A 144,179-nucleotide genomic window follows, 5' to 3' on the forward strand; every position below is an offset into this window, starting at 1 on the left:
GTGATTCTCGAGGATGGTTGTAGAATTTACAAGTTTTTAAATAAAACGGGCGGAGGCGCGGGGGACAAGCTAGTAATATTATAAACACACTTCTATTATAATTTTTAAATGCTTTTAAAACTAATACAATTACTTTAAACTAAGAATTTTAATTCTATCGTTTTCTACGTACCCAAAATGATGCGTTGGTAAATATACGCACATGTTTTGATAAAACATGATTTAACTAAGAAAAAACTAAGAGTGGAATATAGATATTTTATTTATAGTTTTATGAAAATGTTGATAAGTATGCAGACTATTAGGTACTATAATGTTATTCCTTTATGAAAAATTTACATTTGATTCGAAATAAGGTCAGCGCGTTGGTTCTATCTCATAATATTTGTGTATCGTTTACATAATATCGAGTTTTATATAACTGAAAACTAAACGATATTATAAAGCTGAAGAGTTTGTTTATTTGTTTGAATGCGCTAATCTCGGGAAGTACTGGTCCAATTTGAAAATTCTTTCGGTGTTAGATAGCCCATTTATCGTGGAAAGCTATTTGTCATCTCGCTAACAGGAACGGAGCACTGTGGGTAAAACACCGCGGAGCACAGATAATATAAATTATAATATACTTACTCTAGCAAGAGACGTAAAAGCATAACCATGATATTTTATTATGACTATCAGTTAATCTGTTTATATATTTTTTAGATTCATCTTAGGCAGATATTGTTTAACACCTGATAATAACAAATTGAATTAAAATTCAAACATCAGATAATAACAAAATGTTTCCTGACCACACTGTATTGTTTTTTATTTTTCACAACTAAATTGCTATCAGATTGGCCCATAACCAAGCGATAAAGAGGACTTAAGACGATACACAAAAAAAAATCCACTGCTTGGTGGGCGGAGTCTAATAGCTCGCTATCGCGAACGCGGGCAAGTCATTCTTGCAAACTCGCCGCGCTGCCGCTGGCCGACTCGGGACAAACATGTATGGAGTCGTCATACAGCTATAATATTGTTATACATATATTTAATTGGACTGAACACTCCTATGGGATAAAACAGGATTCACGGTATAACCTAATTACACGCGGGCAAAGCCGCGGTCGGAATGATATTTTTTGAAATAAAATAATTATTTAAAAAAAACACACAAAATAAATTCACACAAGTATTTATTTTTTGCATTCTATTATAATGGTAATTATTCAACAAATAATCAAAATAAAATAGCCAGAACAAAAATAGGCCCTGGTAGGGTAGGTAGGCAGGTACAGCAATGTGAGACGAATACTGGCTTATTTAGGTATACCAATAATAATGTATTATAAACATTAAATTAAGTTTACTTTCTAACAACAAAAATACATAATTTTAGCTAATGTGAAAACGAATCAACCAATCATCCCACAACAATGAAATGTGCACACAAATATTCATCCAAATCGGTTCATGTGATTAGGAGTGACTGCAGCGCCACCTTCCGGGCCCAATTGTGTTTCCAGATCACCCAGGAACTCAATTTAATATACACAAAATTTTTCGAAAAACTTTCACATTACTATGTAAATATGAATATAAACCTGTTTTAGTACTAAGCAATTTCCCGCACATGTGTAGTAAGTATAAATGAAATAAATATCAACATCAAATTCTTTATACAACATACGTATCTACCACCTACTAAGAAATGTAATTCTTGAATTTTTTCGTATTTTTTTTAAATATAATACTACTCCAATGAGCTCCTGTTCCATATTACGTCCACCATACTTCCACTAAGTTCACCATGATTTTTTATTTCTTTGCACTTTGTTGCTTTTTGCTAAAAATGGAATCATGCGATAAAACCAGTAGAGCGTTGATAACATAAATTTTTGACTGAATGAAGGTGCTTACGAAGGAGTGGGTTCACATTGTGAACAATTAGTGGGTTTATTTTCCTTCTGGATTCCGGATTTCTGAAAAGATTATGTATGCTATAAATTAAAAAATCTTACACATTCGTTATGTACTTAAAACAGGGGTACATATCAAACATCGTCTTTAATACAAATATCATCAAATTTAAAATAAAACCAACTTACTTCATTAATTTGTTCCAATTGTAAGCATTCTTTTTCCTCCAACCTTTATGTTTCTTCTTCTTATTTTCTTTATTGTCCCCATTTGTCTTATCGTGTTGTCACCCTTTGTTACGATTGCGCGACTCGAAGACAAGCGACACAAGTTCCCCGTGTGACGGCCGTAGCGGGAATGACTCGTGCAGCGATCGGGGTAGGAAGGTACAGGACGGCTCTCGCTAGATTGGCTGGTCGCGCGCTAATTTCAAGTATTTCTTGTTTATTTCAAAACCATCGCATATTTCAAAATTCTAACTCGGTAGACGTATAGGTTGTATATTTTATAGTTAATATCCAAAAAGTCGTAACTTTACGTTTGTTATTTTGAAGATGCCAGAGATTTAAAAAAAATAACAATGAGAACTTTGTATTTTTTTTCTATCGAGAAAATATCATGGAATCATGTTTCTAAAACGGTACACGTATTGTGTTACTATTGAACTTTCTTGTCAAGAATTTTCATCACGACAACTTTAATAATATAAAAATTACGAAGGTTTAAAAAGGGCCGTAAATGTTAGAAAAATTAATTCATCACCTTAAAAGAAAACCCTCACGCCCTTTACTTAGTAAATCGTGACATAGCAAAAGTAACTGGCTAATGAATAAACACTGCGTTTGTATCGGAGTAACCGACCACTTGGCTGATTGAAACAAATCGCTTTGCTCGCCACTCCCGGGGGATCGAACGGTTTAAATGCGTACTTTTTCCCTTTATATTGTACTGCAAAGTTAAAAGGTTCGAGGATCTTTTGTTCGATGTTCATGTGAGTTCAAGTTGAAATAAAAGGTCGTTAACGAGAGCTCTCCGAAAATTTTGTGAGATTTTGTTATTTTTAATCGCTGTTAGAATGTTTATGTTCAAGGAATTAAAAAGATACTGATGAATGTTTGGGAATAACGTGGTACAAATTCCTATAATTGTTTACAATATTATATTATTAGAGAGGTAATATTGAAGACAAGTTTATTGGAATTACTGCATTACATTACAGTACATTTATTATTTAAAGCATCATAACTTTGGCACTATGATATTCCACGAATCAATAATCAATTAGACATTGTTGAAAATGTATATCATTACATTGTATGAAACAAAGTTGCTTTCTCTGTCCCTCTATATACCTAAATATTCCATCCCATATTATGTCTTCAATGTTTAAAATTGCACAACGGATTTTGATACGGTTTTTTTAATAGTTAGTGATTCTCAAGAAAGCTTTCGATGTATACATTATTAGGTTTTAGACAAAGTGGAAGAAGCCGCGGGCGGAAAACTAGTTTTGTACATAATAAACACAAAAATATTGCAAACAGAAATGATGCAAGGAGTTGGCGTTCTATTAAAAACTAAAAGTTACAATTCTAAAAATATATATCCGTTATATATCAGAGCAAAAATGGAAACGCTAGTAAATATAGTTTTTGCGATCCTTTACATTTGTGAGACATTATTATTGTATCACAGTCAGGCACGTACAGCTCCGAGGCATCATTTGTCAAGCTTTCGTCTTTCAAGTTATCAAGTTATATTCAAACTGACGCGCCCCATAAATTCTAGTTTAGCATGTCTTTGTGAAAAATTATATCATTATTAAGCTTTAAATTTATGTGGCTAAGCTTGAATATTGACTTGTTACAAAATGTAGGGTCAGATTTATGAAAGAATTCGTCTTTCAAAGCTTTCGTGTTGCTTTATTTCATTTTTTAAGCTATTGCATAGTTTCTATCGCGGGCCTTGAGCGCGGGGACCGAATCGAGAAATTCCGTAACGAAAAACCTCACGCTCCCCACTCCGACGGGCGAAGGTGTGGCTTGAAGGCATAGCATGCAATAGCTTTACCGCGGCAGTCCCCGAGTGCCACACATCTTTTTCATTCTTAATATTCATTTGTTACGATGTGCCGCCTTCTTGGTACAATGGTTGACGCATAAGCAGCACCGAGGGGTCCTGGGTTAAAAAAAAAATTCTCGGTCTGGCAGAACACAGAAGGCTTAAGAAAATCGATCAGTGAAACAGATGTATAATGCATCTGCCCCTTACCCCACTAGGGGACATGGGACTTCACTTTTACGATGTTCCAACTGTATGATAATTAATATTCTTGAGTCTATAAATTATAATTCTATGGTGTTTTAGATTACATGTCCTTTAATTTATAAGAAGCGATCATGATGTAATTTTAATAGCGTCCCATTAAAAACATCTTACATTCAAACGCTCAAAGAAATCTCGCACCGCAACTAATAAAATAGAAAAATAACTTTCCCAAACCGATTTTCAAACAGCTGTGAGCAAGCAAAGCGTGGCCAGCATAAATTTATTTTGCGCATTAGCAATGTTGCAGACGCGTGAAGCCTGCACTTTGCATTTCAATGGATATACAACGTTTATAATCACGGCATGCATTTATGTTCATTACCTTGGTTTGTGTGAAATTAATCTTTGCGACAAGTGTAATGTACCTAGCGGAGATACAGTGATTAACATCTATTGTTGAACGAGAGTCTATATTGTCTACGTCAATGATATTTTTATATTGAAAGCGCGAAATAGTACTATCACTATCTATATACTACTATTAGTATAAACTCAATTAGTGTGACTATGGAAAGTGCAAAACTGAAAGAAATAGCGAAGGACCTAGTGACTAGTTGCAGAGGTTATAATATAAAGGACAATGTTTACTTTGCGTTTATTCGGTACCTACTTTGTATGTAATATTTTTCCTTTATACTTTATGTTAAGGAACCTCCACTGATGTCGGAACCATAATATAGCATAAAGTAAAATATTATGTATTGAATGACTGACTGACTTGTTTATTAGGTGTAATCACTGATAAGTGAGTTACCTACTATGTATTTTGAAATACCGGATACATTACACTTCATGGAGCAAGCAATAGCAATAGCTTTAGATACTCAAAACTCAAACAAAATTCGTTGAAATTCACTTTATCGACTTTGTATCTCTTCATCCATAACAATTATAATATACAACCTGTTTGGAAAGCTACAGAGTTGCGATTCAGAAAAACTGACAGGGAAGTTTCGTAATTTGCCTTTAAAAAGAGATAAGTTTTAACAGAGTGTAAAAAGTAAACAACATTTCTTTTAAATTAAATTTCTTTTAATGTTTACGAGATTTAAAGAAGAAAATAATACATTACCTAGGTATTCAAAACTTTGTGTTTTTGAAGTTGTTATTACTAAGTATATAAACTTCTAGTTCTTGGACAGCATTTCTATTCCGCAAATAGACCTTTAGTACGTACTAACATACGTTATGGTGTTTATAGTCAACTAGCATACCGCCCGCAGCTTCGTCTGCTTAGTCTTAAACCTAATAAGTTATATACTAAAACCTTCCTCTTGAATGACTCTATCTATTAAAAGAACCGCATCGAAATCCGTTGCGTAGTTTTAAAGTTAAGTTTAAGCATATAAAGGGACATAGGTACAGAGAAAGCAACTTTGTTTTATACTATGTAGTGATGATTATCAAACCATTAAATAGTTGTCAAGTATATTTCTATAATTCCATCTGACCAAAACAACCTACAAAGTACATTCAGAGAAGTCAAGTAATATTTGTATACGAGTCAAGAATATCAAATTCATACGCCTGAAGCGCTTTTCAAATTTTATTACCTCCTTATATACAAAGTGTGAAACAGTACTTCAAGGCACTTCGCAGGCTTCAAAGATGCTTCGAGATCAAATGTTTATACATTGCAGTTTTCACTTGAAATTGTGTTTGAAATTCAATAGGAAACAAAGCAATGGTCGAGTTTCATTGCACTCTGAATGTTGTTTAAAACGCCACTTCATGCATTTTGATGTTTTCCAACTTTCATCGTCACAAGTCGTTTTACATTTTTTATTTATTTATAACACTTTATTGCACAAACAAAATTAGGACAAAAATAACATTAAATACGAAAGAAAGGCATAGTTTGTAAAAGAGGCGGCCTTATTGCTAAGCAATCTCTACCAGGCAACCTGATGGGAAAGCAAATGTATGAAGTTAATGGGATAGTGCAAAAAGAAGAAAAAAATAAATATTTTGTAACGGTTATATTATGTTTTGTTTGTATTTCAATTGAAAAAGGAATGAAAAGGCGAACATTGATCTGTATCTATGCGTGTGAATAGGATCTTGAAATGAAATTAATTTTATAGATATTTAATTACTTGCATTAATGGTACGATATGAAATTAAATAAAAAAAAACTTTTCAAAATCTTTCGATGAGACAATGGTGTAGGTATATTTTATTCCAATATTAATTTCCCACAATATTTTTTCCGATTAATTGATCAAGATTTGTTGTATCTTTCATATTTCTACACAAACTAATAGTAATCTAATACACATTATACAAGAAGATATTATGCATATTGAAACGCACAGTCACGGGAATTAAATTGCCTAGAGAATAGCCAGACTCACCACCCACTTCGCCGTCATAATGAAAAATACATTAAATAATACGTCCTTCCGTGGTCTTGAGATAAGGTAACGAGCTGTGCATTTATAATCAACTTAGTCTTCCTGAAACTTTTACGTAAATTGCTACTGAAAAGTAAACTTAAAAACGAAATGATAAAGATCAAAATACCTTTTCCCATGTTCAAATTACTCAACATGTGCACAGTTGACAAATTTTGTCGGTGTTTTTAAGAATATACGCGTGTTCATTAAATATTATGTAAAACAGGCCTAAAGTTGGCCCGTTTGATGAATTCATATTTGAAATTTTACATTATGCAAAGAATATTTTATTACTTACCTACTTCAAAAAAGAAAAATGTTTTTGGTGAGGATTCGTTTAACAACATTTTCAATAAGGGGAAAAAGAAGGTGAGTGTTATTGACATAATAAAGTAAACAGTGTTAAAAATTATACCTTATGATAAAATATCCCGACTTCAAAAGATTTATTTTATATTGAATTAAATATGAATAAACTAACTATTAATATAGATTTAGTTTTATATGTATGTTTGTATCAGCAATAAAGGCTTAAATAAATAAACTAACTATTAATATACCCTATTTTGTTACTTTCTTTTTTAGCGTACTGAACTATATTTACATGATTATGGACTTCATTTCACATAGAAGAGCATCTTACATTTAAAGTCAATGAGCACATCGACGTTATAATAGAATTAAGTTCAAAAATCTCTTCACTTATCCACGACTCACTAGGAAATAGAAGGATTTTCAAACGAGAAACATTTAAATAGATTCCCGTTGAACTTTCGACAGGTAACGAATTTATTACAGCATTTGTTAGTTTTAAAAAAGAGTAGAAATAATATTTGTTTCACAAATTGAAGCGGAAAGAGAGAATATGGCAGTTTTGTAAGTTTCGACTAATTTATGTCGTGATGTTTGGTGCAATCGGATTTAGGAATTATTCTTTCGATATATTGAATATTTTGCGCGTAGTTTACTGTCCAACTGCATGTTATTGGTATTTTATTTTATTGGAATAAATGTACTTCTTTGAAAAAACATGGATATAATAATAAACACTTTATTGCACACACAAAACAAAACAGAATCAAACAAAAATACGAACAAAGTAATATAGAGCGGTACATTATCGCTAAGAAGCGATATCTTCCAGGCAACCTTAGGATATAGGTAAAGTTTGAATAAAAATAAACAATTGAATAGTAGAAGGAGCAGCGAAACATTAAAAAAGATGCAAATAGAAGTAGTAGGTAAATAGAATAGTCGCTTTCGCTGTACATATATCCCTATGTATGCTCAAATCTTTAAAACTACGAACGATTTTGATGTGTTTTTTAATAGATAGAGTGCTTCTCGAAAAAGGTTTAAGTATAAAATTTGTTAGATTTTAGACAAAGCGGACAAAGCCACTGGCGGAAAGCTAGTACTTTATAAAGTACATTCTAGGAGCTATAATTAAAAAATATTTTTTAACATAATATATTAAGAAAAGTTTCAAACAAAAACAATTTGAAATTACCATAACAAACACAGATAGTGAAGTTTTAGAGTTCATAAAAGCAATTTCAGTTTTTAAGACGCCAAAAGAAAGAAATTAAGATAGCAGTTGAACTAAACCTATTAACAAAGTTCATAATTAGCTGACTGTTAAAAGCTAAGAGTCATCAGGGCGATTTTAAATTACGTAACTTCTAAATAAATTGACTAGCCTCTGAGCCCCAGGATAATAGAGTTCGCTAACAAATTTTAAATTGTCACACGCAGTTCTGCGAACTTTTAAACATTATGATGCAAAAAATCTATAGAATCATTTTTTGTTTCAATTAGATTCATTAGATTCATAGCCATGTTCGAGAGAAACCGAAAGAGAGTTTAAAATTGAATTTTGAATTCGTTAAATTATTATTTCAATCAAAATATTTGAAATATTTTGCACATTTACTTTCTTTATTGAGTGTACGCCATAATTCATTTAGAAAAGGAATTAATAACTTCTGAAAAACGAAACTATTAAGGCAGCTATAAAATACATAACGTGCTACAATTTACATCTTTCTATTTATAAAATACATCATACCATGCAACATTTAATGTTTGGACTTACACATGCAATTATTTCATAATTACTAATATTGCCTACTATATTATGTTTAAAACATTAACCTATATTTCTACACGTCACCACAGAATACATAATAGTAGCTAAACGCTACAGAACGGACACTCTCCGCCTCCCGCCAAAATTAAACACTTACCCCACCCCGCACGATCAGACATAAAATGGTCCATATTTTTCTACAGGGACGATACGCAACGAAGATTGACAACATTAATCAAATTGACTTAAAGTAATTTTATTATTTTGTATTTGTGATTATCGTTGAAGCCATTATTTAAGAGAAGAAGAAGAAGAAGTGATTATCGTTTTTCGTAGAAAATGGTTAGATATTGTGCTGTTTACGGATGTATTTCATAAGAAAAACGCGAATTTTTTTTTACGCTAGTCAAAAATGTGCCAACCATAAAGCGTTAACACACACATTTGCAGTCTCTACAGTGTGACTGTCAAAACGATAATTTTGTATGGAGTGTCCGGGGTGTGACGTCACTATAGGTTATTAAATTTAATTGTTGGTTTATGTTATGAAGGCTGTAATATATTTTGGTACGAATAACAATAATAAAACATGTTTAAAATAGCAAGCTATACTCTAGAAATACATTTAAAAGCTTCCCTCAGACTAACATACCCTTCAAGTATTTTATAGCACTAATATATTTTTTCGTAACTTTACCCGCTTTTTAACGTTCTTACTTACTGCATGGTCGTCGTGAACCAGATAATATAAGTAGCTTAGCTTTTTATCTATATTATAGAATTGAAGGACTTGCGGGCGTTTATGTCTCAAGTTTAATCTGTAAAAGTACTAAATAAATAAATCCTATAAATTGTTTAAGTACCTTTTTTAAACACTGATTTTACACTGAGTAATGATTTATTAAACGCTTTTTAATAATCTATTTTCGGTTCTAAAACAAAAACGTAAAATTGCATTAATTACATACACATTTATAATATTATTATGATTATATTATTAGGTATTTGATAGTTCGCAAAGAATAATAATTATTATTTAAAGACACACTGCATTATAAGTGATATTATCATCTGCAATAAATTCTCTCATAAAAAATCGCCCCTCATTTCATTAAGCCTTTCCATATATTACCGATAAAAACCTTTTCTTCAGAATTAATTATGACCAATTAATAACATTAACCGTATCATGCATCGATATAACTTCTCCGTTCAATTTCCTCTCTCAACTTCGTTGTTTCCCGTAAATTTAATAAAAAATGATCCTCACAATATATTTCCGATAAAACCGAAATTAAAAATGTTTGACCCAAGCGTGTTATTAATAAAGGCTTCGTCAGATAGAACGAGTTCGTAGCGCGGGTCAAAGAACTAATTTGACGCCAAGCTATGACATCGAAATTTGCGTTACATTCTAGTCGATGATTAGGACTGAGTTGATATTATAACGAGTAGTATCGCACAGTACGCGTAGGCGCGTAGCGAGCGTTGTAGCTCTGTTTGACGATATTATAATATAGCCGCGTAGTGACAGTACACGGCGTCGTAGCGCGGCATCAGATCAGCGCTCTGACGCGCTTATTACGCGTTCTATCTGGTAAAGCCATAACACTAGCGTAAAGTTCTGTAAGTATTTAAAACTCGCCATTGGTCGGCTCGCGTCACAGGCGAATGGCCAAAATGACAAATTGCATTTAATCACAGCTACGGTACACGAAACGGTATTTATCATACTTCAACACTATGTTTTAGTTTTAAAATACGGCTTTATTTTGTAAGCCCTTATTATGGTAATATGTGTACGATTGTACGGTAAGTGATACACTATATTTTGCAAAAACTGATTTAGGGAAAACTAAACACATAATATAGGTAATCCGTATCCATTTTATAACATTTTTTTAATTACAAATTTATAAAACAAAATACAACAACATACAAAATGATCGCTTAAAGTATTTAAATACATCCTCTCCATAATGATGCGTTATTTATTTAACCCACTCGATTGTATTCATTCACAAAGCCTCTTAACATGTCCGCCATTTAGCATAATGACTTTCGTACACCACACAAAATGGTTGATTTAAAATGAATGAAATTCGGCATTTACCCTTGCATCGTAGCAATAATATATAAGATTAAGAGCGGGCAGTTTCAATAAAAACATAACGAGATACGAGTGTGTAAAATGAAAGATTTATCTTAGTAAGGGTCGATGTATAAATAAATTCATACCGCTCCATTGAAAGTCGCCGAAACTGGCTTAGAGTGTTTTTAAAGGAAACCTCTTTGATATTCCCTGTAAGGATGTCAAATGGTTGAACAGAGGAATGTTTGTGACCCTGTTAAGTATCCTTGGGGAGTGCTTCTAATGTTTGCCATACATATGCATCGATGGTGAGAATCTTTAGTATAAATATAGTTTGGTTACTAATTGTATTTCAAGTTTTTATTAGAAGGTCACGGGCATACTAGCTACTGTCTGTTACATAAATCAGGTTTACGTCTGTTTTTTGTTTCTATAAAAACAGATTAAATGACCAATAAATTCGCGAAAGTTTTGCATTAGAATATAAATGTGATGTTTTAGCACAAAAAATACTGTTCAAATTTGAATAAAAATTTTGCATGTTAATAATAATTTAGTGTGCATTAACAAATGAGTTAAACTCGTCTTAAGGCGTCATTTGACGTTAGTGATCACATGAAATTAAAAAACCTTGATATAAAAAATGACTTGTTAAATACTGAACCTGATTTCACGTACCCAATAAAATTATCAAACTAAAAATGTCTGTACAGTTGTAGCGTTGGAGAAAACCTAATTAGCGGTTCCGAAGTTGGTGGATAAGTTTAATTCGTTTATACTTCCAACGACGCCTTCAAAATATTCCTCCGAGGTGAAAATAAAAATCTATAATTGAATTTTTCATCGAAATCTTTCGCTGAGAGCTGGTATCTAAGATATTTATGTGTGAGTTTTTAGATTTTTTATGGCTAACACGTAGTCATAATACAATAATCTCATATATTGTGATTGTTTATGTATTATCAATAAAGGATATTTAACCGGCTTTAAATCGATAACTTTTTATACGATTTTTATAGAATTTTGCAATGTGGTTGTAATTTTAAACACCTTACGTTAATAGCGTAACATTCTGAATCATCCATAATATGGATCTTAGGTCCTTCCTCATTAGTTCATTTGCAGAAAATATAATTATTATCAAATCATCGCAAGCGAAAAGATCACTCGATTAATGGTAATTACAATTAATTAAATTAGTTTCAATAAAAATATAGCTCCTCTATCTACTAATTACATGTTCAAAAACCTATCCTATTTAAATATTTATATCTGGCATTAATTATTGATACTAAAACATTACTTCTTAGCCAAGTTTTAAATACATGACCCAAAAAACAGAATTTAAAAAAGTGTGCCGTCTAAATTTCGAATAATCGTAAAATCTTATGTACCATCCACAATCTTGCGAGCACTATTTGACATTAAAGGTAGAAACACGTGCGAGAGATAACGTCCACTGAAAATGGGTTATATCCTATACAATTATACCGCCCCGCTTTACCTGTGTTTTAGCGACTCCTTTGGAAATGTCAAAGCTTTTTGTGATTTCCGCTGAACGTGATACGCTATTTATTTAGGTTGTGAAATAGAATTGTGTATCATATTTTGCTTCGTTTTGGATTTCTATTAAAATAAAAATATAGATCAAAATATATCAAATGTCAAAGTCAAATAAACTTTAATAAATGTTTGTGCATAAAATATTGAAATGGAAAGTTAAATTATGTTTAATTTTAAAATATGACCATTTGAACCTCTTCATGGAATGAAGTTTGTCTCTAGAACTTGCATAGTTAATTGTTGACAATTTTATTATTTTGGATAAATTAGTCAACCTACATACTCTTCGAAAAAAACATAATATAATTAAGTAATCAAGGGAGTGAAGAGGGAGAAAATGTTGTGAAGTATAATTCTTATAACAGTGTCAATTGATTAATTCACTTCATATACATACATACACAAAACCACAATAACATTTTAAAACATTAAAAACATTCCATAAAAATCACTGAAAACATCACCAATCTCCACATTTAAAAGAACAAACACATTTTAAAAACGGTAAAATGACAAAATTATGCAGGAGCAAGAACTAATTTACTTTCAGAGCTAAACTGAAGCAACGCATGCGAGATTGTACGTTAAAATAATCCTCTGGTACATTTCTCGTGACAAACGTTCACAGAACGCGAGTGCAAGATAACCTCCTACGAACGAATGGTTCATATCCGGAACACATTGGCCTGAATTAGGCACGAGCACGCTACGAAAAATTGGCGCTGGACGTTGTTGTTGATGGATGAAATATAGGGCTCGTTACTTTGTTAAAGACAACAATTATTAATTATATCAACATGTAAGTCAAGAAAGGAGAGTCACTCAAACTTTGTTATAACTTAATATTTTATTGCCAATTTATTTTTTAGTGCTCAATCGTATCTCAATAAAAGAACGTAACTTCTCGTTTTACCTGTGATTTTATGACAGGATATGCAATCATGCAGCAACAATTTTAATTTTTTTTTTCTATTTAACTTTAGCAAAATTGATTCTGAAAAATAATAATGCCACCTTGTTTATCATCGACTTCAGTAAAAACCTAGAACATACATTGCTGAAGTTTCGTACAACACATTTCGATTAGAAAGCTCTTTAACATCATAACCACGAATAGAAGTGGATTTCAGCTGTAAAAGTACGAACAATTTAAAGTGTGCGCGGTCAAAATAATTCCCCGTATGTATTCAGTGCGACATAGTACGACTCTTAGTAAAGATGTGTTTGTAACGTCACAGCTTATTCGTGCGAAAAGCTCTGGAGGATCTTACCATATAATGAAAACCATTACGGGATAAAAAATTACCCACATTATTGAAAATTGGGATCAGTATACCACTTTTCATCGCTCGTGAGATTTTAAGCCGTTTTATAATTTCAAAGGTTATTTCATGTGACACGATATTCTTAGAGGATTTCTTAAATGAAGTTTTATCTTACTATGAATATGGTAATTAATTGTACATTGAATGAGCTTTTTTGTTAGTCTCTAAGAGGAATCAAAGTAAAATACCTAATAATGCATGTAAACATGTACCGTACTACGCAGGTGGTTGTAAAAGGTATCGATGATTATTCAGGCATATTATTTTAAGCTGTCATTTCACGCAAACAAAAAGCCTTTATCGTATTAGATTCAGGTATAATTATATTTTTATTTTAAACTGTCATTGCACGCAGACAAAAAGCCTTTATGGTATTAGTTTATCGTTAATTCGTTATACTAGGCTACGATCAATCTGCATAAGAAATTTTAGCTGAATAGATTTAGTAGTTTTTGTGTAAAACTAAAACAGATGTTTATAATTTATATTTTCGGATACATGATATTTAAAATAAAGTATGTAATTTGACTTTATTTTTTAAATCTATTTGATTAATACTTGTTATAAGCTTTCAAAATATTACAATACTAGCGATCCGCCCGGCTTCGCCCGTGGTACATATTTTGAAATAAAAGGTAGCCTATGTTCTTTCTCAGGGTCTAAAGATTGTCTGTGCCAAATTACATCAAAATCGGTCAAGTAGTTTATGCGTGAAAACCATACATACATACATACATAATTACAAACATTAATTCCTCTTTATAATATTATTAAGTATAGATAGTATATATATAATTTAGAAATTAAAGATTTAAACGAATTTTAAATGCGATGTATTAAAAAAAATCTAACAAGAATAAAACACAAGAAAATATTATTACGATATCAAGTTATTTCATCCTATATTTAACAAGTTATCAGCCAAATACAATATTTATACGAAGAAAGTGTACACTTTTAAACAAAGGAATAGTTCTATTAATACTTTAACAAAAACTATTTGTTATTTGCAATTAATTTGTAAGTTCCCATTCAATAAGATGTCTCTAAAACTTGTTTAACTAAAGAAATAGGTAGCTATTATCCGAAGATGTTTACTTACGTCTTTACAGAAAATTCTAGGAAAGGGTTGGCATTAAATCTTTTAGTCTTGTATTATTGAGCAAGGTTTTATCAAAACCAATTTACTCGTGTGAATCAAATTGATTGAAAAGGACAAGAAGTAATAAAGTCTTATTTAATAGTTGATTAGTTATCTATTATTATTGACTCAAAAGGCAATCCAATTTACAAAATTAAAATAATAAAAAGTGTTACATGCAGATTATACAAATTATTGCCAGTATTTTAAATATTAAGCTGCTTTTTTATTAAACTGAAACATTTATTTATTAAAATTGATAAGCAAGCGGTTAGTTATTTAGTTTAAAAACTTAGGCTTTATAGTACGATACAATACTCAACACTTAATATTTCTCATTCTCTATTTTATTTATTACAACACAAACATCCTATTTCCCCGTTTTCTTAACTCTCAACGATACCAATTCTGGTGTAACATACTGAGCTCGAGTCGATTGAGAGATACTTTACAGGCTCCTTCACGGGTGTTATCACACCTGAGCCCTTTGAATGGATGTGGCTAATCTGCTACCTTGGTAATACTTTGATGATGTCAATCACAATGTGAGAATGTGTATTGTCTTATTAAAAACTGGAATGTATGTGTCTATTCAAGAAGTTTTTTTGATATATTATGTACCTACTTTAAGTAAGAACGAAAAATAGAAATATTAAATAATATCTACTAATTAGTGCATTATAGTTATTTTTCGATAAACGGAAAAGTGACATTTACAAATTAATATAATTCATTCAAAATAAAAATGCATCCAGCGTTGACACACAGTTGACAGATATATACTACGTAGACAGATGGATTTTAGTATCAATAGTTGACATGCTATATAATTTATCATCAATATTAAAAAAAATAACAAATTACCCTACTTAAAATACAGTTCAACAACTTACAAAAATAACACACTCGTTTCGTACAGAAAATAGAACCAGTCCCTCTGGCAACAAGTACTTAATAAATAATGTACTCATCGTGAATTATTCATTATCTCCCGGTATATAAAATACATTATACATACCTTACTACTAAATAAAATAACATTGTTACACAAAGATATCCGGTAGGTATCTATGAAACTCAATTACTTTTAACGACTCGGTTATAATAAACTCAAGGGAAAGGTTCGTGAAATGAGAAAATATAATTTGATTTTAAAGTAATATTAACGGATTTTAATAAGGTTTTTGTGCACGAGGAGGTCTTCAATGAGGTCATTAGTAACTTTTTAGCACATTAGTCAAGTACAGCGAAATTTTTTTATTAATTAATTATTAAAAAACGCTTGATTATTATTATTCCTCAGTTTAAACTTTGTGAATTTAATGCGACTTTCTTATAGTTTTTAAATGAGATTATCGACAATTCTGTTTTATATTCGAAACGAAAGTAGACTATTCGTACCTATATTTTAGATTATTTTATTACATTATCATGCCATTCTTACAAACTTGATTATTAGGGTTCCGTGCCGAAAGGGTAAAACAGGCCCCGTAATAACTCAGCCCCCGAAATCACAGACACAATAGAAAATCTATTGTGTCGTGGTCAGATCGGGCCGCTCGGGGCTCAATATATGGGTTATTGTAAATTTGCCACAAAGTTAATTCGTCACCTAAAAAAGTATGTGTAAATTTGCCACACTTTTATTTTTTTTAAGTTAATTCGTCACGATTTAATATCAAGTATTGTAAATTCGTCACATCGATAATTTAAGTACAGATAGCAAAAAAATTAAGCAATAAATTAATTTAAAATGTTTATTTCTTAATCAGTTTTAGATTTTCAACCTTACATGTAAAAAAATCACAGTCAAATTGGATGACGATGGACTTTGTAAAAACATAAGGAAAAGCATAACAAAGATAAATTTTGCTAAAAACCAAGGAACATCTATTTTGTATATGTTCTAAAAATTCACAGCAGTTATAAAGAGTATTACTTAACATCTACATTATTCTACATAGGTAATGGTAAAAATCACAGTTCTCTCTATAAATATTTTTAAAATGTAATGAAATGAGAGCGGCTCTATAATATTTATCACAATCGTATAAAAATAAGGATAAAATATTTTTCACCTATTTTGTATACAGGGTGTAAGGGACAGCCTCCCGAAAACTTTAAGTGAGATGCTAATTTTGTATGGGAGGTTGAAATTTTTTTTTTCATTTCCACAATATGCTTTCTTTGAGAAAGTTGCTCAGAATGATTCCATGGTTAAAGTTTTCGGGTGACTGTCACTTACATCCTGAATGTTCTAAAAATATACAACAGTTATAAAAAATATTACTTAACATCTATATTATTCTACATAGGTAATCGTAAAAATCACAGTTCTCTCTATAAATATTTTTAAAATGCAATGAACTAAAAGCGGCTCTACAATATTTATAACAATCCTATAAAAATAAGGATAAAATATTATTCTTTTATTTTAACAAGTAAAGATATTGCTCTTACTTTACTTAAATCATATCCTATAATATTAGAAAAACACAAAGCAAATAAAAATCAAAACTCAAACAGACTAGCGCGTTTCATGATCATGACACTTAATAAATCACAGTTAAAATCACATTAATTATTTTTATAATTATTCAACTTTCGTTTTCCATAAAAATAAAAATTCTAATACATATAAAATCATTTCAAACTTTTAAAAAGCGCAAATCAATTTGACTCCATAATGAATTTACCTTATGTTATTGATGAATTTACCTTATGTGAATGATGACTGTAATATTAAAATGTAAATCATTATATTGCTGGTTTCATCGCAGGCTGAAAGGTATAATTCACTTGCCTTGCTTGCTGGCGGTACTTTACTACTTGTGGCAAATTTACAATAACCCGAATATATCTGTGACGAACTTACACATACTTTTTAAGGCATGTGACGAATTTACTTTCAATGTATGGAGTTTTAAAAACGTGACGAATTAACTTTGTGGCAAATTTACAATAACCCAATATTTAGTATTATACTGAGACTTCGTTGTCTGCCTTATCTCATAAACCGTGATAGCTGAAACGCTTAAATTTTCACAAATGATGTATTTCCGTTGCCGCTATAATAAAAAATACTAAAAATTAAATAAAATTAAATATAAAGAGGATATATAGTACGGAACCTTTCGTGTGCGAGTCCGACTCACACTTAGCCGGTTTTTAACATTTTAAATCACGAAATTAACATATTTCATTGTCTTTACGTAATGCAGCGAGGCATAGCTAAAATAGTTTTCCATGAAATAATTAAGAGACGTGGTGGCTTAATAGTGAAGTGTCTAATTTTCTGAATAATTTATGTGCTCCGTGCTCGTGTCACGTGGTTTATTTTTTTGCTTCTAATATGAATCGATTCAATATACGTAAAACTATTGAAATTATTAGTTTTATTTGATATTTTTATGTTAATCTATCTTTATAAAAAATTGTAAATTGGTGAAAAACATCACATTTATTCTTGCCGATGTATCATAATATTTTATTATAAATTTCACTATGATCTCAACGAATTATTTTTGAAATCCCCTTAACTATAAGCAAGCACATCAAAATACAATTTTATTCCTAAGTCTGCCAAACAACTTTTTATTCATGATGCAAGGCGTTTTATGTATACAGACCGCACGTAAAAGCAACTGTAACTTACATTTTAAGTAGGTCATTTTATTCCCGCTATCATTAAATTTTTAATTTCATTTCATATTCAAAATGTTCCACTTATTGAAATGTGCTTTTATAATGAAGCAATTAATATTTATAACTATAAATAGGCTGAGAGATTTATATATATCAATGTGGAATAGGTATATATAGCTATTCCACATTTCCACACTATATATTACAAAATTCCGTAAGCAGGCCGAGTATATAGAAAAACAGGATTGTCAGGAGATTTCGCACGCGGCTGGATTAAATAAATAGTCGGTTATTTTTGTCGCGTAGGTACGTGAAAACAGCTTCGTTAGCAAAGTATTAAGTTCCGCTGAACAAAACTATTTGAATGCAAATACATCTGCCATTTTAATAAAAATACAGTATTATATTAGACTTCATTTTCACACATTTCATTCGTATAATTGAAATAAAAAGCCTATTATAATGAATATTGTGTTTGTATAAGAATAAAATGTATTTTATTTCATAACTAGCTTTTCACCCACGGCTTCACTCGAGTACCTACACTTCACGTTATTGCGCTGTTCCCGATACAAATTTCGATCCTCTTTTTCATTCCTTTGAAGTTTTGTTTTATCGAAGAAAAATATCCTTTTTTGTATCGTTCTCCGAGGTTTTTAGTCAATTGTTGATATCGTTATCAATAGGCATAATAGATATTTGTGCCTTTATAACTTGTTAATTTCAAATTATATCCAATCATTTAATTTAATAAAAATTTTGAGACACCTATCTTCAGTTAAATCTACAAGTAAAATTATTACAGTATGAGATAAAAATACTCCATTAATAATAAGGACAGAAAGTATAATCATTTTGTTAACGTTATTAATTAGCTATTTTCTAGAAAATCATTCCGGAAATATTTCAGATTTTGTCCAGTAGACATGGTAACATTGAAACACCTTCTAGGAAATGGATAATGATACAAAAACAACGTTCGTACTAATTTTGCTAATTGTACCTTTAGTTGAATAAAATAAGATAATAATAGTATCTAGAGAGAATCTAAAGATATTCAATTTAGATTAAAGTAAGAATGCGTTTTTAATCCATCCACACTTAAGTGTTTTTTAAGTGCATTCCCCGATATCTATTGAAACTAAAATGGGTTCTTACCATGTCTTCGGAAATTATAGAATTCTAAGCGAATTCTTTCACCCAATTTCCCTTTATTGGTACTTTATTTAAATCACTGAGTTGAGTTGGAGCATTTCGTAGAAGTTGCCAAAAGCGCTTGAATGTTTCACTGTTTGATATTGTTTAATAAGATGAGTTGTTGATTTAAATGTTATATTTATTGTGTTATTATTTTAGCATTTCTCGCTGTAGAGTACCTATAAAATTAATAGTTAGTTCGTGTTTGTTCTATTAATGAATAAAACAAACGTTGGTATTTCTTATAAATAGGTACATAAATAAATAGCAATGTTGATAATATGTCCATTATTAATTAAAAAAGGTACGATAGTCTGCATATTTGATGTTACGTAGAAATAAAAGATTTTAAGCAAATTAAAAACGCATATGGATGTCAACACGAACACCACTTTATGTTATACTTTTATAAATTCAAATAATAGAGTATAGAAATAAGCATTTTCGCTAGCACTGTTTATATTTTGATCATAAATAATATGTTCAATATAAACTAAATAGGTACTATAAGCTCCATATTATAATCTGTCAATTTGTCACTACGCTAAATTTATGCAAAATTAATTCGATGGAATAGGATTTTTCGTATATAAAAGTTAATAGAGCGTATTACATTTTATAATGATAATAAATTTAATAAAGTTGCATGATATAAGCTGCCCTTAATACCTTTTAACGTTAATATCGATCATGACTGAAAGGTTTCACTGAATGCGGTTCGTTAGTTCAGCGCTATGACGTACCGAGTTTAGTGTAAGAGCTGTTGAACAATTTTCATGAAGTTTTAAACGTGTTTGGAATTTTATTAATATACTAAGTTAGTGAAACTGACACCAATAAAAGGTTAATAAAAATCCTACGTTTAATTCCATGATGATGAAATGTTTAATAGGTAATTAATGACTGGATTTTCGTTTATTTTTGTAGAAGTAAAATTGTTATAATATTATGTTGTTATGTACCTTGTGGTGATAACTATAACTGTTATTTGCGTAAATAAAAAATAAATAATAAAAAAATAAAAATCATTTATTGATCAATTTGTGGGTTAGGTACAAACATGTAACATTTGGACCCCAAACTAGGACAGCCTGTGTTTTGGGGTCCACCTTCCTTAATGACACAATAATAACAAAACTATAGCATAATATTAACTTAAATAATGATTTAGGTAATTTAGCTATTTTTTATACAAAATTATACAAAATAAAATTTAAATTATACATTTTAACTCAAGTTTAGTAGATATACTCATATGTTGTGCGTGCGTGTTTGAATGAGTGTGCGTGTTTGTATGCATGTGTGAGCTTGTGTGTATGTATGAGTGTGCGTGTGTGTGTGTGTGTGTGTGAATGTATGTGTGAATGAGTGTGTAAGCGCGTGAGTGGATGTAGTGGCCATTATAGTGGTTGCATTTGCTAAATTTTTATTTGAACTATGTACTGTTCAGTATCTGAATAATTCTGGGTCAGCAACCACTCTGTAACCTTCTTTTTACATTTTACTAAGGTAAGATTGTGTATAGAAAGGCTTTTATTGACTTTTTTATATAAAAATATACTCATGTATGAAGATTGGCGACGAAGGAAACCAGTACGCGGAATAAGGTTAGAGCATACAAGGTCATTTCTTCTCTTACCAGAAGAGACAGCACAAAGAGGTGTTATTTTATGTTGTCTAAGTGTTATTTGCAATATATATGTCTGCCTTACATTCAGAATTTTAGCTTCCCTATACAGCTGGTCAGTTGGATATCTAAAAGGTTTATGAAGAATGACCTTGAGAATGCCTCTTTGTGCTCTTTCTAGAATTAATAACGACGTTTTGAAAGTGCCACCCCATACCGAAATGCAATATTGGATAATTGAGTGGCAAAGAGCTTTGTAAACCATAAAGATGATATTGTGTTCCAGTAATACCCTAAGTCTTTTAAAAATCCACGATAGTTTTCGAACTCTAGTGGTTATAAGTTCAATATGTTGCTTCCATTTACAAAGGTTATCGATTATAACTCCTAGGTATTTAATGTGTGGAACCATTTTTATAGCAGAACAATTGCATTAGGTGGTTGAGAAGAATTTGTGGAACTAAACGCAATAAAATTAGTTTTATCCAGATTTAAGGTGAGTAGACTATTTTGCAACCAATTAGAAACAGTTCTGATGCCGTTCTCCGCGTGGAAGCACGCCTCAGCCCAACTCCCTCCATGAAAGATAAGTGAAGTATCATCTGCAAAACTAATAATTGAACCATTGGCAAGATTTAAATTACAGAGAGAGTTTATATATATTAAAAAGAGAGTTGGGCCGAGCACACTTCCCTGCGGTACACCGAATAACATAGGACAGTCGTCACTAAGATGATCATTTATTTTAACACACTGAAATCTATTTTCGAGGTAGTTTTTAAAAATTTTTAACGGAACATCACGAATACCATACCTTTCCATCCTCTCCAAAAGTATCGGTACAGAAACCGTGTCGAATGCTTTTTTTAAGTCTAAAAAGATACCTAGAACCTTTTGTTTTTTATCGACATGATTACCTATTTGATTAACCAAGTGATTAACTGCATCTTCTGTGCACCTGCCCTTTCGAAAACCAAATTGGAAGTTTGAGAGTAGATTATATTTCTCCAAGAAGTTAATTAGTTGTTTATTAAGAATTTTTTCTAATATTTTCGAAAGGACAGGGAGCACAGAGATAGGTCTATAATTATTAGCATCTTTTCTGTCCCCACTCTTATAGACAGGATGGATAAGCGACTTCTTGAAAACATTAGGAAATATGCCTTTAGCTATACATGAATTGAATATATTAGTTAAATAAGGAATTATTATGTGTTTCGCCTTTTTAATGAAGTTGGTTGGGATACCATCCCAACCACATGCACTGCTATCTTTTAAATTACTTATAATACCATCGATTTCCAAGTCATTTGTTATCCAAATAAAGTGGATTTATTTTTAACGCATTCATTAAATTCAGAACTTTAGCTTAAAGTTGTCGTTTTGTTGTTGTTGGTGTTATTTTACAGTGTAGTTACGCTTAATTTCCTAGATAGGCATATTTATACATTGTTATTGATCAAATCGAATGCTTTATTTCCTGTCTGACTGTATTTCTTATACATTTACATACATCTCTCTATTTATTCAATAAAAGATTTTAAATCAAGTTATCATTGGCTCTTACACTACATCGTTCTCAGTAAGTCACAGTATATTGGATCAGACAATATTTGATTAGCGCGGGGAGTGTAAGCTGGTAAGAAACGTGTTTTCTCCTTACGTGTACACTACTCGCTTGTGGTTATTATATTTTTAACAGGTATGTGGTTTTATTCGCTATCTGTCAAGGAGTTTTAGGCATGTTTAGTGCACTCTAAAGTGGTTATTTAATTGGTATGTATTATTCGCACTAAAAAATGATAAATCTGTTCAATATTGTGTTAATTGTATATTTGAAAACAGCTGCTTGAGTGCTTTTTTCGATTGTAAAAACCGCTTTAAAAAGTAATTACTAAAATTTAAAGTAAAATGAATATCAAAAGTGCTTCTTAAAGTCTAGTGCGAAGAATAATTGCTTGATTTGAGTTTGATTTCATAATTTTGATTTGAAAATTTGTACATTTATCCATTTAGTTACGAGAACTTTTGAATTACTTTTCTTATGTTACAGTTAAAATACAGTTATGTTCAAAATTCGTATAGTGTTATAGTAAAAAATAAGCTATGAAAGATACTGTGGAAATTGTATGGATGGAGGATTTCACTATTTTTATATAAATTTAAATAAAATTTAAATAAACAAATATATAAACTACCATTTCAACATACTCAAATAACATAATATCAAAAACAAGATCAAATAAACTTAAAATTTCAGTTATGAAGAAGAACAAGAGCCATTTTTCTGGTAAGAAAACCGTGTCTAAACCACAAAAGGAATCCCCCAAGGCGGAGGAGAGCGCGCTGCCAAAGTTGGATTCCCTCGATGAAGAAAACCAAGGCTTCGGCGGATGGTTGAGGTAAATATTGGAACACGTGTGTGTTATGTAGTGAAAAACTTTGGAGCTTTTGTTTTAGTATGTTAGACAGTTATGTGGATTATAATAAAGAGTAAATTTTTATAATAAATCAGTCAATTTTTGGAAAGTGAAATATACTTATAATCTATTTCTGGAGCTTAAAAATAATCTATCTAATATATATTATAAAGGCGAAAGTTTGTATGGATGTATGGATATATGGATGTTTGGTACTCTTACACGTAAAAACTACTGAACCGATTACAATGAAATTTAGCACACATATAGAGGGTAACTTGGATTAACACATAGGATAGTTTTTATCCCGGAAATCCCACGGGAACGGGAACTATGCGGGTTTTCCTTTGCAAACGCGGGCGAAGCCGCGGGCGAAAATCTAGTATAATATAATCCCCAAAACATACCTCCTTAAAATAATTTTAAGGTAAAGAATAATGCTTTTAACCTACATGTATAATTATAGTAATACTCAGTAGTTAATGATGTTCGTATGGTATAAATATTTTTTATTTTACAAAAGGAATATTAAATTCAAGAGTCTCAGAGATAATCTTACCAATGGGATCAAAAGATAATAATATGTATGTATTTATAAAATTAAAAAGAAATACATTTCATACAAAATGAGATTATAGTATTTTTAACGTGCTCTCTAACATTAAGGACGATATATTTTTAATACTGCAATGTTATATACTTCACATTATTCTCTACAACAAAAAGCCTTTGTGTTCCATAGACTTGTTTTTAATAACAACCAAAAATCTACAACAACAAATAGGTACATCGTTTTTATGTCGCGATGAATATTTCAAATCTACATAAGTTAAAATCTTTATTTTGTAGTCCAGACTATTTTTGACGTGCAGATTATTTAAATTAAACACAAAAAACATCAAGCTTTTAAAGCCCAACAACACATCATCAACACATACATCAAACGCTTATAAATCAAACCGTTTGTGTTTAAAATAAATGAAATTAAGACTAATTTGTCTTGCCAAATTTACCTTAAATTTGTGCAAGCAAGGGACGTTGAACGGGCGCAAAGAGCAAACAGCAAAACAATTTTCGTATCAACAAAAAGCGTAGGAAACTGGCTGTATTCCAAAATAAGCGGGAAATCGAGTCGGAACTGACAAGAAGCCTTAAGGCACTGCTGTGAATTTTCGTGAAGCTCTCACTTTAGGTCAACTTAGTTGCGCATTTGGTTTACTGTATTTTATTGTACATTCAATTTGAAAACAAACAGTTCATGGCTTGTAGCGACTAACTCTGTAATGGTCTATCGCTTTCTGTTATAGTTATTTTTCAGGGCGTATCTATACTAATATTATAAAGCAAAAGTGTTTGTTTGTTTGTTTGTTTAAGCTATTGCATAGCTTTTATCTCAGACTTTGAGCGCGGCGACCGAATGTGAAAATTCCGTAATGAAAAAACCTAACACCCCCCACTCCAACCGGCACAGCGATGCGGGTCTATGCAATAGCTTTACCGCGGCAGTCCTCGAGTGCCATGCTGCACGTATTCTTTTTTTGAACGCGCTAATCTCAGGAACTACTGGTCCAATGTAAAAAAATATTTCGGTGTTAGATAGTCCATTCACTAGGAAGGCTATAGGCTAATAGTATATAACATCGTCACGTTGAAACAGGAGCGGAGCAATGCGGGTGAAACCGCGGTGCACAGCTAGTTTTGTATAAAGCATGTTATTTGAAAACAAGTATAATTAATGACATTTCTACCTAGACTGAAGCAAAATAATTATAATATTTGAGATGTAATTAAACAAACATTTTGAATTAAGATTTGTTTGTCTTCAAACATTTGCTATTATTAGTAGTAATTTAAATGAAGTTTGCCTTCGGGTAGTTAAATCAACTTTAACAACAGACTGGCCATTAATCAAGGCTGTGGTCTTAAGCTTTTAGATCTTAGAGGAGAAATTGTAATATAATAGTTAGCATATCGAAACAGATGCTGTATACAAAACCACAAGAAATAAAAAGTATAAGTATATAAGTGAATTACTCTCATTTCGACAGGAGGGAAATCGACCGTATAAATATATTTCAGGAAAACTCAAATGTTACTAAAGTATTAATATCTAGCAACTATTTAAACCAAATAATATTATGACGCGTCACGACAGAATATTTTGTTATATTTTACATTTGTATTATACTTCTGGTTCTTTTATAAACTGTACTAATTCACGTTCATTTGTAAAACTGAAGGGAATATTCCATACCTTTTGCACTTAACCCTTAATATACATTTTAATGCCAGATATATTTACTTTTCCAGATCAGACGATGGCTTGGAGAACATGAAACTATTCGTCATAGCCAACAGCATTGTTTTACTAACGACTCTGGTGTATCCCCAGTTGCAAATTGTATTCAATATTATATCCGAAGCTATATACGGCACTGAAACTGAATATTAATTGTACTAATTTTATAATTTGAATTACAATACTATATATTATATAACCTTCTGCTAAATGTATGAATTACAATACTGTATGTGTATAACCCTCTACGTTACTATAATTACTACAGACTTTTGTTTACTGAAATAGTTTTAAATTATAAGTTTACGAATAGAATACGCTGATAAAATATAACAATAACTGTCAAATAATTTGTGCAAAATTTAGGCAAATAACTTTTAATAACAGCAAATGAGAACGCGATAAGATTTTAATTACAAAGAGAATTATTATAAGGACGAAATTGAGTGTTGTAATTACATAGAAAACGCTAGAATAGTGCCTTAATTTTGTAGTTCAATATTATCTTAAATTTAATGTTTAAGTTAAGTGTTTTCAACGTTTAATTAAAATATTATATTCTGTAGAGGTGTAAGATACTACATACGAAAACACCTATAATATTATTAATATTATATTAATTTAGATAATATATAACACACGACAGGCAGATTTATATGTGCGTATTAAATAGTAATTGACAGTGATTGTTTTACAAATCCACAGATTTAATAAATTAACCAGTGTTTTGTGTTAAATATGTTTAAACAAAACACCTCTCATTAATTTCAGAACAATCGAACATCCAGTTAAATTTTATATTTCAAAATATCGAGGGCAGCCGATCCAACTGTCACTTAAACTATAACCGAGTTCGGCTCCACCTAATTCGATCGACCAAATCAATTTTAACCAACCCAGATTTCCAGCAATTATATCGTACTAAGCCGAAATTCATTATTGGAAATATTTAAGTCAAATTAATTCATCCAGATCTGTTGGATTTCTACTAATTACTTATTAAATTGTCAAGTGTAATTGGAATTTTCGTAATTGTTATAGTGATTTATACAATATAAGCTTCGGCGAACACAATTTACTGTGGTTTCACATTGAAGAGAAATCTTCAGATATATCCAACTTGTGTAGAATTTAGAATTTAATATTATGTTAGAGCTGAGCATTGTTAATAAGTGTTTCTAATTAGACGTATTATGTTATCGATATTTAAACTTGTATAACAATATTGTAATTCTTGTTACTGGGATCTCATTCTTAGTATCTTTCCGTATATTAGGATGTTTTAACTTTGTGCTTTCGCGTAACATAAACTTTTTGTTCTCTAGTAAACCAAGAAAACGGTATCGCTTTACATTGCCTCAGAAAACGTCCCCGTTTTTAAGTAGGTAACCTATTTGTAAAGCCTTAAAACCTAACACTTAGCGTATGCTTTTGCGAACTTTATATAGGCACCTATTTGTATACTAAGCCGCTAAGTCTAGATGATGTAAGTGCGGATTTGCTAACTATTCAATTTTTAAGACCACTCATATTTCGTATGTTAATGTGAAGTTCTTGGATGTATTTTTTAAATATTTCTTTCAATTTAGATTGAAGTAAAATATTCCTTTTTAATTTATAAAGTTTTAAACGTTTTTGTAAGAGCAAAGTAAAATGATAGGATTTGTTTTTCGTTTTGTATTCTCGTTGGGTATTTTGATTTGGTATTCAATTAGTGTCTGGAATATGATTGCGGACTATTTTAATAAGGAATTTCAAAAGTTATTATTGAATACATCGAATGAGATTGATGCTGTTATACATGATGAACTTTAGATTGGAAAACTTTTAAATTAAGGATGTTATTATGAATATAAGTATCAAATTTATTAAGGAAATTGTCTTATGTCTTTGAGTATTCATTATATTCCTATAAATAATGTTGTTCCTTGAAGATGAAAGAGTTCTGTTTACAATAATTTTCGTTAGATAACATGATGATAGAGCGTTCAAAGGGAATGAAATAATATTATTCTAATTTGGTTGTCTGGGTCTGGGTTTCTGCTGTATTTGCTTTTTTATAATGTAACCACATTTTTTATGAATTAAAAATATGATTTATTAATAACAGTTTTTTTTATCTACCTACTTTACAAATTATGATGACTTATAAAATACAATACAGGCAAAACTATCTTACAATTCACCTGCCTTTTTGGTTATTTAAATAATTATAATATAAAACCATCTGCTCTATCTCTCTATCTGATCTATTCTTACCCCAATAATTTTATTTTATTTACGTCCCGAAAGGTAAAATCTTATCCAACTTTGTGAAACATAACTATTTTCTTTTCAACAAATTTACATAAATTACTAAGTAAATTTAACTTGAGTGTATTTAAATATAATTTCCAATTGTTTATCTAAGGTTAGTAACTTATTTGAAAGGTATAAATAAGTTTTGTAAGTTTTCGCATGTAAAGTATGTTTGATAAAATCTTAATCAAGTATGTAATAGATTAGTAAATGTTCATATAAATGTTAATGTTATTTCATAGAAATCTTATCATAAACAGCTATATTATTTTATATAACTGACCGGTTGGCTTGGTTGGTAGTGACCCTGCCTTCCATAGGTCGTGGGTTCGTTTCCCACCCATGGGAAATATTTATGTAATGAACATCGATGTTTGCTCTGTCTTGGTGTTTATTACCTATAAGTATTTATTTAAAATTATATATAAGTAGTATGTTAATCAGGCATCTGGTTTCCATAACACAAGCGAAAGCGTATGAGATAAGATCGTGCCGTGTTTTAAAAATGTGGAAATATTTATTTCGGTAGGTATCACCTCAAAATCGTTAAAAAGTTATCTTCAAACAAAAGGAGCTCGGTAGATTTAATAAATAATCTGCTAAGGATATAAATCACTCAGTGCTTTAAAAATTTGGACTTGGCCAGTTTGAAATATCACTTTAATATAACTCGGTGTTTCAAATAACTTAAAAGAAACTTAGCAAAGCTGCAAGTGGCTCGCCTAAATACCAACAAATACTTTAAAGAACTTAAGACGTCTAAGTTTACGGAACTTTTTAATTTAAAGGAAGTGTAGCTATTTTGGAATCCAAAAATGTGCAAGTAACTTTACTTAATGTTTTTCGTTTTCTTTTTGTATAAAATAATATGCTTTTCTGCGTTTTATATTCTTTTAGGTCAATATTGTTTATATTACATAAGATATTCTATTAGATATCAGCATAACTGGGCAAATAACAAAGTAAGCGCATTAACATTACTCTATTTCTTTATTTATTTATTTATTTATTTATTTATTTATTGGTTTACCAACGTTTGTTAACATTTTTACAACAAAAAAGTTTAAGTTTACATACACAAAATAAACAAACATGGTTAATGTAAAAAACACTTACTGGCAAACACAGCACGTTAAACGAGTTAATTTTTAAGTACATATAAAAAGAGAATTAATAAGAATAACTCTACATAAGTAAAATCCATAAAACAATTGAACATTAAACATACTATGCCTTAAAATTTGAACACCTAACATCTTGTTTTGTATCATTATGTTTTGTGTTAAATACTACTAAAACTACACTAATTAATATCACATTATGGTGAGGTATTATGCATTAACTCCGCGTCTTACTTACAATACCCATATAATGTAGATACGATAAACCAACCTTTTTACACATTAATACCTTTTTCATTTATATTTTCCTGATCACCATCGTTTTATAGCGTACAATACTTGAATTAGGTACCCAAATATAACATTGACACTAAACCAACCAAACACAAATTAATCTACCCAACGCTTTATCAGAAATAACGATCTATAGACGTATCATTTACCAACCACACTATTAAAAACGAGGTAAGGTTTTTCATTACACGACCTATTTGTAAATTCAGTTACCTAGTACTTCAATCAGGATTACCGACAGAACCTTTCAGATCAATCGTATTCATTTATCGTCAATCAATTCGACGTCACTTTTGACAATTTCTGTAAGTACACGTAATGGAAAGTAAATGGGTTTTTCAGTACAGACATGTAGATGAAGGCTATACATATGTGGATAATTGATTCTTATAAAGAATAGTCTATTTGTGTCTGTGTTTATAAAAAGAATTTGATAAAAGTACAAATAAAGACGAAACAATAAGAAGAGCTGGCTGGACCAGATAGAAAAAATGTAATCAATTATTACTGTTGTTTAGTCTGTCTCATAGTGTAATTCATAAACTAAAATATATTGTAACTTTAACCAACCCAGTTAGTAGGTAATCATTACGTAATGTTACAAAATTAATACTGCCACAATTAGTAACTAATATGATTGTCTATTTATTAACATATGGTGGTAAATGTTAAAAATACTTATGTAATGACGATTCGAAAGTGCTACTAAATAGTAGTCTAATTGAATAAATGAATGTTTGAGTTTGAGTTTGAGTTTGAGTTTGAAACATATACGAACATTTCTTCATTCCTTCTTATTTGGAAGTTCCTTCAAGTCCTGTCAAATAAAACAGAAATAGGAAAACACATCAAATCTGTAACTATTACGCCACGCATCAATTTGTTCACATCGAGGAAACTACAAATAAAGCTTACTCAAACAATTTGCAAACCATGTACTTACTGACGTGCTTTGGATCCGAATCGATACAAAGGTCCTGCTTGCTCTGGCGGCACGCCAAATGCACTCGTCGCTTTATTAGACACTATTCACGCGCTAAGCGCTGACCTTTAATTATTTCAGCTGCGAAAGAGATTTGTTAGTGGAAGGCTACTTCTGGAATGTTCGATTGGTCTTTTAGCAGTGATTAGTTATTGGTAATAAGGTTTTCAAGTGCTCTCCTGGCGAATTATTAGACACCATTTACGCGCTAAATGCTGACCTTTAATTATTTCAGCTGCGAAAGAGATTTGGTAGTGCGTTAGTAACACTTCATAATGTTCGATTGGTAAATTTTAATGATCAAAGGTTTTAAAAAAATTTGTTAATAGTAATACTAAGTTCACCTTTCATAATGTTGATCCTAAAACTTGAATCAAATATATTTATCTAGTTTTAAATTTGATGTTGAAATAAGCTGAATCAGACATGGATCTTATTATATTTAATTAAATAAATCGAAGACTATTTATAGAAAATGTAAGTCAAGCTCTTCTCAATCAATCATAAATTCAGTGTATATTTTCTTAATATGTCTATGTGCAAAAATATTATTAAATTTAACCCTTATTAATATGACTAATTCTTTATGAAAAGTGCTGAAAACGAGTCATAAGTGACCCTGTACAAGGTAATAAGCTCGTAACTGCGCTTCGCAATATGAATAAAAAAATATATAAATATAAAGACCAGTCATGAATAAATATAAATATAATATAAAACCACAAGATTCCGCAATCTGCCCGAGGCTTGAACCTGAAACTTACTCAGAGATAACCGGAATGTGTTACATAGTTATGAATAATTCGTGTGAAAAAACGTTCAACGTATTTTTTTAGAGAGATTATAATAATATACGACTTTTATTTAGGACTTGAGTGAGCAATTATTATCAGTAATGTCTGTATACTTTGACTAAGTTCGAGTACAATCATACTAAAAGCTTAAATATTTTCAAAGTAAACTAATTTAAACGACTGTCTATGTGTACACAGTATTTCCGTAGTTGCTCTCTTTTTATGTTTTTGTGTTTTTTTTTTCTTTTTTGTTTATGACACTTTTTCAAACAATATTATCATAAGTATACTAATTATAACGTTATAGTAGTGGTCTTATTATAAAACAGTAATCTCTTTCTTATAATTTGATTTGGAAACGTAGAAAGTAGTGATGCAACGAATACGAATACGAATATTCGTATTCGCCGAATTTACCGAATATTCGTATTTTGCGAATATAAGATTATTTTAAAACGAATGTTTTTGTACCTCTATTTACTAATAACTCTATTTACTACAGATTTAAAAATCGCGCGTAAAAATATGACGTGTGTAGAGGCCCTTAACCGCAACGACCGACTGCTGATCCACTGGCCTTTTGGCGAGAAGATGTCCATCGCCCAAAAATATTTTTCACTGAAGCCATGTCACTTTGGAAAGACTTTTTTCAACGGCTGGAAACATCCAGACTGAAAAAAATCGCATAGAACCAGAAAATCTACGAATTTTGTTTTTTAAATAAAAATTAGACTATTGTAAATTTTTTAAATAGACTAGAGTAAACATTCATTAAATAAATAAGTATTTTATTACCAAGGCGAAATATACGTATTCGTATTCGTATTCGCCGAATAGTAGGTTTGATATTCGTATTCGTATTCGTATTCGTAAAAGTAGTATTCGTTGCATCACTAGTAGAAAGTTTACAAAATAACGCAAAGTATACATTCAATAATGCATGTACTAAATTAAAATACGTACAATTTTCATCCAATATCATATTCATAGTACGAGTTAGGTAATATGCATATTACGCAATATCCATTCTTCTCCATCACGGCTTCGGCCACATATTTGCAACAATGCATGACGACTCGTATACAATAGTATTCCCAACAATCCGGACCACCGAATATTAACATTCTCCAGACCAAACCGGCCAATCACGGTCGAGCACAATGTATCTGTTATACTCTAAGGGCTTATACCTACCGTGCGTCGAGTGCATTCATCGATTCTGTTTTGAACTATGCTAGAAAATTGGAAATTTGTTACTGGGATGTTCTAAAGTTTATGTTTATTTCACGTATTGGAAATTTGTTATGAATGTGAATAGCAATGCTTCTGATTCTATCAATCAAAAAGTATGGGTCTAATTCGAATGAAATTTGGAATGGAACCTTAATAGGAACCAATGTACTATACGAGCGATTTCAACACTAAAATCTGACTATAATAAAATCATACTTGAAATTCATGAACCGTAACTAAAGATATAAAAGGTTTGATGAGGTTGAAACAACATCTCTCATAGTTACTCATTTTAAATAGTTTGGAGTTTCAAGGGTAAGAAGGTCAAGGTCTGGAATTTCACAGGCTTTTGATAAGTTTACAGCAAAATATTTTAATGTTACATTTTAGGGATAATGTTTTTTCTGGGGTAGTAGTTAGAGCAATTTAAAAACAAAATCTCTTGAATTATAATATCAATATTATAAAATAGTTCACTAAATCGTTTTCCTGTTTCTTGTGGGCATTAAATGTCTATTTCTATAGAGTGTTTTAACACGCTTTTATTAGCTTCACCTGTATGCAACTTACTCCTTTGGACTCGATTTTGACCCACATTAAAAGGACAAATTTAATTAAAATTTTGTACACTCATCGAGGTGCGGTGACAATATGTTCTTTGGTTTTTTTTAACTATTATAATTTACTATCTACTGATATTGGACCTGATATTCATCAGTTTCTGAACAAGCACACAATAGCACAGATGCAGTTAATACTGCCCTACAAGACACATTATATTTTCTTCTCGGCTAAAGATATTAAAATGATATAAAATGCATCTGCTATGCTCATAAATTTCTACGTTTTACGCAATACGAAAATTATGAGAAAGTACCGAAAATTACCAACCCTTGTATGGAACAGCAGCTTTAGGAAAACACATGAATTGTCAAGCATCGACGCTACATTAATATGCAAATATGACCCCATTGTCTGTGTTAAATAATGGCTACTTTGCTGTATGGTTTAGGGAGTGATTGATGGTATCTTGTGTTGCCTACTAGCACATTGAAGACATGAAATAAAGTACATATTGATATTATATAATTTTTTAAACGTATGCCTATTATTTGAAATCGATACACTACGCTAACGTTATTATTAAGTTATAATAATTAGCAAGAGGATCTAAATTATTCTCTATGATATACATAGGGTAATGAATAATTAATTATTTTCTTAAATGTAAATGCACTATTCATTATCTATTCCTTTAATGACTTATATGATATAGTATATCTATACACTTAGCACAATGAAATAAATGTAAAATGATAAGGTCTGTGAGAAAAAAAAGATGATTGAAGAAAATTCTGAAAATTGAATATTTTATAATAAGTTAAACAGAGCCACTTAAAATTCCTCCACATAAATGCCCTCACATAAGCAACAGTACGTCTAAAATATAAAAGTAAGCCTCTACGCTTCAATCACGACATGAGACATCTGTCTCTACCAAACACAAATTCCAAACAAAGGCACTCAGAAGTTTGTTCAAAAGTACACCTATTTATCACAGGCGTATTAAATTTGATATTCGCATTATTCTCGGCTAAAATATAAACCGTCATGAATAAGCGATGTATCCATAAACAAGTGTAGTTAATAACCGCTTTAATCTCGACTCTTAAGCCTGCCTGGTTACAAAGGCAGATTGGAAAAGTTTTTTCCTTCTGAGAGTCCAATTAAACTTGTTAGAAGCAATTTCCTTTGGTATGTGCTTGCGCCTCGTCAGCTGCATGTACCTTGCGGTTTTTACAGTAATCATTTCGGTAACACTAACGCGCTGCAGTCGTGCATAACAAGCCAATGCGAAACAGTAATTTAACTTTCCATTGATAACTAGTTTTTCATTTACAAACGAACGAAGTTTGTGCAAATACAATGCTACAATTGCATTGGCTTAGAAATTATTTAAACTGCGGGAGGATACCTCAGTGACCACTGACCAATGAATTGCTTTTGGCTTCAACTGTTGTGGAGTTCGTTTTGGGCTTCGGTTTTTAAATTATCAACTAGTTATAGTTGATAACAATATAGTATTAGCCCAATAACAAATAATAATATAAAAATAACAATAAACAACAAATAACAATAAACAATGTAAATGAACAATGTAAAACATAGCATAATAATTTAAATGAGTATTCTCGAAAATTAATATATTAATAATTTAGAACTATTACAATTTCGTAGCAAACTATTCGTTCGTTGCGGTTTCATTGCAGTTGGGGCAACTTTTAACAAGAAATGCTCTATAATCAACTTTAGTTAGTATGTGCATTCACAAAATTTGTCTTTGTTAAAATTTACATTTATAATGAGATCGCGAGTTTTCAGTTCTATGTCAAATGTAGAATTTACTTGAGACGCTATTATTCATTTAATAATTGTGTCAAATGAATAACATTGGAGTGAAGAAAATAACTTCTTAAGAAATAATTCTATTGAATTTATAAGTATGTAAATACCCTGATTATTAAAATTGAGTATTGTTATATAAATGGACCAAATAGCATTCAATTTACGAAGTCGCTAAAGCCTTCTGTTTTGTTACAAGACTGCAATATAGAATGAACATTATGAACAATACACCATCAGACAAAATAAGAGAGTTCATAATGTTAATTACAAAACAATAATCTTGGAGTATTGTTTTATTTTAATAATATTTTTTGCTTTCACTATAAAACCTCAATTCAAAATTGTTCAGAATGTTCATCAAAAATGTAAAGAAAAGTATACACTTACAATGCCATATAAAAATATCTTATATGTCGTCATAGTACATCTTAATATATATAAATCTCGTGTCACAATGTTTGTCCTCAATGGACTCCTAAACCACTTACCCGATTACAATAAAATTCGCACACCATGTGCAGTTCGATCCAACTTGAGAGATAGGATAGTTTAAATCTCAAATCGTTTTAGAGAAGGCGGGCGAAGCCGCTGGCGGTAAGCTAGTAATATTATATAGAAACATATTTATAATATAAATATATTATGGTAGCCTCGTTTATCTCCATACACCGCATACTGTTAATTAATAATCAAGACATCTGTCATCTCAGTCTTCCCGTGACCAACATCTCGGAAGGTATTCATGAATAAAATGAATTCAATTCATGAATGAATTTAAGTTTGAAACTTTATTTCAGTTTCAGAATTTAGAATTTTACACTATTGTTTAATGTTATAACTGCTACATTTATGTGACAACAATATCATATTTTAGTTAGTTGTATTGAATGAATTTTAGAGGCTTTGGCGTCAAATATACTTCACTGTATTTCATTTAAATCGAACGTTTATTCTAACATTTTAGTCTTCAGTTATGCGTAGGTACAGCCATATTAATATCACTACCGCATGAAGAGGTAAAAAATGAAATATTATACATAAAACCCGGACCCTCATTTTTATGCACGGTTACCGTGGAGGTCAAGCCGATCGTACTTGATTAAGTGGCTCGTTACATCAAACATTGAGCACCTAAAATGTTATTCATAAAGCTCTCGAGACTCGAGATCAAATGATGGATTCTGTGATATTATAGAAATGGCGAAGGGATGGGCAACTTGTCTCTACTCTTACTGTCGCTGTTTATTCCAACTTAAAGAATTTGATTTTTTATAGTTTAAGTGTAATATAATATAATAGTATTTTTAAGTTTACAAATATGTGTTGTTTTTAAATACAGAGTATTTACATGTGTTCGTAGGGCAGATACTACTAAAGTCACAGATTTCAACCGAACGTGTTATTCTAATGATTATTTATCTTTATAGAAAATTTTAATTTTAGACTGAACGCTTTCTCAATAAATTATTATCTTCTACGAGGGCCTCGCTAAGGACTATTTGTAACCTTTTGTAACACATATTATTATGTTAGAATGAATAAACATTCAATTGTATTATATTCTTATACGGTACTAATTGTATTTTAATTTTGCACTTAATCAGCATTGGCGGTTGGCTGAAATAACATAGTCATTAACTACCTTTGGCAATGTAATTACATGATTATTTAGTATAAAATAATGTTATCTATCTATTGGTGTAATCAATTGTCCAGTGTTTATAAAGCTATTATAAACACTGGACAATTGATTATGTATGCTAGGTAGGTAAGCTAGGTATGTTGGTCCTATTTGTTTTATTTTCTTTTATTGTAGGGTCTGGTTTAAAACGAAATAAACATAATAATATTATTTGTCTCACCAATAAATAAAAATGAAATTTGTTCAAAACTGGTTTAATATTTATCAAGTCTATATCATTTAAATATGCAAAATCAAATCTTTAGGTACCTATAACCACAGACTAATAATAATATACTACGTATACAACTATAACATACAAAATGAACAACAGATAAAGATGTCGAACAGTTCAGGTAAAACCTATGAAAACTTATCCTATCTTATCCTTATACTTATCATAATAAAAATTATCCTTTATTTGACATTGATAAAATTAAGTGTTTATTCAAATTATTAAAACTTTTATGTATCATTAATATTTTAGCAATAATTGCGTTTGGTAATAACGAAAACCACATAGATATTCGGTTGGGTACTTTCAAAAATTTATGTCCTTTACAAACTTTTATTACTGTGACAAACACTTAACAAAACGTATAAACTAACAACAGTAAATAATTTTACATATTGTATTATGTACTTTGAATTAAGTACATAGTTCGTAAAATTTGCCCATTTCATAATTTACTTTTTAACTATTTCATAGTTTCAATTCATAAAGTCTTTATTTAGTCGTTTACGTTATTATTAAATTCAGAAACTTAATATCTCAAAACTTTAATAACCAGGTACGTCTTATTAGAAGTTTAAATCCATCAGTGCACTTGGAGTTCTTTTTTTTATTTTACGCTTATTACGAGGATAGTGATATTATCTTTTTTAATTTAAGAGTCTAGCCAGTGAATATTATACAGCTTCTTTTGTTTCAGAGTAATCTCAATATTACAGAAATAATAAACGACTCTATGCACCTGAAATAATTATTTCAAAAAGAAAAGGTCTTCACATAAATGTTTAGAAAATAAAAGCACTTCAAGTTTCTTCAAGTACTTTCCTAATAATTTACGTTATTTGCATAAATTCTACGAAACACCATTTGTCACAGAAATACGAAAGCATTGTCTGTGTCACGGTGGTGTCACGCAATATTTGCCGACTAATTGGAGCATACTATCTTTATTGGAAATGAGAATAATCAGTTGAAACTTTAATCAGGCATGGCGTGCTTCAATAAAACATGCAAAACATGCAATTAACGTGGGTAACTTTTACAAAGAATACAATTACAAGCGTTTGTTTGAAAATTACTGAAATGTACACATACATTTTTCATTTGTATCGCGACTTGAAAGAGCTATTTGAGGCTGAAAATTCCATGAAATCCAATTTATATTGTAATGAACATTCGTAATTAATTTCTATTAATATGTATATTGTATAGCCCATTTTGAAATGTTTCTTATTGATATGCTTAAGCATTATTAAAATTTTAATATAGCGAAAACACATAATTAGATTATGTTCTCACCGCATTTTCCTACTATGAGCGTTTATTCTGTAATATATAGCGCTTGCCAATTAATGTAGGTTAGAATATTCAGTTTTCCACTTGTCTATTTCTTCTTCAACGGCCGGTATCCTCACAATGTTTTTCTTCACCCTTCGAAGTAGTTTAAATATGTAGCTTTTCCAAGGTTGATGTGCAAGGATGCGTAGGGAGGGATGATTTTAAAGAACCAATTTTGAGCTCTACAAGGCAATTCTTTCGCATACATCAAAGATGGCACACGTTAATAAACGCACACATTACCACGCACACACACAACAAATGATTCCAATGTAGCGTGTCACACGACCACGCAGTGTGTGCACGTCAAGCGCAAAGAGCTTTTAATCACACCAGCAGGAACGGTTTGCTTTCGGTTTGCAGCGCTTTGTGGCGCACTAGGTTTAAATAACGACCACATAAATGACAGCTGATGTACTTCATATTGCGTTAAGTATGTTTTGCTGCTTTTTAAGGCAATAATAAAATGATGCTTAATATAATGATGGTACGAAAAAATACATTGTATTACGGAGAACTGTTACCCGAACGCTTTTATCGGTTAATTTCCTAAGTACAAAAACAATTCCTCTAATGCAAATATTATGTATAATTTTATAAAACTTACAATGAAATAAAACAACAACAGTTTTTCTTAATGAAATGCCATTTTATAATGTCGAAAACAATCCGAAATGTCCAAGAGAAATAATAGTTGGAGGAATGTTGCAATATTTGTGTATCAACTTAGTCTTTGACAAAATATGGGAGGTTTACCTATTTCATTCATAAAAATATCGTCGTTCTAGTTTATACCATAGGTACGGAAAGCAATTTTCCGCGTGAATGAGAGCTGATATGGTTACAGTTACAATATACAGGCAATAAAACTAGAGTGTATTAGATTGGATTTAGATACATGCATAATACCGGTGAGTCTACCTTTGAGATCATTTCCAATCATTTTGATGTAGTCTTTGAGTATGTGCTTGTATTAGATTACTCGTTTTTAATAATGTTTAAATTAGGGCTTATAACCATGACTTACCTAATTCGCAAATACGCCTAAAAATTAGATTTTAATATAAACATTTCAATAGTTTTAAGTTTTATCTCATAGTTTTTAACATAGATGAACTATAATTATTATCATAATTGGAATATCAGTATTGGTTGGATTGGACATACACTAAAAATTTTCAGTTCGATTCGTAATACACTTTGTTCTTTCACGCAACTAGATCAAGATCGGTATTTCCAATATCGATTTTCAACAACTTTAATGCATAAGTTAGTAAAAACTTGATGTTATTCGGTCGAGATGAGTATGAATCTAATATATTCATCAATTAATTAAGCTGTCACAGACAGACGTCTCGGATTAATTAGGTTCTGACGTGACGTTTAACGCCGGAGTTAGTTGCTAATATTTTAGTAATCTTAAATTACGTTCATATAAATACTAACTTGCTATAAATTTAAAAAATTAAAGGTCTTTTTGATAAAAATGAAGGTTTATTCCTATATATCCCTATAGAATAGAACTTAAGTACATTAAAGTCTTACTGATTATTTAGGTTAGAAATTAAATATTACGTGTGCTATTTTTCATTTAATATTGTTATAATTAGTTTAATGAAGATTTTTTTTCGATTGACGAATTATTATTCAACCATATTACGAAATGTAAAAGCTCGGCCACAATATCGTTTTTTATTACAACTCACTTTTTTATGTTCAGCTTTTTCCTAGAACTCAAAAATTGTTTTCAATATCGAGAATTGTAAATGGGATAAACGCTATCATACATTTCCCTTTTTTGATTTTTGATATTTATACTTTTCATGTAATACTAAGTTTCCTAGAAAATCTACTTTCTATTAACCACTTGTAAGCGTAATTGGGTTTTTAGAAGTTATACCTAGTATATGGCACAAAGCCACATTTTTGTAATATAAATTTAGATAGCTCTCATACAATAAGGTTATACGCTTCAAGTATTTTTCCCAGTAACAGACCGAAATAACGATACATAGGCGCGAAACGATATATTTGTCGTAAAAATGTTTACCGTGAGTTATGTATGCGTCTATGGACTTTTATGAGACATATATCTCAAACAAGACTTTGATACTTTGCATAATATTTTTTTATATGTTCGCGCCGCTTTTCCTACCGTATAAACGTAAATGATGAAGCAAGTGTTGCTATAATAATCTGAATGCAAAGCTCGATTCGTTTTTACTAGTACCTACATAAGATTGTGCGATATAGATTACTGTTTTAGAATGAATTTCGGCAACAATAATTGAAATATTTAACACAATTAAATTTCTATATAAATTATTGATTTTGTTATAGAATTTTATTTAATAACTAACAAAATGATAATTTAACTATGATGGCCATAATATAGGTAAGCACTGTCGCTTATTTGTATAGAGATAACTCTTATGGCTGGTATTTGACACAAGCCAATCCTAATCCGATGTGAGATTTGAGTTTTGGATGAGGGTACTATTAGCAAGGTTTAGAGACATCTATCTCTATTTCCGCATGGTTGTTATCTTTGATATCCGTCTTCTATTGGGCAGATTTACATATTTTGTGTTGAAGACTTAATAATGTTGTTTTCATATGATTTTAGATATTTCTATATATTTTATTAAGTTATTGGTCCCAAACGTGAATATAAAATCTCAAATCTGTGGCTTATTCCTGCGCCGTTTCTAAAAAAAACAACGTTTATAAACCAAACTAAAGGAAAATATAATTTTAATGGCGATTTGTGTTTGTTTTGATTTTTTTTTTGTTACCATAAAAATGAGTAAAATTTCATCATATTATCTAGAAACAAATTGTTTGCATAAGCTTCTGGATAATATATTACTCGTGAGACATTTAGCTTTTGAACTGTAAACTGGAGACAGCCTTTCAGTTTATTCTTACATAATATAATACTTACATAAATACAAAATATTTACTCTTTATAATATTAATTTACATAACCGAAACATAATAGTTGTGTCTACAACGAAACATAACTTTCTATCAATTAAAGTGTCAACAATTTAATAGCACACCACAAGCGTTTAATTTATTCATCACTATGGAAGGACTTCTCCAAAATAGATATCCTTGAATTGAAAATCAATATCGAACCTGTACAATAGGCGTAGCGTCCATACAAGTTTGAAGCATTTTCACACATTGGGAATTCGTAACGAAAACTTTTATTGACTGTGTGATCCCGGGAGAACATTGGTAAACATTCTGTGATGCAGTATTTTTCTTCTTTATTTTCTTTAGCAATATTGTACGTAATACGCAAGGTCTGTATGGGATTTATTTGAGTATACCTATTAATAGAACAATTAGACTTTTATGTTTCGGGCAAACATGAAAAAAATAATATAAAAATAGTGTTTTAGTTTCAGTACCTACGCGAGTTTTACTTTTAAATTTACGTTTACACTAAAAGTTGTATGTACATAATTTTTAGAAATCATAATAATATGTAGGTACAGTAATTCGATAAAATTCTTAAAGAAAAAAAAATATATATACCGGCCGAATTGATAATCTCCTCCTTTTTTTGAAGTCGGTTAAAAATGTAAAAAAAAATATTAATGATAACAATAGCGACAAAACCATATAAAATAATCGAAAACTGCAAATAAACATACGTAAAAGAAACAATTATTAGTATCTAATTAATTAATGTGTGACACTAATAGAGATGGGGTACATTATAAACAACGAGTGGTTCGATCGGAGCGTTTGTAATTAATCAAGAATTAATTACCCGAAATGTATTCAAATAGTTAACCAATACGAAAATTTACCATATAAATTTGACGTGATAATCAGCATGTTGGAATGCAAAGCGAATACTTTCAAGCGTTGATTAACAATGAATAATTTTATGTTTTTAAATCATTCATTAGTGACGTTATTGAAATTTGAGTAATAAAGCGAATTTAGAATCAGCTGTTAGCAGGTAAGTACAAGGAATAGTTTAAATCCAAGAAGTGGCACATATTTCAGCCAATAGGTACGTTAGTATTAACGTTCACACCTATTCCCCATTTGTACGGAACGCTGTATATTATTAGATAATATTATGAAAGTTCAAATAAAAAAGGGAATTACCAAACAATCAAAGAAAAAACAATATCTTTTGTAAAAACAATTTCACCTACCGAACAGATCGTTCAGGAACAGAGAGCTGAAGCTTAAACATAGAAAGTCATTATCTTCGCGGTCTCAAGCACTATAAACTCCGATGAGCTCCGATTCTTTATAATAGAAAAGGAAAAAAAAAGATTTCAGAATAACGAGAAAGACCAAACGGAGCGTAAAGCCTCGTTCGATCCGATCATTCGACCATGATTTTAAGGTTCTATCGATAGCATTAATCTTTATTGTTGGTCTAGTGTCCATTTAGGAAAATAAAAGATTGCTCTACTTTCTGCATTGAGATGATCTAGATAATGCTGAACGTTTAAAATGCGCAGGAAAATGTTATGTTATTTAAAAGAAAATGGTCCGTGGACTACGTTGAACAAAGTCATAAGGACTGACGAAACAATAAAAAAATACAAAATCAAACCTAAAGTAAAATACAATTGTGTGAAAAAAAAATTCTTCGTAGATTATAACTGAATACATCCGGTTAGACTCCTATAAAATATATTAGTCACCTGTGTAAGCACTTTCATCGCCCGTAATTTTATCTTCTTTACTAATAAAAATCGGCCTATATGGCCGGAGTTATTACTTGTAGAAAAACTTTCTATTCTAAAAGACGTAACTACTATACTAAATTACTATAATTTATTGTATTAAAGCATGAAACTTTTAAAACAATCATAAAGTTAATGTCAAGTATACATAGGCACTTTACTATGAATTTTAAGCTTGAGTAGCACACGTATAAAGTTTGTTGAATTGGAGTTATAAAATCCAAATTGAACTTTATAATTTCCGTTTTATAAGTACTGTACTCAAAGGTGTAATTGAGAAGAGAACAGGGATTAATTCAAGCAGAAATGTATCATGAGTGCAGACGAATGTTGGTGCAAAGCTACGCAGGCGCGTTTTCTACCCAAATCGCAGTGACGGTTGTTCCATCACTACGAACGCTCGTAGCGCATCCCTAATCGGTACGATTTTCCGAACGCCGGCTACTGGCTGTTGATAAAAAAAGTTTTTAGTCTATGCGCTTTAAAAACAAACGCGATTAATGTTCCAAATTTGAATGCTGTCGCAGAAAAAATGTGTAGTGACTTCGCGCTCTTTTGTTAAAAGTTTGCAAATTCTTTTGTGGAAGTGTTTTGTTTTATTTGGTGTTAAGTGCGTTAAAACTTTGTGATTAATTTGACTTGAAAAAGTTTGTGGTCATCGTGGTTAAACATTTTCGTTGTATTCTTTGATCGTAAAGAAATTTGGAACTCAGTAAGTCGTTCAATTATTGTATGAAATAATGTATTTATTTTGTAGAATTTTATGTTGTAATAAATGGCACGCAAAAGAGTTTTACGACTGGCGTTTACAGCATTTTCAGTGACATGCAATCGTAAAATTCTTTTCTTCTCAGGAGACGGTAGCTTAACGCCGGACCCGTTAAGCGTAATAGCTTTTGAACCTTTTCAATAACTTAATGACGTACATTGAAATATAAAATATTGTTAAGTATCAAGCATTTACAATTTTAAATGTTCTTTCGTAGTAAGATTGGAATATTTTAGCACTAGGTAGTGCGTATATACTTTGCGTTAGTATAAATTATTGGTACCTTTTATTATAAATAATGAATTTGATTTATTTATATTCTTCAATATAAGATACAATCTAGTTAGTTTACAATTAATATATCTAATAAAGTTTTCTGTAAAATATATTAAATCGATTTACTGATATTTTACCAAGATTAAAAGTGTTGGTATGTACGCAAGCCAATTATGATTGTATTATTACTGTTTAGCCTTAATGTTTTTCAACATATCTATGCGATAAATATTATGGTAATAGATAATACATATTATGGATTTTTTAAGTGAAAGAAAAAAAACCACTGTACAGTGTACAATGACTGTTTATATGATTATATGTATTTTTATTGAGTATATTAATTAATTAAATGTAGTTACTTCATGAGCATGACATTTATGAAACTTAGGAAAATTGTATATTCTTCTTCCTAGAAATTTTACAAATGTTTCACTAATAGCATTCTTCTATTCTAAGAATATAATAGCTTCTATTAATAAATATTAATAGTTAACAATTATGTGCATTAAGAGGAATTCGGTGACAGAAATACACACTCATAATAATTATTCTTGTCTCAATTATAAAAAGGGAATTCCCATTTTAATTATTGATCATTATAACGAAAACTTTACTAAATGAGTATTATAATATTACTTACTAGGTTTCCGCCCGCGGCTTCGCCCGCGCAGTCAAAGAAAAACCCGCATAGTTACCGTTCCCATGGGATTACCGGGATTGCGTCATTTTTTCGGGATAAAAGTAGCCTACGTCCTTTCTCGGGTATCACGATGTCTCCATACCAAATTTTATGAAAATTGGTTCGGTAGTTTAGGCGTGATTGGGTAACAGACAGACAAAGTTACTTTCGCATTTATAATATTAGGTATGCACCTACAGTAATTAGTTAATGTAGGTTTTAAAATACTATATTGATTGAAAATTAAACTTTTCAATTAAAACTTTATGAATTTTTATACCTTACATTAATTCAGTCTCAGAACTTGATACAGCTCAGCTGTTCAAGAATAATTCAATCGGAATATGAATTTTGTATGTATATGTATATTGTATATCGAGAATATGGAAAATAATTCATAAATATTTTATGAACGGGAGCGCGAAATATTTGTAAAATGAAATTGAGACGAAGAAGCACCTGTATTGAAATTGAAATTCGTGTCACGTAAAGTCACAATGAAGACAGATCAATATTTACGAGATAAACGCTGCACGTTGGAAACCTCGATAAAATATTTATACGAAACTATGAAACTCCGCTTGTTAGACTCGTTTGCCTCATAGTACTGAGACCGTATATCGGACAATGCAAATAACTTTTACTGCCTTTAAATGCCTCCTTTGGTAATAATCTTATCACGAATACTTAACATCTCTGATGCTTAGCTCTTCAGAATATAAAGCATAATGAATGGGCTTATGTTAAGGATAATCGGGGCATTATCAAGATCAACGTTCATATTTTATGTCTGTAGTAAATAAATAAATAAGTGACGCGAAACGAGTTCTAATAAACGACTGAAGTAAATTAGTTTATTTCAACTATTTTTATGCCATTGTTCAATGGTAATTACTATATTAAATCAGCAGAGATTTGTATTATGTAGAGCTAGTACGTTTTAAGAATATTCAAATTTTTACAGTATACAGTAACCTTATTTATTATTATTGCAGTCTTGCAGACATCCGCAACAACATGGATTTTTACTCAAGACGAGTCTATGAAACGAAATAGGTATACATACGTGAATTACCTTCTTTCTGCATGCTTAAATAATATAAATAGTTATACATAATACATCCTGATATGAAATCTGAAAGAAACTAATATGTGGTAAATGTTAAAAATATCATATAAAGCCTAAATAAATAAATATTTAAGTTTGAGTGTATGTGTATGAAGAAATGAGTTTTGGTCAAAATACGTACTCAATAGCATTTATTGGTTTCTTGCCAAAATAACAAAAAATGTGGTGGATATAATCGTATAAGTAAATCATTCGACGATTCACAATTGCTTTCAGAAACCTAAATGGGTGAATCAATGTTTGAGATTGAATAAACGTTTTATCGATAGAAATATGAGCCCTTAACTTATAAGCTTGTTCAATATCCTTAATAGCAACGTAAGTAGAACACCGCAAAGTTTTATACGCGTCTTAAAATACTTGTGAATAAAATGACTTCCATGTTCAATGCAAGCCCGATATTACTTGCTAACTTTCTTATAGAAGTCTAGACAAGTTGATTTCGATTTAAGTGGAATTGAATGTCGACTGTGATGCCAATTTGTTTCGAAATAGACTTGCCGTGTTTATTGTGAGAATTAAAATGAACTTCGCTTTGAATAAGCTTCGGGATAAAAACATAAATATTATTGTCAATGGAGAAGAGATGGTGGAGAGAAACGTCATTCGGCATTTTGAAGCTTCATGATCTATTATAAATATGTTTTAAATATTTTATTCTGTTTTGGTTTCATAGCATTTATTTAAAGTAAAATTTTTAAGTGGAAAAAAGTACCTAATAATTTCAAAATTTATAATTATTTAGCCATATTTTAAAAAGTTTTTATCCTGTATCAATGTTATAGCTACATGGATACAAAAAGTTTGTTTTTAGTCAATCTAATTTAACCTAGACAATAAATCAGTCCAACGCGTTGTTTTTGAATAAACTTTTTGTTTCGATAACTCGTTTGTAACATTTGCCCGAAACAGACGGTCGCTTTAGTAAAGTTTAAACCAACATTAATACTGTTTTTATTCAACGTTAAACGATTGTGCCCTAAATACACAATAACATTGTTATTTATAGTTTATTGTTACTTTGGGCTGTTTATAAAATCTGTTATTAAAGACTTAGCAATGAGAATAAATTATTTGTAATTCAATTAATTATTTATTGTATTACGTCGCCTTTGTTTTCTTCTAATTGTGAATGAAACGGTGCTTAGTTCAAGTACCTACTTAAAATTTGTTTTTCTTCAATTTATTAATATAATTTATATTATTTGATGTCACCTTAAAACATGAATATTTTATTTATCTGGAACTACGAGCAGGTTCTAGTGCTTGTCTTGTCTAGTTTCTGTCACCGACGCTGACTCAGTACTTTTGAATATTCTTATAAAATTTTAAAGAAACACTATACATGTAAATTTTTATTATGCATTTGCGTATAAGTACATACCAATTTAATTTTTATATTTTTGATTAACTAGGATCTATTTCGTAGTTTCTTTCTCTGTTTCATGACTAATACTTTTTATCTTCTTCTTCTGTTATAAATTATAAATTGTTTATATGTCTTAAATGATAAGTTTCGTTATCTTTTTATCGTTTTCCTCATCTCCATTTTGTACGGTTTTACTCAAAATGTAGTGCTACAAGAGGTTAAAGTAAGACCGTTCTTTGTGTATTATTATTATTATTTTTTAATGCTGCAATAGGGAAGCGCTTGGCCACGATCTCGCCTGATGGTAAGCTGAGATGTGGCCTAAGATGGAGCGTGCTTCCCTAGAATGTACCTGTTCACTCTCCTCTTTTGTATACAATGAAGTGCTATCTAAAGTATCTATCACTATCAGCCCATATAATTATGTTCCCACTGCTGTGATACGGGCCTCCTATATAGGGTACAGGCAATAATCCACCACGCTCGCCAAGTGCAAGTTGGCGGATATTCTATCCTACAATATGTTTTTCCTAATTCATGAAGATACTTTGTAAACGTATCAATAATATTGCATCTACTGTTTAATTAAAGAAGTTTACTCAGTATAATGATATCAATGGATCAAATGGCAGACGGAAAGAGTCGCTAATGTAAATTGTATCTGGGTCAAGAAAGGTCTTTTGAGAACTCAGCCAATCTTTGCTTTGTTCAATTTTTGGCAAGCCGTTGAAAGAAATGGTGATGCCAGATCGTGGAAACATTGCTTATCTTTATTTTATATTTTGATGTTACTTATTCACAAAGCGACTCTGTTTTTCACATAATTTATTCTAAGATTCAAGATAAAACACATCATCTGTTCTAAGCTTTTTGGTATATTAGGAGGATATTCATTGATATTCTTTAAAGACAGGATTACAATCCAATCCTTGTTACGTACATAATATTGTACTTACGTACCAACAACGCAACTTACTAACCACTCGTGAAGTTAAGAACCATTAGTAGTAAGGCAAAGAGTTATAATATCGATTCAGATGAAAATTTCATGATGACATTAAAAAACTGTAAAAAATATTTATTTATATATGTATAATATAAATTATTAATTTTATTTGAAGATTATGCTGATAGCTCTAGAGCTGATAGTATTTTATACCCGAAAAAAATTAAATAAAAAGCGTACCTATAATTATTTATTCTTCACATATACAAGATAACATTATTACATCTAACAACACATTATATTCACAAAAAGCTTGGCCCTGGGCGAATGTGTCGAAACATTTTCCTTAATAATCCAGAGCTACGATAATCCATTGATATTCTTACTAACGAGTTTCTTATTTCTTTTTTGCGTCACGTCTTTCCGGGTAAGCTAGGAAATAATTTGAAAACGGTTCAAAGGAGAAGCTGGCGAATAATACTTAAGCATGGTAATAAATTTAGTTCCCTTTCCTCACCTCACCGTGCCTATGTTTGCAAAGACAAAACTGTTATGCTATTATAAAAATAATTAGGTAGGATAAAGCAGTCATGTAGGAGATATCGTGAATTTTTCTACGTAATTTTCTACATAAATTGTCAAATTTCCCATTTTTTTATCTTAGATACCTACCTATTGTGTTTTATTTACATTGATAGACATGCAGGAAAATTCAATGTCATAGCCCAAACCTGCATTAGTATCAGTTGAAGACACATAAATTATGTCTCTATTTCTTTTGTGTGTGCAATAAAGCATTAAATAAATAAATAAATTGTGGGATAGTATAGTATTGTAAGTAATCTAAACTAAGGCTATTCATATAGATACATTCTATAACCGATCCAGCATTAATGTAACATTTGATAGACAAACGGTCTACAAGCAACCGTATAGTTTAACATGCGGATATCCGATAAATAGCTCGTATAAATTCAGTCAATTGGGCGATATTTTATGCGCACGCAAGCCGACTTTGCGAATACTTTTGCAGTTAATGCTTGTTGAAAAACTGCAGGATTTCTTAAATTTGTAAGAGACCCATATATTTTCGTGTAGTCTTAGTACCAAAGCCTTTTTATGTCCCATTGCTGAGAATAAAGCAGTTCTCAATTACGAAATGTGAATGCACCAAATTTTATCTTCTATACTTTATCACGCTAGCCCGCATGATAAAGTAGTAGTAGCTGTGTAAATTGTAAAGTTAAATAAGTCACTCTTGAATTCATTCAAGACGCCTCTATACGGAATTTTCTGCTTAACAGAGTAATGTCCTGATAACAGTGTTGATTAAAAGTAGCTACAAGTTTTAGATGGTATATTGTTTTCATTTTCCAGAGCATAATATAAATAATCTGGTACAAGGGGTGCATATTTATGATGTTAATAAACAAGAGAAAAACGTTTTTGTTGTAGCAACCGCAGGGGCGTCCATCATTACATTTTGGCATCGAAAACTACAAGAAAATGATGACCCCATAAATAATAACGTGGTTGTAACACCCAATATACTGGAGCTCGTAAAACGAATCGATACAGGGCTGATTTTATCACGCCTCTTCTTTTATAACATTTTAGTACCATGACACATGGCCTTTGGTTTTTATTATAATGTAGATAATGTATGATAAAGCTAATCTTTTAAATTTATAATAATATTTAACATAATGTTACGAAAAATTAGTACATTTTCATTTTTTGTAATGTTATATCGGTAATCGTATCAATAATTAATTACACCAACCACTTCTTTCACCATATTTCAATAAAGCCTAAGTAATTTAACGTAAACACCCAATTTTCAAAATTAATTAACCTAATGAATTCATAATTCTTATTAAATAATGTTTTTGTCGGTAAAATTCAACATGGAGCGTTTACATAATGTGTTCGGAGTGCTACTTGAAGTCTATCGAAGGATGATTGATTGCCATCGAACCAACGTTTTACTAAGGGTTTCATCGCCTTACATCGCTTACCTTTTAAATATATTATGAGAGTGAATTTTTTGGCTATTTTACTTATAGTTCTTGTCTTGTCTTTTACCTGTGTGTTAGGATTTGATAGGGGTTATTTTTAAAGTATCCGTAACATTATAACGTTGATGATGAGTATTATACATAGATATCGGTCGCAATTTTATTATTATTTATTTGAACTGTTAGTTATTCTGTTCTTACAACAGAATTTTCCCTTAATTCAGGAGATAGCTTTGATTAACAGCGTCGCTCGGGATAAGACCTTTTGGGATAGCCAATTAATATCGCTGAATCAATCTAATAATACAATATTGGCAAAATATTATTTCTTTCGAATATTTATCAATACAATACTGTATGTCTTTAGTCTTCAAACTGTGAAAATTGGAAATTTGAAATATTATTGGAAGCTTATTTTTCATGAACATTGCATGTCTTAAGTTTCATATCGTTTGTTATTTTTGTATTCCTAATAGCGCCAGAATACATTAAGAATTTATAAATAAATGGACGTTATGTAACGATAACACTTCCTTCTTAAATATTTAGGAATTTATTTCTGTAAGTTACATTACCTATATTTTAATCTTGTCACAAGTAAAAGAAATTGTATAAATGTTTCTGTTTAGGGTCTATCCACGTTTAGGCTTTGTGGTATTTGTTTAGTGATTGTGGGTCTTAGATTAATAAGGGTTTACAAGAAGCCATATTTTAGGCGGGCTTTGTTCGTCACGTTTAATCTAAGAACTACTTTCTTCTGAAAAGTCGAAAAGACTTATAAAATATTGCTAAAAATATGTTATCGTGTGGCGTAAGTAGGTGATTGCACAATGACTTTTATTTTATTTTTATTGTAACCAAATAATATCTAAGTCCGGGGTTCGAGACCAGGCGAGCGCGAAGGAAATAAATTGATTTTTTTCAATTTATCTGCGCATGTTGTAACATCACCACTGCTCGAACGGTGAAGGAAAACATCGTGAGGAAACCGACATGTCGAAGAATTAAAAAGTTCGACGACATGTGTCATCCGCCAACGCGCACTTGGCCAGCGTGGTGGATTATGGCCTGTACCCTCATAGGAGGCCCATGTCCCAGCAGTGGGAACGTATATGGGCTGATGATGATGATGAAATAATATCTAATCGAAAGAATTTATATTTTACTAGCTGACCTGATAGACGTTGTCTTAGTTATGAATATGAACAATGAGACAAATAATAATTTGCAATAAAATAATTTTGCGACTATAAACTGAAATGTATCTAGCCTATCCTGTCTTTCAAGTTGGATCAAACTTCACACGGAGTGCATATCAAATTTTAAATTGGTTCAGTAGTTATGGAGTCCATCTTGGACCAACAAAGTGACACTTACTATTTATATTAAAAGATAGCTGTCATAATGATATACTTTGTATTATTTTATAATAAATTAACTATTGATTCTGATGCCATTGATTTAATCTGTAATCGATATTAGCTATGCTTTGAATATTTTATCAACAAAATTACATTTTCTATCAATAAATGCTTGAAATAGCGGCTCGCAATTGAATTATAAGATTTCAACCAACCAAATACAGTTAAGCTTTAACCCGCTACGCTATTATAAAGTTTTAGTTCACTGCCGCTAGTTCAAAGGGAATCTCTGACACTAACTGCATTTAAATTCGGTTTAATTCAGTCGTGTTATTTTAACTGAAGTACACATTATTACACTTTTTATATCTAAGTTTCTTAGAACAAGATTTTATAGTGGTTTTTATACGTCTTTTGAGCTTACTTTAATAAGATAGTTATAGTTCTAAATCGTAATAGGTATTTCTGAGATTTACGAAGTTTTATACGCTCTTGTTTTTGGTGTAGTGTAGTGTGTTGCAATAACGTATGAATTACGAGATAATTTAAAAACCTAGATCGTTCATATACATCATAAGACGGCCTAATAACACAACACATTTATTTTGCAATAATCATATTATTATTATACCTAACGTAAATTTGCAGTTAAAAACAGAGCCACATCTAATATCTAATCTAATATACATAATATACGTATACATATATTATAAAGGCGAAAGTTTGTATGGATGTATGGATGTATGGATGTTTGTAACTCTTTCACGTAAAAACTACTGAACCGATTACAATGAAATTTAGCACACATATAGAGGGTAACTTGGATTAACACATAGGATAGTTTCTTCTAGATTATCCCGGAAATCCCACGGGAACGGGAACTATGCGGGTTTTCCTTAGCAAACGCGGGCGAAGCCGCGGGCGGAAATCTAGTAATAAATAATATCATTCCTGTCTAACAAAAGCCAAAATAACATCTAATCGAAACTTGTATGAAACGTGATACATCGTCATAGGTCTGCTGATAACTGAATATGGCAGGAACAAAATACTGCTATTAATTAGTGAAGATATTTTTATCCTAAGGACGAAAGGACCGCAGGTATGATTGATAGTCGGAACTATCCATCACACGTACACGCAGAAATTATTTCATTTATAAATACAGCTGACAGCTTATTAATTACGACACATTTTGATTGTAATGATAAAATGTTGATATAATTAATACAAGTAGCGACAATTTGTCAATCGTTGATTTAAGTGTTGGAAATAAAATATTTTATTCTTTTAAATTTTTATATATTAATTGTTTTTAATTATTAATTGTTGAGGTTTAAAAGATAAATTAATAGGTTTACGAGGTTTCACAATGTGAATCAATTATGTTTGAGATAGAAATAACTTTGAATGATTTAAATGTGTAATTTATCTACAAAATGAATTAGAATGTTTATGATGAACTTCATTTTTATAAGCATTAGTTGAACGTTGTGCAATATTGCACAGTAGGTATAATGCGAGTATGAGAGATTCTTTAGAATGTAAATAGGTACTATGAAAAAATCTCAATCTTAACAGTTTAAAACGCTATGAAGCAAAAATACTCACTACAGTCTTTAAAGTGGAAACTGTTAAGTGGAACAACAAGATGACTGCTTTAAAAGTTTAAGGGGAAGTTCGTGAGCCATTGTGAACGGTTCGGAACCAAAACAATGGGGAAGCCGGGGTAAAGTAGAAATTACTGTTCAGCCGAACAAGTAAGTTTAATTTTATTTTAAAGTACGGCTGTGGCAGTTTACCGATACTTTGATAAGGAAACACGTAAATGAATTCCGTTCTGCCATTTGGACGGTTTATGTATTTATACTACCTACTAGCAGAAACTTTTTAGATTTTTGAAATAAACTGTCGGTATTGTTTAGCCATTTTAGATAGAATTGCCCACCTAGACAAGTGGCTTTCTATTAGCGTAAAGTTTGATAGAATAGATTATGAATGTATGAGATTGACATAAGTTGTAGATAAACGTATCTCCAGCTTACGTCAATCTCATACATTCATAATCTATTCTATTACGTTACGCTACTTGTCTTGTTAGACCACTTGTCTAACCCCCTTGGCCATATTAGCGACTTTCCTGATCTTAGACTAAGATTTCTTTTTATTCTAGTTAATATTGATGCTTATAAACACAAAATATACATATGTGCACACAACAAAAGATTACTAAACCAATCTTTACTATCATAACATCAAAAGTCAAAGTTCTACCTTGAAACTTTCCGTACGTTAACAAGGCGCAGATGTTTTAAAAGGTTATTAACAGCCGCTTATTTTACAAACAACTTTCACAAGCAGCTTGAAAATATTTTAATACGGATGATATGAAAAAGGGAGCCCACATCTAACTTCATTCATCATATATAAAAGTTGTAGGTGCAAAGTTTCCTTTAGCGAGCGTCAGGCAGATGTTTTTAAGAGGTTATTAACGCAAGCTTTGTTTGCAGGCATAATGACCACTCTCTGGGGCTTGTAGGCGGAGGGATGGCGCGCACGACCGCGGCATGCCTTTTCACTGTGCAGTTTCTTTCATGCATAATCGGTAAGTTCTCGTTGTACAATATTATGCACGGCAATTTATGTCATATTTCACGTTCGGTGTTTCATGCCTGGGTAGAAGGAGAGGCTTTTTTCTATACTAATAATTGTAAGGTTTTATTTTAGACAATATCTTAACAGAAAAGTTATAGGTTGAGACTAACAAAAACTAATTAATTTTTAATAAATTAAATAACAACGAATAATTGAATAGGAATGAAGTATTGTTAGATTGATTTTATAAGATGGTTTTAGTATATTTGTTCATTAATCATTACACATTATAGACGAGTGAGTAGCCTCACTTTATTTAGTAGTTTTTGAAACATTATAATTTTTTTTTTTCTAAATAATGTGATTTTTCGTTTGCATTTCGTGAATATAAAAATAAGAAATAAGTTTATTGCACGACTATGAGCTCGACTTTTTAATAGTTCAGGATACATCGCCCATTTTTGCAAGTGACTATTACTATCAAGCTAATTTTCCGTTTGTAGCTTTATTTTGATGAGACACCGAATAATTTCGTGTACGAAAGTCTCGATTGTGGTAGCTAACAGAGATAACAAGGATAAAAATTTTTGATTTGATGGTTCTCAAATATTTATTACTAACTGAATGTTTTTTTGGTTCAATCTCAAGATAATTACCTAAATTATTCGAAAAAATATTTGTCCTACAAAATCTATGGTTGGTTCAAAGAGTCCCCCTTTCCAAAGTGTATCGATAACGAGGTCATCATAAATGATTATTATACTTACAAGCTGATTTTTTTGTTTTCACTTAGTTAATGTTTATATAATTCAACAGACATATTGTCCTACAAATTGCGTAATAAATATATAATAAATATATATATATATATATATATATATATATATATATATATATATATATATATATATATAAATAATATTTAGAATAAATATTTGGAATTTATTAAAATTTATAATTTATATAAAATTAAGAATTGTACGTAGATTAATATATTAATTCATTGTTATTATAATAAATTTTCCCATTTTACACATAAATTAAATGCCAATTATTTTATGCGTTAAATGTTAATCGGTAGTCAAATGCTGGTCTTTAGACAAAATTAATATGACCACTAATCATAATAGTTTAAATACTAATCACTAGCCCAACGTATGAACTTTTATTCATTTCAATTAAATTCTTTTGTACCTATGTAATTAGTAAGCAATGATACTGGATCCTTAGAGACAGCTACATCACTCATGGACATGTTCTACAGTTGGTCGCTAAATTGGACCCAGGAGAAATCTGCCATCTGTATGAAACACAGCTCTAGGAAGTATAAATAAGTAATATCATCAAACTTCCAACAATATAATTTTATTACATACCGTAAATATCAATAAATCTAATGTCATTCTCTTTATCAATTCAACGAGGTACAAAGAACGCAGCTGCGAATTTGCCACCAAATTCATCACAAAACCTGTTAAATATTACGTTAAAAGTAGATTTAAAATTTAACACTCAATCAAGCTTCAACTGTCAAGAGGGATTACGTCTCCCGGCCATTTTACACGCAATTTCTTCGCAGATCTTTTAATCTGAATTATTTTAATCTCATTCAAACGATTAATAATAGAATGGATCTTTAATTTATAAAGGTCAATAAACGGGAGGAATTCGGCAATAATGCGGTTTTCATTGAATTATGAATTTATGAGTGATTTAATCATTTGTTTTAATAAAGTAATTGGAAAATTCTAGAAGGAGTTGAGGTACCTATTGGCTATTACTTATTACTGTTTGTAACAAACTCAGTCCACTTTTGTTAAATTATGATCTAAATATCATACATACGAAACGTATACGGCTAGTTAAAGGTAGACGAAGTTGTAAAAGACATAATTTTTGTTCTTTCATAGTTAAACCTAAGCATGAAATTCCACAATATTTTTCGCAATGAAGCTCTTTCTTGCAGTATGCCGCCAAGATAGCAGTAGCAATAGATCGCGGGAGCAAAACTCCGTGTCCGAATCTTCTAGAAGGTTCCGGACGGAGTTCCTAGAAGACTGGCCACACACCCCCGGCTCCCCGTACTTTGACCCAAGCACCCCAGATAACGTGACCGGCTTAGTTGGTCACCCAGTCACGCTCCTGTGCAAAGTGAAAAATTTACAGAATCGCACCGTAAGTATTAACATTAATTAATTAGCCTCGTGTGTAGCGACCCTTGCGCTGTTTTACGTGAACATTTTTAATTTTTGGCGTCGAAATGAGTTTCTGCGGTCTTCTTAATTTTTGTTTGAAGTTAAACATTAGTTTAAATTAAAATGTGGTGATCAAATGTGTTGTAAATATTAAAATGTAGAATGAAAAGTGGAAGGTTGTTATTAAACTTAAGGATGATGAATGTACACCTAAGTTTAATGAACTGTAAATAATAAGAAAGACCTATAATGCGACTGAAAGTGAATGAAAACGTACTATATGTTTAGTGCCAATGATTATAAAATTGAAATATAGTGATGAAGATGATAACAACTTTCATAACATCAAATGATAAAGGCTAAATACACCCGAAGTTGGATTTCCAACATTTTCAGGCCAAATTTATAAGCCAATATGTTGTTATTCACATACGAAGTAATCAGAGATGTCGGCAGGGATACATTCTCTGTTACTTGGCAATGAAAGCTTGGAATTTGGCAATGACTCCGCCTTATCTAAATTTTCATTGTTATGTAGTTCTCTGTTCGAGCGGAAGGTTTTAAGAAAACTCGCTACAATTGTTCGTACTGTCGAATTAGACGATCTTGTAGATTTATTGGCTTTGAAGATACAGATACAAATAAATTTAGAAATATAACCTATAAACTAGGTATATATTTTTAAAATGCCAGACCTTACTTATTGTTTTGTCAAGGAAAACATTTATAAGTAGGTATTTAAACAAGAAAATTAAATATAACACTCGATATTGAAGTTTATACAGGATAAGTCATTATTTCTGTAATATCTCATTTCACGCAGGTAAACTTCTTATTTGTGAGAAACCTTATAAAATCCAACAAACATAACCGTTAAGTGTTTGATTTAACAAGATCGGATATCATACTATTATTATATCCTGAGTATTAAATATCATCATGTATTGTGTATGTATATGTTATTTATTTATTTATTTAACTTTCTAAGTTTTAGACGAAATGTTCAAATGGGGATTCTTATTAGGTAAATGTTATTGTGAAATTCTTCTCTTCTTTGTGTTTTCTTATTCGTGTTTATTAAAATAATCAGGAATTAGTAGGCATACGTTTTGCACTATTCACTATAATTATGTACACAATATTTATAATGAATTGATCATAAAAAAACTCTTCTCAAAAAAATACCGAAGCAATAAAAAAATGTGAATAACGAAATATTTTTATTTTATAATCTCCACCTCTTTGCTGTAAGTAGGCACATAACACGAGTTTCCATCCGGTATTCACACATGAGAAGTTAAGCATGAAACTTTGTTACACGATTGAAATATTCAAGCTGAACATAATAAAATAGATTTTTTCTGAGCATTTAACGAACCTATAATTTTATGGTATTTTTATAAAAAAAAACGGTGTAATTAGGTATCCAATCAAAATTAATGATAAAATTAATCTATTTTAATCGGCCAGTTGCGTGACTTGCTTGTAGTCACTGATAGCCTATTTAACACTAAACATTTTACAGTACAGTTTCTTGACATTTTAACTGATCGATAAGATGTCCAGAAACTGGCTATGACCGTATTATTTAGGTAAGGCTTCATTTCAAAGAAACATAAAGACATAAAACGACAATATTCTACACAAATTAGAACAATAAGTCGGTACTAATTACATTATCTTCTTACCAGTACACATTTAGCACTAATAAAAAACTCTCTTAGCATCTTCACTGGCGAAGATCCATTAGTTTCAATTAAGACAAAAAATTGTTGCTTACGTTTTGCAGACCTGGCAACCACTTTATCATTCAGTTGCAGCCCTCGGTAACTTTAATCGTATTTTTAAGCTTTTTCTAGAAGCTTTTCGTAACATTTACTTTATTTTGTCGGAGTTTAAAGCTCTTTGAAAATATTAAAGGATAAATTATGTTCTTAGCCTTAAGTTGGTGTAATTTATGTAATTTAGCAAAAAGTTCATTGAAATATAACTTTTTTATGAGTATAAAGTCTGTGGTAAATTATACATACTTTCACGCAATATTATTCATGAAATATAATTACCTGAATCAAAAACCGATAATTATTATATTAGTAGATATTAGTACGCGCAATGGTTGCAGTGATAGATTATTTTACAACATCGATCAGCCTAAAATTGAATGTAGTTTTTTCTCTAGTCCCAGTATTTTTGCATTCTTCGTACCTATTCATTTTTTGTATTTATATTATTCATAATTGAACGCCATTCAAAAGATTTAAAAGTATTCTCGTTTTACTTTTCAAAAGGAAAACAAATTAAATCCATGTCATTTCAAATTCGGTAGGATAATCATGTTTCGAAAAATCTTAGCATTATACGGGGAAACGGCAAAAGCCAGTGTCTCTGGGTAGATGATTTAATCTCTCACGTCTCCGATCTCTTTGAGCCATTAGCTGGCACGTAGCATTCGAGTGTACCCGAAGTGTGAAGCTAATTCAATGTGGCCGGGTAATCCGCTTGCCGTGATTCGGGATATTGACTGGTTTAATGAAATATGACAAGTTATTTTGAATGGTGTTTACAACTGAGATTGGTTGTGAAATACGGAAGAGCAATTACAAATGACGTAAAAACAGTATTATTAGTAATGTAAAAAATATAGGAACTCCATACGCTATACTCTGTCCATGAAGTTGTAGACTTCTGATAAACAACAAGTCAATAACTGCGTTAAAAACAACCGACTTCAAACTTGCACTTGCAACATTTACAAATACAGCAGCAATGCTCATAAAATAAAAACTACTGGGCCTATCCGAATAAAATTTTTATGGGACCAATTCGACACCATCCCGCATCGAACAAAAAAAAATCACGTAAATCGGTTCAGAAACCTCGGAGTAATCGGTGTAGGTACATACATAAAAAAAACATACCGGCCGAATTGATAACCTCCTCCTTTTTTTGAAGTCGGTTAAAAAGACACACCTCTACATTAAAAATACAGCAGATGTTATTTGTGTTATACTATCAATTATACTATGATTAGGTACGCATTTACTTAATTAATTTAAATTTATACTTATTTACTACCTAAAAACAGTAAGCAAGACGTATTAGAGATAAATCTCAACTGTGCTTGTTCGTATGAATAAATACCTACGAAATAAGCATTCATAACACAAAATCCCGAATCACGATACAGAATCTCGATTTGTGAGCCTTTCAAGGAATTATTTATGGTATGACGAGCAACGTACAATGTTACATACAATGGGAAATTAAACATGGAATACTAAATTACTTTTTGGATGGTTCCGTTAGTCCATTGAAAAGTTACATTTGGGGTTGCATTTCTTAGAGGACGCAATTTTATTTTTTTGATGTGTAGAGGGGGTTAGTGTGAAGCTATCACCAAGTTTGTGGGGTCGCCACCCTTGTCCCACGGCCGCCATCTTGAAAATAGCGGAAGATATGGTTTATACGATATATCTCTTAAACTGTTTATCTGATAAAAAAAATTTGTTGACATTATTTGTTGCAAATTAAATTTTCTACAATTTTGGTCCAGCAACTTTTTGTCGTAGAACTATAAATAAAAAGTTATAAGTGAAAATGTTCAGATAATAGAGATATTTATATTTTTCAACTAGCTGTTGCCCGCGACTTCGTTCGCGATTAGGTCGTTTTTCGTCATTCGTCGTTTAAAAAAAATACGTGACACTTTATTTTAAAATTTTCTTAATTATTGTCTCTTATAAAATTTAACTACATTAAAATTGAACACTCTGATAAGAAAATCTTAAAATCTGAAGAAAACATGAATGTGGTTTAAATTCTACATTACTTAGTATCAAATAATAATCTAAATTAAATGTAGATTAACAGTTTGAGCACACCATTATAGAATATGTACCTAAGTATTAAATTACGTTAGTTTACATAGTAACTTTACTAAAAACACGATGACTATCTTTCGCGCTCGATACCACAAACTAAGCATGTTTGGTACATGGTACGTGGCCCGCGTCACTTGACCCCCCGCGAGTTCCCCTCCGTTGCTATGCGAAAATACATTCGTCGCCCTACTGTAGGAAAAATTGTAATACTGTGGCCTGGACGTTATAACACGTCCAGGGAGTTCCTGAGTGCCGATATCACCATCTTGAGGAAAAGCTTCTAATGTCGATTTAAAACTGCATACATACGAATTAACCTGTTCTAAAATTGTGAAATGAGTTCAGTTTTAAATTTGAGAAATATTGATTTCTTGTATTCCACGATTCGTTGTAGTCGAATACAAAATATATTTAAACAAACTTAGCTTGGCCTTCAGGCAAAAGGGATCCTATCAAATGGTAAACTTGCCCTTGTATCTTAAAAGTAAGCATGAACGGATCTTCTGATAATTATTGAGCACCAAAGGATCATTTGAAACGCACTACTATAAGAGCGAATATTGTCTAATAACAGTTTACATTGCACCACAGAATACATAATAGTAGCTAAACGCTAATTGCACAGTATGTTCCTCTAAAAGTAGTGATTTTGTGAAAGGTTCCGGTGTATCTTCAAACGAAAGCCGACTCGCCTTACTACACTATAAAGCATTACAAAAAGAACATACTACGTTAATATCGCCTATACAAAAAATGATGAATGAATGTTACAATATTATACTTTGACTGTTAGTTAAAGTTTATTTTTACTAACAACATGTAAATGAAGAAGAAATAATAATTACCAACGAACTAACCTTTTCTATAATACTTAACACGGCACATTTTTCAAATTATCTTGCTCAACTCTACTAAAAAATTTGAGGGTTTTGTTGGAACTTTAATATGTAAAAACTATGATATATCTAAACTACGATACAACTTGCATGCGGAAATGCTCATTACAATTGTGAATCTAAAGAATAACTAACATACTGTTCAATTTTATTGAGCTGATGAATATCTTTTGCCTGGAAGAAATCACCGTCGCCTAACTATAATGTGTTTTCTTATAAAACCGTTACATAATTTATTTTATCTACTTAAATAATGAAAATGATATATTTATAAAATATAAAACATATTATGTAAAATGATTAAAAATAAATAAATGAAGCAACTACGATTCAAAGAAAACATCTTTTTCAGTGTGAAAATGCTCTAAGCAATCCTGGATGATGAACTGTATATCATGTACCTACTCTGATCCCAGTACGGTCGGTACGTCGATAGCCATAACGATAAATATTATAATCAGATAACCGCAAAGTCAAAATAAAAACATTACTTGTAAAGTTGTGAGTGCAAAATTTACGTTTCATTTGGCAATAAAAATTTTTTCGGTACTAAAACGTAGTAGTTTGATATGTGGTTGGCTACCCCTCCTCTCCTTCCTGAAAAATATCCTCCAAAATTTCCCGAGATACTTCCAATGATTGAACCATTGGACGTTGGACATTAACTTCAGTCAAAAATTGACGAAGCGGATGATTACTAATTTCCACTTAATCCTCGCTGCTACTGTCTTTATCATCAAATCATCAATTTTCAAGTGGTGTAGTAAAAATATCAGCAGAAATCGTCTTCCAAAGGCGATATAATTTTATTAGCATTGAATCTGTAAATAAAAAAATCAAAAGTTAACTGTAAATCTATAAAAAAAACTACTTACAAATAAAATTTTATCAAAAACTTCTGTTCCCAATGCACCTCAAAATAATAAAAGAATCATTCATTTCATTTCAATAAATACCTGTAAGTAACAACTTACCTTTTGTGGGAACGCATGATGGTGAAAATTCACAAAACACGAAGATTGCATTTGATATTTTTTGTTTTATGGCATTCAATTGCTTTATAAATATCACTACATAGTATGAAAAAAGTCGCTTTCTGTGTCCCTGTGTCCCTATGTCCCTTTGTATGCTTAAATCTTTAAAACTTCGCAACAGGTTTTGATGCGGTTTTTTTAATAGATAGACTGATTCAAGAGGAAGGTTTTAGTACATAATTTATTAGGTTTTAGACAAAGCGGACGAAGCCGCGGGCGGTAAGCTAGTAAATTTATAAAACACGAAGATTTTTAAAATTGTAACTAATGAACACAACAATATATTATTATACTCTTTGGAACACAATCATTAGATTAACTGTAGATAATGGTGTCTATTTTTACTTAAAATAATAAACATCTACCCTCACTTTAAAAAAATGTAGTTTATTATTTACACTATATAATATATCTTATAGGGAACGGAAGATATGGGTTAAAGAGTTAAATAAATAAATAACATAATTATATTTAAATTATTAATTTTTAACATTGTGTTCAGTAGTGTTAACATGTAAATTGATTTGATTTTTACGAAATCTCATAGATGGCGCTGTTACAAAATTAACATTATACAACTTACATTCTTTAAGCTATGTTTCTCTTCCCAAGTTACTTAAATGGCATAATTTTTATAGTGTCAATATAGATATTGTCAAACAACATTTATATATGCGTCATTTGATTATTAATTTCCAATAGTTAACGTGTAAATTGAATTGATTTTTATAACATTTAATAGATGGCGCTGTTTCTAATTTGTCTTTATACTACTAAATTCATTAAACTGTTTCTCTGCCCAAATTACGTAAATGACATAGTTTTTATTTTGTAAAGCTAGATAATAGCATGGCTTACTCGAAACCAACATTTAAACATGAGTCTTTAGATTGTACGCTGTCGTAATACACGGAATACGTAAGAAAAATAAAGGTTCACAGCTCCTCCCCCGTAGGTGATAGCTTGATAATATGTAGCCTATAGCCTCACCCGACCTGTTAGTAATATTCATGCAAAATTTGAAGTCAATCTATGCAGTACTTTCTGAGATTAGCAAGGAAATACATACAGACAAACAGACAAACAGACAAACAGACAAACAGACAAAAATTCTAAAAACTATGTTTTTGGCTTCTATATCGATTATAGATCATGGATTATGTATTCTTTTAAAAAAATATTCAATGTACAGTTTTGACTTTCCTACGATTTTATTATATGTATAGATATAGATATATAGAAGATATAGATAAAACTTTTTTTATCATTTTACGAAGAAATGATATCAGACCATTTTTGTAGATTTTTTTTCGAGGAACAACTTTTACATACAACATTTTTTCATAAAGTCAATAGCTAAGGTTTTAAAGCGCTCCGAAATTAGTACTATTTTTCAGTACTCTCAGCTATACGTTATACATATATTATGTGTGTACTAATAATTATTTGTCATTAGTAATTGTTTTTTTTTTTTGTTATTATAATATTTTTAATAATTAATTTTGCAATATTATTAATAATTAATTATTGACTCTTTTCCCCACCATCCAGGAGGTAGAGTCTGGAAGCACGTTTTTTTTACGTTGAAAAGCTGGGCTGAAATGTTCTGTTCTTGCAGTGCTGCATGGGAAAAGAGTCAATAGCCAATATATGTATAGTTAAGAGTACTGAAAAATAGTACTCACTTCAGAGCGCTGTAAAACCTTAGCTATTGACGTAATGAAAAAATGTTGTATGTAAAAGTTGTTCCTCGAAAAACAATCTACAAAAATGGTCTGATATCATTTCTTCGTAAAATGATAAAAAACAATTTTATCGAAACATTTAAATAGCTCTAATTTCTGAACATTTTCGCTTATAAATTTTTTATTCATAGTTCTACGACAAAAAGTTACTGGATCAAAATTGTAGAAAATTTAATTTGCAACAAATAATGTCAACAAACTTTTTTTATCAGATAAATAGTTTAAGAGATATATCGTAAAAACCATTTCAACCACTATTTTCAAGATGGCGGCCGTGGGACAAGGGTGGCGACCCCACAAACTTGGTTTTAGCTTCACATTGAACCCCCCTATACATCCAAAAAATAAAATTGCGTCCTCTAAAAAATGCAAGGTTAAGCCAAAAAAATGTAACATTTCAATGAACTACGTGTTTTTAGTCAAATCAAATTGAAATATTCTTAAGTGAGTGATAGTTATATTCTGTTTTTCGTCTTTATTGTATGTAATAGGCTCATTTTTATAGTTTTTGTATGTTTATTACAATAGTTCTCACATACTAACACAAAATTAGAAACAATTTCATAAGCAATTTTAGAACAATACTCAGTAACATATTAAACATTTGAAAGGCAATTTAATCAATACCCTTAGACATCTTTATTACTTTTATCCTGCAATAACTACGTGCGACTAAAATAAAAATTTTAGTATAGTCTCCAGCACAAGTATCGAACCCATCAATTTTGCACGCCGCTCCATTCTGCCCAGTAATGTTAACAGGCTATAAAGTGTATCAAATATATTATGATGGGGATATAAGCCGTAACGATAGATTGCCTCTATTGTGCAGATATTGAGCATCTCCTGACGATAAGTAAGTATTGATAGACCGGCTATAAATTTCTAACCTATTTATTCCATGACGTTGAATGAGACTCATATAAGACTCTTATGTGTTCGTCATTGAATTACAACGGTATTAGCTTGTACGCAATATTAATGCTGCAAATCCCTTTTCATTTACAGGTATATTTTCAAAATACATTTTACACATCAGTTAATTATAAACTATAGATAATTATAATACACAAATTTTCTTGTTCATACTTTTTATGTTTTATGTATATTAAAACTTTATTCGAAAATAAGGGTTGCACCTTCGCACGTCCTACGCACATTATTTGCGCGTAACTATGTGCGTAACTAAATCTGTATTTTATAGTAGGACGCGTGAGAGACACAAACAATAACAAATACTTTGAAAAGTTTATTTCAGTTAAAGCATACAACTGCTTTCATAATTTATACTGCTAATGTAAATTCAATGCCGGCACAACAATCGTTAATTCGTAAAGTATATTATAAATACATAACTCTTTACAACTCCGCAGTAAACCCTTCTCAATCTAAACGTTCTAAGACGGAGATCGTTAAGTTCTTACTGATGTAATTTAAGTTAGTGACCCTTTGACCCGAGATCTCGCTTCGATCATTTAGTCCGGAGTTGTCACCCCATTATAGCCGATCTTCGAACTGTCCGGTTAAAATGGCGGCTTTGTGGTAATTACTGGGAGCAATTTACGTTCCGCTAATAAAGGCTGAAATTCTCTGTAATTCGCTAATTGCTTTATGAATTGACGAAACAATACCTACAAGCAGGACAATGATGCGTTTTCCTGAAAATGTATAAACTCCATTACCAATAAATAATTTGTCTTTTAATAACTGCATATTATGGTGATTCATTGCCAATATTCCTATCCAGTTGGAAGTTTATTTATGTCAATGAAAATGTTTGTTTGTAGAAATGTACATAATTTGTTTCTAGAATAGAAACAGCCACGACTTTAATTTTTTGAGCATTAAATTTTTTGACAGTTCCCTTATGTTTTGGTATAATATTATGGTTGGTAAAATATCTTTATACACATAACACTTGCTTTTTTGGTAGAGTGCTGAAATAAAATATCAAATAAATTTAGGTATCATGGGTACGTCACCGCGACATCCACTTACTGACAGTGGGTCGCTACACGTACACGTCGGACCAGCGGTTCGAGGCGCAGCACAAGCCGCGCTCCGAGGAGTGGGCGCTGCGCATCCGCAGTCCGCAGCGGCGCGACTCGGGCCAGTACGAGTGTCAGATCTCCACCACGCCGCCTATTGGCCACGCTGTCTACCTCAACATTGTAGGTGAGTGCCACTAGAGTTTCAGTATCGCTCTGATCACAGCAGATAACATACCTTATATGATGTAATTGTACATGCTAATGTCGAAATGCAGAAACGTGAGTGCAGCGGGCTATGCGGCTCCAACTACGGGCTATGTTGAAAACCGCACGCGCTAATACTTGCGTGTCATTCTAAAACGCTTCATAGAGGTTCATAGTTCATACGTTTCGGCTGTCAGTACCGACGTTCAGCCTGCGGTCAGCGTGACACTAAAACCAGTCAGCAAATATACGTGACACAAGCGTTTACTAACGTTCTATAAAATAATATTTTTGGTATTTTAAACATTTTTTTTTATGCTTTAGTTGTTTTTCACAAAGTATACAATTGTGCAATAAAAGCTTTGTTTATGAAATTCGCAGTATGTCAATAGCATAATATAGATCACTATTCTTTTGTACTGGTATAAAATGAATAAACGTTTCACTATCGTGAACAAAGATTTTTTAATGTTCAATAAAGTTTCTGGTTATTATTAAAATTCCTTTCACTGCTTTTTACAATCGTTCAGCGCTCTGCAGTAAATTTTCTCTAATAATTTTCTAACATAATTCTATGAAGCTGTTTAGTACGAAGTACGTTATTAGTTTCTAAATGAACGTCAGTAGTAACAAAGCACATATAAGTCTTTGCGGTGAACATTTGAACAACTTTGTAGAAAAAGGCTTAAAGCAATGAAAAGCTGCAAAGGCATGAAAAGTTAAACAACTCTGAATATGAATATTTGTTCCCTTCCGCAGACACACAAACAACACGCTATTTATCTCATAAACTGCCAACAGCTAATCCTGCTTTGAATGTAAATTTACACGTTCATTCATAAGGAAAATTGTCGAGTCAACATATATACAATCTATTATTCATCGTTTATTTTCAGATGCTTTTCTTCGACATTTCACTAAAATGTCCCATATTTTTCTTGAAAAACCTAGAATTTCATTCACACTTTTTTATTAAAGTAATTTTATATGGTATTCAAACAGTACGGAAGTTAGGTATACAATATTATTAAAACTGCGCTGTCTGAGAATAATCATAATTTTTGCAATTCATCCAATTTTTCACTTATTATAAACTTTCATTTTAGCACTCATGCTAATTATTATGAATACATTTTTTTTTACATCCGTAACCTGTAACTTAAAATTTGAAAACGGAACCATTCGTACTAATCCGAAATAATAAATACGTATTTAAAGGCGACTAAAAATAATACCAAGTCATATAAATACCGGCCCTAAAAATTTGACTACCGTCTATATTATTTCGTGAATCTATACCGAAAAGTCTATGCCAATTTATTAATTGATAGACTATTATCTATACCGACTAGTAAACAGAATTTTTTTTCAGAACCAGAAACTGAAATCATGGGTGGTCCTGACCTATTTATCTACGCGGGATCAACGATTAACCTCACTTGTATAGTCAGACACACGCCAGAACCACCAGGAGCCATCAACTGGAGTCATAGAGGAAAGGTAAGGTTTCCTTTCAAAATAAAACATTTTCTAAATTTTGATTTTTTTTAGTACATAAATTTAAATTGACGTAAAAAGACTTAACTATAATTGACTACATTTAATAACATTTAATATAATTAACGGTGTAATCCATTATAGGTGTAATCCCTAAATTTGTGAGCACATTATGCATAATATTCATAAATTTATACATTACCATGCATATTTTAACTACCTACTAACGGATACTAAACATAAATAAATTTTAAACATCAATTACATAGTAAACCCGACAATAGTTGAGTATAGTTTGAGTTTGAATATAATATCTTAATAATAAATGGAAAAGTTTGTGAAGAAGTGGACTGAAAAAAATATCCTTCAGAAGAAAAATTTAGATTCCGTCCTTCCCGATTATAATTTTACGCTTTATGCATATTAAGTAAGTAATATTCGTTACCTAGAGCGCAAAAAGAACAATGATTAAAAAAAGTAAAAATTCTATACAAATACCACATTCCGCAAAAAGAATACCTTATTTCAGTATTTGTCGGTCATTTTTCATTTTAACTCGAAAAAAAAACTGCAACCTCCGTTGACCTAAATTCCAAACTTTAAAAAAAGTCGTGCTCTACTTTTTGCTTGGTATAAATTATATTATCTCTACCGTTTGTATAGATATCAAACAGAAATAGATATTTTGGGAATTAAATCTCGTCTAATCATTTGAATTATTTTATGAGCTTAAAGGTAGAGCTTAAAGTTCAAGGGTATCCTGGGAAAAGTTTTATTTTAAATCCTTAAGTGTATCCGGTTAAAGTATATTTAATGCTATTAAATAATCATTATTCGCAATACTATAGCCACCCTATGATTGGAATCCGTTAATTTAAACTTTTATTTAAAATTATAATATTATGTTTCCTTTGAACTGTGTATAAATCATATTTTGTATGGTTCTACATTTATATTAAATACCAATAACAGCATACTGGTATTAATCCGCATATTTTTTATTTATTTTTAATCTGGTTTTAAGAAAAATGTATTAAAAAATATAATAAACAAAGATTAGACTAGATTGATGAAAAGCCTAATGAGCTAAGTTCGTAGATATATAACAGTCGCAAGCGCTCCTGGATAGTTTTAAAACTCATTTGCCACTGCATCCCACTATTTATTTACTTGACGAAGCAATCTACAAGCCACAAACAAATTTATTCTATCCAACATTGCTATTTATTCACTATCTGTGCAATAAAGCTGTCAGTGTCTTAGGATTGTTTAAAAAACATTTCTCGCAAAAATAGAACGGTATTTTTCACATTAAACCGTAAACTATTAATAGTTCTCATTTTGTAACTAATTGAAACTATAATACAAACATCCATTAGGTTTATTTCTGGGAAATGTCCAAAAATAACAAAGCTTGCATTTCCCACACTAACCCAGTTCTAACAGTAGGTAATCAACAAACTTTGCCAAACATCTGTGCAAATATTCAAGGTAACTTTGAACTCCAGAATGAAATTGATATATGCAAAGTCCCAATTAGTCTGCGAAATCCGACTCATACATTCACAATCACCCCCGGGATCCTGGTTAAGTATTCTCGAGCCAATCTAGAAATGCACCTCGAAGAGCTCTTCTGTTTTGTAATTTATTAAAAAGAAAATATCTCTTAGAGGATTCGTATCGATAAGCGATTCGCTGCTCACATCGTGACTGGAATAAATAGGTTAAAATACATGAGGTGTGCAAATATTCATCAGTACTGGAGTAACTTAACGTTAATGTTGAAAGTGTTCACACATTTTTAGAAAATAAAGTTGGCCACAGAATAATGCTGCAGTATTGGAAAAACGTTCAAGGAAATAGCACAATTTTTAAACAGTAATTTTCCGAAATCGTATAACTCACTCCGTGAAAAATAAAAGTTGAGCAGAATCTATATATCACTCGATGCGGGTTTATTACGTATGGAGTGGTCATATAAAACTTTCTTATTTCGTTTCCACTTGACAACTTGCAGAATGCTATTATAAAAATATTGTTCATGGCTGGAACGTATTTCTCATCCAAAACTGTATTATTGCTTGTTGTTCCATTTTTCAATATGACTGTTATTAGATTGGGTACGTAAAAATAATATTCATTATAATTTCATTGTTTCGTTTTTGATTTGATATTGGTTCTTTGTTGTCAACTTCCTCAAGCACTTAGATATTGATGATAATGAGAAAATAAATCAACGGATAATAAACTTAAAATGTTTGTATTCGTAATTGAAATTTCATTTCATTATGGGCTACAGTTAATAATACCATTACATTTTCAGTCATGTTTTCCAATTTCCGCACAACTCAGGCTTGTAATTTTCTTCTAGTATAGAGTCCTTCTTCCTTTATTTTGTAGTTATTTATAAGGATTGCTTCCATAAACATTGTGGTTTTAACCTCAAGAACTTCCTTCTTCTATAATCCTATCAAGAACAATTTTCGCAAATTTGTAATGATACTCGCTAAGAAGAGTGGTACCCGTCTCTGCTTATTATCCTCCACCTCAAATAGAAACAAAAAAAGACGTGTGGCACTCGGGGACTGCCGCGGTAAAGCTATTGCATAGCATGCCTTCAAGCCACACCACCGAGCTCGTCGCAGTGGGGAGCGTGAGGTTTTTTCGTTACGGAATTTCTCGATTCGGTCCCCGCGCTCAAGGTCCGCGATAGAAGCTATGCAATAGCTTAAAAATTCCCCACTTAAAAAAACTGAAAGCTAGTAACCAACCAACAGACGATAAACTTCGACTCGACCCGCGGGGGCATCTCGCTGGTGACGGAGAAGGGCGTGCACAGCAGCAGCCGGCTGCTCGTGCAGGCGGCGCGCGCGGCGGACGCGGGCGCCTACCAGTGCGTGCCGGACAACGCGCAGCCCGCCGCTGTGCGCGTGCACGTGCTCACTGGTTAGTTAGCTATTTATGAAAAAATTTTTTTTTCAGTGATAGTGTACGTGCTGACTGGTGAGTGGACAGTAAAAAAATAATAATAATAAGTTTTTTTAATGAGATAATAATATGTGACTGGCTGGTGAGAGGTAGTACGAATTAAAAATAAAGAATTGTACGTTTTTATCTTAGAGTATATATACTCTAAGGTTTTTATTCTTTTTGAGAGAGTATGTTACTGGCTGGTGAGTTGTAGTACGAATTGAAAAGAAAAAATTTTACGTTTTTATTTTTATTGAGAGAGTATGTGAGTTGTGACTGGCTGGTGAGTCGTAGTGCGAAAAAAAATGGCATGTTTTTTTAAAGCGAGTGTTCGTGATTGATTTACCAGTCAACTTGTTTGGTTGTACGATGAAAAAAAAGTAGTAAATATGTGTACCGAAATTAAGTGAAAATATTGTATTTTATGAGTTTTTCTGTTTTAATGCTTCTATTCACATGCTGTTAGTCCTATTTCCTTATTAATTACGTATTATATAGAGCTCTAAAAATAATTGAATAACGTAATAGAAATATTTCTAATTATGTACGTGATTTATCCATTCTAATTAATAAACATAAACGGTACTTGAACATAACTTTACTGGCCTACCATAACGTTTCGTGTAAAAAATGCTCATGCAAAGTACCTATGTATTTATTTTCGTGTTTTACAAACCTATAAAAACTACATTAGTGGCTAATTCAAAAATCTAATAACATGTACTCATTATTCTGCAGTGCAAAACAAGAGAAATAAACTCAGATAAATGATAGAACTTCTAATCAGTCATAGAAATATGGCTGTCATTTCTCCATATATCTCGCTATTATTATACCACAAAGCTCTAGACAACAATGGACCCGTTACCGTATATATTTTGCAATTCCCTTGGCTATGCTTTACGTCGTTCCAATCTCTTTGAACTGCTGTTGACAAGCCCCTTGGTATTGCATATCTTTGGATTGGCTTTTTGATGTTTTATTACCGGAATTATAGACCTGAAAATATGGATTTGGTTATTTATTGTTTGCTTTGCACGTTTTTGTGGATGATATTGTACACTTTAGTAATATGAAAAAAGTGCGGAAAGTCTTAAAAGCTCATTTTCGTATTTTATTGATATCTTAGTAATAATAACTTAATATTTTTTTAATTGATAAAGCAACTCTAATACATTTTTACTTAATCTTCTTTGAACAGGATAATTAATATAATCACATTGTCCAAATTATGAGACGAGAAGATTTGAATTATGTTCGCTCACAACTTTCACATGCTTTTTTAAAATATTATAATATATTATCTTAACAAAAATAAAATATAATAGAAGCAGTTATAAGCCATAAAAATAAACAAAATTCTCTTCGAGTTCAAAAACTCTTTAACATAGGCAACTTGGCTAATACTAAATTGTTTCTGCTTAAGTAACCATAAAACACAAAGGTGAAAATTTAATTGTGCGCGGTCAAGCAAATACAGCGGATGGGCCAAAACATTTGCCAAGATAAGAACAATTTCTGCCAGATGGCCAATGATACGTGAAATTGGATAAAATACAACTTTTTTATGATTGGCCGTCGCGTCGTTGAATGGTCTTCGTAAAATTTCTGCGCCAATAAATGTTGGTTACTCATGTCTGTACCACGCCAGACCCCTTTAATGTTTACTGCATGCAAAGCTAAACACTGATTATTTGTATTTATTGAAAAATAATCCACGTCTGCAATTTTAAAATGATACTAATCTTGTAGAATAAGCTTAGAGTTATCCCCAGGAACAATAATAATAATTAACAGCATTCATGATACAGTTAAACTGAATTAAGTCGTCATACAAAATGTATGCCAATGCATAAAGCATAAAGCAATAAATTTCATCTCAATATGTACTAAAACTCGGCCACGTAAATCCAACTAAAGCGTAGTTCACTCAATTTGCAGTTCCCAACTTAGTTTATTTGATTTGAAAGAGCATTCCGAAGGACTTAAATTCTATTCGAATCGTTTCAAACGCGTAAGCATAACATATTTGATATTTCTACAATTCGTGATATGAATAAAAGTTAAATGGTAAAACGTGATTTTTTTTGCAAACGGTACCTATCATAAATTCAATACAGCGAGAAATTTATTGTTTCATATTTTATATTTGATTTGCATTTTTAAAACTGTTTCGAATTTAACACAATTTTTGATGCAGGCTAATGCGTTATTTTTTCGGAACATAAAACTTTAGGGCCCATTTATTTCCATTGAGGTTTCATTTTGTATGGAATATTAACTTTATAAGTGTTCCGTGACTGCTATTCATAAAGTTAAAATATTACTATGATAATAAACTTATTTATAAACGTGATTAAAGTTTCAGTGAGGTGATTTTTAACATTTTTATCACTATTTTCATATTTATAAAACCTAATGAATGGGTCAATTTAGATAACATTATTTTAATTCCATTGTTCTTTCGGTCGAGTGAAAACGTAACGATAACAAAGTTATTTTTACCCTGTATTTTATTTGTGTTATGAATAATAATCATTTCAATGTTGATACGTGCTTTTTATCATAATTCTAAATCATAATTAAGGAAGGAACGTTGACCATAATATAGTATTCTATTTCTGTATACCGTTTTACGTAAACCTTAAGAAATGAGATTTAATATTGGTTGGTTAAAATTAACCAAACAGAGGTCCCGTAAACGGCCATACGAAATTTTTAGGAATCTACATGATATTAAGATACCTGTTTATTGAAAACTGTTTAAGGTGTAAGATGTTAATGAGGAACTCATTATATTTCGTAGTCTAAGGATTTCCCATAATATACTAAAATTAATGTTTTATTTGTAGGTGAAAGTCCAGCGGCCATGCAAGGAGGTGCTCATTGGACGAGGAACTGTGGATTTCCAACAATTTTAAGTTTAATATGTGCGATACATCTAAGTAAACTTTTTACAAATGTGATCAATAAATGAACTTTTAAAATTGTGTATAAACGTTGTGTTTGAATGAATTTTACGATAAATACTATTCCATAAATGTAACAAATTCCATTTATAAATTAAAAGATGTAAAGATAGTATATAATAATAATAATTATACGATTGTGAAAATTATTTAAAGACCCTGTTTATATTTATTTTATATGCTCGGTTATTATGTTCAGAACCTTTACATTAAATTGTTTGCTTCAATTTTATAACAACTTACGTAATGTTTATATTTGTTTATTTTCAATGTTTTGATTCATTATCTATTCTTATAACATAATTTATTGCTCGATAACAAACAATGTATTAAAACCACGGACATTTGAATTTTTTTAAATACATTCGTTATGAGATAAAAATATAATTAAAATTTAATTTACCAATATTTTGAAAGCATAAGTTCCATCATTATACTTTTTAATCATTATCATAACCTTTATTTGCCATACCAACATGTGAATGTTCCTTAACTAATAAGGATTTAAAATACGCAAAGGAACTGAATATAATAGCCAAAATAATTTCCAAAAAAATATTGTGTGATGTAAAACATCGAAATTGTAAGCATCTGTGCCAATGCATGGATTTATATCCTATGTGTCAGGGTAAATTTTGTTTATATTCGACTCCACTGTTGTAGTAAATCTATGTAGTATATCTATAGTATAGACATAACATTGTTTTCAAACTCAAAGTTGATTTCAATAAATGATAAGTTTTTTTATGAGCTTTTATTTTCATGTCTATCTATAAAAATGAAACCCGTTTCACGTTGTCACGGCATCACGTGTGAACGGCTGAACCTATTTCGATAATTATTTTTTTATTATATTCCTTGAAGTATGAGGATGGTTCTTATGTAGAGAAAGATTAAATATGTACCACGAACGAAACCGGGGCGGACCGCTAGTATTATATAAATACCTTCGCCTAACCTCTGCTTCATTTCTAGAAATAGTGATATTATCATATGCAAGAAAATTCAAATAAAACGCAATGACCTATTATACTAGTAGACGCGGCATACGCCAACATAATTGCACTAAAAAACAGCGTAATTAATACATACCTACTTACTTACGCATTATCACCAATACAGTTGTTCTCTCTTTCACTGTCACGCACGAGACATAATACATGTCTCACTCATGTACTTCGTAATAACAACTGCCGATTAAAATACAAAAAGAACGTCCAGCCACGACGCTGAATGGTGCGTGACTAAGTGAAACTCGGGCACTTACCTGAGTTTTTTCTTGCCAAAATAGAGAGCGGGTAACGTATCTAGCTCTTTTATATTATATCATAGAATAAAACACAATTTCCTTCATCTCTATGACCTATTTAGTCTCACGAAGCGTAAATCCAAATAATAACTATCCCGTGCATTATACAGATTATTAGTATAAGCACAAATATACATTGCAAATGAATGCTGAATAAAATAGACGCGGGATTAAAAAACAGGGAAATGAGAACACGTTTATTAGGACTTGTAGCCGTTGGTTTATGCATATTGACCGACTTTAAAATATGGTTTAAAATTGTTTAAAACAATTAATATTATTAAGCTTTTTCATATAAAGGGTAAAGCTTCATTTACCAAGTTAGGTATTATATAGGTACTTTATTAGTTTTAAACAAAAAAACAAAATCGTATTCAAATTATTAGAACCGAAAAGCTTTCAAATAAAAAAAAACAGAATCATCAAAATCGGTTCATTCAGTCCAAACTGAGGTAACAAACACAAGAATACATTTAACTTCCTCTTGTTTCGTTTATTTCAAGTCGGTTGGTTATCAAGAAGTGTAGATTTTTCTCAGGTGCAGTCATAAGTTTAAAATATTCCAAGATTATACCGAATTGGCCCTGTATTATAAGGGGTGTTGTAAATTTCAGAGTACCCTAGGAATACAGGTGTAGGGTGACATTATTTTATGTTGGCAAATGGAGGTTGTTTCTTAAATGGTAAAGGTATTTCTGCTTTTAAGTTAAGTATAAGTAAATGAAGTTTGTTTACTGCTTACATAAATATTAAGCAGAACCTAGGAATTGTCATTGTATCGTTGATTCAAAGATTCAATTTCGTAGAAAGATACGTTATATATTAAAGTATGACTTTATTTTTTTGCCTAATTTATAATATTAAGAAACAGTCACAAAAATCGTTTCAATAAAACTGATTCTTAAATCCCTACTCTTACAATGGTTTAAATAAGTAGTATAATTATCATATTCCCAGTCCCTCGCAATTTAATGGAAAATAGCGTTTCCTTTCTCTAAAATCTCTGAGGAAATACAGAGAAATGAGTTCTTTCAAACTTTAAAGGGTCTCAAGAAGTCTGTATTCTTACACGTGACGTTTCATACAGCTAGTCATAAACACGCCGGTCTAGCATTTTCACCTACTTATTTATTTCAACTCTCTTGACACCTTTTGTTAAAATGTAAATATGGAATGGTTCTCTCAGTTTTTATTATAATATTCGAGCTGGTGTTAACTCTTATGGAGCTGGGTGAATAATTATGGCACTTTTAGTTTATAAGATATGATATAATATTATCTATACTATTATTATAAAGAGGAAAGTTTTGTATGTATGTATGGTTTTCACGCATAAATACTACTGGACCGATTTCAAAAATTATTTCACCATTAGAAAGCTGAATCTTCACTGAGCAACATAGGCTATACATATTGCATTTTCAAAAAAATTAGAGATCCTTACCAAAAATGCAATAATGTAACCCAAGGTGTACAAAATTCCTTAATAAAAATTCTGTCATCGCGTGCGCTGCAGAATCTATTCCTTAAAGTACGAGGATGGTTCTTATGAAAAAAAACGTAAACATGTAGGTACCACGGGCGAAGCCGGGGTGGACCGCGAGTGTAGTAACTCAGGCCCCGGAACCCATAACCCAAAAAAAATAGAAAATCTATTGTGTCTGGGACCGATCGGGCTGCTTGGGGCTCAATGGGTTAAAAATAATTCACAATATAGCTACTGAAAAATGTAATATGAGCTTTATCAGAGCTTCCCTCTTACTATTGTGTAAAATGCTTTCATTTTAGTGGCTTGCAGCATATTTTTCCACATTGAAATTATTTAATAGCCCATCCAAAATCGAACCTAAAGATGTAATAAATTAAGTCTAGTTTCAATTGATAAAGACCGTTCCTATCCGTTTCACTGATCAATTTTACGGGCTAGCAGATAATCACCCTTCTGTGACCTGCCATATCGACACCTTTAAATTTTGTACCGAGGATTTTTAAATCACAAGCTCATAGCTGTCTCTTAAGATTTAGTGATATTTCAATTTATTAGTAGGGGGTTTTCTTTACCTAATGTTTACATCTTATCCTACTAATATTATAAATTTAAAAAGTTGTGAGTACCTATGGATTTGTATAGTTGTAGTTAGTCTTTCACGTAAAAATTACTGAAAGTTCATCAGAATACACTATAATTAGTTAAATTTGCCCGCGGGTGAAACCGCGAGGCACAGCTAGTAGGTAGTTCCCTAATTTTACAAATAGGCCCATATCAAAGGTATCTAAGTACCTGAGGCTGTGGTAACTATGCATTAACCCAACCTTATTATATTATTGAGGGACTATCCTATACTACATATATAGCTACCGCCGTTCATAAAGCCACAAGATAAATGTAGGCCTAGGGAATTCGTACCGACAACAGAGTGTGAAACGTTTAGCGGGAACTCCACACAGTTATTTATGTTTACCATTTCACTTGATACCTCACAGAAAACTAGGAGCGCTTGTGCCGGCGGCGAGTTACGCTTGAAAGGAACTAATCGAAACCTAGCCAACAGAAAAGTGCTCGTAGTTGAGCTGATATATTGCTTTGTACATACAGTATACTTTATTACGAAACCTACATAGTGTGATTTTACTTCAAAATATACGAAATGTGCATGGAACTTTGTATAATACAATTTCTCGATAATGATCCTTGTCGTTGTAAATCACTACGTAGTATAAAACAAGGTCGCCTATGCTTAAATCTTAGCAACGGATTTTGATGCGGTTTGTTTTAATCGATAGAGTGGTTCTCGAGGAAGGTTAGTATATATAGTTTATTAGGTTTCAGACAAAGCGGACGAGGCCGCGAGCGGAAAGCTAGTAAAAAATAAATGTAATTTAATTCACAATGTTAAGAGCATAATCAGGTCTAAGCAATGTAATGGTCCTCATTAATATCGTCGGATAATGATTGAGGATTAAGGAAACCACTAATGAAAAAATACATACAAAATTAAAGAATAGAAACTTATTAAGACTATTTTTTTTTTAATTTTAGCAAACAATATTTCTCAGCATCATTACACATTATAATTAATAAATAAAACTATTAATTAAAAAGTCACTGAATGGAAAAAACCTTTACATAAGCAAATCAAAGTAGATCACGCAATAATATGTGGGATATTTTTTCAATATAAAAATAAAATGCTTCGTATTGAATTCACTATTGAATCATCTACACGGGTTTCCTAATAGGGGTGAAATGTTCCACATTATATTAGCCAGTAATGGGGCCGAAGGACCACGGGCCACCGATATCTAATTCAATAAGTAGGTGAAAATATTTTGTAGACGCAAAGCGGAAATATCAGCATTTCTTTTCTATGCAGACATTAAATAATATTTTCACTTACACTGCTTTTGTTTTGTAAAATTGGCATTAGCAGAACACACATTAGCTTAAACCTTGAAAAAGTATGTAACAATCAAGACAAGCTGCAAAAATCCATGTCTTCTTGATAGATCATGAATAATTGAAAACTTTCTTTCTTTCAAAATTTAACATGGACATGATTATCTGAAATTCTCGTTAATAGGTGGATAGTAGTCAAAGTATAAAACCTTTTCAAATAATGTTCATTTATTACATCTATTTACTTACTTGCAATTTGTATATAAACAGGTCCGTTTTGTGCCATATTTTGTAATTTACATACCTATTACGTCATCCACGATAGGTAACATACCTAATGAATTTGAAAATTGTGAAATACAAATTAATATTAATCACAACCAAACTTGCCTAGAGGGTCATAAATGCATTGGGAATTTCTAAAATGATTAAACGTTAGAATTATTAGATACTAGTGGTCCGCCCCGGCTTCGCCCGTGGTACATTTTTCGCGATAAAATGTAGCCTATGTCCTTTCTCGGGTATCAAAATATCTCCATACCAAATTTCATGAAAATTGGTTCAGTAGTTTAGGCGTGATTGAGTAACAGACAGACAGACAGAGTTACTTTCGCATTTATAATATTATTAGTATTAGTATATTAGTATATTAGTATATGATATTAGTATGGATGAGAAGATTATAGTTAGTGTGATTCAAGAGGAAGTACATAATATAATGTTTTAGACAAAGCAGGCGAAGACGCGGGCGGAATCCTAGTTACCTACCTACTTATATCTCTGTTAATATTAAAAAAATAATCGTCCAGATATTATGAACTTGGAAGGTGGAATGGAAGACAGATAGATATATTATGTACTAGCTTCCGACCGCGACTCCGTCCGCGCGGATGTCGGTCTTCGCGTGGATGGTTTATTTCTCCATTTTGAGTAACTCTGACAATGACATCTTATAAATATCTATTGGACCCAAATACGGCTAGGCCTATAAATAATACGCAACGTGTGTTCGCGGTTCTACAGAACAACGTCTATGGATAAAACTGAAAAATTAAGATTAATTTTTTCAGGATAAAAAGTATCCTATTTTACGCCCAGGATAATAAGGTATAATTATACCAAGTTTCATCGAAATCGAACCGGTAGTTTTCACGTGATGCCTTCACATACAGACAGACAGACAGACAGACAGACAGACAAAAATTTTTTTAATCACATATTTGGGTTTGGTATCGATCCAGTAACACCCCCTGGTATTTATTTTTTCAATATTTTCAATGTACAGAATTGACCCTTCTACAGATTTATTATATGTATAGATTTAAAATTTGCTTTCAATCGTTTGTAGTTTGTATAAAACAATAACACAAAATAGTTTTGTTCATAGATATAATATTATCTACATAGTAGACTTACATGGTCTAAATAATACATACGCATACACCCACATATTCATTAAGTTCCTCGTCTGTTACCTCTAATAAAAACGCGAACGTTAGTAAGGATAGATGGATAGATGATTCTTACTCTTTTATACAAAAACTCTGATCGGCTCTAGATGAAAATTGATTCAGAGTCTGGATTATAGTAGCTACTTTTTGCTCAATAGGCTGAAACTAAAATAATTTACTTTCTATTAACGACTTTATCTCGACTAACTTTCAAAGCGATTGCTTTTCTGGGAAAATATAATAACTAACGGTTTCGCTATTGGTTATTTACAATATTTTATCATAAAATACTCATATTTGATTTAAAACATGTTGTTTGAATTGTCTAGTTATCTTCATGCAACCAAGAAATACAAAGTTAGTATATTTTGCTCTTATTTCACCACTGGATATAATTGTGTCGAAACCACAAGGTTCTTAATCTTAACATTCCCAGGAGGCAACATAAACCATCAGCATAACATTAACAACCGGGTCATAAGGTTTAAAATTTCCGTTGGTAACGCAATATTATCCAAGTATTAAATTGTTTGAGGGCTAAAAGCCGAAATTGGGATCACATCGTTAAATTTAATCTATATCCTAAAGCATTTAGGCTCGCCAGGGGCACTTCAATGTGGATTATCCCGGATTAGTGTAGAATGCTGCTGATTGCGCTGAAGCCTTTTATTTGAGGTTGATGTGACTTTATATATACGGTTAATGAATTTACTTCTATCTTGTTTGCTAGAGCGACTTGAGAATACAGTTCTTTTTTAAATAGTTATTGTAATACTTATTTAGTTTTATAGTTTTTATCATCAGGTATGCTTATTGAGAATCTGAAATCAATGTTTTCGTTCACGCAAACATTGTTTTCATACCCAGTGTCGAATTCTCAATTTTAACCAGTGTCTTTAACCTTTCATCTAGCACTACCTACTTATTATTCTCCTCGTGTTCTTATTCAATCTTTATTATTAAAATCGATCACGTCAAACCGTGTTTGCCATTCAATAATATACAAATGAACACAAAGCAAAACTTAGTTACGAATGCCGCTCGTGCATTTCGAGATGACGCGAAATCAATTGACTGCTAAGATTGGTTTTGTCTGCATTGTCATTCGTATACAACGTGAAATCTTAAGTGTGAACTAAAGTGTACATTCTTGTTTGGAATGAACTATTGTCACACCCCGGACACTCCATACAAAATTATAGTTTTGACAGTCACACTGTAGAGACTGCAAATGTGTGTGTAAACTCTTTATGGTTGGCACATTTGTGACTAGCGTAAAAAAAATTCGAGTTTTTCTGATGAAATACATCCGTAAACAGCACAATATCTAACCATTTTCTACGAAAAACGATAATCACAAATCCAAAATAATAAAATTGCTTTAAGTCAATTTGATTAATGTTGTCAATCTTCGTTGCGTTTCGTCTAAAGACGTCGTTGGCTTAGGTCGTTGGTATCGTCCTTGCGGGGAAATGGGTACCATAACATGTCTGATCGTGCGGGGTGAGGTAAGTGTTTAATTTTGGCGGGAGGCGGAGAGTGTCCGTTCTGTAGCGTTTAGCTACTATTATGTATTCTGTGCTATTGTCTTAATCTGATTCTTCATTTTAAGTAGAAATGTTGTTGTATTTTTTATTTACTAGTTAACAATCACAATAATATGTTTGTTAATTCTAAGGACCGAGAAAAAAGTAGAGTGTACATAAATAATAAAATTACAATTACATAAAATAGTAAAATTACAAATTACTGCAATTTTTTTACACTTTCTATACAACTGCGTTGAAATTTCACTGAATTGCAAAATGCAAGTCCTACATAAAAGAACACGAAAGTCACAAACAACAGCCCGTTCATAACAGAATCTAGTAGCTCTTTGAAATAAAACGGACAAAGCGCTTAAACGTACAGGAAAATAGTTTGATTGGTCCCCTAACAAAAGTTTACAAAAGTAAGAACGACTTCGAAATTGACGTAACTGTGATAATGATGTTTCCGTGAAGTTACGTGAGTGACAAAGGCTTTTTTACAGTTTGACCCCTTATCGAACTCTTCAAGCAATTTTGAACTCTATTGACAGGATTTGAAGAATTCTTCCCGTATTTCGATATATCATTCTTTGGTTAAAAAACTTGAAAGGTACACAGGTGATAACGCGTAATCAAGTATGAGAAGTTATATACAGTATGGTATATGGGATATTAAATAATATTTTTTTATGTTGTTGATATAAGGTAACTGATATTCCCATCGTGAATTAATATGTATTTAATCTACCCTAGGTATGTAATTTAAGCTCATCATAGCCAAAATTCAAAGTTCAAGAAAACGTGCAAAGAACGCAAGATAATTACTTCGCAAACGAATTTCCAAAAATAAATATCCTCTCCTACTTTGCCTAATTCCCTTAACTAGACGCTAAGCCGCTGAAGCGACTCGACCTCATAATATTTTCTTTTAATTATCCTTATTTAGGCCAACATAAACGCGTACCAACGGTATAACATAGCAAACAGAATTAGAATAGATAACAGTAGTATTGCTCGTGTGAATTAACAAACCTGTTCTCTATAATTTGGAAATTATCCCCCAGGCGTTAGAAAATTAGCAGGTTATTCGGTAAACAAGCAAGGTAATGAACTCTATACTAAATTAGTTTATGCGCCTATTGGATTAGGGAGCATTTTGGCGTGCGTCTCTTTTAATTTTTTCTTTGCGTTTCGTGCTAATAGTGATGCATGGTTATCAGATCTACAATAATTCGTTGAAACAACAATTCTTTATATGAACTAATAGTTTTTAGGTGTCGGAATAAATTAGTTTATTGTAAGCACATTTTGATTATATAAACAATACAAATAAATATCTCTTAAATGTTATAATATATACGATTTAATTACCAATGATCATGGTTAAGGTTTTAAATTGTTGTTTAAGAATTAAGACATTAAATATTTAGATACATAATATTTTGATAATGCTTTACCTTTAATAAATTTCAGTAGTAGTATTATATAAATTACCAAGCGAACCACCTAATAAAATCTCAAATTATGATTCTAACTTTGGTTCGAAAAAAGTAATATGAACTCATGAAATTTTTATTTCATTTTATTTACATAATAAGCATTAAACACTCGACAAAATACACAATTTGAATCTTGTGATAAGGATTTTTAAATAAATAATATTAATTTTTAACGAGAAAAATGCAGAGAAGATGTAACAGAGTTATAAAAACATTATAAACCTATTTTTTAAATTAAATAAATCTTCCGTTAACAAACTAAACAAAACCTGTTTCAAATAATTACATACTACAAATCACACAACAAACCATCGCGTGAAAGTCAATCAGAATGTAACAAATCCGAAACCGTATTATTACGCCACATTTTCACAAACAAAAACTAATTCACTGTTATAAGAAAGGCAAGCTAGAAAAACCCCTTTTTGCGACCACGCTAATTAAGTAGTATTCCAGTGTTTATACGCCCTAGTTTCGTGCCAACGTTTTTTTGTTCGTAGAAACACTGCGTACGTAAATATGAGTTACAATAACAATAACAACTTGCTAAATGAAAAATTATCTCGCCGTGACGTTGGATGACACTTTTAGATGAAAACCATGTTGCGAGCTTCGTTCATTGAAAAATGTTTGCAAGTAATGCCCTTTTCACGCCGGGAATGTATGCGATTTCCAATCTTGTGGACTAATTGCTTTGTGTTTAAAAGATTTTAGTGTAAGATTTAAAATAGTATATTATGAACACGAGATTCTGAATCTGGATTTGAAATTGATTTTCAAATCTGTGATAATTTGTTACTCTTTCACGCAAAAATAGATCCAACCGCTATGAAAATTTTGGTACAGGTAAATTGATATATAAAATAAATCAAGTTTATTATTATGAGAGAGGCATCATACCGTGCTAATGGTGATGCAGCAAAGGTAAATAAACTAATAATTTAATTATTCTAGCTCTTAAGTATTCTTTTCTCATGAAACGAATCTTTGAGAACATTAGGAGTGATTAAGATAAAGCTAAGATTTTATGCTTTCTGTTTAATATTGGAAATCAAAAATTGTCAGACAAAGTAATCTAAAAGTAGGTTGCTTTTGTATTTCTAAAGATATTTTAACAGTACTGTTAAATGAAACGAGTGTATTCCAATGCGTTAATGATTATCATTCGATTTAAAAACAAAATTGCACAGATGCTTATCAGAATTTCAATTACAGGTTAATCCCTTAAACAAAACGTTCGTCGAATTTAAATTCAATAATTTCTCTTTTTCAATAATAAAAGATTGGATCCATTTAAATATTCGTTAACGATACTGAACGTTCAATAATTTAAACCGACAGAATGCATTCATCGATTTTAATTATCGTCGTGAATAGCGCATTATGTACCTTTCGAAGTAATGATTGGATTTAATTTTAGATCAGCATTTGATGTTTTGCTTAAAATATCCTGCTATAATAATATTGAAAAGAATATACATAATATACATAATCTTCTTGCATTTCCTCTCCCGCCAGGTTGCCTGGAGGAGATTGATGTTTAGCAATAAGGCCGCCTTTTGTGAAAATTATGCTTTTGTATCACTACTTCCGTTTGCAAGCTATTGTTTTCTCATATTTTGTACAATAAAGAATTATAAATAAATAAATAAAAAAGAAGATTATCGCCTGCTAGTCTTATCCTAAGATTCTGTCTTAAAGGCTTGCTTTTCTGTACTAATCGGCATTGCATTTACGTCATTTACATAATCAGTTATTTGTAAATAGAGATAGAGATCGATCAGTTGTTTGAATACTATATTATGTTATTATTGATATGTGACTGGCATGTTAATAAATATATTATTTGCAATAAATATATTTTTTACCAAAATTCTTACGTTTAAAAATATGAATGAAATAAAACCGAAAATAATTATTGCATAGTCATAGTTTACTACCCGATAAACCTATAGAAATGTCGAATAAAACATTTTGTTTCCCTTCCGACGGTTTACCAATTAACAAAAAAGAATTCAAAAAATACGAAATTAAATAAGAACTGAAAAATAGTCTGAAACAATGGATCAGTGTAATTATTCGGCGAGAATTGAGCCTCCAGCTACCACAATATAAAAGTGAAAAAAGTAAACAATTTGATTCATTAATTATATTCGTATTTATTCTTTGCACCAACTGTAATAACTACTTACTTAACTACATACAAATTATTGTAACGTCTGTAAAGCTAGAAAGGTCAAGTCGGCAGAATCACTCGTTTTATATCTCAAAATTTAGTGCTCATTTAGTGCTAATTTAGTGCTGAAAACAGATATTTGGTGCTGTGATAGGGGGACTGAAAATGAGAAAACTGCTAACTTTTCATTAAGCTAGCAGTGTACCATTCGTGACCGCGCTGTGATACAGTTGGAGCCAGAGGCACATCAGCTAATAATTTAGTGCTCAATTAGTGCTGCCTGTACAAGCAAACAGATATTTGGTGCTGTGATAGGGGGACTGAAAATGAGAACACTGCTAACTTTTCATTAAGCTAGCAGTGTACCATTCGTGACCGCGCTGTGATACAGTTGGAGCCAGAGGCACATCAGCTAATAATTTAGTGCTCAATTAGTGCTGCCTGTACAAGCAAACAGATTTTTCAAAAAAATATTTTTTCAATTTTTAAGTATAGATAACTGCTGACATAACGATACGAGCAATCATAGAGCTGAAAGATGACTTTAAAATCGGCATTGGTGAAATTGAAAAGAGTGACTAATTAGTGCTAAATTAATGCTACCGATGAACCCAGAAATTTTTTTAGGAAAATCATTTTTCAACAGCCCGCTAGAAAAATGCAGTATTCTGTATCGCAAATATCGAGTTTTCATCAGATCTCAACGTTATAAGATCACAGGAAACAACCCTGACTCCCCTAGCGATGTAGCCGCTGTGTGTGTGTGTGTTAAAAAAAAAATTTTTTTTCAAATCAACAACTGCTAGTATAACGACGCCAGCAGTCTTAAGAGCTAGAAGAAGACTCTAAAACGGGAACTAATGGAATTGAAAGACGTCACCATTTAGTGCTCAATTCGTGCTGCCAGTACAGCAAAAGATTGTTGAAAAATATTTTATTTTTATTTTTTTCAAAGCTGCTGCTGCTTTCGGGACTGCCGCGGTAAAGCTATTGCATAGCATGCCTTCAAGCCACACCTCCGAGCCCGTCGGCGTGGGGAGCGTGAGGTTTGTTCGTTACGGAATTTCTTGATTCGGTCCTCGCGCTCAAAGGCCCGCGATATAAGCTTTGCAATAGCTTAAAATTTATGATCACTTAAATAAATTCCTTTACAAGAACTTTGTCATTCTATGATTAACTAGAATGGAATACAGAAATATCGAAGTCGAAAACTTACCAAACGAATTCTTTACCAAAGTCGGCCACAGTGAAAACTTCCGATTTACCTTCTTTTTTGCATTCTTTCGCCGATAAAGTAGTTGCATTGAGCGTTTGTAACCGACCCGTAAAGTCAGAGTTTTAAAGGAAATTTTAATCTAAAGTTGAAGAAGAATAATATAATATGTAATTTTTTTTGTTGTGTGTATGTAATTTCTGAAATAATATGATATATGCCGACAAATAAGTGAAGAGTGAACGGGTACCTTCTAGGTAAGCGCGTACCATCATAGACCACATCCGAGATTGTGTCAAGCGCTTTCCTATTTAAAAAAATGAGTAACCAGCATTAACCTCATTGTATATTTTCTATAGTCTTTCGAATTAATTTCCATTTGAGTAAGTCTATGAAAATGTCTCAAGTACCTATTGTACCTAAAGTGAATTAGATTCTTTAAATATTTAACAGTGTCATTAGTTATTATGTCATAGCAAATCCAATTTACTTTAACAAGGTGTTACCTCTCATTAAGTTTCAACACGCATAATTGAATATTCTATCACTTCCGCATTACTCATGGTGTTATGATTTCAACTACACGAGTAAGATTATTGGATAAATATTATTTGGTATAAGAAATGTTTCACCTTATTATTATTATAAGGGTTCTGAGTATGTTCGTATGGAGCTACTAATTTCAAAATATTAAAATCCAAATATGGACGTACCAATAATATATAATACCAATAATATCAAAGGACGCTAATTTTTTTTCATTTAAATTCACACATTATTGGAAGATTTGAATTGAATGGTTAAAACTCCAGGTCAGTAGTTTGAGTTTATTCATTGCATACAAAAATACAAATCTAAGCTCTCCTATAATAGTGTAGATGGGTATTTTAATAGCTAAACCATACATGAATTTTGATGTGCTATGTGTAATGGAAAAAGAGGATTTCTGTCAAGTCTATCGGTTTCCCTGCGTGTCACAGCAATTTTACCCGAAAAAATTGTATGCAGAGTTTTTGCTGTACTATGAAATTGAACGTGTAATGGTTTTGTCTATTCTCATTTTCATTGTGTAAATCTAACTAGGGAAAAATGTATAGTGTCAAATGTAAAGAATTCGGTATTTTTTTTTATAAATAAAAACAAAAGTGCATTTGAATAATATTTATTCCATAAATTCCATTTTAAAAGACATGAATCAGTTTTAGTTACCAATATCAATTATTTACCACCACCACTTGATGAAAGAGTCAATTAAGAATTAATAATTTTGGCGATCCATTTTCTGTAGTGGTACACCCTTGTGAAGGCGTCATAACCATAGGCACATTTATTTAGGATATAAGAGGCAATTCCAACTACTGCATTTCCTTCTACTAGTGGTCCACCAGAATCGCCCTGTAACAATTTTATAGGCATAAAATATTGATTCATATAAGGTACTTTTATGATATCCCCTTTAAAATACTTATAAAAAATTGTTCATAGTCTTTAATATGTCTGTTGAAATTAGGAACTTTATATTTTGTAAACTATCCTATCTCGCCTTCCCAGGGGATTCCTCAAGTATTTTCCTGATGAGAAAGCTATCACACTTACGGAGACCTAACTATAAAATATTTTTTTATTCAAACAATAACTAACATATACGCAGATAGGATTGAAGGAGATATAAATTTAATTTATATTTATTAAAAATCTCTACGAATTGATAATATTATTTAAAAGGCATACTCACGAAACAAATTCCTTTTCCACTGTTCTCACGGGTGCAGATTTCAGATGCTCGCGCATTTCTGTTTCTCTTCCTACATTCTTCCAAAGAAGCGGCTGTAGCATTCAACGATTGCAAATTGTCTATAACGGCATTCTGGTTAGGCTAAAAATAACAAGACTTCGAGTTAACAACGAGTTGGGCGAGTTGTTAATTTTACTTGACGATTGTAAGGTCTGAACACATTATTTGTGGCTGACAATTTTTGATTTCGTCAATTATGTTGAATCTAAATGCTCAAGCTCAAAATGTATTCAGCTGCTATATTCTATATAAATAGACACACTACTGCAAAAGACTTTTTACTTTTTCAGCATTTCAGAATAATTTTGATTCACTCACATCAAACATTCCCCAACCAGTTATCATGACATTAGCTCCTCCCTTCGTGTCTTTATCAGGTAAAGCTATAGGCTGCACTCTGTCATAGAACTCTATTTCTTCAAGTATTCGTAGAAGAGCTATATCATGTAACAATGCCTTCGAAGTATCATAGCCAGGGTAAGTAACTATCTTTTCCACAGTATAAACATCCCCACCTGATGTTAGTAAGTTTGTTCCAGCTACTATTACGTATTTCATTGGATCATCGTCAGGTCTGTAAGGATTTGATTTTGTTTACACCATTGAATTTAAATTTAAAATATTGTGTTCTATTAAAAATCTAATTTAAGTCTTAAAAAAACATTACAAATTTTGTTGGTTCTTATAATCCAATTTATATTTTAGCTTTATTTTCAATTACTTTTAGGAAATTATGGCAATTAAATCCACAATAATCTTTAGGTAAATATAAAAATTATTACAGTGTAAACAATTATTCAGATTTATGACGTAATGGAAACACGTCCAGATAACAATGATAATGACAAATATTTAACTTTTTGCGTAGTATTGAAAGGAGTTTCATAAATCTTTAATATGATTGTTGAAAACATTACATACAAACATAAGATTATTAGAATGGAAAGCATAATCACAGTTTACTATAAATTATTAAAATTAATTATTAAACTCTAAACTATTAATTCAAATAATTATGAAAAAGCATACTTAATGCAATGTCCCGCGGTCATCACCCATTGAGAATTCAAAATGGCGCCTCCACATTTCAGATTATTATTCCTATCTCTCAGAGATACTTGATAGGGGACACCACCATCAGGAGCAGTTATACCTCCTACTATTCTATTATGACTCTGATTAGAACCTGTATTAGACAAATAAAAAATGATAAGACATTGAGGTATTACATAGAGAGGACACCACGAACAAAATCTGTGCAACAAGCGCGGCGAAGCGGGCCGGCTAGTGAGACATACACTTTATATATATTCTGCCTCTTATTACTTGTAAATTAAAACCAATCAATCTAAAAATGGTATGAGACAATTGACTCTAACTCGTGTTACAAATGAGTAGTTTAGTAGCGATGCCCTCTCTTGTACGTAGTACATGGTAACTCAATGTGATAAGAAGAGCAAATTACCATAATCTGTAACGCTACCAGTGTTACTAGTGATTATGGGTGGTTGTGACTGGTAACCACTTAACTTTTCTGTGTCATAAAAAACACACTTTAAACAAAGAGCTTGTTAAATGATCAGCCGTGTTTTTTACAAAGAATTTCTTCAAAGTTAGGTTTTCAAATCATTTCTGAATGTTTCAAGCAAATATTGAAACTCTTCAAATTAATTGCAGTAATTCTTATACATAATTAGGTAAAATAGAATGGTGAGAAAGTACTTTGATGTGGGTAATGAACTCGTATGACTTGTACGATAATCTCATGGTTACGACAATGGTTAAAACAATATAAATATAGGTAATTCCTTACCAGGCTTACCATCGACGCACCAAATTAATAGGAGAGTTAATATCGGAATCTTTAGCATTTCCATGGTTGTAATGAAATACCTTTCGAATGAACTATTTCAATTGAAACTGTAGTTATATATCTTTGACAAAATTCTAAAGTGCTTTACACATTGCGATTTTCTCACTATTTTGTTTAGAGTTTATATTTTAAAGGGTTTAAAAGTAATTGATGTTTTCCGGATAACTAGTTTATTTTAATGTATAAATGTAACAATGATTTCGAAAGTAATTATAATAAGATATTCAAATTATCAAATATTATCTAATCTAATCTAATATACTATATAAAGGCGAAAGTTTGTATGGATGTATGGATGTTTGTTACTCTTTCACGTAAAAACTACTGAACCGATTACAATGAAATTTAGCACACATATAGAGGGTAACTTGGATTAACACATAGGATAGTTTTTATCCCGGAAATCCCACGGTAACGGGAACTATACGGGTTTTCCTTTGCAAACGCGGGCGAAGCCGCGGGCGGAAATCTAGTTTAATAATAACAGGCTCTCTGTATCTGGGAAGGTTAACAAATTAGGAAGTTACCAACTTAGTTTTTAGCTGACCCACGTTATGTTTCCCGGTTTTATTCCATTAACATAAACCAATTTTGGATGTTCTTGTTTCTTGTTCCTTATCTGGTATTTTTTTATATAATATTTTTGAAATCCAAATAATCATACTATGAATACAGCCTAAGTACAAACAACGATACTTTCTATTGTAATCTATTTTGCATTTTCATGCACGTCAATTTCATCTTTCATCAAGGAACCTTTTCTTCTTTCTTCAAAGTGCCATTACGAAGATTATCATAATTGATTGTTGGGCGAAAACACAGTGACGGTAAACACAGATTTCAGAATTTAAGATAACGTAGATAGATTTTTTTTCTTTATGAAAATGAAATTTATTACATGACCTCCTCCTTTATATTATAGTGGTTGACGCATTTGCATAGAACCTAGGGGTCCTAGATTCGATTCCTGTTGGAGATGAAAAAAATGTCTCGGTCTGACAGGACACAGAAGGCTGATCACCTATTTGTCACTAAATAAAATTGATCAGTGAAACAGATATCTGAATAATACATCTGCCCCTTACGCCACTAGGGCACACGGGAGTTCACTTTTTTAGATGAAAATGAAATTTATTACATGTTCTACGAGTATAAAACGGGTTGTTCATGTAAGTTTGAAGCCTTCCGCCTAATTTCGGTTCAAAATGTTTGCTAGCGTAAATTATTGTTTACTTTACTTAATCACCACGTTACTCACAAAGTTTGACGTATGAATATAAAGCCTTTTTGTGTACAACTACGCTAATAGCATTATAAAAGCCAAACGCTTTTAGTGATATATTTAAAACAATAATGTGACATACAATTTTCACCTATATATACAAAACGCAATAATTTTTTTTAAGTTCTTAATAATTATGTTATAAAAGCTGTAAAAATCTTTACTCCAGCAATACAGTCTCTTTTTTACACTATATTGAAATTATTAGTGCACCTTAGTGTTCATTTAAATTAAACATTAGCCATTCCACACTAGTAAAACCTAGGGTTCGTTAAAAATTCAATGTGTTTAGCAATTTTATCGATAATCATAAGAATCACTACTAGTGAAGCCATTGATGAAATTATGTAATAATACATAATAGAAATAACATATAAAACAATGTACCTTCTTCAATAAATGACGAACATTACCTTTTTGGTCTGAATACATATTCTTTGGTATTATCACAGTATTATGACGTCTCTATTGACATTAAAACCTTCAGTGAAAGGTGGCGAAAGATCTTTGTATTTGCCTATTCATGTAATTTCTGTTAGTAAGACTTTACACTGGACATAGACCGGACGTACGCTAACAAGTTTGTCTTTTGGTTCTTTACGTACCTATGTAGAGTTACATATTTGTGTTTTTTTTTAATCATTGATAAAATTGTAGTCGATAAAAATGACAAACCAATCTAAATTATTTTAAAAGTTTAATAATATTTTTGGTTACGTTTTAGTTGGTATTCATAACTACAGCTATGTCTAGATTAATTGAGTCATTTTAAAAAGTAGTGATTTTGTTCCAGTCATCCAAAAAACCATAACATCAATTTGATATTCCGTCGCTATCATTCGTTTCGTTTTTTCGTAGGTAGGTATAACAATAAATACTGTATTATGAATTCAATATGATACTGACATATATACTTTCTTTAAATGTATGTTATTTAATAATTGACCGCCTCCTTGGTACAGTGGTTGATGCGTGAGCGTAAAACCGAGGGGTCCTGGGTTCGATTCGGGTGGAGACAAAGAAAAAAAAATGTCTCGGTCTGGTAGGACACAGAAGGCTGATCACCTACTTGTCCCTAAAGAAAAATTGATCAGTGAAACAGATGTATGCATAATGCATCTGCCCCTTACCCCACTACGGGGACATGGGACTTCACTTTTTTATTTAATAATACAATGTTGTAAAAGATTTATCAAACAATTCATAGTACGTATTTATTGAGTTCTTACACACAATAGGATTAAAGTATTCAAGCAAAGGCAAATGTTCACATTATGCTTCTTGAACTAGGGCCAAAAATGCGATTAGCCTAGTCTACAAGTATTCTGTATGACAAGGGAGTTGTATACTGTATAGTTGGTGAATTTTAAGAGAAGTGGAGCATATGTTTGGAACTTTTAAAAGCCGTGTGAAAATAACATTTTTGACGAAGAGGCGGAGTGTTATACATTTTATGCTCATAGAGTTCCAACATTTAAGGGAACCTTTTTTTTATTAGTGTATTGCTGTACATAATACCTAATCAGTTAATTATTAAGATATTATAATATAACTAGCGGTCCGCCCCGGCTTCGCCCGTGGTACATGTTTACGTTTTCTCTACATAAGAACCATCCTCGTACTTCAAGGAATATAATAAAAAAAGAATTATCGAAATCGGTTCAGCCGTTCTCGAGTTATGGAATTACAACGAAAAGTGGCATTGATTTTTATATATTAGATTAATATTTACATCTACAAATCTATTAGGTATATTAAATGAACTCTCTATTATTCGCTCAAACATATAGTCTCCAAATAACACAAAACACGGAGAGCGTCATACTGTTAGATAAAACGCCATAAATAACGTGCACCGGTTATTCGTTAACATAAAATTCCAATTAAATTTTTAATAAAAATTCAGTTTTTCCAACAAAGTTAAGTTCCCGGCACTATTATTAATTTATGTACAACAACAGTTTGTGAACGCAACGCCGAGGTCACGTCAAAGATAATTAAACCGCCAACAGATAAATTCCTTTAAGAGCATTTTGCAATTTATTAACGGGAACAATATAATCATAAATGGTGAATGAGATAAGCTTGTAAAACTTCATTTAGTTTGTTAGTTGTTGCCCACGGGTGATGATGATCATGTAACGATTTAAAGGCTAACAATCTTCCACTTATAAATAATAATAGTCTTAATAATTATTATATTCTATTCTTTATGTTATTTATTTCCGATTTCTAATGTAACAACTATGAGAATGTATCATCATTTCTATTCTTTAATAAATTTATATGTATCATAACCTTAAAACAAAGTTTGTCATGTATGTACATCATTTACAATTGTGAAGTAGATTAGAACACAAACATCTCTTATAAACGATTGATTCCAATTATAATTGCAAATCCTGTCTGTAAACATCTTCGTCGTTTAGCATAACTTTGATTTAAACTTTGCATTGTAAATATTCATGTTAATTTAAAACATTATATAACTAGTAATTAAATGTATTCATAAATTGGACAAGTGTAATAATAATGATGATGATGATAAATTAATTCGATGCAAAGAGAACTGACCACACATACAATTAAAATATTTGTACAAATGTTTGCTTAATTAAGGCTAATTTGATGGTAATTGATAACTATTGACTGTTAGCTTGTAAAAACAGTTGTAATCGTGTTGAACTTAATAATAAATTCATTCATTCATTAATAAATTTCAGGATTTAAAATGCAAGAGGTCTCTTAATTTATTTATTTAACTTTATATTCTGTGTGAATTTGTTATTTAATATTTGGATTATCATTTATCAACATAAAAATTGTTAAATTAAATAAAATTAGGTGGGTGAGATTTTTTTATATATTTCAGGACAATTTACACACACAGCACGATCTGATCCCGTACTACCTAAGCTTTCGTTTGTGTTATGGAAACCAGACGGCTGATTACTGATAAACGTACATATACAATTATAACTAATACTTAAATAGATAGCTAGCAAGCTTATCTAAATGTCGTTTAGTATCGATTTTATAGTATACTTACCACAAATATTGAATGGAATTGGAATGAGGGATACTGAAGCCAATTCTTCTCCGTACCACTTATTGTTATAAAACAGCAATAACATAAAATATTTCACTCCTCCAATCGAGATTTCCAGCAAAAAATTAATGTCCCAATTTTAATGACATCGAAAAACTCGAAACATCGTACATCGTCCAGTAATTATAGGGGCAATTTATTCGGAATATCGCGAGAATCCATCCCGACACATGTCCAGCCATTGTTCGAATAATATTACACTCTGTTATTAAAAACATGGAATTTACAAGCAATAATATCTCGTCACGAGGGTCGTTTAATCTCGACACACTGTTTTTGGATGTCGGATTTAAATCAGATTACGATACGAGTTAAATTTGTGTTTGATAATCTAAATTGCGTTCGAATGTGATTTTCTCTTTTGAATTAGTCTGGGGTTGACTAGATTTAAATTAATTTGGCTGACGTATGTGTCTCCTAGCACGTTATTCACAATTAAACTTTAATATAAATTACTTTTTGTAGACCGTAAAAATCAGTACCATTTGCACCATCTGGATGGTTGACGCTCCAACGTGACCAACAGTAAAAAGTGATGCCTCGTGATCTCAACAAACACTTAAACTCACACAGAATATCCTGCAAACTGTAAGGAACAAAGACAAATAAATAACATCAGTACTGTGCGATGACAAACACAAGAATGTTCGAGAAAATTAAATTCTTTGTAAAATTTCCAGAAAGAACTCTTAGAGCAACGAAGAAAAATAACTCATTTTCTATCGGGAGTGCGATTCAATTTGTAAGTATTGTTGTACTTACTCTAATTGTTTGGTTTCTTCCTCGGAGATAAAATGTTGAGATTCTATAAATTTATAAATTTATTAATATGTTGAGATTCATAAATTGTTTCAAGGGGGATATCATAAAATCTAATTACAAACTTCTTAGCTAAATGATTACCTTGTAATCATTTAGCTAAGAAGATTTCAACAAAAATAATTTTGTAATTAGATTTTATGATATCCCCCTTGAAACAATTTATGAATCTCAACATATTAATAAATTTATAAATTTATAGAATCTCAACATTTTATCTCCGAGGAAGAAACCAAACAATTAGAGTAAGTACAACAATACTTACAAATTGAATCGCACCATACAACTTGATCACATTACTTTATAGTGAAATACGTTTGATAATCAAAACAATATGTATTTTTTTTAATTCAACGAAAATAATGAGTGTATAGAAATGGATACTCATCAAAAAAATGTTTCCTTCAATTTTCAGATACCTAACAAATAATACGTCATACGATCCGTCCGAGGCCGTCTACACTATCGTGATTGTTTCTACTCGCTCAACGCTGGCCAATGTGAAGAGGGCCCATTAAACTTTACATTGACCAAAGAAAAAGTACAATATAGACTATCTAAATACGCAAACAAACCTACATTTACCATTTACCAGAGAAATCTACCTCCAAAACTCTATAATACCGTTCCCACAAACTGCTCCAATCAATTCTATATTATAATTGCCCATAAGTCCATAAGTTTTAAGCCAGCTCAAAGTTTGAATTCCATAAAATGACTTTGAAGGGCACCTCTCTGCTTGGTTTATTTATAATAATTTAATAATATCAACATAACTATAACTACACATTTTTCTTCTCAATAATAGAAATTTAATTATTTATACATAGTACTTTCTAGTGTTTGATTTTACGCGAGTATTATACATTTAGAAATTAAAGACTTTTTAACGGATTTTAAATGCGATTTATTCATTCCAGTCTCCCCGTGACCACGCTCGCTGTAAAGTGTTCGAAACGTCGGGAAAATAATATAATGAATAAATCGCGTTTAAAATTCGTTAAAAAGTCTTTAATTTCTATATTTATACATAGGTAGTAAAACTTACTCTATGCACGAATATTCGGCTGCATCAAAAGTGATTTAGGTCTTAATACTGGGACCTTTCCACTGCTTGATGATAATGTCCCTGACAGTCTATTTGACACTTTGTAAATTCGTATACAATAAATTACATATTATGTGTCATTTTGACAGACAGATAAGTTAAACGGAACACGGAAATTGTGAAATCGGCCCTTAATTTATATGATATTAATTTCCTTGTATAAGATAATATTATTATTTTTCAAAGTCAAACTTTTATTTATTCAATAAGACTTCTTCTCGAACCTCAAATCGGCATAATATAGATTTATCATTTACCACCAGTATTTGATTGTATATAAGTCTTGTGCAAGTTTCGAAGAAATCAGTCCCGTGTCCCGTAGTATAAGTATTTCAGTATACCTACAAAACTTTGGTATGTTTAACTAAACAATCATAAATCTATATTTACTCACAGACGATATAAGGAAGAATAGAGTTGTAAAGTTATCGAAATGAACGCGCTAATGACCTTGTTTCCATTGTGAAGCAAAAATTGGCAATGGACGTCGGACATACATAGCCAAGTTCCCGGAGCGGTTTTTAATTTTCTCTCTTTCAAATGGAACTTGGAAGCAGGCCAACACACACAGTTTCTTCTCAAACTGAATCTCGAGTTTGATTAATCAAAACTTAATTGTTGAGTAATTATTGATATTTTTTGATTTATTGTTACTCTATCGATTAGATAATTATTGATGAAGAAAATTTTTAAAGATTAAGAAAAGATCTGTTTATGAAATTCTTACTTTAGCACAATTAAAACAACTCATCTAAACATTACTATTACTCTATTGTACTTAAAACGGATCAGAATAAAAATAAATTAACGAAAAGCAATGGCAATTTACTTTCATTATTTTCATATTTCTTAGTCACTTTCAACCCAAATGACGGTCATAATTATCTAAATGTACTTTACTGGATAATGTATTAGAGTAGGTACTTAACATTTTGTAACGAGTTCACAAAGAATATTGCAGCGGTGCTTGAATGTATATTTTGAGGGGAACTGTGTTGAATAAAAATCCTCCTTATCGCAGAGTTCTTACGCATTTTTTTTTTTGATTATTTTCCTAATGAATAAATAGTATTTCCAAGAGCGTTATACACAGGTATAATTTAGAAGTAAAACGATCGCTTTGGAATTTGGTAATGAGGAAATATTAGCATTAATGTTTCAACACATCTTTTGTCTAAACGTGTCAAGAAACGGTAAGTAATAATGATAATTAATTAACGTATCATCTTAACACTACAGTGCACGCGCGTTCTACTATAGTAGAACGCACTTACTTATTTTACCGCCATTCATTCATTCTTACACCTAACCCCCCCGGCTCCCAGATAAGCTAAGTCGACAAAATTGCCTAACGGATTACTATGGCACATACTTGCAACGTACGCGTATGTTCCTGTTATGACGTGTCAAAGTTCGGCTTCTACTATAGTAGTACATGCGAGTATTGGTGTAACAAAACTGAAGGTAAGTAAAACTTTCTTTTTTGGGTTTTTTAAATTATTATCAATGGACATTGGATGATTTAAATTTTCAAATTTAACTATGTACAGTTGCATTACTATTTCGTGTATCATGATGTATTTAATAATTAATATTTCTTTGCTTTAGCGAAAAAATGGACCCCGTATTGGAAGCGCGCGAGACCCAATGGCTGAACGAAGAATTAGAGGACATGGAAGTGATCCAAAGTTACTCGGACGATGGGGAAGTATATGTACAACCAATGGAACAGGAAGATAGTAATCAGATGCAGAAAGCTGTAAGTGAAAATCATGCATCTGCATGCATGAAGATGACACGCCTCTTTCTGAACTTGTCCAAAACAATACACGTGATGACTTTTATGTGGAACACGCTGGAGTAAAACATGTCCTTCAGCAACCCGGGCAAGATCTCAAAACATCCGATTCAGACCTCCAGGGCCAAAAGGTGCCGCAAGAAACGCTGAAACACCGTTATCTTGTTTTGAACTATTTTTTGATGAAAATATTTTCGAAATCCTAGTTAATTGCACGAATATTTACATTGATAAAATACAGAACCGATACAAGAGAGAAAGAGATGCAAAGAGAACTGATTTGGTTGAAATGAAGGCATTTATTGCATTTTTGCTCGGCATTGAAGTCTCACGTTCGGGTCGGCGTAATCTCAATGATGAGCTCGAAATCGGTCCACAAAAAAATGGTGTAAGCGATGTGCCAGATGGATTTGTCCTGATCACCAAGTTGTGGTCTGTATTGAATGTCGAGATGATGGCCAATAAGTCGGTCATCGCTTATTAGAAGTTCTTTTTTTTTGAGCTGATCTCCAACTTGCCAAAAATGTTGATTATTTTCTTGATCTCATAATTTGATCCTAATTTGAATTATATGCTATTATAATTTTATTTTTTTCTATAATTATTTGTTACAATAATTAAAAGTTTAATATTACTGAGTATTATCATTTCAGGACCACCCATTTTTTTAATATTTCAAATACAGTTTTCTACTATGGTAGAGCACGCGAGCAACCATGTAAAAAAAAAGGGCGCGTGCGCTGTAGTGTTAAGTATATCATATTATAATACCTAATGGAAGACGATAAGACATTTCTTTGAAAGTATCTAAATGAATTCTCAGTTTTGCTAAGAACTACAAAAATATGCCTAAGATTTTATATTTTTTGGTTTTTATGGCATTCAAATGCTTTATAAATATAAATTTATAAAGAATAGAAAAAATTCGATCACGAGGCGGGACTTGAACCCGCATCCTTCGCGCCATTCCGGGGCGGATGCCTAACCAACTCAGCCACTCGTGACCCGCCCGAGTAATCGAATTTATTCTATCCTTTCAGTTTTATGTGTCTTAAGGGACACACCGCGCGCCATCTATTGAGATGATTTAACAACCATCTCAACCAATATGAAGCACTTTTCAGTGAATACAATATTGTAACGATGGAACACGACCTTTTCTTGAATTTATATTTTTTTGGTTTTTATGGCATTCAAATGCTTTATAAATATAAAATAAAGAATAGAAAAAATTCGATCACGAGGCGGGACTTGAACCCGCATCCTTCGCGCCATTCCGGGGCGGATGCCTAACCAACTCAGCCACTCGTGACCCGCCCGAGTAATCGAATTTATTCTATCCTTTCAGTTTTATGTGTCTTAAGGGACACACCGCGCGCCATCTATTGAGATGATTTAACAACCATCTCAACCAATATGAAGCACTTTTCAGTGAATACAATATTGTAACGATGGAACACGACCTTTTCTTGAATTTATTTTTTGGTTTTTATGGCATTCAAATGCTTTATAAATATAAATTTATAAAGAATAGAAAATAGAGAAGAGTGGCTGAGTTGGTTAGGCATCCGCCCCGGAATGGCGCGAAGGATGCGGGTTCAAGTCCCGCCTCGTGATCGAATTTTTTCTATTCTTTATAAATTTATATGCCTAAGATGTTTTTTGTAAAATTTGGTAGAAGTTTTCCCTAAACTAAAGGGAAAAGTTCAAAAGGAAAGTAATGGATTATATACAATTGATATTGATCTAAATGTTTAAAATATAAAGCTTTTACGTGATCCCAAATCTTTCCGCTAAAAATACTCTGTAATATATTACATATTATAGAGATAAATATTATAGAGATCTCTTGATTGTTCACTTGTGTGTTCGAATAAATATAATGAAAATGCTTACCTTGTCCTTCGTCCATACTAAATATAAAACCAAACTTTGTCTAAAATAAACTGCTTTACTTTGGTTGAAATGTTTCTTTTCAAATAGATATCGATGACACCCTGGATCATTATTCTGTCATGCATCGGTGCAGATTTAGATCGTAAAACCTTTCAACTGGGCGAAATCCCACTATATTTGTATTTAATACGTACTTTTTATTTCAAAGGAATTCACTGCTTTTAAAAGGTGACCTGAATAAAAGTATACTATATTATCGGATGCAAATGGAGTCCGAATTTGATGTACGAAAAGAAATGTTTGACTTTATATTTGCGAATTTTAAAATTGCTTAAACTAATTCGTAGGAAATGTTATGTGAATACTCAAATGAGTTAAAACGTAGTTAAATTTAAAGGACGTGAAACATAAGAACGATAAACATTACCGTCTTTACCAAAGGGGCACAGGGGGCCAGTGCCCAGGGCCCCCCATCGTCTGGGGGCCCCCCTGGAGGAGATAACAGACAATTTTTCTCACATAAATCTCAAAATATTTTATTAAAAAGCAATACACTTTTCTAGTATATGCTCCCACCGGACAAGCAAACGACGAAGTAGTAGAAGAATTTTACAAAGAACTTGAATTAACTATAGACAAAATACCTAGAAGAGAGCTATTACTCGTATTAGGAGAATTTAATGCAAAAGTTGGTAATACTGCTATGGATGATGGTATACGGAATATCGTTGGGAAATATGGCCTGGGCACTAGAAATAAAAGAGGTGAACGCCTTATCGAATTTGCTGCTAACAACAGTTTTACCATAATGAATACTACTTTTAAGCAACATCCACGGCGCCTTTATACTTGGATTTCTCCAGGCGATAGATGTCGTAATCAAATTGATTATATATTGATTAGATCGCGATGGAGAAGTTCTATTACCAATACATACACATTACCAAGTGCTGACTGTCATTCTGACCATCAACTATCTTAGAGTAAAACTTCAAAAGGCAAGACATGCAAATACAACTAAAAGAATTCAAATAAATGACCCAAGTGCTCTCAAAACATCAATCGAAAGCAAGCACTCTACGTGGCGCACTGATAGCAAGAATAAAGATGCCAATTCAATGTGGATTTCTGCAAAGAATTACATACTAGAGGCACTGTCAGAATCTCAACAACAAAAGGTAACACACAAGAAGCAACACTGGATGACACCACAGACATGGCAATTAATAGAGGAACGACGACTACTCAAAAGCAGGGGAGCTAGTAGTTTAGAGCTCAATGCCAGAAGATCGGCAATTCAATCTTCTTGTAGAAGGTATCGCAATAGTGCTTTGACAAAGATATGTGAAGAACTTGAACAGCACTCAGATAAACTACAAACGAAAGAGCTGCACGATAAGGTGCGATACCTAACACGCCAATTTAGACCTAAGACATGGGCGATAGAAAATTCTGACGGTCAAATGGTAACGGAGATAAATGACATAGTGAATATATGGAAACAATACTGCGTGTCCCTTTTCGCTAATCACTCCAGATTGACTAGTACAACATATGAGATAAATCTCATTGCTGACCGAGAGCCTGATATCTTACGAGACGAAGTGCGAGCAGGGATACGACATCTAAAGAACAATAAAGCCACTGGAGTAGACGAAATACCTATAGAGGTATTCAAAGCTATGGGGGAAACTGGGGTCGACCTTTTGCATAACATCTGTTGCAAAATATGGGAATCTGGAAGATGGCCAGACGACTGGTTTAAATCGATATTTAAACCCTTACATAAAAAAGGATCTACAAAGAAATGCAATAATTACAGGCTCATTTCTCTCATATCGCACGCAAGTAAGGTCTTACTCCATATTCTAAACAAAAGACTGCAGTCCTATCTTAACTGTCAAATCGCACCTGAACAAGCAGGCTTCGTGAAGGGAAAAGGTACACGTGAACAAATACTTGTACTTCGGCAAATTATCGAGAAATCGAGAGAATTTAACTCACCTCTTTTTGTTTGCTTTATAGATTTCCATAAAGCGTTTGACACAGTCAATTGGAAGTACCTTTGGCAGATTCTGTTGGAAATGGGGGTTCCAAGACATCTTGTAGTTCTGGTGCAACGTCTGTATGAGGATGGCAAAGCAGTAGTAAAGGTAGATGATGTGCTCTCAGACTCTTTCAAAACTGAGCGTGGAGTTCGCCAGGGATGTTTGTTATCACCTTTGCTGTTCAATATTTATACAGAATACATAATGAGAATTGTCCTGGATGGGTGGAATGGAGACATATCAATAGGTGGTCGTGTGATAAATAACTTAAGATACGCTGATGATACTACGATTCTTGCTCAAACAAAACAAGAACTGGAAGAACTCTTGAGTCGTCTAGAAACAACAAGCCTGCAATTCGGTTTGACACTCAACAGAAACAAGACGAAGGTCATGATAATTGATCGAACTGGACAGGAAAATGAAGGACCACTTTATGTTGCTAATTGTGAAGTGGTATACAGCTACATATACCTCGGATCCACTATTACCAACACAGGAGGATGTGAAGAAGAAATTGGACGTAGATGCGCTATCACAAGATCTGCAGTAGAAAAACTAAATAAAATCTGGAAGGACAGGCGCATCACCAAGAACACAAAAGTGCGCCTAATGAAATGTCTGGTATTTCCTATCTTTCTATATGGTGCGGAAACCTGGTCGCTCAAAATGCAGAATCGCCGAAAAATTGATGCCCTGGAGATGTGGTGTAGGAGGCGGATGCTGAAAATACCGTGGACGTCGTTCCGAACCAACGTCTCGATACTCAAGGAACTAAACATCGAAAATAGGCTTTTGTCGATTGTGCAGATGCGAATTTTGAAGTTCTTTGGCCACATCACCAGAAATGAGGATTCCTTGGAGAGACTTGTGGTGCAGGGACAAATTGAGGGCAAAAGATCACGGGGCCGCTCACCTACACGTTGGACCGACCTTATCGGTAAAACGACCCAGTCCAGCCTGGTAGAATGTGCTCGCAATGCTACCGATCGTGAGAAATGGAGACGTATTGTTGGACAGGGAGCGAACAAAGAAGTGACCACATCTAACAGGAATAGAGCACCATCACCATAACCACAACCACTCTGTCAAAAGTGTACGGCTAAGAAGAAGACACTTTTCTCGTTGCCAGAACGTCAGATCATTTTCAGATTTATTCGAATCAAAACATCTATGTAAAGGAATAATTCGAGTGATTCGAACACCATTATAATACGAACACGAACACGAACACGAACACGAACACGAACACGAACACGAACACGAACACGAACACGAACACGAACACGAACACGAACACGAACACGAACACGAACACGAACACGAACACGAACACGAACACGAACACGAACACGAACACGAACACGAACACGAACACGAACACGAACACGAACACGAACACGAACACGAACACGAACACGAACACGAACACGAACACGAACACGAACACGAACACGAACACGAACACGAACACGAACACGAACACGAACACGAACACGAACACGAACACGAACACGAACACGAACACGAACACGAACACGAACACGAACACGAACACGAACACGAACACGAACACGAACACGAACACGAACACGAACACGAACACGAACACGAACACGAACACGAACACGAACACGAACACGAACACGAACACGAACACGAACACGAACACGAACACGAACACGAACACGAACACGAACACGAACACGAACACGAACACGAACACGAACACGAACACGAACACGAACACGAACACGAACACGAACACGAACACGAACACGAACACGAACACGAACACGAACACGAACACGAACACGAACACGAACACGAACACGAACACGAACACGAACACGAACACGAACACGAACACGAACACGAACACGAACACGAACACGAACACGAACACAAATTCAAATTCAAACACAAACACACACAAATTCAAGTTCGAATAAGAACGGTTTTTTCAAAGGTGCGGTGCGAGCTCGTGCGGCGCGGTCCGAGCGCGTCCGTGTCATCACAGACCGACAGGTCACAACTTGTTCATACGCTGCCGCGAGTAGTAGTGTTTTGGTTGCGAAAATGGAGTGGACGAACGAACTTATTTTTGAATTTTTGAATCTTTATCAAAATGAACCAACTTTATGGAATTCTTCAGCGCCAGAACATAAAAATAAAACCGATGCATACGATGCATGGAACCGCATCTGACAATTGCTAATTAATAACACAGCCGCAGCTGCGGCAACGATACGTGCTCGTTCACTTTGCATTTTGAAATGAAGATAAATACGAAACTATACAGACCGATCCGCACTATCACGGACCGTGGGATGAGCCCTGTCTGCGGTGCGTTGCCGTCCGTAGTCGTCGGCTGTGCGTGTAGATCCGTAGAATCGCAGACCGTGGGAAGCCACCTTAAGACGGCCCTGACGATAAATACAAAACATATTATCTACATAAAAATAACTAAATGCAGCGGTTGTGCGTAAAAAATTCAAAATTAGGAAGTTAGGAAATCCCTACATTACTAAAAAGTGAGCGCAAGTAATATGAGCCTTTTAAATTAAGATATTACTTAAGGCAAAGTCAATATATGAAGGATTTCATATTTATTATAAAGATATAAGACCAATTTCTCTTATAACGTAACAAGCATAACATTAGCATAAATGCATGCCGCTTTAGGTGCTGCGCAGTCGTAGTTATGCTAATAAATGAGTCTGAAACCATAGGATTTTGGGACCTTATGTTAATCCTTGAATTCGAAATTTAATGGAAAATACGGTATTAAAGCCACGGCTACACTTGCCAAGAATTAATTTGGTGTGTTTAGTTGTAAGAGTCAATGTTTTTATTTTGTGTGTTCTTTCGTGTAAAGCACGCGGTAAGAATATTTATCCCACCAAAAACATAAATGTAAAAATTGGAGCCGAGTTCAATCGTTGACTTAATTTGCCAAAAAAAGAAATGAGATCTAAATGTGTGCCAAGTTCTGCAGACAGTCCAGAAATTTATTTACAAAGATGTATTAAGTTCTTAGGTTGAATGAAAACTCAATTGTTTTATTTTCCCTTAGAGAACAATGTTTATTCCAAAATATAACTTTTTTAATTTGAATAATATAATTATTTTCACAAAGCAAACAACTAATGACCTATTGAACCCCATAATTTGATGAGGCTAGTTTTTAGAACCTCACAAAATATAAACAGTATGTAAAAAACGGCTGCTGCTCGCCAGTTCTCTTCGCTTGAACTCGGCTTGACACGCTGCCGCGTGTCTAGATAACGAACGTTTCAAAATTATTTATATCGTTATTTCAAAATCTTTCCAATTCTAATCAGCAAATCATTACTAGAGTGACAGACCTCATTTTACTTACAATCACAATGAACTTTTAAGCTATTGCATAGCTTCTATCGCGGGCCTTGAGCGCGGAGGTGTGGCTTGAAAGCATGCTATGCAATAGCTTTACCGCGGCAGTGTAAATGAGTGCCACACGTCGTTTTTTTATTGTAGATAAGGAAGAGCTTGACCACAATCGCGCCTGATGGAAAGCTAAGATGTGGTCTAAGATGGTACGTGCTTTCCTAGTAGGTACCGGTTCACTCTTCGTTTACTACTTATAATATTCCATATTATAATATTCCCTTTATAAGGAACGTTGCTAAATTCCATCTATTGCTTGGAACCATTATTTAAGAGAGGAGAGGTATTATAATAGTTTGCATATTATCCAAGATTATTCACATAGAAATCCTTATATTGCTTGTTATCGCTGTAGATAACTAAATTTCAAATTAGACCGTCTATTTATTGACATTGAATAATTAACTAAAACTAGAACCAACTTGTTTAATATTTGAATATCTTCGGGTGTAATATACCCAGGTATGTATATTTGGTATTTGATTGTATCAAGATTAAGATTAAGTGTTAAATACTTGATTATGGTAAGCAAATTATATATGTATTATGTATCTACGTGTTTGTTGTAGGCACACAGTTGTATTACGATATTTGAACAATAAATACTTCATTATCAGTCAAAAAGTTGTATAAATAGACAAATCAAATCAATTTAAAAAATAAAATAATAATAAAATAATAAAATAATAATAATAAAATAATATCAAATTTTGTTTTAAAACGTTTCAAATGAATGTATATAAATATTAGGAAAACACGTTCATAAAATAAAACAAGACAATACTTCAATAAGTTTATTGGATTTGTGTTACAATAATTAATTAATTTAGAATCGGTGCATAAATCAAAACATTGTATAAATTATATTAGGTATATAAAAAAACTTTTAATATAACTCAGTACAATCTTCTACTTTCTCTTTAAACTCGTTGCAAGCGTCTGATTCCACCCAGATTTTGCAGTTCTGAAAATTACATATGATGCGTCAATTTTGGTACATAGATGAGTATAATATGTACTATACTATACAGTATAATATGTAATAAACAGCCCTGGCTTTGAGTTACTCTGGGCTAAAGGTATCCTTACTAGGAACACAGTGGAAAATAGGTAATGGTTCAATACGAGCAATGACGAACGGTGTACTAAAGTGACCGCAGTCACGAAAACTCTAATCTTTGAAAACATGAAAAGGCAAATGTTACAGTATGGTGTGCCTCTACCAATCCGCATTTGACCAGCGTAGCGGACAGCGTAGTCTAATCAACTTATAGGCTTGTTTCCTTGCGATATTACTCGATGGTTAAATGAATGATTATTAACGAAATTGATCAAAATAAAATTATGCTTTTCGTATAATGAATTAACCTGCTAATTTTAAACGAATATATACGTTACTTAACACGTTAAGCAAATTAATAATCGAGCAAAATTATATAAAAATTAAGACTAGTCTTAACAATGCTCAAAGCACTTGAATAGAAGGAGTTTTGTATTGCTTTGAATATAAAGTTACGAGATAGAAACGGAATGCGGTTGTAATCTGCAATTAAAAAAGCTATTTAACTTCTCTAAGAAAATCAAAAAGCCTTAGTGGGAAGTAACTTGAGTAACTATTATTCGCAATATAAAGACAATTATTTGCCGCAAAGGTACACTTGGTAATATAGATGTCGTACGCATATAATTATTATCTATTACCTGATTTTGTATCATACTGTAGTTAAAATAATATAATATCATCATCATAATATAGTACCTATCTATAGGTTCTACATCTACTCAAAAATGTATCAGCTTTATAGTTCCTTTAAATAGTTTTTTTGAACGCGCTAATTTCAGGAGCCTATTTCAAAAAATATTTCACCATGCTTGTAATTCTTGAATGCTATACACCACAGCATGGCATATATTATGTAACATGAGCATAGTCGTAGAAAACCGCTAAGTAGTTACCAAAACAGAAATTTAATCAAATTGTGACGAAACGTAATCATGATTCTCTTTAGGAGACTACATTAGAAATGGTACTTACGAATAATACTTGAGCTCGAAGACAGTTGAACATTTTCTTCATTGGACAAGCATCTTCCATAGCATACGCATCAAGGTCATTATTGAATAAGCATTTATCCTTAAAAATAAGAAACTTTTCTGGTTCACCACCGAGAGACTCGAAGTCACTTTCTATTTTACTTATATCAATCTCACCGTTTGGTTTGAGTAATCCTCTTTTATTTATTACACATTTTTCTCGTTCACACTGAAAAATACGAAAAGTATAAAATAATACCTAGTGTATTTTTCCTTTAAAATACTTTTTACCGATTTTTTTATAAATCTATACTAATATGAAACTGAAGAGTTTGTTTGTTGGAACGCAATAATCTCAGGAACTACTGGTCCGATTTTAAAAATTATTTCAGTGTTAGATAGCCCCTTTATTGAGGAAGGCTATAATATTATCGTGTACCACGAGCGAAGCCGGGCCGGACCGCTAGTCTTAATATAAATTATACATTTCTAGATTATGATATATCTCGTCATCACGCTACATTTTAAATTTATTGTTTTTCTACCATTTCTTAAAGAAAGTAAATTTGAGCATTAGGTAGGTACTTAAATTAAAAAAAATTGCTTAATTGCGATGATCTAAGGAAACCATAATTTGGTTATCTAGGTGATAAAATTTGCTCGATAAAATAACACCGCTTTAAGATTATGCTCTAGCTTACGAGCTGCGTGCGATAGTATTTTAAAATTATGTGACATTTATAAAGTACCTTTTGCGAATAATAAAGAATACTTATTTTATAATAATACTCTATAATATTCTTTTTTTCGGAAACTTATAAAAATTTTAACAATTGCAGGCCACCTATAATTTTTTTTACTGTAAGGAAGTTTTAAATAAACAAATGAGAATCATTTAATTTTTATTTCAATATTTCTAAACGAAAACTCGGAAAAACTATAACGTTTTAAGGCAAAAAAATAAACCATAAATGTTCTATGAATACTTTCCGAGTACGAGCCTGACCTATTTCTAATTGAAACATGAATGAACGAATAGTACAATACTTTTAATCGCAGCCATATGAAAAAACATAGCTAGCTTTAGCTTGTATGAAAAATGCTGTAAAGACTCCGTAAGTATGATTTTAATTGCTTTTTTGCACGGATATATAAAGCGTGCTATAATTTTACTATTAATTAAAAATGTGATGCCCCGTGTTCCTTTTGTAAGGTAAGGGGCAGATGCATCATGCATACATCTGTTTCACTGATCGATTTTCTTTAGGGACAAGTAAAGTTGATCAGTCTTCTGTGTCCTGCCGGGCCGAGACTATCTTTTTTTCTTCGACTCAACCGGGAATCGATTCCTTTGATCACACGTTAAACACTGTACCAAGATGTTATTATTACTAACGTATTATTAACTAGCTTTTATTTAAAGCTGTTTTTAATGCAAACAGTTATAATTTAATATCTAATATATCTATATAATAACGTAGGTATACTCTCTAATTTGACAAACGAACCTTGCGTCTTAAGCAAATTTGCACTGTGTAACAGTAACCCAAATACATCTTGGTTATATATCATGTCTATGGAATACAAGATACAAATTGCTTTATAATTAACAGGTCTCTTGGGTACTAAGATATTCAACAAGTGTTAAAAAAGGCCCGTAAATCCTACAGAAAAGGAACAAGGAAAAAAATTTAATTTTCTTTGTATCATATTTGAAATTTAAAATTGTTTACATATGCAAAATCGTAATGAAATCGTAATAGAAAATACATATAGATGTTTGTAGGATGTAAATAAGATGATATAATATATTTAAAACATTTAAAATATTCATTGTTCAACCATAGTCGATGTGCTATTTGAAAAGCCTAGGCTGGTTGCAGAGCTTGACCGACCATCAGTGCGTACGTCAGTCGCGCTTGTCATATGTATGGAAATTCATAAAACCGTTCATAGCTAGACCGACCATACGCACCCGTATTGTCATGCGGTGTCATAGTCATACAATTGTTGATGCGTATCGTCAGGACCGACGGTACGCACTGACGGTCGGTCAAGCTCTGCAACCAGCCTTGGGAATATTTTCCTTCGCTTTATGAACGATCGCCTTCCCTGTTCTTGTAATAAAATGATTAACTAATATCTTCGTTTTAACAATCCCTAACTCAAAACTTTTTTCCCTGTTTAAGCTCAAACTCATGCCAAAACTTTTTTTCATGTAAACTTTTTCAAATAATATGAATAGAATTTTGCTCCTGCCAACAAGAGGGAAAGAAAACTTGATACTCTTTTAGCGGACTTCCAAGTAGGAAGATATTCTTTTTTTGTTGTTTAAAATCACTTTATCCTTAAACTGTTAATATAATACTAGATTTCCGCTCGCGGCTTCGCCCGCTTTATCTAAAACCTAATAAATTACATACTAAAACCTTTGTCGAGAATCATTCTATCTATTAAAAAAAACCGCATCAAAATCCGTTGCGTAGTTTTAAAGATTTAAGCATACAAAGGGACATAGGGACAGAAAAAGTTTGGTTTATACTATGTAGTGATAGTGATAAGATAATTGAAATTAATTGTCTACTGTCGTTGATAAGTGGATATTAATGACTTTTTTATACCTGGCTTACAACAATACTAGTTTATCTATTACGAGCTGTGCCGCGCGGATTCACCCGCGTGGCTCCGCTCCTGTTGGTCTTGGCGTGATATAATATATAGCCTATATTACTCGTGGATAATGTAGCTTTCGAATGGTGAAAGAACTTTTAAAATCGGTCCAGTAGTTTATGAGCCTATTCATTACAATCAAACAAACAAACAAAGTTTTCAAACTACTTAAACAAATTTATCGAGATTATTGTTTGTCGTCGTATGCCTCAATGAATAAACTAGTGTGCTCATAACAAAATTACAGATACTAATCTCTTTAAAGTTTCAGGGGAATTTAAAGTAATAATAAATTAGTAAAATATTAGATAGAAAGAAAGAAATAAAAAACATTTATTTCAAGGACATCAATAAAGAACTTCAATACAAAAAAAGGAAATCACATAAAATTTACACACAAAAAAAAGTAAAGAAAATCAATTGTAAAACAGTGTCCTTGAAAAATTGCATAGATTATGCTGAGTTGGCTTCCCCAACTCAGCATAATCTATGCAGCAATTATGCACACAGAGCTGATTTTCAGTGGCCCCTAGACAATTGTTACGATTAGAGAAACAATATGTAAGTTATATTAAAATGCGAAATAAAAATAGATTAAATACAAAATATAATCACGATACATATAGAATAACATAAAGAAGAGATGGGCAGACAAAAATATTTTCACAAAATAGTTATATAAAAAAAAAATAATAAGATTAATAGATCGTAAATAATAGATCGTAAATTTTGGCATGAGTGGTATGTTCGTTTATAAATTAATTCGTTCAATTAATTCGTTAAATTAATTCGTTTATAAATTAATTAATTCGTTCGTTTATAAATTAAATTTACTCGTAAGTATTGCTTTGGGTTTGGCCACTGAGATTTTGTTATAAGAATCCTACATGCTCTAATTTTCCTCCCAAAGGGTATCTTATATGAAGATTTCCTTCCCGTTAATAAAAAAAATATATTATAAACTATTTGGAGGCGTTTGCTTTAAATTTTCTTAAAACAGATTCAACTAAATGACGAGCATTTTTTAAGAGGTTCAAGAATTTAACTATAGGTACAAAAAAGAGCGTGTGTACCTTAGATCATTTAGTAAGTGTGTACACACGTGTCAGAAGTGAAACTTCTTTTGTAAGATTCAAAGCAAAATCGTGGCTTTAATCCATGATGTGACGGTATTTCACTTCAAAAAATAAGTCTATTTTATATATTATAGTATAAACCGGTTTAATCAGTTATATATAAATGGTTACTCACATCGTTCGGTGTGGATGGTATTTTATAACATTCAGCATTATTTTCTTGACGTATCGATAAATCATAGTCCTTGCAACACATTACGCTTGTATGCTAAAAAAATTATATTATTTATTATTTTAATTTTTAGATGCTTAAGCTTCCGCCTCTTTAGTAACACTAAATTTGTATTATATGTACTAAATGTGCATCGTTTTACCCGTGGATAAATCGACGAGTAAAGGCTATAACCAAACGCTTACTTTTTTTTCTTACAATTTCTTTTTAATTTCGAACAAGCTTCATCCAATTCCGATCAGTTAGTATTCGCGTGATTGTGATTCAAACTTTTGCATTCGTGTTAATATACAGGATGTCCCACCGTTGGTATGCTAAGCTCCATTGAGGTTTAGTTATGCATACGCTGAGTACGTAAAAAATACTTATAAAATTCCAGACGTATTTTTTTTTGTAACTCTATGTGTAACTCCCTTGGTAACTCCTAACAAGCAGCCCGCCCAACTTAGCCACCCGCACGTGAGCTATCTTTTAAGATTATGTATTCATTGATGAAATGATCACATTAGCGATGGTACCTATATGGCGGCTGCACGAAGTTAGAGAAAAAAACATATTAATTAATTGAAAAAATTCTTTTGTTTAAGTATTTTTTACGTGATCAGTGTATACAAAACTACGAGTCCCTTCGCGCTTAGTATACCGATACTGGGACACCCTGTATAATTATATAATATATATTCAAATAAAATTAAACAGACACATTTTTAAGAACTGAACACAAAGATTATTATAGAGCAGTAATTAATTGTCATTACAGAATTTCTTTGTAAGTACGAATTCATATACTTACGTCTTCCAACATCGGAGCACATTTCTCATAAGTGTCACGAGAGCTTGCCTGCAAAATATTATTAATAATATACCTATCTAATAATTAAATTTTATGGGACAGTGGCTATGATTTAAAGCTGATAATGATGATGCTAATTATTGTCTATAAACAAGTATAGGTTTATATTAACAATTTAAATGTTGTATCTATTGCTCTTTAAGTTGTATAACAATTAAGAAAAAAGAAATCTTCTGATACCACAACAAGAACTGATAATGTGTGAATAATTCAGAAAAGTATTCAGTGCATAAAGTGACCTGTTTCAACAAACAATACAAATTTAAAACATCAAAATAAAATCATAAAAAATACCGTAACAGAAAGGAAAACCATAAACAAAATTAAAACACGACGCATGGTGACCGCAAACGACACTGTTGTGTGTCCATTTTCACTTTATTATTACTTTTTATAATCAAGTTTCATTTACAATCTTCATACAGCGTGAAATAACTGCGTTTAACACTGCTATCTATCAGAATTACTGTGAATAAATCCCTTATGAAAAGATGGCAAATGATAATGATTAAAAAATTATAGTATAATTTTCTCATAAATAACTATAATAATTTTAATGTTAGAATTTAGCATGAATATTATCGTTAAGTTATAAAAAAGTGTATAGACTCTATATTTACAGACCACCTAAAAATGCATAAAGCAACGTGTAAATTTCGTTAATAATTACATTTTTACGTGAATCGGGAATCTGCAAGTTCTCAATAAAACGATAGATGAACCGTACAAAGTGTAATAATGTATAATATTCAGAGGATATTCATCCGCGTAATAATTTGCTACAAAGTTTCAGGCCAACTGGGATCTCAAATGCAACTTTACAAGAAGCGAGGAGTAGTTCTGACGTTATATTGTTGACCTAACATTGTGTTAAATAATCTTATAATCTTTCTGTAATTACGAACTTAATAAAAACATGTTTATAATTCTGTGACGCACAAAAATATGTTATCGATAATTTATATTTACACGAACACACGTGTCAGAAGTGAAAATTATTTGACAAGAGGGCAAGATTATTTGATAACGTTGCCTAATCGTTGTCATACAATAAGTAATAGCCATGACGTGAACTTGAAATTTACCTCTCAAGTCTCAACGCGCCTAGTTTGACTTCTAAAAGTAAGTTTTTCAACGAAAACTTAACACAATATATCAATGATTTTAATAAACAATGAAAATGGTAAACATAAAACCATTATTACATTATAGTATAATTAATCATCTCTCCCGATATTGTAGCGATCGATATTTAATTAACGATGTGGTTTTAACATAAATTCCTTCAGCATCTGTTAAATTAAATACCAATACACATTATTGTTATTATGGTAGTTGTAATAATAAGCCCTCTTCAATTATAGGTAAGTAATCTTCCTTAAAAAGTGAGAATAAAATCGATTTTAATTGCCTAATACGATCATGCATAGATATGAAGAAGCTATGATAAGATACTGTCCAAACATCGATTTGTGGAACATTAATGTGAGATGCACGTGACCCATATAAAAGAGCACTTGGGGCTTTTAACCATTGCACACTTACATTGTAAGTACAAATATATTTATTAACGCTGGTGTTTAATACAACAGCATAAAGCTGGAGATACGGCGATCAAAGCAGCGCAGACTTATAAAATTTAACACCAAACTTATAAGTACCTCCTACGCTTATTCCAGTTCATAATAATTCTTAATAAATCATGTTTTAAAGCCTTGCAACTTTTCATACTAAAGTTCATTAATAGTATACGGCGCAACTTTTAAAATTGGTCAAACTTCAGAAGTTGTGTACTTTAGCGTGTTAGACCAGCAATAAATAGTAAAGTAAATGTTCTGTGACTTTATTGGTACCGGAGATACGATATTCTTTTAGTTAAAAGCAACCCTGGAGCGTTGGGATGCAAACTTTATTATTTAAGTGCTTCCAAGTAAGCCGGGCTTGAACTGATGAGATATTCGTGACGAGAATTTTTGATACATAATGCAGGTGTTGTCAAAGATACGAAAGAAATTACGTGAAAATATTTGCGGGGGTATGTATGGTTAGGCGTGATTTATGTGTATTATTAATGGTACGTGGTTTTCTGTTTGCTACTAATGTGGTCTTACAAGTGTACTACTACGTTTTTAGGGTAAGGAATGATTCCTGAATTGCGCAGTGCGCTATCTTTAGAAGCGAGTATGTGTCGTCAAAGCGATTTATATACTTATGGACAGCCTTTTAACGTACATCCAAAGGCAATATTATTATCGAACATTATTCAATGTTCATAAAAAGGATACATCTTACTACGAAAATTTATGTTTCGCCCTAAAGTTACAACATGTTTTACGAATTTACAAGTTATCTTGATTAGCCTGTTTACACAACATTTTATAAAAGAAACTTGTATTTCTCACAAAATCAGAATGCTGTTTACTTATTCATTCATTCGATTGGTGATTCGCTCACACATGGGTTACCTCAATTACATGACAAGCAATTTCATACGCCATCTGTATTGGGTTTCGTTTACTGAATGTAAAACTTTAGCTTCATGTAGAAATACATGGTGAATATGCCTTAAGATCTGCGCTATCTATACAAATCAGAAATTATATCTTCGTGATGAAAGCCTGTGAATAATTTATAGTTATCCGATCAATTAAATAATTTTGCTTTAGTGTTGGATGTATAGATGTGAGCATAGTACTTAGTTTATACGTAGTTTTATGGATTTAGTTTTTTAAACATTACATTTTAACCTAAATAATAACTTCATAATTATTATTATTAAGGTTTATGTAGATAAATATTTTATGAAATTGTACTTTTTAAATGGACGCAAAAAAATAAAACTAATTAAATAAAATTAGGTGCGATTACTTAATTTCATGATACTATAAATTTTGATTAAATAACACGCTTGAAATCCCAATATCAAATAAAAAATCACGAAAAACTTCCGCCTAAATCCAATTACATAAAAAGCCAGTGATTTTGCTTCTTCAATATTAAAAAGGTTATACGAAAGTTAATCTAAATTACCCAAAAGTCGTGTAAAATAAATAGAAAGTGATCCCGTCCGCAATTTTTTGAAATAGCACTGTTAATTCTGAACCAACTGCGCCTTTTCACGTTCCCGCTGTATTTTTGTAAAGCCTGTTTTCTGTGGCTTAATTGGGAGAGAACACTCAACTGTCAACGAGTTGTTAAGTAAATGGTTTCGACCTCGCTTTGCTGTTTCAAGAGTAAATAGATTATTAGAAAAGAGGCGAAATGTATACATGACGTATTCAGACTAATAATTAAGTATTAAGTAACTTTATTAACTCAGGCCCCGGAACCACAGACACAATAGAATCTATTGTGTCTGGGACCGATCGGGCCGCTTAGGGCTCAATGGGTTAAGCAGCGGAAATAAGAAAATTTATAATACGTAATTTTTTTTTGCACATCTTGTGCAAAATACATAATAATAATTTGTTTCATTTCTTATTCACGAAAAACATAAACAATGAATGTAGATATAATTAGTTAGACCCACAAAAATCAAACTCAATTCTGACTAGCCCGCACTCAGGAAATTCAAATTTATGAATATTATTGCTATTTGCTGCTTGTATTGTTTTGTAAAATATTATCCAATACATACAATACACTTACGTGGGATTAAATTTATCCAATACATAGGTACAAATAGAGGGAATGTTGAAACATCCTATCTAAAAGCCTCTTACTAATTCTATTGAAATAGCATTGATTTTGTATGCCATGATTGGAGTATTTCATTCTATTCTAATATTATGCGAGTACTTGTTTTTTCTCTTTTGCAATAGAAAATTCTCAGTATAAAAATAACATTTTGAACGCACATAGATGGTTTATTTTATTCAAGTTTTTCTTTATTCTTGTACAAAAAGCTGCTGAAGATTTTATCTCGACACAAAATTAGTTTTTAATAATTTTTATCCAACATCTCCAACCTCTATGGTCCCTAACTCTAATAATGTAGCTTTAGCTTATGTGATCAGTCAATCAAATAAAAACACTATAACTCTTATGATAATTAATATAGCTATGTCAGTAGTATACTTTGTAAAGATTTTATTTTTTCAGTAGGATTAATTTTTTTTTTTTTTTTTATTGTACAATAGGGGAGCGCTTGGCCACAATCTCGCCTGATGGTAAGCTGAGATGTGGCCTAAGATGGAGCGCGCTTCCCTAAAATGTACCTGTTCACTCTCCTCTTGAAGACCTCCAAATTGTACTCGTCGGGGAACACAGATTCAGGAAGCATGTTCCAGTCCCTAGCGGTTCGAATAAAGAATGACGATCCGAACCGCTTTGTCCGGGTACATGGAACGTCAACCATGTGGCGATGCCTGGAATCTGTGCGCCTCGACGAACGATGGAAAAATGGGGATGGCGGAATTAGGTCGTGCAATTCCGCAGCGCACTCTCCAAAGTGTATCCGGTAAAAAACCGATAAACTTGCCACTCTGCGACGGTGGGCGAGGCTCTGGAGTTTTTTGCCTACTAGCTCATCGTCGTTTATTAGCCTCTTGGCACGCCTCTCTATCGCCTCAAGTGTCTCCAGCTGGTATTTGGCAGATCCATCCCAGAGGTGAGAGCAGTATTCCATGCACGAACGGACCTGTGCTTGATAGAGGTTGAGCAACTGTCCCGGGCTGAAATACTGCCTCACCTTTGCCAGTATACCAAGCTTTTTTGAGGCTACTTGGGCTTTTGATTCGATGTATGAACCAAAGTTGAGAGTAGGCGTTAAGGTGATACCAAGAAGCTCGAGGTGGTCAGTTATCGGTACGGATACACTTTGGAAGGACGGAGTTAGGTTGAATGGACTCCGTTTAGCGGTGAATAGACACGCCTGGGTCTTGGTCGCATTGAACTTGACCAGATTGGCCTCGCCCCATTCGGAGACTGCCTGTAAGGACAAGTTCATGCGTTCGACCATCGCCTCTCGTAGAGACTGGATTTGTGCCGTACTGGCTCGCGCGCTGGATGCGTATCTCTCCACAACGGTGCTATCGTCTGCGTACCCATAGATACCGGGTTTCAGCAGATCGTTAATGTGTAGCAGGAATAGTGTTGCGGAGAGAACTGATCCCTGAGGGACCCCGGCATTAATAGCCAATTGGTCGGACGAGCAACCGTCGACGACTACTCGAATCGACCGGTCTCTCAAGAAATCTGAGATCCATGCGCAAAAACCAGTAGGCAGACCGTACGATGGAAGCTTGCCGATAAGACTATCATGCCAGACCCTATCGAAGGCCTTCGAGATATCGAGGGAGACTGCGAGTGCCTCACCATGATTCTCGATGGCCTCACTCCAGATATAGGTGGCACACGCTAGAAGATCCCCAGTGGACCGATTTCGGCGAAATCCGTATTGGCGGTCACTGAGTAGATCGTTCGCTTCTAGGTGTGCCATTAGCCTGCTGTTCAGTACACGCTCCATAGTCTTGCAGAGTATGGACGTGACTGAAATTGGCCTATAATTGGAGGGGTCGGCACGACTGCCTTTTTTGGGTACAGGCTGCACGTTGGCAAGTTTCCATGATTTCGGTACTTTTCCAGTCATCATCGAAAGGCGAAAGAGGCGTGTCAAGACAGGAGCGAGCTCAGGCGCACAGGTTTTAAGCACTATGGCTGGTATTCCATCAGGGCCACTAGCTTTGTTCACGTCAAGATTTCGCAGCGTTTTCAGAACCTCAGTCTGACGGATGCGAATTTCTGGCATGCTCACCTCGCATCCAGGTAGACTGGGAGGTTTGGCGCTTGCGGGATCTAGACGTGAATTTTCTGCGAACAGAGTAGCTAGGAGGTTCGCTTTCTCCGTGGCAGTGTGAGCCAGCGACCCATCTGGTTTCAGCAGTGGAGGAAGTGAGGGGCGGCAGAAATTCGATTCAACCGACTTTGCCAGGGACCAAAACGCTTTGCTACCAGAAGGGTAAGAAGCCAGTTTGTTCCCTATACGGCTGACGTGGTCAAATCGTGCTTTCCGTAGAGCCTTTTTGCAGGACTTGGCGGCCCGGTTGAAGGCTTTCTTCTTCTCAGATACGTCCTTGGCCTTGCGGTGTCGAGCATCAGCCCAGGCTAGATATGCCTCATGTTTAAACGCTTCAGCGCGTCTACATTCAGCTCTGAACCAGGGTTGAGCTTTGCTGGACGTGGCTACATCGGAGAATGGAATGTAGTATTCCATTCCCTGCCGCAGCACATCAGTCACAGCATCCGCACAGGTTGAAGGGTCTTCAGAAGAAAAGCAAACAGGCCGCCAGGGATAAGATGCAAAGAAAGAACGCATCTCGTCCCAATCTGCTGACTTGTATCGCCACACGCGCCGCGAGCCCCTGGGACTGGGGTCGGGCGGCGAGTAGACAGATACAGATTTCACCAGACAGTGGTCGGAGCTGCCAAGCGGCGATGAAATCGCTACCGAGTAACGGTCTGGATCGGTTGTCAGCAGAAGATCCAAGCAATTGGCTGTATGGCTCTCAACATCAGGAACCCGCGTCGCTCCTTGAACCAGCTGGGTGAGATTTAACGCTATAGCGAGTTTACGCGTCTCTCTCCCAGCGAGGTCAGTGCACTGGTATGGGTATAGCCACTCCTGGTGGTGGGCATTAAAATCCCCCAGAAGCACTAGCTGAGCGGAAGGGTATTTGTGTTGAGCAGCATCCGCCGCCTCACTTAGGTACTCTGTGAGCCTGATCGTCTCCTGGTCTCCGCTGTGCGCTCGGTAGACACAAGCATAGATGAGTTTCTCTAGGCCTGTGTCCACCAGCATCCAAAGTACAGAGAAATGGGGGTCTTCAAGGTAACGGAGACGCCGACAGCAGATGTCGTCACGTACGTACGCGCACACACCTGACCGAGCTTTAAAGTTATGCTCCAGGGTGTAGCCGGGATACGATAGGTACGCCTGATCAGACGGACATCTAATCTGCGTCTCCGTGAGGAACAAGATACAAGGCTTGCTAGTCTCTAGATGGAAGTGGACTGCAACGAGGTTGGAGTGTAGACCTCTGATGTTAGTGAGGTCTACTTTCAGCGAGAGGGAGTGCTGCCGCTGTACAACGTTTTTCTTGTACCTTGTCTTTTTCATTATTTTAATGGAGAGTGAAGTAGGTGTGAAGACGGCAGTGAATCGAGGCGCTATACTTCTAGACCTGAGACGCACATTCAGAAGCTACACTTATGGGGACTAGTCTGGAGACTGCGGGGACGCCCGAGCCCCCCCAAGGATGTCCATAGGGCCCTCTCGTCCGGTCGCCAACCGGCACTATGGCGCATCTTGGGATTTTTCGCTAGTTGGCGGGGCAGCCTTTCACATGTGGCTAGCACGCTACTTGGGCCCCCTACTGACTAGCGGTCGGCCAGCGGTGAACCGTGCCTCGGATCCCGCTACCCTCCATGACTAGTCCCCAGGCGCAACAACGTAAGTGTGCATCAAATCGTCGAGGTTGTATAGGCGCAACTGATTCGACCCGTCTTCACCAAGGCTACATCAGCTTCATCGTGTCGGAACACGGACGCTTGGCGACACGTCTTCAGCTGATGGGTGGTCATTATAGCCGCGACGACTGTCTCCCACCATGTCACCTGTTTAGCACCACCCAGGGGCCACGTGTAGGGTATCCATACTCCGGGTAAACTCCTACGGACGAAGGTGACTCGGCCCCCAATTAAAGGAACATATCCTCAAATAGTTACTTATTGTTATATAATATTATTTTATACGATAAGGAATAGACTAATATATGTAGCCCTTCCTCTTTCATCTCGCAACCGTACCTCAAATCCGTTTAGGGAATGGCAATAAATCCCCAATTTTTGTAGGAGACGTTTATAGACTATTGCTTTCGTTTACTCCAGCGACTTTTTCATTCTATGTACTAACAACACCAATAATAGTATAGTTAGGTTTATAAACTTAAGATAAAATGTACAAATACCTACATATTATTATAATGAAAAGTGCTAAGCTTCTTTTAACAACTGTTCTTTTCAGGTATTAAACAAGATGCTTGCAATCTCAACTGTGTTTTAATAGCTGTGAAGATATAAAGGTGGATATGTATTGAGCACAATCTACTTATTACATTTATATTATAGTTAGGGTATAGCTAAAATCTCATTAAGTGCATGTTTGGTATGTGTACCGCAAAATCTTATATGTAATTTAATTTACGGCATATATAAACGATACGGCATTAGTATACGATACCTAAAAAACAATAGTTGTAATAATTTGTTTATGTATATCTAACTATTTTCCACCTAACAAAATTATTATCATTGTACGTAAAAAATCTCACTTAAAATTGCGAATATCGGCTTGTAATAAATAAGCAAGAGACAAACATGTCAAATCTTACACACAACATAATCTACCTCTATCAGGCACCCTTTCCTCATCAAGTCAAAATAACGTTTACACAGTCACCCTCAGGTTTCTGTCGTCAGTGTCATAGACATGCAACGCAAACAATGTGAAAACACTGTTGTTTGTTGTACCCGAATTGCTTGCTGACTTAATCCTTGACTAGAACGATGAGCTCGAATTCTAGTGGAAATAGGCCAGATTTTTTATTAACAGCTAAAGTTTCGTATACCTACTTATTTGAGGATATCGATAAAAGAGGGATACATACAAAATGAAATCTCCATTACTTTGTTTTAAATCCGTGTAAAATAATGGATTTCTTATTATTCTAAGACAAACAACACAAAACTTTGTCGTAATTATCTGTTCAGTATATACTATATGTATAATTGTATTTAGATAGGTTGGAAAGATTTCTTGTGTGAATTATCCAATCAATGTACACGTAAATATCAAAATAATACTTTCCAATTTAAGCATTACAACAAGCAAAAAGCTTTTAATTTCCACTAATCATTAGTGGATAATACGTCCATAAGCCCTTTTTCCCAACAAAATATCCAATTTTATTAGAGTTGATTGGTAAACAAAGGCATACTGTAATCAACTAGGTTTGTATTCCAATTGCTTGGACGTCCGACTTTGTGATCAAGTTAATTTGATTGAAAGTGTCCACTGTTCGCGAATAGAATAATTAAGAAGTTTTGTGTCATGATTGTTTTATACATATATTTAAAGTGAAAATTATAGAAATAATATAAGAAATAGATTATAGCATGATATGCAATTAGGAAAACAGTGGGAAATAGTAGGAAATTTTAAACAATAGAAAAAAGGTTTAAGTTTATACGGTGTTCTTAGAGTTCAAATCCCGCTTCATGACACTTAGTCTATTCTTCTAATTTTCATATATATGTGCTGTACACCTCTATATCTTTTATTCTCAGTATAAAGCAACTATACTCAGTATAAAGTAATGTTCTAGTGGCGTTCATACAGGATTAGTAGGTGCAAAGACTAAGTCTGTGTTAAGTCCTGTAAATGTGTGTATCCTTGTGGGTTATACGGCTGATGAATTTTACACCAGACCCGAATCGATATTCTTTACGAGCATGTATATTTTGTTGAGATTTTCATACATGCCCCGTTGAGATATTTTATGAGTTTCTATGCTAATGTTCTAATTCTAAACCTCTTATGCACATGTGTAAGATTTTATCGGAATGTTTAGAGTTTTCTTGTCACTTATTCTTTTAAATTTTGTGTTAAATGTGTAGCTAAAGGTAGCTCCCATTAAACAATTACAATGGAATAAAACAATATTACAGAAAAAGGGAAAAAATTCGAGAGAAAAATGAGTGGTTAATTGTAGAGACGCTCTATACCTAGCTTATTAACAACCGCAACTCAAACTATTTCTAGTATCTTAGTATTACAATTTTCTTATTATAAAGTAACAAAAAGAATATAAAAAACCGAGATTTTGTGGGATAATCTTCACGTAGTGTTGAGGTTTCATACTTACTTGACAGGTAAGTAGGGTACCAAACTTTTGCTGACTATAATATTATCTAGGTGGATTTATTTTCTAAGCTACGTTTTTGTACAGAAACACCTGTATGTAATATTTATTTTAGCACTAAGAAACTGAAAGGATGTATTATTATCCTATTAGGTTATTTAAATATTATTAGACGGAAAATAAAGAAATATATTAGGTAAAGTAGTACTAGACTCGTAGTTTTATTAATTGAAAATGTAAGTATATTTAAGCATAGTAACTAGTCGTATATGAAGTCGTACTACTATTTATTTGCGTATGAAGTTGGGAGATTGGGTTGAGATTAAAATAAATAGACATGTCGTTATGGTTCTAACAATATTTTTTTCCCGTGTCATACCTTATTTACATACTTTAAATATAAGTTTCTTCTCTATCGTTGTTTTGTACAGTACACCCATTTGTTTCGATCCCTGACGAGCACGCAATTTTTGAATACCGCAGTAAAAGTTATCGTAAAGAGTAATGGATACTTTGGAATGTTACGGTTCTGTCATAACTGTTGCTTTTTACCTATTGGACGTCATGGCGGAAGAATATTATTTGTAAGATATCGATTTATCTTTTGCTTTATATTATATTATTCAAATTTAAGAAAATTTCTTAAGGAAGTTATAAATACAAATTTTATTTATTTTAACTAGTCTTACTGCTAATAACTACATAGTACATAATATTACCGAGTAGGTACTTAAAATTAGAAAAAGATAAAAATAAGATTCAGAATGAAATACACAGTAAATTCAGGAGATACTTCAAGTCTTATGTACAAAGTTGTCGTCAACCTTCGACCAGTAAAGAATATTTTGTATAACTAGGTACCCATATTTAGCATTGTTCTTACACTTTGCAGGCAAGAACCCCGTAAGCAGAGATTCTACAAAATTCTTGCTACAGTAATGCATTACTTGGCCCTAGGGGACAAAACGTGGTGGGGGTACAGTAAACCAAACAAGTTTTTTGTATTCCATAACTATATTGTACTGTCATTTTCTCCTGCGTTATTATTTACACAACTTATGTATCTGTACGTTAATTTTGATGATCTTACATTTGATACGCTTGGCATTATTTTGTCGATTGTTCCTGTGGCGTGTTTGGCAAATGTGAGTATGATTTTTTAAGGAATTCATTCGAAAGATCAGTAGAAACTTTGGGCCGTTGTAGTTTTTGATTGAAGTGTGATATATTCACAAAACAAATTAGGGTTGTACTAAAAGCAGAGTAATCAAATCTATTATTTCTTGATACTAATAAAGATAGTAAGTTTAAGCATAATTGTTTTTCTAAAATTTATTTAATTTTTTATTGTAGGTTAATGTGTATTCAGCAAGACTTACATCTTATAAAACAATAATGAAGGAATTCATGTCCAAGATTCACCTCATCAATGAATATAAAAATAACGACGAGTATATCAAAAAGGTATCTTATGTAGTATTTTGGTTTAGACATATTTTGGCAATTGCTTCAATAAAAATTAATGGAAAATTTTAATGCGTTCTTATATATTAACCGATAGTGTTCGTTCATATTCCTCGTTCCTACATAAAAAATGGTTACATTGCAGAGTTCAACAATCGTAAATTCATCATGTAAATAAATACAAACTACTTATGTTAATAACAATCCATGTTTCCAGAAAGTAATCGAAGTAGAACGCATCACGCGCTGGACGGCGTACTACCTAATGTTCTTCTTTTCCATGAACTGGGTCGCTTGGATCTGGATTCCCATCGTCAACAACATCAATAACAAGGACCTGATACAGAATCGCACCATGAGACTACAAACCTGCGTATATATGTGGTTTCCCTTCGACTACGGTTTCAATTACAGGAATTGGCTCTGCGTGCACAGCATTAATATTTACGTTGACGCTTGTGGTGTGACTGTTATGATGATATTCCATATCATTAACTATACGTTCATGTTCCACTTGATTGGTCACATCCAAATCTTGAAATACAAGCTTGAAACGGAGTTTAATGAGCGTTTAACCGACAGGGAAGCTAAGGACAAACTAGTGGCGGTTATAAAGCATCACGCTTTTATCACACGGTAAGTGTTTGTAAAGGTTTCTTTTGCGTTATTTCTAATTTTGTCGAATATCTGCTACTTTTTAGAAATTTATAAGCTTACTAGCGATCCGCCCCGGTTTCGCCAGTGGTACATATTTCGCAATAAAAAGTAGCCTATGTTCTTTCTCAGGGTCTAAAGATTATCTGTGCCAAATTTCATCAAAATAGGTCCAGTAGTTTATGAGCCTATTCATTACAATCAAACAAACAAAGTTTTCCTCTTTATAATATTATATTATATAATTATATTAGTGTAGATGAATATGAAAAAATGAGAAATAATAATATAATACTTGCAAACCAAGAAGCAAATCATTTTAAAACCTTTAAAATCTACACAATCGATATTGTTTTTATGTAATATTATGTTTCTTATTCTTTTCATTTCACAGAATATTTAGCAATGTACAATCTGCGTTTGGAATAAATGTAACCACAAATTATTTACATAATTTAGTTGGTGATAGCCTCATTATGTACCAGATAATGTATGGGGTAAGTATACTAGTTTAGGATCTGTCTAATTTAAATATGAAAAAAATATTTTACGTATTTTTGAAAATCTTTTTAATAATTTGAAGGATAAAAGAAATTATTGCAAAATAACGCACACCATATATTATAAGAATTAAAAAGAGTTTTTATTTTTTTTAGTAATAAATTAAATAATTCTAATAAACATTTTTGAATAGACATTTTCTTGTTTTAATTTGTAAATCTAAGCCTGAAAGGTTGGATAAAAGAGAAAATATTATAAATAACTGTATCTTTTGTAGGGAAAGCAAAATATAATACTGTACATGGTAATGGTTACTGTGTACATCGGAAATTTGATAATGATGTCTTTTGTGCTCGAAGAAATGAGGAGACAGGTATAGTTCTAAAAGAATACATTCAAAAAGCCTTTCTGTTTAGAAATTCATATCTTAATATTAACTTCTTTACTTCGTGACGTGAAATGAGATTTTGTATTCAAATAACATACTTATACTTTTAAAATAATTTGTTCTAAGAATATCTAATATATAAAAATCAATGCCACTTTTCGTTGTAATTCCATAACTCGAGAACGGCTGAACCGATTTCGATAATTCTTTTTTTATTATATTCCTTGAAGTACGAGGATGGTTCTTATGTAGAGAAAACGTTAATATGTACCACGGGCGAAGCCGGGGCGGACCGCTAGTATTATTATATATCTATAGTCACTTTCATGTCTCGATTCTAGATCTTCTCGTGTAGATTTTATTTTCAGTCAATTGTTAAGAGCTTTTTAAATTGCCTAACTTTGTCACGGTTCAGAATACTTTTAAGTAATGTCGCTTTAATAATCGTAAAAATTGTAAAAGGGCCACGCCATACAAAAAATAGCTACCTACATTATAACACTAGATATTATATTATAATATATATTGTTTTTTTTATTTTAATACCCTACTTGATTCTCTATGCTACTTTATTTTTATATTTTAAATTACTTCAAAAATTGCTCATTACAATTTCACGCGAAGAAACTCTATGCCTCTGAAGTAGGCTTAGAGGATTCTAATATTGCTTGATTTTAATTATATTTTGTCCGTGACATTACATTATTTTTTATTAAAAATTTCATATATTCCTATTGCATCAAAATTTAGTTATTCAAGAAATAATGCCTTTTTTCAGACTGAAGACCTCGCTGATGTCGTATATAGTATGCCATGGGAAAATATGTCTGTATCCAATCAAAAAACGTTCATACTTCTCTTACAAAGAGTTCAACCAGCTTTAGAGTTTGTGGCTATGGGTGGTCTTAGAGCTGGTGTGAGACCTATGATATCGGTAAATATGCAAATATCGAGATATAGATTGTAATTTAAATATTTAAAAAGCCTGTACCCCTAAATTATAATTTGACAGTCTTATCAGCTGTTATATCACTGCTATTTTTTTTTTTTTTTCAATTATGAGATACAACACTTTTACTTTTCGCGATAAACTACTACACCAATTTTAACACTGTGTTCTCTATATAATAATATGTAATTTAAGTTTTGGATTTCGTGGGCGGAAAGTTACTATATAAATGGTACATTATAGAAATGTGTCTTGAAGTTGCACTTTATATTACGTTAATGTGAATGCTAACAATGTGGTGTAAAAAGTACTTTTAAAATGTCACACGTTAGAATTAATTTGGACTAACTGTTACTTTGTTACAGATAATAAAAACTACGTTCTCATATTACGTAATGTTGGAGACGAGCATGGCTGGCAAATCGTAAAACAGCTTCGGGCGCTTAATAAAATTAACATTTTTAACATTTTTTGAAGAATTCCTAGTTTATTACAATTTGTGCACAATGTCTTAGATTAAATAATTTGTAAAATTGTTATAAGATTTTAGTATAATATTCATTCATATAAAAATAGTGAATGTACATATCTCTATTTTTACATGCATGTGGCTATGTATCATAATATTGACGCCATGTATTTATTAACGTACCTAGTACTATTTTAAAATAAATAATTGCTGTATCTGTTTGTTTCTAAATAAATGTCCTCGCTCTTACTACAAAAATGGTTTCCAAATTGAAGTCTATTGCGGTTTTACTTTGTATTCATTCCCTGTATACTGTTATAATTATTACATTTTCATAAATTTAAATGTAGACATAAAAATATATTTAAAACGTCCATCTCGAAAACTTACACTGTAGCCTCAACTAAGTAAAATTCTCGTTATAAACTTACATATAAAAATAATAACCCGTCGTAAAAATGTTAAGCGACATAAATTAGTGAAAAACGTACCATATATCACAAGGAATTTTAAATGTATGAGAATAAAAACTGCAGAAACTTGTGATGCATTTTATACGAAGACTTTGTGTGTAATATGTTTGGAATTTAACAGAATTTTTTACAGTGACAAGATCAATAAAATGGGGTTATTTAAAGGTAGGTAAAAGAGGATTTTTTGCTGCCCAATTTTGTTTTGGCTATTGTTGTAGTCTTCATTTGAGATCGAACATCCAATCTCCCAGTTATCTCACATGAAATAAGAAAAAAAGTAATTTTCAAATAACAATAATTTGAATATTTATTTCAAAATAATGTTCATTTAGTTAGATACAAAATAAAAAATATCGATTTGAGGTTTATATTTTCAGTAATTAGTTCCATGTTCAGTAAATCTAGCAACATATTTTTCCATTTCCCCATTTAAACTATCTTGCCATTACAAATATGAAAAGAAAATATGTTTAAAAATTCGTGTAACTTATTTCTGCCGTTTTCCGCTGTATTCTTCTCTTAGATTGCTATACACATTGAGAATGAATTGCGAGAATACAGTGAGTATTTTAAGCACTAAAAACCTAGTGAATAGTATTTAACAATAACAAAGGATAACGGGAAATGTTATGAATGTATTTAAATTTTTAAACGGACATTATACAGCGAGGTCAGTGAATTTAAATCTTCCTATTGTATAAGAGTTAGATTTGCAATTTCATGCTCTTTATCAACACAAAAGTTTTGAACAAAAGTCGTTTTGTTTAACAGGGTATTATTAACCATTTTGGCTTTAGCCTGCGTTATTTTATGTAGCAGTGAATAATTTAGGATACCTTTACGTACAATTTGTTCAACACCCACTTCTGCTAAGAATTATGTTGCGTACATTTACAAGAATCATGTACGCAATTAACTTTTAACAAATAAGTAAGAACACAATGTATTTAACATTTCACATTTTTCTCATAAATTTATAGGAATTAGAACTGTTTATGAATTACTTTAACTCATACCTATCACTTACAAGTTTCTTTATTGATTAAGAACAATTTATAATTTAGAAGGATAAGGATATATTTGCTATTCAAGAAACAGCAATCGAAAAAATAGTACATCAATTCTTATTTTACTCATCTTATTCATACAAACGAAATAAAAAAGGCTCTATCATATAATATACAGGTCATGTATATCCTAAAAGTACATGTATACTTATCATCTTAATTATAGTTCTGTACTGTATCAATAACCAAGCTGATAATTATAACAGTAAACAGCAATCACAAATAGTGATACAATGTGTCACATCTAATCGCAAGGGATCAAATACATCGGAAGCAAACCCTGACGCAGATCGATTCAAGAACCAACAAATAGTTTCCAAAGCAAATGTTACGTTAAAGTGTAGCATGTGCATTCTGTAATGTGATTGGTTATTTTACTAACGGTCGATTTTTCGATCAGAGGTTAAAACTTACTCGTCCAATAAAGTATTACACGATAATATTAAAATGTCACCTGTAAACTGCAGTCAATTGCGGGCAATAAGAATACATTTTGAAATGGTGGTTCCATACGTTATTCGACGAATAAGTTTTAAGCAAGGATTGAAAATTTGTCTTAAAACACATTTTGTTTTAACGGAATCTTCTGTGAAAAATGGTGGAAGAAAAAGGACAATAGTTAAAGTTATATAGTCTTAGAAGTTTTATATGCTTTCAAATTTCTTAATTTAGAACAAGATAATGAACATAAATGATTTTTCTTTAACAAATAATAATCATAATTGAACTCAATTTCTGAAGAATATAATAATAATTCTAAATAATATCAATTCTCATATTTATTTTAACTGACACAAGAACAATTTGTTAAAATTCAATTTAAATCGTTCCATTAAAATTAAATATACATAGGTACTAAAATGTTCCTTACCATTTCCATTTGGATATATCAGAATATGTTTATCAAAGGATTCATGTTTTGTCGAGGAAATTGGTCTTAAAACACCATTAGTAAATCAGACACGCGCACCAATAAACATTTTATATCATCGTATATTAATAAAGTTATTATCTTATTATACAATATAAACAAGAAACGCATTATGCATATAATTATAGTCAATAAATTAAGCGGCTTAGCCCGCCATGTTGTAGATAAAGATCTAAATGGGTTAACTAGTGACGGCGATTATTGAATTGGGCTAATCTACGATACCGTCTGAGCTATTGTAATGGCATCTAATTAAGTGGATGCAATGCGATGTCAGCGTGTTGCAAATTATGAGATCTGGATTGCGGATTTATGGTTGTAAGCTGAGATTCTAGATTATGTGTACTTTATGATTCCTTGGTAGATATGATTAGATTTGATTGCGTAATGTAATGGAATATTTCGACTTCTGAATACAACTTACTATCTCTTGGGTAAAATAAATATTTTTGGGGGAGGTAAGGCAAAAATGGTTTTGAAAAGGCGGCTCCATCGCTGGTGACCGGTCGTACTTACTTAAATTCTTGACGGAGATCTTTGTCCAGCAGTTGAAGTCCCACGGCTGTAACGACTTCATCATCAGCTCATAAACAGATATCCACCTAGAAAACCTTGGCAATTTCGATCAATTAGATTAGGCTATTATCCAATTACCTGGATACTTATATTAATGACGAAGTTTAAAACAAAAATGTGCAAAAATTTTAACAAGAAATAAAATAAATTCAAAGAAAATTTTCTTTGAATTAGAAAAGTTATTTAATATTTATCTTACTAATATAGAAATAAATACAACGTTTATTTTATTAATTTGCATTTTAGTTGGCCATAAAACTTTAAAGTCCAATCAAATTCAACTTGAGAACCTCGATGCATATAAAATAAATTTACAAAAGATTTTAAAATCGCTTTCTCGAATTCACTCGAAATTAACCTTTAACTACCTACTTGAAGAGGGGTATTGTAGACCCCACATGTTTTTTATTTATATTTTCTTTTTGTATCGTCGTTCGTGGTTATAATATCGTCAATTCATTTTTAGTTTTTTATATCGACAGAAAATGCTTAATTCTAATCGAATTATGATATTTGCTCGTATACACTCTTTAAATAACACGATTCATGTAAACTTAGCCAGATTAATAATCTGTTTACTATAAAAGGCCATTCTTTTTAAGAATGACTATTAAAATACATAAATCTTGTTTGGGTCCTTTCAGACCCTACTCGCTTATGTACGTTTCAAGAACAGTGTCTGTGTTTTAAGGTTAAAATGAAGCTTAACATTAACGACCGAAGTCTGCGAAATGTTAATTTTTGGTTATTACATTTTAGGGATTCGGTTTGGAGGCACACAAACATTTGAAGACTTTAAATGTCTACTGTAGGACGATGAACCTTGAAATCTTTATATTATTGTATTTCTCTTTGTTTAAATTGACAGGAAAATAATATTAAATTTATCAGTTTCTAGTTATATTTCTTATTGAAATTTTGAAATATATATTATGCTAAGTATTTTATTAAAGAATGGTATAATTGTAAATTTTTAAAAATTATATTTAAATTATTATTACAAAATATAGAAACGTTGAGTAGATATATTACTCCAGATTTTACAGATTCAAAGCAATCATTAAATATTCAATAATAATATAGGGTTATTCTAGGACTGGATTAGCAATAATTATTATTTCCTTTTTTTTTTTTTTTCCTTACTTTTTGTTTTGCTTGCTGACGTCATCAAACATTGTTTTTTTTTTGTATAAATTTATTGTCTTTGTGCTATAATATATTTATGTTTATGTATTCTATTTATATAATAATATGTATGTATAGTTTATAACATTATCATATGTATGTATATATTATGTATTTTATTTATTTTTGTATTATAATTTATGCATTTATATAGTAGGTACCTTTGATACTTAAATAATTTTATTTATTTATTAGGTATAATTATTATCATTATTTTTTTTCTCTTCTCTTTGCACTATCCCATTAACTTCATACATTTCCTTTCCCATCAGGTTGCCTGGTAGAGATTGCTGCTCAGCAATAAGGCCGCCTCTTGTACAAACTATGCCTTTTTTGTATTTTAATGTTATTTTGTCCTAATTTTTGTTTGTGCAATAAAGTGTGATAAATAAATAAATAAATAAATATTTCACGACGTCCATCTGAAATTATTTATTACTGAAATCCAACAGAGTTTGTTTGACAAGCTGTTAATACACTAATAATATGTGAGTAGTCAATATAAACGTAATTAACATAAATGTGCTTATATTTTAATGTGGATACATTTTATTTACTCTGTGTCCAACCGATGTATGAAATAAATAAACAATGGTTATTTTGGTACTAATATTTTGCTTATTATGTAATATGAGGCTTTTTATTTGAGAATGGATATTGAATAGATTTATAAGTATGGGAAAGCCATTGAGTAGAATACTTTGATTAGTATCTATAATACTATGTTGAATATTAAAAGTATGTGTCTTAAGACACATAAAAGCTAAAGCTCGCAAATGTATTAACTGAGAGTGATTTTTAAATAGAATATAATACCGCCCGTTAAGAATATAATACCGCCCGTTAAGAATATAATACCGCCCGTTAAAAAAGATGCTGAAAAGAGAAGTAGTCCTTTAACGTTCCGAAGAAATCAAAACGTTGTTAAAGTTTTGTTTGTTTTCTGTATTTCTTTGTTATTGGGTATGCTTTTAATAAAATATTTATGTCAATTTATATCTTTTCTTATTAATGATACGATCCCATTTTCTAGACTTTTCTTGTTTTTTCGTGTTCAAGACCTCTGATGTTTTTCTAAGAGCAATGTGGTTTTGATTTTGTATATAAGAGAAGAACGATATCATAAAAAGTCGATGTTAATGTTGTGGAAGCAGCTGATGATACGCGAACAAGTTCTCAAGTTTCATACATTTTACGAAAGCCGTATTTTAAGTTTTAAATGTTTGTTTATTGGTGAAGCATGAATAATGCGGTTTTTAATTATATTTTTATTTTAAGTTTATGTTTAACTAATTTACAACAAATTAGGCATATTTATAAACGAATCAGTACCATTATTTTTCCGTGTGTTCATAAAAAACCACAAGTTTTACGAACTATGTGAATAATAAACATAATACACAAGAATAAAACAAATTATGCTACTTTTATGTTTTGTATAATATGAGGCTATCAAGTTAAACGGACGGGACGCACTTACAATGATTTATACCTACTAATGTTAATGCATAAGCCCGGAACTTATCCTGAAATACATACATTGGTAATCTATATCTTAAGACTAACATTTGCGAGAGACTAGTGCCTGCGATAATTATAAAATACTTATTTAAGGTGGATTTACATCGAAGGAACCCAGTTAGAGCTAGAACAAGAGCATTCTTTCGTGATATTTTGGTGTAAACGAAAACTCATATTCAGCGTTTACATCAAACAAACAAAGAGCTGGAACACAAGAAAACTTTGAAGAAACTGTCCAATGGCGCGAGCACGATCGAACACACAAGCACTACTTGCTTATTCTTATAACATTACATATAATCTTTTCTAAATCTCTAAGAACAACGAAAAAATGCTCTACGCCTGCTTACACCAAAAGATCATGAAATAATGCTCTTGTTCTGGCTCTAGCTCTGTGTCCGATTGATGTAAATCCACCTTTACGGGTAATCGTTCACCAGTGACGTGACCAGTGCTTCAGATGGACCAATCAACTACGCTTTATACTTTCAAAACAATGTTGGGAATTCTCAAACTTTTCCTCCAGTTTTTGGATATTATTCTCTTGACGGTTGTATGAAGGATACCCGTTTTGTTCAGGAAAAATGTTCAGGGAATTCATTATTACAAAATCCGAACAAAACTTTTTACATGTTAAGTATTTAGTACGAAGTTTTCGGTAGGTAAGAATTATGTAGGTATCGAGTCATGGGAACATTATTGTTAGGAAGTTTGTTTTTAAATATTTCAATATGTTCATTCACAAACTCGAGCTCAAACATTTATTTATTCTGTTTATTTTCAAAGCGGTTATGCCTTTATACATAAGGCAGATTTATAGTAATAATTAACAACGTAAAGTAGTTTCAACAGAGTAACTACAGTCGGCAGGAACAACATCATAAGCAACAACATTTTACACACTTAAATGGATTACTTATTTATTAATAAAAAATTATTTTTAAACACACCGAAAGAAAATTTTAGCTAATATAATGTGAAATACTCAATTAAAAATCATTTTAAATAAAACCATTCTACAAAATCAAACAAATTAATAAACTTATTAATATTTTTTAAGTTCTATGATTAAAATCGTTGACCACAGTAAACCAGAGTGGCTAGTGCAATCGTTCGCAGAGCTAACTTTAGAGTGGTCCATAAAGTTCTGAAAGGAAAGTGTCGCTTAGTTTAAAAGAATTTTGAACGAAATCTTAAATCGAAAACAAGAAGTCATATTAAAAGCCAGTATTTTATTTTAGTTTTATAAAAATTTAAAATTAATTTCATATATTTTCATATTTAAGCGGTGATTCGATACGAAAATTATATTTCTATGAAATAAGAAAATGTATATAAATACAATATTATCTTCTTTTTACTTTATATAAGTAATTTGATGTTAGAATATTTTAAAAAGTTGAGCCCGATTTCAAAACATTTATAATTCAGACAATACAAATATATTGAGTTCAAAAACAACAAACATCTTGCGTAGCAAAGAGAAGACATAGTCGTATATTAATTATCCTACATGTAGATTACGCAAATAATAAACAATGCTGTAACACACATGATCTAAGAAGTTTCACAAAAACATTACAGTATCGAGACAAGTTATGGGTTATAAAGCTTATTCAAGTGTTACTTGTAACTTTGTAAGGTTAAAACAACCTTACTTTATATTCATTTTTAATACTCCTTTGTTTGAATATTTAGACAGAGTTATTGCAAGTGTGCCTCATGATTATGTTGAACCATAAACCCGAGATAATTTTTATTACGGGAAGGTTGATATGCTTGTGACAGACCGTTAAATTTATTTGGGCAGACATCCTTGTGGTTTCGTAGTTAATGATTAACTCTGTTTATTTAGGTTTACGTTTTATCCTCTTAGTTTTTGATAAAGCAAGCATTACTTTTTATATTCGGACCCCCAGAAATTTCAGTCAAGTTCATGATTATATAATTTATAATGTGATTCTAATGATTTATTAGAAATGCTCTTACGGCTAAATGTGCCTGACAATTATACACGGGCTCGTAGCCACCAACTGAGCTGCTTGGCGCACACGCACGGTTCAACGCCAGCAGTCTCCGGTGCCTCGCATGCTTTCACTGCTGAACTCAATCCTCAATTCTGCACCAGTATATGATTTGTTTGTGTCAGGGATGGGAATGATAGGTGAAGAATTTAAGAGGTACCTAGAACTAAGGGCATAGTGATAAGTTAAGAATTAAGTTTAATATATGTACCTATGGTTTGGCGTATGCCGTAAATAAATAAATAAATAAATCATAAACTTTATTTGTACCTGAAATAACAGCATTTACATAAGCTTAATGTTGAGCATGAATACTCCAGCTATTCAAGTAATATTTCCATTCAACATACGCACTCAGACACAAACATTGATAATAAACACCATAACACTATTAAACAAATCACTCAAAACCATAATAAGATGAAATATTTACATAACGATACAGTGAAAGAAAACCAAAGGTTAAACCGCTTTACAACTCCACTCAAAAGGGTTTCGTTTATTTGAATAAATCGCTCTTCACTTCGTTGAGAGCATTTGTTCACGCTGAGGAAACCACTTTAGGCGCGAAAGCTTGCTACTTAAATTGTGGTCATGACATTAGCGCTTATTCCGCCCAAGTTCTGATGAACCTGAATATGCCTATCCATTCGCCCTCTGAGAACTCTTTAATCTGCTTCAGTCCCTCATATTTACGGGGAAACTGTGAATTCGTGTGGAAATAACTCTATAAAATTAAGTTTTTATTTCATTCCTACGGCCAGTCGACCTCCTCCTTGGTACGCGTGTTAACGCGTGAGCGGGTTTGATTCTCGGCGGAGACGAAGAAAAAAAATGTCTCGGGCTTGTGGGGCACAGAGGGCTAATCACCTACTTATCTCTAAAGAAAATCAATCAGTGAAACATATGTATGCATAATGCATCTGCCACTTACCCCAATAGGGGACCTGGGACTTCACTTATTTCAGTCCTTAGTAATATTAAATGGCAAATCAAGTTGATATGTCTATTTACCAATAGTCAAAAAGTGTTATGTATGTAAATATCGTTCATAAAATAATAGAATATTATACAGACCTCATTGGACCCAAACTTTTTACACCCTTTCATTATTAGCTTAACAAACCCAACTTTATAGTCGAGTCATTTATTTTAATGACACATGTTAAAGTCTATTTAATATTACGAACTCAAACTAAAACTCAATTATTCATTCTACTAGCAACACTTGAACCAAAACGTAATGGCAAAATTAGAAAGCAGTTTTTAATGAAAGATGTACGCTAAATTTACATGTTTACTTTTCTTAATGTTGGAGAAAACCAAAATTATACCTTTCCTTCGTAAGCCCCAAAACGAATTGTAAACCTACTGTACATTGTTTTAAAGAAAAATGTAAAAAAAATGTATAAAATACCTAATAAACTACATTATGAAATAATTGCATACAGGCTGGTTATCTAAACAGAATCTTTAAATGATGGTTGGTACCTTAAGAATTTTTTCTCCAGAGGCCACATGCATGAGTATTTCCCTTTTTAAAAAAGTTCCTTTAGAATTTTGTAAGAAAAGAAAATTCGTACGAAATAGGAATTTATTTCACGATGGAAACGTTTCATGGGAAACATTACGTAATAAATTAGGACGAAAAAAGTGCCTTTCTTACTGCGGTAAAATGTAACTACACATGAGGATGTTTAATTATTTGCCTCGGTTAAAGAGCTCCGGAACAAGATAATTAATTATGAGTTATTTAGGAAAGTGGGACATTATTTATGTTGTATCTAGGTATGACTATTTTTGAAGTGAAACTTCTTATGGCGCGTTGAGAGTAAAATTTCAAGGTCGCCTCATGGAAATACCGTCACGTCATGGAGCAAAGTGACGATTTTGGTATCTTTGAATCTTGCCAAAGAAGTTTATTCAATTATACAATGTATAACTTAATTTAATAAACTCAACTATCGACGATATTTATGAAAAAAAAATAGAAAACTTTCTTATTAATATAAAAATGAACTACTACGTTCTACGAACATATACGTAATATAATATTCAACTAACAAAGTTCCCTTTGAGAGCAAGCTCATGTCATTTCTGTTTTCTCGTCCACATTATGTAAAATCGCAAAGGTTTCAAGAACAGGCTACAAAGCGATGGAAACTAAACCTGGCTTTGATGTAGAGGTGATACAGTTTCCAATTTACGCATAATCTTTGTGACATTATTTTTTTAAACTAGTGTGTATTTTTAAAGTTAGATATCTAAAACATAATAAAGTTTAATTATTATAAGTGATTTATAGCCTCCATTTTCTATATCCTGGATTATTTATCATATCTATTTATTCAGATATCAGGCGATGAAAGGCAGGGCCTATGATACATCTTTAATGTTATAAGTGCGAAATCAATGTGAGAAAATATATTTGTCTTTCTTTCACGTCGCAATTCCATTACATGATTTTATTGTCTGCAATAATTTTTTAGACAAGAGAGTGGCATAGACTACTTTTTACCACATTGAAACATCTCATCCCCATGTTAATTTTCTTTGACGAGCGAAGCCATAAGAAAAGCTAGTTGAAGATAAGCAAATTACCTTTGCTAGTACAACGGCAGCAAAATATTATCTAATTTCTTGGCTAGGTGAAAATTATGCATGCCTAGACGAGCGTGAACTGGTTAATTACAAGTGATAGTGTTCACGGTTGAGCTAATCTTTCGCGACTCCATTTCTATGTTAATTTCCTCATATATCATAGACCTATGAGTACGTAGTGACCGTAGTGACTTACTAATTTATAATATGTATAAAATAATGTTGGTAAGTAATAAGACATGTGTGTGATAATATACGAGCAATTGTATTTGAACTGGAGCTAAAATTTCTTAGTATTCCTTGAGTTAAAAGTGTAAACGTAATCTTATTAGTTCGGTTTGATATCCAATCAATACTAATTGGGTAAAATACTATAATGTCCCAGTTTATTTGTCTTTTTTTTTTAATTATATTGATTTAATAACCAACACTGTTCTGCTGTTTACTATCCCCAATAAAGAAAAATAACATAAGCACAATACTACAAGCTACGAAATATGTAGAGTAATCATACAAGTTCAATTTGATAAATTAATTTAGTTTGAATTGGTCATTGTAACGAAGTAATAATAAACGTAAGCCAACGAAGTAATAATTAAAATTATAAAACACATCAAAATAAATTTCATTACCAGCTCATAGCCTTAATATTATCCAAGACAAAAGTTCCCAACACTAAGTGATTTTTAAATGATAAACTAATGTGAAACATAATGTGAAAACTCTCGTGAAACTCACATCAAGCTTCAACTTGTCAATTCGTAGCAGAGTGAAAATGGGATAAAAAGTTTCCACCGGAACATTTAGGGAAAACGACTTTTATGTACTTTCCTGGTGGAATCCGAGTAAATTTAACAATTAACTAAAAGGTGTCTTACACAATACGGTTAAAACTTCTTTGTTCATTGTGCAAGTTTAAGCGACTTTTATGTAAAGATAATGTAAATAAAGAAAAAATCGTTTAAGGGTTTGGTTATCTTTTACCTTATATTTAACATCTACTATGGAATTATGAAACTAAGATAAAAGTAAGTAACATACTTGATAATTTGAGCAATAAACTGGTTAATTGAAAACTAAATTCCATACAAATCTGTTAAGCACTGTCAACAAGCACAAAGTTTCAGGAATATAATAATATAATTCGGATTTACGTTCGTATATTAATGGGATTGGTACAACAGAAGATATTCATTGCGCCTATGTTAATTATCCTCATTTGTTGCCATAAATAAATCATTCCCTATCAATATGCTCAATATAGACTAGCGATATATTATGTATACCATAGGGGTAGTATATCTCGAGTAATTTTGTATTAATAAAAGTTTAACATCTACTAATACTTAAAAACAGAAAGGATTAGAATATGTGTTTGTTTTAAAATGAATGACCGATTTGAATAATTTGTAGCTATATACTGAGTGACATTGGCTCTATTTTTTTTGCTTTTATCCCGGGTAAAATCCGAACGAAACCGGGACGAGAGACTAATGTTGTATACATTCGATTCGTTGAAGACAAACACGAAGAAACGTTTTCAGTAAGTAACCATCAGTTTATTACATATAACCAATAAACAATTGTTAGGTTGGAAAGTGTGAACAAGACCCAGGATTAGTATGGGTTTCTTGGCGGGATATGAAGGCAGAGATTCCTACCTTTACATCCATTGTAGGTAACGAGCTGGCGTGGTGTAAAATATAAGTACTAGTAAGGAACATTACCTGCTTAGTTAGTTCAGGTAATGTGCGCCTGACCTAATTTAAGCTTGGACTACAATGTACAAAATTCAAATCATGTACATACTTTATTATCCATTATTATAATTTTGTAAGAAAGAATTATGACAACTGTAATTAAATTAGAAAGATGTGGTATATTTTGTAAGGTTGGTATTTCCACTCCCATTTCATCTTATAATACGTTTTTATTAATAATCTTTTATATTCAGTTTTCTTTTGACATTACCGTATCTAATAAAAAGTGATATTATCTAGACACAAAAGACGATGACATAAAATAAATTAATTTTTCCACCACATTATTCATAGCGTCTAGTTCTGAGTGAGTTATATCCTTGTGACAATTTTAATAATGTCGTTAGGCAGAGACGTTGGCGACATCTTTGAAAACAATTCTTATAGCTAACGGGCCGTTTATTTGATTCCTTGATAACATAAAATATGTTTAGGTGATATTGGATCTTTGGACTAAACTAAATACCTACTCGCTGTGTCAAACTTACTTTAATATAATATTATATTTGCGTTGTAATTGTTAATATACAATAAAATGTTCAGTCTTAGCTATTTATAAAATACATAATCAGAATAAAAACCATATATTATAATACCATATTAGTAACATGAACATTCATGTCATGCATTTATTGTGTAAATTGCAAACATACCTAACAGAAGTATTCTATATAGTTTAAAAATTTTACAACGCGAGTTAATTTTACCCAGTTGAATAATAAAACAACAACGTAAGATATGAAAGTTAATTATGCGACATAAATTGAAAACTTTTGAGGGACGTGTTCACTCTAACAGCTAACTGTCAACGAAGTCGAGTGCCTCTTGTTAAAATGTGTTATTTTCTTTTCTCACCTATCATATAGAGTTAAATACATGTGCTACTTAACATAATATAAATAGCAGTATAAAAATGTGTGCGTGTACTAGTGTACACACGTAAGAAGTGAAACTTCTTTATGACCTTATTTAAAAAAAATAATTTACAATATGCAACTTTACAGATATACGTCGAATCACGCGTGGTAGGGATAAGAAAAATATGGCGCGTAACGGAAAAATGTCACGCGTAACGAAAAAATGTTACCTACACTCAATTTTTTTTCAACCCCGATTAAGAAGTTTCACTTCAACAATGTAAATATAATATTTTCTACACACAATATTGAATATTGTCCAATGATTCATTGAAACTAAAATATTTTTCGATGAAACTCAAATAAATATTAATAAATAATTTACATTTACTTCACTTCATTTGAATATGAATGTAACTCAAAGAGAAGCCTTTTTTTCATATCTCACAATATTTCTTATTTCTTTCCTTCATGTAAGTATGGGTACGGGAATGCAAGGAAGATATAAGTATCTAGGATGTATTTAAAGAATTTCTGTGACAATTTAAGAATAATAGAGGACGATTTTAATGATTATGTAAGACAATACTTCTGCTCCAGTTCAGATTCAGTTCTGCAAACTATAACCGAATCTTTGTGAACACTTCAACAAAATCGTCACGAATAACATTTGTGACAAAGTTTCAAACAGAATAATGTATATAGTTAACCGACTTTTAAGGTGAAATGGATGTCTAGACTTGCTCATAATATGAATACGTCATCTTCTGAAGTATTTTAGAGTTCTGCAACAAAATCAACCGAAGGTTTATATGTTAAGTTTGTCACAACTCAAAACCGAATATTATTTGTGTTGGGTTGAATGAAAATAAAGGGTAAGATTTTTGGTGAAGGTTATGCTTTATAGTTATTTATTTTAGAAGTGTAGTTATATGCATTTCAATAACTCGTTGGATAAGTATCATCATCATTACATAGTATAAAACAAAGTCGCATTCTCTCTCCCTATGTCCCTTTGTATGCTTAAATCTTTACAACTACGCAACGAATTTTGATGCATTTTTTTAATAGATAGAGGTAGAATACAAGAGGTAGGTTTCAGTATGTAAATTATTAGGTAAGCTAGTATCTCTATAAGTTGCTGGTAGTTTTGATATAAATAAGTTATTTGAATATTTGTTCATATGAGATAGTTATGAGTTGAATAAAATTTTATATATCGTCTGAATAAAGACACTACATAAAGTGTGCTTTATTATCCAGTTTCATAATTTAATAAACTGCTGGTTTATACTGAATAGCAATTTAGAAAATAACCATAAAATACACATCTTGCAATTACAGCATTCTGTAAAAGAAATGAAATATCTTTTTTAAACAGTAAAACCTCCAGCAAATTATAGTTGAAATGCAAAATACCTTTACCTTAATCTTTTACAGTCGGGTCGCAGTCAACTTCCTATCCCGGTTTGACCCAGTTTTAAAAATGTCCGGAGAGACGTCAACACTATTTAGTACTTAGAAGTTTGTATGAAAACTATGTAACTATTCTCGCTGACACTTTCAAAGCGTAGTAGGTAATGTTATTTATAAATATGAAGAATGAATGAGACTAATTAATGCATTAATGTAATTGAGTTAAGTACACTGGAAAACTATGGCACTTCGGATTTAAAACTACGCTGTTCACTAGAAGTTACATGTTACTTTTATCTTTCATGTTAAATATAAATTTCAACTCATTTTAAATCTTGAAACGAGAATGATTAAATATTCCAGGAAAAACATAACACTTTTCATTGCTGGATATTTTTTACATTTTTCACTGGGTCAGGAGCCGCCAGCGGTCATGCATTAAAACTTAACATCATTTTTCAGTGCATGGTTGCAGAGCATAATAAATCATAATTACATTACGCCCGTAACATCCATAACACGCGGCAAACGTGGCCACATTTCAACCAAAATGGCTCATGGCTGCCGAATGCCGAACCTCCAATTCCTTTAATGTTTTTAAAATCTCGTTTCATCTGGTGAGTTGTGGTAGTAAGCCACATTTAATTACACGCTAGGTACACTTTGGTCGTGTGCCAAAACCATTCCGTACCTGCCCTGTCGTTGCAAAGGCCCACTTAGTTAATGTGAAGTCACGTGCTCTCTTTACAGCAGGTGTGACTAGAAATTAGAATGAGCTGGAATGTTCTAGAAGCATCATAACAAGCGCTTTGGTATTCCATGCGGAAATCTTCAGATTCGGGATATCACGTCTGCTGTTAGGCTAACAGTTAGTTCAGACTAGGCCATTACGAAAAAGTAAGTTATCTGGTTCAAGCAAGCGCATACTCGTGATAGAAAATCTAACCTTGTATTGTAATACTGCTAATATAAAACGTTTACTCACACCGCTCTGTGCCGAAGCCTAAATATTGTATGACTGTATCTTATCTATACATATAATAAAATCGTAGGAAAGTCAAAACTGTACATTGAATATTTTTTTAAAAGAATACTTGGGCCGTGATCTATAATCGATATAGAAGCCAAAAACATAGTTTTTAGAATTTTTGTCTGTTTGTCTGTTTGTCTGTTTGTCTGTATGTTTGACCGGGCTAATCTCGAAAAGTACTGCATAGATTGACTTCAAATTTTGCATGAATATTACTCACAGGTCGGGTGAGGCTATAGGCTACATATTATCAAGCTATCACCTACGGGGGAGGAGCTGTGAACCTTTATTTTTCTTACGTATTCCGTGTATTAAGACAGCGTACAATCTAAAGACTCATGTTTAAATGTTGGTTTCGAGTAAGCCATGCTATTATCTAGCTTTACAAAATAAAAACTATGTCATTTACGTAATTTGGGCAGAGAAACAGTTTAATGAATTTAGTAGTATAATAAAGACAAATTAGAAACAGCGCCATCTATTGAATGTTATAAGAATCAAATCAATTTACACGTTAACTATTGGAAATTAATAATCAAATGACGCATATATAAATGTTGTTTGACAATATCTAGATTGACACTATAAAAATTATGCCATTTAAGTAACTTGGGAAGAGAAACATAGTTTAAAGAATTTAAGTTGTATAATGTTAATTTTGTAACAGCGCCATCTATGAGATTTCGTAAAAATCAAATCAATTTACATGTTAACACTACTGAACACAATGTTAGTAAAAATGAATAATAATTTAAATATAATTATGTTATTTATTTAACTCTTTAACCCATATCTTCCGTTCCCTATAAGATATATATTTCGTGTAAATAATAAATATACTACATTTTTTTTAAAGTGAGGGTAGATCTTTATTATTTTAAGTAAAACTAGACACCATTATCTATAGTTAATCTAATGATTGTGTTCATTAGTTACAATTTTAAAAATCTTCGTGTTTTATAAATTTACTAGCTTACCGCCCGCGGCTTCGTCCGCTTTGTCTAAAACCTAATAAATTATATACTAAAACCTTCCTCTTGAATCAGTCTTATCTATTAAAAAAACCGCATCAAAATCTGTTGCGAAGTTTTAAAGCTTCGTCCGCTTTGTCTAAAACCTAATAAATTATATACTAAAACCTTCCTCTTGAATCAGTCTTATCTATTAAAAAAACCGCATCAAAATCTGTTGCGAAGTTTTAAAGATTTAAGCATACAAAGGGACATAGGGACACAGAAAGCGACTTTTTTTAATACTATGTAGTGATATTTATAAAATATAAAGCAATTGAATGCCATAAAACCAAAAATATCAAATGCAATCTTCGTGTTTTGTGAATTTTCACCATCATGCGTTCCCACAAAAGGTAAGTTGTTACTTACGGGTATTTATTGAAATGAAATGAAATGAAATGAAATGAATGATTCTTTTATTATTTTGAGGTGCATTGGGAACAGAAGTTTTTGATAAAATTTTATTTGTAAGTAGCTTTTTTTTATAGATTTACAGTTAACTTTTGATTTTTTTATTTACAGATTCAATGCTCATAAAATTATATCGCCTTTGGAAGACGATTTCTGCTGATGTTTTTACTACACCACTTGAAAATTGATGATTTGATGATAAAGACAGTAGCAGCGAGGATTAAGTGGAAATTAGTAATCATCCGCTTCGTCAATCCAACGTCCAATGATTCAATCATTGGAAGTATCTCGGGAAATTTTGGAGGATATTTTTCAGGAAGGAGAGGAGGGGCAGCCAACCACATATCAAACTACTACGTTTTAGTACCGAAAAAAATGTTATTGCCAAATGAAACGTAAATTTTGCACTCACAACTTTACAAGTAATGTTTTTATTTTGACTTTGCGGTTATCTGATTATAATATTTATCGTTATGGCTATCGACGTACCGACCGTACTGGTATCAGAGTAGGTACATGATATACAGTTCATCATCCAGGATTGCTTAGAGCATTTTCACACTGAAAAAGATGTTTTCTTTGAATCGTAGTTGCTTCATTTATTTATTTTTAATCATTTTACATAATATTATGTTTTATATTTTATAAATATATCATTTTCATTATTTAAGTAGATAAAATAAATTATGTAACGGTTTTATAAGAAAACACATTAT

The 144,179-nt window shown here is 31.9% G+C and overlaps 5 protein-coding genes and 2 long non-coding RNA genes across 11 annotated transcripts; 4 read left to right on the forward strand and 3 right to left on the reverse strand.

Moving 5' to 3' along the window:
- Positions 1-1,167: 1,167 nt before the first annotated feature.
- LOC123693720 lies at positions 1,168-2,666 on the reverse strand. The gene is made up of 2 exons (XR_006751713.1): positions 2,094-2,666; positions 1,168-1,967 (listed from the first exon to the last, which is right to left on the reverse strand). It is a non-coding gene; the product is annotated as an uncharacterized LOC123693720 (long non-coding RNA).
- Positions 2,667-22,899: 20,233 nt separating this feature from the next.
- LOC123694067 lies at positions 22,900-28,145 on the forward strand. 2 transcript variants are annotated; one of them, XM_045639367.1, is made up of 3 exons: positions 22,900-22,947; positions 23,569-23,710; positions 26,039-28,145. In XM_045639367.1, exons 2-3 carry the CDS (start codon positions 23,571-23,573, stop codon positions 26,178-26,180), a joined length of 282 nt encoding a protein of 93 aa, XP_045495323.1. In that variant the 5' UTR covers positions 22,900-22,947; positions 23,569-23,570; the 3' UTR covers positions 26,181-28,145. The 2 variants fall into 2 exon arrangements, with proteins under 2 accessions (XP_045495323.1, XP_045495322.1); XM_045639366.1 differs by having other exon boundaries at positions 22,908-23,010.
- Positions 28,146-43,524: 15,379 nt separating this feature from the next.
- LOC123693736 (zwei Ig domain protein zig-8-like) lies at positions 43,525-74,402 on the forward strand. Of its 2 annotated transcripts, none has more exons than XR_006751714.1 (7): positions 43,525-43,842; positions 54,191-54,285; positions 56,242-56,450; positions 65,991-66,201; positions 67,594-67,721; positions 70,496-70,721; positions 73,541-73,653. XR_006751714.1 is itself a non-coding variant. In XM_045638936.1 (7 exons), the coding sequence occupies exons 2-7, from the start codon at positions 54,228-54,230 to the stop codon at positions 73,663-73,665; spliced, it is 900 nt and encodes a 299-aa protein (XP_045494892.1). In that variant the 5' UTR covers positions 43,525-43,842; positions 54,191-54,227; the 3' UTR covers positions 73,666-74,402. The 2 variants fall into 2 exon arrangements, 1 of the variants encoding a protein (XP_045494892.1); XM_045638936.1 differs by having other exon boundaries at positions 70,496-70,664; positions 73,541-74,402.
- A 12,975-nt stretch (positions 74,403-87,377) lies between these two features.
- Positions 87,378-89,930, reverse strand: LOC123693787 (chymotrypsin-2-like). 2 transcript variants are annotated; one of them, XM_045639000.1, is made up of 5 exons: positions 89,840-89,930; positions 89,056-89,212; positions 88,345-88,600; positions 87,967-88,107; positions 87,378-87,626 (listed from the first exon to the last, which is right to left on the reverse strand). In XM_045639000.1, the coding sequence occupies exons 1-5, from the start codon at positions 89,901-89,903 to the stop codon at positions 87,483-87,485; spliced, it is 762 nt and encodes a 253-aa protein (XP_045494956.1). In that variant the 5' UTR covers positions 89,904-89,930; the 3' UTR covers positions 87,378-87,482. The 2 variants fall into 2 exon arrangements, with proteins under 2 accessions (XP_045494956.1, XP_045494957.1); XM_045639001.1 differs by having other exon boundaries at positions 89,849-89,923.
- Positions 89,931-91,738: 1,808 nt separating this feature from the next.
- On the forward strand, positions 91,739-95,994 carry LOC123693910. Of its 2 annotated transcripts, XR_006751732.1 has the most exons (4): positions 91,739-92,039; positions 94,756-94,878; positions 94,971-95,032; positions 95,525-95,994. It is a non-coding gene; the product is annotated as an uncharacterized LOC123693910 (long non-coding RNA). The 2 variants fall into 2 exon arrangements; XR_006751731.1 differs by having other exon boundaries at positions 94,756-95,032.
- Positions 95,995-106,168: 10,174 nt separating this feature from the next.
- On the reverse strand, positions 106,169-113,215 carry LOC123693904. Its single transcript, XM_045639169.1, has 5 exons — positions 112,548-113,215; positions 112,194-112,241; positions 111,344-111,436; positions 107,424-107,651; positions 106,169-106,352 (listed from the first exon to the last, which is right to left on the reverse strand). The coding sequence occupies exons 1-5, from the start codon at positions 112,590-112,592 to the stop codon at positions 106,275-106,277; spliced, it is 492 nt and encodes a 163-aa protein (XP_045495125.1). The 5' UTR covers positions 112,593-113,215; the 3' UTR covers positions 106,169-106,274.
- A 9,522-nt stretch (positions 113,216-122,737) lies between these two features.
- LOC123693648 lies at positions 122,738-126,625 on the forward strand. The gene is made up of 8 exons (XM_045638834.1): positions 122,738-122,757; positions 123,066-123,318; positions 123,527-123,637; positions 123,855-124,273; positions 124,686-124,788; positions 125,070-125,165; positions 125,959-126,114; positions 126,495-126,625. The coding sequence occupies exons 1-8, from the start codon at positions 122,738-122,740 to the stop codon at positions 126,555-126,557; spliced, it is 1,221 nt and encodes a 406-aa protein (XP_045494790.1). The 3' UTR covers positions 126,558-126,625.
- Positions 126,626-144,179: the final 17,554 nt, after the last annotated feature.

The sequence above is a fragment of the Colias croceus genome, chromosome 8 (assembly GCF_905220415.1).
Source record: "Colias croceus chromosome 8, ilColCroc2.1".
Lineage (NCBI taxonomy): Eukaryota > Metazoa > Arthropoda > Insecta > Lepidoptera > Pieridae > Colias > Colias croceus.

What these genes read in the sequence shown, in the direction of transcription:
- LOC123693736 (XM_045638936.1), top strand. Translation starts at nt 54,228, where the DNA reads ATGGCGCGCACGACCGCGGCATGCCTTTTCACTGTGCAGTTTCTTTCA. An exon ending in GTTTCTTTCATGCATAATCG is followed by an intron (nt 54,286 to 56,241) that starts GTAAGTTCTCGT and finishes TCTTTCTTGCAG; the next exon opens with TATGCCGCCAAGATAGCAGT. An exon ending in ACTGGAGTCATAGAGGAAAG is followed by an intron (nt 67,722 to 70,495) that starts GTAAGGTTTCCT and finishes ACCAACCAACAG; the next exon opens with ACGATAAACTTCGACTCGAC.
- LOC123694067 (XM_045639367.1), top strand. Translation starts at nt 23,571, where the DNA reads ATGAAGAAGAACAAGAGCCATTTTTCTGGTAAGAAAACCGTGTCTAAA. An exon ending in GGCTTCGGCGGATGGTTGAG is followed by an intron (nt 23,711 to 26,038) that starts GTAAATATTGGA and finishes TTACTTTTCCAG; the next exon opens with ATCAGACGATGGCTTGGAGA.
- LOC123693787 (XM_045639000.1), bottom strand. Translation starts at nt 89,903, where the DNA reads ATGGAAATGCTAAAGATTCCGATATTAACTCTCCTATTAATTTGGTGC. An exon ending in GTGCGTCGATGGTAAGCCTG is followed by an intron (nt 89,213 to 89,839) that starts GTAAGGAATTAC and finishes TGTCTAATACAG; the next exon opens with GTTCTAATCAGAGTCATAAT. An exon ending in ACCGCGGGACATTGCATTAA is followed by an intron (nt 88,601 to 89,055) that starts GTATGCTTTTTC and finishes AAATCCTTACAG; the next exon opens with ACCTGACGATGATCCAATGA.
- LOC123693904 (XM_045639169.1), bottom strand. Translation starts at nt 112,592, where the DNA reads ATGCGTCGTGTTTTAATTTTGTTTATGGTTTTCCTTTCTGTTACG. An exon ending in TGGTTTTCCTTTCTGTTACG is followed by an intron (nt 112,242 to 112,547) that starts GTATTTTTTATG and finishes AATATTTTGCAG; the next exon opens with GCAAGCTCTCGTGACACTTA. An exon ending in GTGCTCCGATGTTGGAAGAC is followed by an intron (nt 111,437 to 112,193) that starts GTAAGTATATGA and finishes TAATTTTTTTAG; the next exon opens with CATACAAGCGTAATGTGTTG.
- LOC123693648 (XM_045638834.1), top strand. Translation starts at nt 122,738, where the DNA reads ATGGCGGAAGAATATTATTT. An exon ending in CTGTGGCGTGTTTGGCAAAT is followed by an intron (nt 123,319 to 123,526) that starts GTGAGTATGATT and finishes TTTTTATTGTAG; the next exon opens with GTTAATGTGTATTCAGCAAG. An exon ending in TGTACCAGATAATGTATGGG is followed by an intron (nt 124,789 to 125,069) that starts GTAAGTATACTA and finishes TATCTTTTGTAG; the next exon opens with GGAAAGCAAAATATAATACT.